The sequence below is a fragment of the Plecotus auritus genome, assembly GCF_963455305.1.
Source record: "Plecotus auritus genome assembly, chromosome: 8".
Classification (NCBI taxonomy): Eukaryota; Metazoa; Chordata; class Mammalia; order Chiroptera; family Vespertilionidae; genus Plecotus; species Plecotus auritus.
The window spans coordinates 173,264,007-173,398,925 of NC_137782.1; the positions used below are offsets into that span (position 1 = coordinate 173,264,007).

The 134,919-nt window shown below is 52.7% G+C and overlaps 1 protein-coding gene across 1 annotated transcript; it reads left to right on the forward strand.

Annotated features, from left to right (window-relative positions):
- The first annotated feature begins 19,161 nt into the window (after positions 1–19,161).
- NOL10 (nucleolar protein 10) lies at positions 19,162–87,729 on the forward strand. Its single transcript, XM_080685501.1, has 21 exons — positions 19,162–19,316; positions 23,711–23,756; positions 24,172–24,270; positions 28,720–28,797; positions 30,850–30,887; positions 32,334–32,470; positions 33,551–33,616; positions 35,692–35,752; positions 37,762–37,847; positions 38,849–38,927; positions 40,528–40,677; positions 42,961–43,027; positions 47,295–47,347; positions 66,580–66,706; positions 69,601–69,680; positions 69,873–69,971; positions 71,120–71,209; positions 76,392–76,565; positions 76,811–77,058; positions 84,223–84,325; positions 86,976–87,729. The coding sequence occupies exons 1-21, from the start codon at positions 19,251–19,253 to the stop codon at positions 87,093–87,095; spliced, it is 2,067 nt and encodes a 688-aa protein (XP_080541627.1). The 5' UTR covers positions 19,162–19,250; the 3' UTR covers positions 87,096–87,729.
- The last annotated feature ends 47,190 nt before the right edge of the window (positions 87,730–134,919 follow it).

A 134,919-nucleotide genomic window follows, 5' to 3' on the forward strand; every position in this document is an offset into this window, starting at 1 on the left:
AAGCCAGACAAGAAAACTCGGAGAATTCCTTCTCCGCGGAGAGCAGGAGGGTGGGCGCTGTTTTCGGTGCTCTCTGGGAAGGACTTCTGTTTGTTTGTTTTTTAATTTTAGGATTACTCTTTGGGAGAAGGTAGGTGGCTGCCTTCCGAATGGACGCCCCCTTCCTAAACCACGGCTGTCAACGCATGACGGTGGATGCGCTCAGACTTTGGAAAGAGGCGCAGGCGTGACCCCACCCGCTGGGAGGGAAGGCGGCTTTGGGTCACAGCATGCGCGCTGCAGTCCTGTTGTGGATTTGGGATTGGCCGTTGGGAGCTGCCGGCACCTGCGCCCCGCATCACCCTAATTGGGACACTCAAGTGCGCATTAGTCAGGCCTTGCGACATCTTCCCGAGGGAGGAAAACTGAAACCGGGATGAGGAAACCCGGTGTGCGCAGCGCGGTTAGGTGGCAATTCCAGGGAAGGAGTGCCCTGGTGGACACGGACAATGGGTCTCCAATTTTGCAACTTACCCACAATGCCATTCTTCCAGCCAGGGAAGACAGGGCCCTAGAGCTGGAGCGGACTCCAGGTACCCACGCGCGTAGGGATGCGCGCCCGCAGGGGCGCGTGCACTGCCGGGCATCCACAGCTGGTTCCAGGCCCAGCCGTGGGTGGAACGCGGGCCTCTGACCCAGCCTGACTCTGTCCAGCTGTTCCCACAAGCCTGCGAGGCTGGGCCAGGACCCTGACAGGGAGCCCATGGCCTCAATGTTTTCCTGCCTTCACGCTCAGACCATGGGCCCGGCTGCTCAGAGACCGGGTGACACGCTTGGAAGTCCCCCGCTTGCTTAGGGGCACCCTTCTTTCTATAAATAGGGTTCCTTCCGAACGAGCTTGTTTCATGAAATAAGCGTCAGATACAACCTGATGCCTGGAGAGTAAGAAAACAGTAAGGCCCCGCCGTGTCCCTTGTCTTACTGGTACCTCTCTCTCCATAAATCTGCTAGTCTTTCACATGCTAAACTTCTTCTTAAATATCGGGCTGCGTCATAGTTGGTGACACTACTAGTGTAAGGGTGACTTGACATTCCTCAAATGACTTGTGTGTTTTTTTTCTGCTTATAAGGGTAATCCTGTGCTTCTTACAGAGATTTTGGGAAACACCAAGAAGTAGGAAGAGGGAGGTAACAGTATCACCTGTGCTTCCATGATCTGAAAATAACCACCACTAATATTCAAATTATCCTCATTACTTTTTATTTTATTTATTTTTTAATATATTTTATTGATATTTTACAGAGAGGAAGGGAGACGGACAGAGAGCCAGAAACATCGATGAGAGAGAAACATCGATCAGCTGCCTCCTGCACACCCCCCACTGGGGATGTGCCCGCAACCAAGGTACATGCCCTTGACCGGAATCGAACCCAGGACCCTTCAGTCCGCAGGCCGACACTCTATCCACTGAGCCAAACCGGTTTCGGCTCCTCATTACTTTTTAAAAGATTCTTTATTGTTTACGTATTACATGAGTCTTCTTTTCCCCCCATTGACGACTTCCCCAGCCCCTCTCACCCCCCAGCACATGCCCTCACCCCGCTGTGTCCGTGTCCATAGGTTAGGCTCATATGCACGCATACAAGTCCTTTGATTGATCTTTTACCCCCACTCCCCCGCCTTCCCTCTGAGGTTTGACGGTCTGATCGATGCTTCTCTGTCTCTGGATCTATTTTTGTTCATCGGTTTATGTTGTTCATTATATTCCACAAATGAGTGAGATTATGTGATAATTATCTTTCTCCGACTGGTTTATTTCTATCCTTACTACTTTTTAATGCATATTCATATAAACCTTCTGGCACGAACGAGATTACAGAAATATTATACGTAAAGCCTGGCACCCTACTGTCAATCGCTTTTTTTAAATTGATCAAATCTCTCGTATCAGTGAATTTAATCTGGTGTCACCAGCAGTTTAGCAGAGCTCAGGACTTGAGTCAGAGACATTTGATTTCAAAGGCAAATACAGAGATCTTGTTAGACAACTTACATCTTGAAGGAGAGAGAGAGAGAGACTTAAAAACCATAGTAACTGGCCCAAGGGTATTTTGATTTGCAATTTTCCAAGGCAGCCAGGCAGATACTGGTCACTTGAGGTGACTTGGGTTATTCCCTCAAGTTTCCCTATGAAGTGAGATCAGTCTTTAACGCAGAGAAATTGGCCACAAGTTGTGGGGCCTGGTCCCTTGGTCTATTAGGAGAATATCAACTATCGTTCCCAGCATCAAGGAGAGCCATTCCCTCCGGCGTATCAGCCCGAAGCAGCATTTAACCACCCATTTTCAATCCTCCCCCCCCCCACTCTCCCACCCCCACTTCCAAATCCTCTAGAACCTGCAGCTACAGGCCTGCACGTTTCCGTGCCCTGACCACGGATGCCCAAACCCCCCAGGTTAGGAAAAGTGCTGCCGCTCCACAGCCCGAGAGGACCAGGTCATGGAGAAGGCTCTCTTCGGAAATAGAAAGGCGAGCAGGAAATGCCACCAGCCCTGGCTCATCTCCGCTTATTATGAATCCGGCTTTGGCCAGATAGGCCTGAAATGGCTCCGCCGTTGGCAATGGGTACGCTTCGAGCCGGCTGACATCTGAGCAGGATCGAACAGTCCTGTCAGGTTTGGGAACCAGAAGAACGAGGCTGGCCCAGCTGGTCGGCTCTTCCGCGGCCTCTCCCAGATGGCTCCTTCTGGACCTCACTAGCGATTGCTTCAGGGACACGGCCCGGAGGATGCTCTGTCCACAGCAGCACAGACACACGGCCCCCCGCCATGGGCTCAGGTGAGTTCTAGGCTCCGCTGGGAAGAGCCCAGGCAGGGTTTCTGGAGGGACAGCTCCCTGGTGGAGAAACACGTAAGTGGGATTGTCCCTTGCGAGGCAGTACGGTGTGGAAGAAACAGATCAGGCTTTGACATGAGGCCATGGGTGATCTGCTTCACCTTGCCCATCCCCCGCAAGAGGGCCCGCCTTCCACTTGTCCTGAGGCTGGTAGAGAATAGCATAGGAGGCCCTGGCTAGTGTGGCTCAGTGGATAGAGCATTGGCCTGCAGACTGAAGGGTCTCAGGTTCGATCCCGGTCCAGGGCACATGCTCAGGTTGCGGGCTCAATCCCCCGTAGGGGGCGTGCAGGAGGCAGCCAATCCACGATTCTCTCTCATCATTGATGTTTCTACCCCTCTCTCCCTCTCCCTTCCTCTCTGAAATCAACACAACGAACAAAAAAACAACAACATGTCTTTGATGTCATCCACCTGGTAGGAAGGAGAGTGGAGCAAGTGCTTCTGGGAAGAGTCTTGGGGGTTCAGCAAAGAGCCCCCGCAGGGTCTTGAGTTCTGACTTTGGAGCTGAGGGGATCTGATCTCAAGTCCTGTTTCTCTCGTTTGGCAGCTGTGCCCTCTCTCTCTGTCCTCCAGTCTCCTCACCTGTGAAATGGGGACCTCCAGGGCTAGTGAGAGAGTCCTCGTGAAGATGGAATGAGAAAGTGATAGGAATGTGCAGGAACGCCTGGCCGGGAGGTGCTGGTCTTCTTACTCTGGCTTCAGGCTGCAGGAAGGCAAGGACCACGTCTGCTTCGTTCACTGTCAAGTTCTCAGTGCCGAGGAGATGCTCAGTGAATATTTTCGGGATCACCTAAAGCAGGGAGCGTAAGCGCTGGAGATTGCCTGGAGAATCAGGAGAAGCTGGGTGAGAATTGATTTACTTTTCTTAAATCTATTCTGTTTTAGAAGTTTTAAACGGGTTGAAAAGGTCACAAAAATATAACATTGTGTACATAAGTATGGATATGTATGTAAAATATGAATGGCATCCATAATCATTTATTTATGTCTATAAGACTAGAAAAAAGCCTAAAAATTGGAGACAACGTATATGCCCTGCAAAAGGGGATTGTACAAATTAATAATGGTACAATCATGTGGCATTAAAAATGTCTTAGAGAAATATTAAATGGCATAAGAAATGATCATAGCATTTTAAGTGGAAATCCAAAATTAAGATTCCAATTTTGGCCCTAGCCGGTATGGCTCAGTGGATAGAGCGTCGGCCTGCGGACTGAAGGGTCCCGGGTTCGATTCCGGTCCGAGGCACATGCCCGGGTTGTGGGCTCGATCCCCAGTGGGGGGTGTGCAGGAGGCAGCCTATCAATGATTCTCTCTCATCCTTGATGTTTCTATCTCCCTTTCCATTCCTCTCTGAAATAAATAAAAATATACTTTAAAAAATTCCAATTTTGTAAAAAATCATATATAATACCCAATATAGATCTTAGAAGGACTATGTCATGATGTTAAAATAGGTTGTTGCTGAACGCTAGTTAGCAGTTCACTTTTCACAGTAGTATGAGTTAGCAATCCTGGTGTATCCTCGGCCGAGCAAATGGACAATGGAAGCCGATTTATCACATGCGGGGAGGGAGTTACAAGTGCAGAGAAAGAGGAAACTAGAGCCCAACCGGCGTGGCTCAGTGCTTGAGCGTCGCTATGAACCAGGAGGTTACGGTTCGATTCCCGGTCAGGGCACAGGCCCGGGTTGTGGGCTCGATCCCCAGTGTGGGGCGTGCAGGCGGCAGCCGATCCATGATTCTGTCTCATCATTGATGTTTCTATCTCTCTATTCCTCTCCCTTCCTCTCTGAAATTAATAAATATACATTTAATCAGAAATAAAAGAGAGGGAGAAAACTAGAATGAACCCTGAGTTGCTGGATTGGAACTAGAGGTATTAGTAATGAACTACATTTAAGATGGATGGATGGATGAGTGGATAGATGATAGATACATAGATAGATAGATAGATAGATAGATAGATAGATAATTTCCTCGCTCTGTTGATGGAGGGAGCCTGGAAGCAATGTGTTACCAGTAGCACGGAGACACCTCAGTAGCCCACACCTTAATTTCGTTTCTGTCCTTCCCCGGAAGGGGGTGCATCACCCCAGGAGGTGCTGCAATACCGGGTCGCTGCGTGGAGTGGACGGAGCAAGCTCCCATTCCATCCCCTAATTTCAAAAATCCATTTAACGTGTTGTCCTTGGGTAAAGGACGTACCAGATACTAAACTGATAGGAACCGACACTACACTTGATCTTAGCCCAAAGGCCCAGAGGCGATGCTACCTTAACTTCGAAGCACCTCTGTCCACTCAGAGGACCCAGGCTCCCCGGAGAACTGGGTGGTGCCAGGGCTGGACTAGGGGCCGGTAAGGGGACAGGGTGTCTTCCACTTACTGTCAAACTGTTCAAAATAATAACATGTCTTTGTAAATGTGTAACCTCACCATATGTCTGCATATCTGTATCTGTGAACACTCTTATAACTTCTCTGTAATTTTGGAATTACCCCTCTAAAAGGAAAACCTCCCTTTGCAGGCTGGCTAAAGATCCAGTGGATGGTACAGTTGAATTGGTGAGTTGTATAGTATGTGAATTAAGTCTCAATATAGCGGTTTAACAAAAAGAAAGTGGCCACAAGTACCATGTAGGTTACTAAAAAGCTAACCTAAAACAAAGTCAGCTCAAGCATGACCTGTCCTTTTATTTATTATTATTATTATTATTATTATTATTGATTTCAGAGAGGAAGGGAGAGGGAGAGAGAGAAACATCAACGATGAGAGTCATTGATCGGCTGCCTCCTATACGCCCCGTACTGGGGATCGAGCCTGCTACCTGGGCATGTGCCCTGACCGGGAATCGAACCCGGGACCTCTTGGTCCTTGGGATGATGTTCAATCCAGTGAGCCACCACAGCCGGGCAAGCATGACCTGCCTTGGGAAACCTTTCTAGATCCTTGTTTGAATTCCCACATTACCCGGAGTCTCGCATTCCCCCACCAGTTTTCAGTGCACGAGGCTGTGATCCTGGGTTACACCTCTGTCCCCACCTCGGACGGCGCATCGCTTAGCGGGCAGGGGCCACACCTCACCCTCCTGTGAGCCACCACCCAGCACAGCGCCTGGCAGGTTGCCAGTCCATGTTTGTTTAATAAGGGAATTCCCAACTTGATAAATATTATGATATTGAATACATATAGCAACCAGACATTTAATTATTTGATAAATACACACTGTTCTTTGCCATGAATAATACATCCTTGGCACATACACAGCTGATGAACGTTGCTGAAACTCAGATTCTGAGAACCACGCTGTGCTGGCTGACGTCAGAGGTCACGCACGTCAGATTCTCCGAATACTTGACCTCTATGTTGATCTCAACACCATGCAGCCAGCATTTTGGGGGAGCCCCTGTGTGGATGGCTGGGGGGGCTGGGCCTGGCCACCCCTTCTGGCTCTCAGCCCGAGGCCAGCTCTGCTGAGAGACCAGGGGGTCTGCATCCCGCCTCTGGATCATCACTGGTGCGGGCTCAGTGGGGTCAGCCAGCTGGCCTGCCGGAGGCCTGTGCTTCGCCGCATGCCAGTGGGAGGAGGTCTGCAGGCAGGGGCAGGCGAGCACAGGTGACAATGGTGGGGACGTGGCCAGTCCTGGCCTCCTCCTCCTTCTACTCCACCAGGTGCCTGCTGCCAGCTCAGGGGACAGTCCACACCCTTGGCCCAGCTCCGCGGAGGACAGTGTGGGTGTTCTGCCCAGCCTTTCCTTCCAGAGGTTTGAAGGCTCCCAGCGGCACCATGCTGCTGTACGCCAGCCCTGCCCGCCCCGTGGACCGGCGTGGCAGGGGGACCCCTGACAGGCGGACTAGGATGGAATGGGCCCACAGGCATCCTGTTTAGCACAGCATTCCATTTGAAACCTGAGCGCCAGGCTCACAGGGAATTTGCATGAGAAAGCCTCAAGGAGGGGTTGTCCACACACAAAGCCCCAAGAGCAGCCTGCATCTCCTGCCAGCTGTGTGGTGGGGCTGCGGCCCCCGGATCAGCTCGTAGCAGCGCATGCAGAGCGGCTTGCGGGGCGTGGGGGAACCAGGCGCATCTCCGCGTGCCCGCAGGTCCGGGGCATGACCCTGAGCGGGAGCCTGAGTGTGGAGAGGCCACCCCACCCTGCGCACTTCCAGGTCACCCTGCTCCCCACCCGCTGCTCACTCTTGTTCTTCCCAGAGTCCTCTGCGTTCTCGCCCTGATCCCGAACCCTCGGGGCTCCCCGGCCTCCCCTGAGGACCCCCACGGAAACAGCTGGTGCCAGACCAGACGCCCCCGTGTCCGTGGAGAAGCCCGGCCCCGAGGCTCCGGCCGACCCGCTGCCCGCTGCCCGCTGCCCCCCCCGCCCCCGGGCAGATGGAGAAAGCAGAGGCTGTGTCCTTGGTGACAGGGCCTCGAAGATAACAGGACCATCAGGAAAGACCGTGTCTGCCTGGCTCACCTCCCGGCAGGCTAACCAACCATCAGTACTTCATGAATGAGCGAATGAATGAATGAACGAACGAATGAGTGAAAGGCATCATCTGGTCACGGCCCTTCCTCGGTGCAGCCCCGGCGTCTGACCTGGGGACTCCTCCTCTCCGGCTCCAGGAGCGTTCCCGTGACAACGCCCACCCACCCCCGAGCACCTGGATCTCCTCCGCCCCTGCCTGTCCTGCCGCTGCCCACTCCTGCGGCCACACCCTCGCTTGTCATCACCTGAAACTGCTCCACCTGTGAAGGCTTGAATACCACGAGCCCACTCTCTCCCACAGCGCTGTCCTTCCCGCTCATGCCCACTCCCACTGCGCGTGCACACGCACACAGGCACACACACACGCACACGCACGCACATAGGTGCACACGCACACAGGCGCACACAGGCGCACACAGGCACACACAGGCACACACGCACAGAGGCACACACAGGCACACACGCACAGAGGCACACACTTGCACACACACAGAGGCACACACACGCACACAGGCACACACACGCACACAGGCACACACGGGCACACACGCACAGAGGCACACACTCGCACACACACAGAGGCACACACACGCACACAGGCACACACACACAGGCAAACACAGGCACACGCACACACACAGGCATACACACAGGCACACACGCACAGAGGCACACACTCGCACACACACAGAGGCACACACACGCACACACGCACACAGGCACACACGCACACACACACGCACACAGGCACACACACACGCACACGCACACACACACGCCTCTGCTTTCTGTTGTTGCCTCCTCCTGATCTGGCCTCTTTTCCTGCCAGACCGGACCGTCTGACTTCCCGCTCAGTGGCACCTTTGGTTCCCTGGTGCCCTACTCTTTCCACACACCCCCAGCCCCCCCTTGTTTCAGCAGAACCCTCACCTAGATCAGCTCTGTCTTCACCTCCGTCCTGGCGCTAAGCTGTCCCAGCAAAGGCCCCGCACGACTTCTTCTCCGGAGGTCTGTTTGCCGTGCTCACTCGCCCGTTCATACGTCCACACCTGGGCGCCGAGCCGGGCCTGCTCACGGTGCGGGGCATGAGTGGTAGGCAAGACAGGCCAGGGCCCGCTCTCGGGGTCCTTGCTGCTGCTGGGGAGACAGTAAGCAGAGAAACGGCGAAGCCGCGGTCCAGCATCCCCGCTCTGCTGGGGTCCCTTCCTTGGGCTTGCAGTCCTCATTCTGTAGGTGGCTCTGCCTCCTACGGAAAGAAAAGTGACACCCGCCTGTCCCTTCTAGTTCCACCAGCTGTGATTCATCGCCCACACCCCCGTCCCCACTGCCGCCTTTCTCTTCTTGCCTCAGAGGACCGACAGGCACCCCTTCTTTGAGGTCAGCACCACCTCCTGTGCTCACCCCCAATCCTCACATCTCCCCCTTCACTCTCCTTTATCGTCTGTCAGTCTCCCCATCCCTCCCCTCAGCTTGCAAACAAGCCCAGTCGTCTTCTACCTTAAAATCCTGCCCCTTGGCCTCTGAGTCCCCCCACCCACTGCCCCATCTCGCTCCTTCCCACACGGGAGGCCTTCTGGCACGGTCTCTGAGTCCTGACTGCCCACACACCCGGGTTCTCCTGACAGTGGAGGACCTACTGTGTGCTCATTGTTGGGAGAACAAGGTGGGACATGACAGGCAAGGCCACCTACCTCGGGAAGCTCACAGTCCGGTGGAAAGCAGGTCATAGGCAATCGTGGGAGTTCAGAACGAGCCACCCGAGATGTGCCGCTGCGGCCTGTGGAGTATGTGAGCGAAAGGCAAGCAGGGCCCGGTGGCTCCAGAGGAACGCCTGCTCCACTTCCTTTAATTTCCTAGAGAAAGCGGAGTTAGGGACCTTTTCCGTAACAAGAGATGCTCGGGTAACCCTTTTGATCGATCTATCTATCTATCTATTTATTTATTTTTTAAATATATATTTATTGATTTTAGAGAGGAAAGGAGAGGGATAGAGAGATAGAAACATCAATGATGAGAGAGAATCATCGATCGGCTGCCTCCTGCACACCCCCCACTGGGGATCAAGCCCACAACCTAGGCATGTGCCTCGGACCGGAATCGAACCCGGGACCCTTCAATCCGCAGGCTGATGCTCTTATCCACTGAGCCAAACCAGCTAGGGCCCTTTCGATCTATTTATTTTTATTTTATTTTATTTTATTTTTTTATTGTTTGAAGTATTACAAATAGTAGTACATATGTCTCCTTTTTTTTTTCCCCATTGACCTCCCCCGGCCTCCCCTACCCCCCTTTCGATCTATTTAAAGGGCAGAGCAAAGTGCCACTTACTGAATGCCTGCTCTTCCCATCGTCCTGCACTGTCCCTTTTTCGCCCCCTGTTCCCCTCTCTTGGAACCCCTCATGTACGCAGAGTCTTTGACTCTCTCATGTGGATGGGGTCCCGTATGCACAAAAATTAAATTTAATTTTCCCTCATCAGTCTTGTTTATCTGATTATTCAGCCGGCCAAAGGGACCAGAGGATGAAAGGGGGAGCTTTACCCTTCCCAGCACAAGAAATCCTATATAATAAAGAGCTAATATGCAAATGGTCGTCGCACCCTCTCGCTAGGGCTGGGGGACCTGAGGCTGCACCAGGACACCTGAGGCCGTGACCCCTGCCCAGCAGGGTTTGACGGGGGTGGGGCCAGCTGGGTCTAGGTCTCGTGTGATTTCAAGGTACATGTGCGTGGGCGGGGACTTGACTCTGGGTCCCGTGGCGAGCCCCAGACTCTGACAGGAGGGAGATTTTCATATACATTTTACTAATTTTCTTTCATCTCTGACACTTCTATTGTAGAGAAAGGGCAAATAGCAATATTAAAATATTTCCTCCAATTAATTCCCTTTTAATGTGCACGAATTTCATGCACCGGGCCACTAGTAGGTAAATAAAAGCGAGAAATTTACTTTTTCTCTTTTCACAGTTCTATGAAGAAAGGCGTAAGGGGACTGAGTGCAACTGGAAAATCCACTTTAAATAGGATTGTCCCTGAAGACATGGCAGGGAGAAAGCTTAGAGTGACCCAGAGGCCTGAGGAGCGCAGGGACATGGGAACAGGAAGTGCGGTGCCCGGCGGCGGGAAAGGACTGGCTTAGTCGGGGGAGGTGTGTGTAGGTGGGACTTTCCCTCCTCAGTCTCAGTTTGCAGAGATCTGCTTCATTTTAAAAATATATGTTTTTATTGATTTCAGAGAGGACGGGAGAGAGGGAGAGAGAGAAACATCAATGATAAGAGAGAGTCATCAATCGGCTGCCTCCTGCACGGCCCCTGCTGGGAATCGAGCCCACAACCCGGGCTTGTGCCCTGACCGGGAATCAACAGTGACTTCCTGGTTCTTAAGTCCACGCTCAACCCCCGAGCCAGCCACACGGGTCGGGCTGCTGCACGCGTTTCACCGTGCGCCGTGTTCCTGTCGGGTAACCGCCGTGCGTTTGGACGGATGCCGTTGTCAACATGCTTGTGTGGGTCTCTGGTTGAGCACATGGAACTTTGCTGTGGACTCTGTATCTAGGAATGAAATTGCTGGGCCTCCTGCTTCTGTCCATTCAGCTCCGGTGGATGATTTAAAATGGTTTTCCCGAGCCGAAACCGGTTTGGCTCAGTGGATAGAGCGTCGGCCTGCGGACTGAAAGGTCCCAGGTTCGATTCCGGTCAAGGGCATGTACCTTGGTTGCGGGCACATCCCCGGTGGGGGGTGTGCAGGAGGCAGCTGATCGATGTTTCTCTCTCATCGATGTTTCTATCTCTCTATCCCTCTCCTTTCCTCTCTGTAAAAAATCAATAAAATATATTTAAAAAAATAAATAAATAAAAATAAAAATAAAAATAAATAAAATGGTTTTCCCGAGGGATCGCTCTCCTTCACACCCGCCAGCCGTGTGTGGAAGTGCCCGCCGCTCCACGTCCTCATGGATTCTGGGTACTGTGGGGATGTTAGCCATTCAGGGGTGTGTGTGTGTGTGATAACAGTACGTGGTGGTTTTACTTTGCGTTTCCCTGATGACTAATGACGTGGAGCACACTTCCATGTGTTTACTGGTCACTAACATATGGACATGTTTTTATTGGATTGTTTTATTCATGATGGAGTGGCAAGAGTCCTTTCTATTTCCTGGCTACCAGTCCTTTGCCAGATATGTTTTGTGAATATTGCCCCCAGTCTGTATTTTGTTTCTTCATTTTCTTTTTTTTTTTAATATATTTTTTTTATTGATTTTTTACAGAGAGGAAGGAAGAGTGATAGTCAGAAACATCGATGAGAGAGAAACATCGATCAGCTGCCTCCTGCACACCCCCCACCGGGGATGTGCCCGCAACCAAGGTACATGCCCTTGACCGGAATCGAACCTGGGACCTTTCAGTCCGCAGGCTGACGCTCTATCCACTGAGCCAAACCGGTTTTGGCTCTTCATTTTCTTAACTGCTTTTTTTGATGATCAGAAGTTTTTCTGATTTTGATGAAGACTACTAATTGTTGCTTTTATTTATTTATTTATTTATTTATTTATTTATTTATTTATTTTTTACAATTACGGCTTTTTGTGGTATGTGGGTTATTTGAGCTAAAGTCACAAGTCCCCATCCCCCAAGTCACAAGCTATTCTCCTGTTTCTTTGGAAAAGCTTTATGGTTTTAACTTTGCTGTCTAGATTTATGATCACGGTTTGGGTTCGGTGTGAAATAGGACTCACGCTCCTTTTCCCCAGTGGATAGCCCGCTCGTCCCAGCATCGTGGTTGAGAACTTCCTTCCCTCATCGGGCTGCTTTGCGGCCTGTGTTGAACATCAGATGATTGCATTAATTGGGTCTATTTCTGGGCTTTTTAATCTCTTCCCTGATCTGTCTGTTGATTCTTACTCAGGAATCACACTGCTTTGGTCACCGTCTTGAGATCAGGTAGCAGTAAGCCTTCGAACTCCCCACCATCCCCGCAAGTGTTTTGAAAAAAAAGAACAAACAACAAACATTTTGCGTTTTTACGCATTCTAGAATCAGCTTGCCAATGTCTACCAGCAATTAAAAAGCCTGCTGCGATTTTGATGGGGGTCGCGTTATATCTATAGATCAATGTGGTGGGAATGGACATCTTAACAATAAGTCTTATCCGGAATAATTTTGTTGTCAACTCCATTCCTCCCCCAACCCGCTGCTGTCTACCATCCTGCCTGACTCTGAGACTGGGGGAGCCTTGCCTTGCCCTTAGCCCCCACAGCAATCATGAAGGACTGCGGATGTTTCTCCCTAGATTTTCCCGGACCCATCTCACTCTATTATTGCCCGCACTACGCTAACACGGGCCTCCCTCTTGACCCCCCTAGGGCCGTGGTCGGCAAACCGCGGCTCGCGAGCCACACGCGGCTCTTTGGCCCCTTGAGTGTGGCTCTTCCACAAAATACCACGGCCTGGGCGAGTCTATTTGGAAGAAGTGGCGTTAGAAGAAGTTTAAGTTTAAAAAATGTGGCTCTCCAAAGAAATGTCAATCGTTGTCCTGTTGATATTTGGCTCTGTTGACTAAGGAGTTTGCCGACCGCTGGCCTAGGGCATTGCAATCACTGCTTCCCCAGCCGGACCCGTAACGCTAGCTGCACGCGAGCCTCGGAAAGACAGCTCGTGCACGGAGCTGCCACTCCGCCTGGCGCCCGTGAGCTCCAGGGTGAAGTCCACTCGCCTTAATGTGAACTGCACACGGTCACGATCTGGCCCTTCCGACCTTCAGCTGCTTTTCCTGCTAGTCCCCGTACTTCCTGTTCCTGAGAGCCTCGCCAGCCCCTCCTCGGCGTGCCCCTCATGGCCTGCACACGGGACTGGCCACCTAATAAACAGCCCCTCATCCAAAAACTAGTAAGCCCGGCCGGTGTGGCTCAGTGGTTGAGTGTCAACCTATAAACCACCAGGAGGTCACAATTCGATTCCTGGTCAGGGCACATGCCCGGGTGGGGACTCCATCCCCAGTGGGGGGCGTGCAGGAGGCAGCCCATCTATGATTCTCTCTCGTCATTGCTGTTTCTATCTCTCTCTCCTTCTCCCTTCCTCTCTGAAATCAATAAAAATATATTTTTTAAAAAAACAACTTCCAGATGGTGACAGCAGGAATTTAACCCAAATGGGAGGCCTCTCTGACGTGGGGCCAGCGGGCTGCGCGTCCTCTGCGTGCCCCACACTCGTTGCTGTCTCTGCGTCTGTGGAGCGGGCAGCCCTAGAGCTTGGAGGGCCCCCAAGTCATTCGTGAAATGAGGTGCTTTCATCCAGGGTCAGGCTTTGTTCTTTGTTTTGACCCGATCGCCTAAATGCTCTTGGAAGGTAGAACATTCGCTCGTATTACAGCCGAGTGCCTCAGTTCTGAGAACAGTCAACCAACGGCCTGGGTGGGCCCCGCGGTGGCCAGGGCACGGCGAGCTCCAAGGCTGTGGCTGGAATGTCAGCCGGCAGCTCATCAGCCACGCCAACCCGTCCCCTTCCAAACGCCCTGGACGCGCACGCGCACTGTCCTGCGTGTCCCGGACACAGGTGCAGGTGTGGGACTGAAGGAGGACACGGGCAGGGGCGGCAGCCCACGGTGTGCAGCTGGGTGGAGGGTGTGGAGGGTGTTTCCTGCCCTCTGGGGTTTGGGGCCCAGGCCCTGGAGAGGGTCTTCATGGTCAAGTCCGGCAAACCTTTCGGTTCGTCTTTGCTCAGCGTCCCTGGCTGAGTTCTCCCATCCAGAGCTCCGTGGCAGGGGGGACTGTGTCCCAGGCAGCCTTTTGTTCCTCAAATGCATGAGGCCTGGCAACAGGCCCAGTACATGTTTGGCTGATGTGAGGAGGCTGCTGGGGAGGAGGGGGAGCCACTGTGGGTCAGAGACAGCACCTCGGAGGGCGTGACACTTCAGCCGAGCTCTGGAAGGTACAGAGTAGCCGGCCATGGGAACGCTGAAGGCAGAGCATTCCAGGCAGAAAGAACAGCACGTGCAGAGGCCCTGAGGCCAGGACAGCAAGCACGCACTGTGGCTGCGCCCCTGCACAGCGCTCTCAGGTCAGGGCCGAGACAGGCTGCAGGCGGGCCGGGTCGCTCTTGTCCGGGCAGGAGGGAGTGTGGGTTGAAAGGTGTGCACACTGGGTACTAAGCAGGGGAGTGATCCTATTCTGACGCAACATTTTACGAGTCTCTGAGGGCTGAGGGGAGAGCTGGCTGCAGCAGGGAGGAGGGGAAGCGGGGACCCTGAGGTGGTGGCTGCTGAGGTGGCTGCGGTGGCTGCAGGAATGTCCAGTGTTCCGGGGCGGCAAACGGTGGAGGCTGGGTTACTCAGTAGGTCCTCATGGGGTGGATTTAGGCAGGGCCCAGCCCCCCTTACCCCTTGGTTTCTGAGCTGGCTTCCTTGCTTTCCCGAGGAGTCTGTGAGCCTCCCTGGGAATTCCTTTTCCTTTTAGGCTGGCCAGAGCCTGGGACTGTCGTTTGCAAGTAACAACCTGGTGGATGTGGGATAGAACCATAGAAGAGCAGGGGTCCTCAAACATTTTAAACAGGGGGCCAGTTCACTGTCCCTCAGACCGTTGGAGGGCTGGACTATAGTTTAAAAAAAAAAAACTATGAACAAATTCCTATGTGCACTGCGGGCCCGGGACGAGTCGGCTGCTAAGCAGGACAGGCAGCGGCACCCGGCGGGCCAGATAAATGTCCTCGGCGGGCCGCATGTGGCCTGCGGGCCGTAGTTTGAGGACCCCTGATAGAAGAGGGAAAGGGCCAAGAGGAGGAGGATGTGGGGGGGGGGGGGAGGGAGGGAAGAGGGAGGGGGAGGAGGCTTCTGGAGTGGCAACTAATAATGGAACATTTAAGGTTAAATAGAGCCTTTTCTTTTTCTGATTATAGATTTTTTTTTATTGTTTCAAGTATTACATGTCTCCTTTCTCCCAATTGACTCCTCCCCTGGCCACTCCCACCCCCGAGGGCAAGCCCCCACTGCCCCAGTGTCTGTGTCCATTGGTTATGCTAATATGCATGCATACAAGTCCTTCAGTTGATCTCTAACCCCCCCTAACTATTTTTTTCCTAAACAATACTCAATGTTTTGATTCCCAGGAGTAAATAACTAATACTTACATAGTGTTAACTATGTCAGGCACTGTGCTTCATATGCACCATATTCCGTTGAATCTAAAAGTCCATTCATTAACTGGAAGTTGCACCATTACCCATACACCACTGGAGGGGAAAAGTACTGTCAATTCAACACGCCTGACACGCAAACCACATCCTTATTTCAGGGATGTTAAAAATAGTGATTTATGGCCTATGTTCATTTATCTTCACAACAGCCCTTCGAGGTACAGGTGAGGAAACGGAGGGAGGGAGCGACCAGGTGAACTCGCTCGATCCAGGTGCTGTCGGGGGCCAGGATTTGTGCCCAGGTGGTATGGCTCTGGAGCCTGTGCTCTTAACTCCAAACATGGGCAGCAAATAAGGCGTCATGTCAAGTTCATTAGAGCCCAGGCACTGAGTGCTTGTGTTTGAGATGATCCTAGAGAACCAGAGAAACCGCACTGTCCTCTTTCAGTGAAAAGCAATCCTGGACTGCAGTCCTCGGGCCAGAGACTGTGGGAAGGGTGGTTCTGGCACTGCAGACCAAGAACACCTTGTTCATCTCACAGAAAACACTGTGGTCCCTCGTGTGCGGTTCCTGGCTCTAAGCATGACACTTACCCTAATTTTTTTGGTTAATCCTCACCCGAGGATATTTTCCCGTTGATTTTTTAGAGAGAGTGGAAGGGAGGTGGAGAGACATAGTGAGAAACATCAATGTGAGAGAGACACTGATTGGTTGCCTTCCGCATGCCCTGCCCAGGGCTGGGAATCGAGCCTGCAACCGAGGTATGTGCCCTTGACCGGAATGAAACCCAGGACCCTTCAGTCCTTGGGCCGACGCTCTATACACTGAGCCAAACTGGCCAGGGCCAGCGATGACATTTCTTGTTGGAGAGACATGATGTGTACATGGACCTGTTTGAAAAAACAATCTTCTGGCACAGAGATTCAGTTTTCATGACCAAAGGCCAAAATGTATAAGAACTGGGACTTCGGATGAGGAGTGGTCAATTAACTGATCCATTTTTACAAGAAATATTTACTGCCCTAACTGGTTTGGCTCAGTGGATAGAGCGTCGGCCTGCGGACTGAGGGGTCCCGGGTTCGATTCCAGTCAAGGGCATGTACCTTGGTTGCGGGCACATCCCCAGTGGGAGGTGTGCAGGAGGCAGCTGATCGATGTTTCTCTCCCATCGATGTTTCTAACTCTCTATCCCTCTCCCTTCCTCTCTGTAAAAAATCAATAAAATATATTAAAAAAAAAAAAAAGGAAGTGGCTTAAAAAAAAAAAAAAAAGAAATATTTACTGAAAGTGTGCCATCCGCCAGGCACTGGGTGGGTCCCAGGGAACCCACTGATGAGTGAACAGTCCTGTCACCAAGTCTAGATGGGGTGGCGGGGGGGTGGCCAGAAAAGCACATTACAATCTACAAAGATGGCTGCCACAGATTTGTTTCAAAATCATTCAAAATAATCCAAGAATGAGGGAGTGGTGAGGGTGTAGCTGAAACCCGAAGGATGGGTCCTGTGTGAATCGTCAAACTACCTGATACAGTTGTGAGTTGAAGACACTAAACTTTCAAATATGTTACAAAATCTTCCTAGAGTAAGAATCGAGATGGAGAAGAAACAGCAGAGTGAAGAACGCGTTCAAAGGAGCCCACCCCGTTAACATAGAGCGAAGTTTTGTGGGCTCTTTAACAAACGTTTTCATTAGCCGCGGGAGGTTGTGGTGACTTTAAGGAAACCAGGGTGCCCGAGAGAACGTCCAAGCATAGATATTGGGTGGAGTATTACAGCCAAGTTCAGTATTTCTATGCTTGTAGGATGTGCTCCTTATATTTTGATAATAAAAATCTAACAAAAAAGACATCATTGCCGTAAAAGGTATTTATACAGCACAGTGAAAGCACAGGAGAATGAGCAAACAGGTGAGTTCTGATGAGCTGGTAGGATCTGGATATGAGGAGAAGGGGAAGGTATTCGCAGAGTCCAGATTAGCATAGGGTGAGATTCAAAATCAGAATGCCGAATCCGATGCTAGCGAGACAGAAGGCAAACCTAGGGGTCAGTGGGAAATAGGGTTAAATAAAGTAAAGTGAAATGGTCTGGGACCCTTAATTATTATTATTATTATTTTAATATATTTTATTGATTTTTTACAGAGAGGGAGAGAGAGTTAGAAACATCGATGAGAGAAACATCAATCAGCTGCCTCCTGCACACCTCCTACTGGGGATGTGCCCGCAACCAAGGTACATGCCCTTGACCGGAATCGAACCCAGGACCCTTCAGTCTGCAGGCCGACGTTCTATCCACTGAACCACACCGGCCAGGGCTGGGACCCTTAATTATTAAAGTTAGGAGTGGGATCTATTTATATACCTTACATCTAATACGTAAGTGACAGATACTATTTTACAGTCAGTGGACATTTACAACACCTCCTTGAAAATAATAGAAGGAATGTTATTGTGCATAAAATTATTCGAGATTTCTTGAAAGTCACCCTGCACATTTTGGAAATAAGCGTCTTCTATCTTCGTGACTTGCTTAAAGGACCTATTCTATTGCCACTCTGAAGCCCACCATCTTTCTCCAGGGGCCACACTGCCTCCCCGCGGAGGATGTCAGTCCTGCATATTAGTTACAATAAAAACAAAACGGCCAGGTCCCGAATTCCTTCCCTGCCATGAGCTGGTATAGCCTGTGCTCAAAATGACCCACCTTGGTTACCCGTAAGGGAAGTGAGTATTATGTTCCGATTTCAAAAGGACCCTTTTGACTTGCCCCTCAAGTTTTCATCTAAGCCCAGGTTCTCAAGTCCCAGGCAACAACCAAAGCGGTTCTTTACCAACTGAAGATCAACCAAGTGTGTGAACTTTCCCAAAACGAAGGGCGTGTAAGGGGCTGTGTCTGTCGTTATTGCCACACACCCGTCTCGAAGGACATTAGCTTTAAATCCACGCTTCCCTGATCTTCACCCCTTCTTTTACTATTTTATTTTTAAATTTCCTTCCTTAGTGGACGAGTGTCTAACAAATCCAGACCAAATAATATATTTTTAAACATTAATTTCTTTCTTTTTTAGAGAGCGAAGAAGAGAGAGGGAGAGAGAGAAACATCCATGATGAGAAAGGATCTTTGATCGGCTGCCTCCTGCACGCCCCTCCTGGGGATGGAGCCCGCAACCTGGGCCTGTGCCCTGACCGGGGATCGACCGGTGACCTTCTGGTTCGTGGGCCGACGCTCAACCACTGAGCCACACTGGCCGGGCACAAAATAACACTTTTAACACACGATTTGAAGGAGCATTTATTTGTAATGTTGCATAAACACCGCAGAGAAAACACACTTCCCCTCCGAATTCCCTCCACCGAGCCCGCAAGGCCTGGGGTCAGCCCACACCGCCCGCCTCCCCGCCGGGGACCGCGACCCTTCGGCTCGGGCAGCGACTCCGAAGGCTTCCTACCGCTTAGGACGCTGCGGGGACGGAGAGCGGCTCCCGGCCCTCCCCGACCAGGGTCGCGGGCAGCCCCGCCGCCCCGCGGGAACCTCGCCGCTCCGCGGGAACCTCGCCGCTCCGCGGGAACCTCGCCGCTCCAGCAAGCAGCCGCCCACTTCCCTCAGACCGCCGCTCTCCCTCTTCCGGGAACTGGCGCTTCCGGCGCCGGAAGTGCGTCATCATCCCGCGCCAGCGCCGCGGAAGCCCTGGGAGGCGAGGCTAGCGTGCGCCGCAGGGACAGCGCCGCTGACGGGAATCTCGTGCGGCGCCTCCACGCCACCATGCAGGTCTCCAGCCTCAACGAGGTGAAGATCTACAGTCTCAGCTGCGGCAAGTCCCTTCCCGAGGTGAGTACCCCCGGGGCCTCCTCGGGGCGCCGCCCCCTCCGCCCGGCTCCGGGCCTGTCGTGGCTGGGCCCTCATCGGCCCCGACCCGGGGAGGTCCGGGGGCCAGAGACGGTGCCGGGGAGCTGTCGGCGCCGGTAGACGAGGACTGAGGGCGAGCCGGTCCGTGAGCTTTCAGGGCGCTTTTGTCAAGTTCTGTAGGACAGAGGACGCGTCCCTTTGCGCTTCTATGGCTGTTCTCAGCCGCTGTCACCCGAGGAGGACATGTGACGGGTTGATTGACAGATAGGTCTCCCTCATTTTAACGCCCGTTCCAATATATTTTCTATTGATTTTAGAGAGAAAGGGAGGAGAGAGAAAAGTATCAATGATGAGAGAGAATCCTTGATGGACTGCCTCCTGCACGTCCCCCCCACAGGATCGAGCCCGCCATCCGGGAATGTGCCCCGACCTCCTGGTTCATAGGTGAATGCTCAACCCCTGAGCCACGCCGGCGGGGCCAGGGCAGCGCTTTTGAAACTTGCTGGCCGTAATGATTTCCTGGCATCTTAGGGCATAGAGTGGGAAGGGGCTGGGAAAATCAGTGATTCTCTCCTAATGTCATGGTTAAGTTGGGCGGCAAATCTAGTGAGGCCACTTCCGGGGGCCACCGAATAGGCTCCGAAGTTTGGCTTTTCTTTCTTGTAAGTGATGGTCGAGTTTCTGTCCAAGCACTTCCAGTGAGAGGAAACATTTTGCAGAAGCGCGTTCACATCTTCAGATCACTTGTTGGAGAGTGGTTTTAAAACACTCTGCTTTAGCCCAGCTGGCGTGGCTCCGTGGTTGAGCGTTGACCTGTGAACCAGGAGGTCATGGTTCCCTTCCCGGTCAGGGCACAGGCCCCGGGTGGCGGGCTCCATCCCCAACGTAGGAGCGTACAGGAGGCAGCCCACCCATGATTCTCTCTCATCACTGATGTTTCTCTCTCTCTTCCTCCTTCCCTTCCTCTCTGAAATCAATAAAAAATCTATATATCAGCGGTCATGGTGCGTGAGGTCCGGAAGGTTGGCGACCGCTGATCTGTATAACACGATATAGCTCTTCTTACGTGTCCCCCCCGGAAAGACCTGGAGCCAACGATTAGACTCTTCCTTCCTTCTCAGAATCCAGGTCACAGGCCTCCTTGTCTTCCAACCATTCTTCGCACGTGGCCGTTCTCATCTCGTCCGCCCCCCACGTGACTGCCGGCAGGCAGCCTTGTTGTGAGTGGGGAGACGGTGCTCCTGCTGCTGCGGTTCCTGCTGGGGAAAGGGGGCTGAGTGAGCAAACAAGGAGAAACTTTCCATGAGGGCTGTGGAGGGCCGGGTGTTTGGGATACAGCCTTCAGGCAGGGCCTCTCTCCAAGAGGTGACATTCGAGCAGCAACGTGGATGATAAAAAGGGGGAGAGTTTTCAGCGCCGAGAGAATGGAAGGTGGTAAATGCCCCACAGTGGGCATACGCTTGGCATGTTGGAGGGACAGAAGAGGCACAGGTGTGACTGTGGCATGCTCAGGAGGGGAGAGTGAGGCAGATGACGATGGAGAGGTTGGCCTCCTCGCCAAGGGAAGGGGTTAGGGTTTTCTTAGTGCTGTTGGAAGTCGTTGTTGGGTTTTAAACGGGGCTGCTGTGTGCAAGTTACCATGGCTGGGGAGGGCACGAGTGGGGATGGGTCAGGTCAGGGTCAGGTCAGGGTCAGGGGTAGGAGAGAAGTGTGCCTGCTGGTCCTGTGGATTGTCATGTGTGGATGTCCAGCTGAGAGATGTGGGTGGCTTGGGCTAGAATGGTAGCAGAGGAGACAGTAGGACGTGGTGGGACGCGGGAGGTAGGCTCATGGGACTTGCTGATGGATTGGCTGGTGGCGAGGAGGCGTCGGGTGAAGGAAAGGAAGATTCAGGAGAGAACTCTGGGGTTTTGGATCTGAACACCCGGCTACATGGTGGGGAGGGGAAGCTAATGAGCAGAACGTATCAGGAGTTTTATTTTTGCTAGTAAACATCAAGTGGAAATGTTGAGTAGACAGCTGTGTGCATATTAGTATGGTGATCTCTCTTGGTCTTCGTTTTAAGGTAATTCTAACTTAAATTGCTCAGTTTTCTTTACCTACTTCAAATGTAAGATAAAGCAGGGCCTTTTTTTCTTTTTAGCAGCAGTGAGGCCTGTTTAGTGGGAGAATGTTAGAGCCCCAGCATTCCAGATCCCTTTCCTAGGTTTCTGCTTAGATACTGGGCAGTGGTCACAGGCTGGTCTTTGGGGACGGCTGAGCTTAGTGACAGTTTTCAGTTCTTTGGCGAACTTTTTTTACTTATTTAACTTTAGCCTTACTGTTCATGCCACATGTGGGGTCTTAGTCTTTTTTGCTCTGCTGTAGTGCTGCCTGTTTGTACAGAAACTCCTGAAGGAAATTTCCCATCATCACGGTGTTAGAGACTTATGGCCCCGTAGGGTCCCAGGCTCTGATGTAGAAGGAAATCTCAGTCTCCTCGCCTTGGCTTCGAGCTTGTTCGCTCAGGCTGTGTGAGACCAGTTATTCTGTCAGCTGGCTCCTTGGTGAGCATGACTTCCTGTGAGGAGGAAACGAGTCCCCTGTTAGAGGCGAAGCCCTGGTAGTGTGCCTTTATTCTGCTTGCATTAGGTGGATGTGAAGAATATACTGAGTGCCCAGAAATATACTGTGACATCACCATTAATTGAAACATTACTCCCTAAATTAAAACCAAAGACCAGCATAACCCTGTAAATTAGTGCACTAAATACAGAGTAAGGCCTGACTCACACTCGGGCCTTTCCAAGTATTATATGTTTTCTTTTTTTAATATATTTTTATTGATCTCAGAGAGGAAGGGGGAGGGAAAGAGAGATAGAAACATCAGTGATGAGAGAGAACCATTGATTGGCTGCCTCCTGCACACCCCCCCCCTGGGGATCGAGCCCACAACCTGGGCACGTGCCCTTGACTAGAATTGAACCCGGGACCCTTCGGTCCGCAGGCCAATGCTCTATCCACTGAGCCCAACCATCTAGGGCAGTATTATATGTTTTCAAATGTAGTCACTGCCTCGGGTATTACACTTAGGGTTTTGAGTGGCGAGTCTGCCATATCAGAGAGTCCTAAACATGACCGTGTCACGTGTCTAACATGGGCTGTACGTTGGGCTGTGCTTGTAGAAATGACGTCCGTTACTTTTGTCTTGCTTTTCTTTCATTTCTCTAGGGCAGGGTTTGTCATTACTGACATTTTGGGCTGAACAGTTCTTTGCTGTGGGGGCTGTCCTGGGCATTGCAGGGTATTTGGCAGCAACTCTGACCTCGACTCACTTGGATGCCAAGAGTACACCCCAGTTGTGACAACCAGATGTGTCTTAGGAATTGCCGAATGCCTTTGGGGGGCAAGTTGCCCTTGGTTGAGAGCCGCTGCTTTAGGGTAACAGTGATTGATTAATGCTGCGTCATACTCAGGCAGTGTCATTATGCTGCTGCTAGGCTGGGGGACATTAATTACAGAGCAGAATGTGGTAACCCAGTAAATATGACTTTCAAAGGTATCATTGTTTTCTTACCAAGTATCAGCTATTTAGTCAGTTATTTATCTAGTTTTGTTCTTTGTAAACATACTTTCAAGAAATGTTCTCCTTTTAATGGTTTGCTTTTTATTTTTATTTATTCATTTATTTTCAGTGATTTTTATTATTTATTGATTTTAGAGAGGAAAGGAGAAGGAGCGAATCATTGATCGGCTGCCTCCTGCACACCTCCCACTGGGGATTGAGCCCATAACCTGGGCATGTGCCCTGGACTGGAATTGAATCTAGGACTTTTTAGTCCCCAGGCCAACACTCTATCCACTGAGCCAAACTGGCTAGGGCAGTGGTCGGCAAACTGTGGCTCTGTTGACTAATGAGTTTGCCGACCACTGCGCTAGGGCTTAATGGCTTGCTTTTAAAAATTTCACTTAAATAGACTGAGTTCCATATATTAGTTATAACCCGTAATATTTGAAGCTTACTGTTTTCTCTTAGATTGATTAGATGAATTAGTTTTCCCTTGTTTAAAATATGGTACAGTTCTAAAAATTTATTGTCTAATACAGTGGTCGGCAAACTGCGGCTTGCGAGCCACATGCGGCTCACGAGCCGCGGTTTGCCGCTCTGTTGACAAATGAGCTTGCCGACCACTGGTCTAATATATGTAAATATGTACAAGAAAACAAATCCAGAGGATATGTTAATAGTAGGGTTGGGATTACAGAATATTTTTACTTTCTGTGTTATGTATTCATGTAAGGTTTAACATTTTTTTTTAACGTATGTGTTATTTTTGCCAGCAGAAAAACAATTCCAGTAAATCTGTTTTAAAATAAAGTCTCTCCGTTTTCTCTAGTGGCTTTCTGACAGGAAGAAGAGAGCACTGCAGAAGAAAGATGTGGGTGAGTATTGTTTTTCCCGCTGCAGCTAGAGACTTCTGGCCCTTTGGGGTCCCCGGCTCTGTTGTCGGAGGAAATCTCAGTCTCCTCGCCTTTGCCTCAAGCTTGTGCGCTCAGGCTGTGTGAGACCAGTTATTCGGTCAGCTGCCTCCTTGGTGAGCATGACTCCCTGTGAGGAGGAAACGAGTCCCCGGCGGTCCATGCTGGAAACCTTGTGCTCCCTTATTGCTGCTGTACTTCAGTGAAGATGTACAAGCACGCAGGAAAACAGACTTCTTCTTAAGAAATAAATGTCCTGTTGTGGTTGATGTGTTCCTGGTGAGGTGGGATTTGATTTTACCTGATTAAAAGCTAATGGTTAGCCTTTTACTGTTTCATGGGTTATAACAGATCAGCTGTTCATGTTCTCTCTTTGTAGATGTCCGCAGGAGAATTGAACTTATTCAGGATTTTGAAATGCCAACTGTTTGTACCACTATTAAGGTTTCAAAAGATGGACAATATATTTTAGCAACTGGTAAGCATCTTTTTGGTTATGATTTATGTACATTTTATATCAGGAAATACGATGGCATAGGTCACTTTTAAAATTTCCCTATCACTTCATTATAAAAAAATTTGAAACTGTAGGAATATTGGAAAAGTTGTACAGTGAGATCCATTTACCCACCCGCTAGAATCTTCGGTAGTTTGCTGTATTTGCTTCATTACATATCTATCTGTCCACCCATCACCCATCCTGGTTTTTAGTGCATTTCAGAGCAAATTGCGGATATCAGTATACTCCATCCCTACATACTCAGCATGTATATCATTAATTCCAGTTCACTATTTATTTATGGCTTTTTCCTCCATTTCTTTCGTTTGTGATCTGATTCTTTGGTGCCGCATTTTCACTGCTTCCCTGAGTTGGTAAGGTAGATTTGTGTGCTAGGTTTCCAATATGGCCCAGTGGGTCTGCCTCCCCAGTTAACCTGAGGTGGACACTCTTGGTGCACCCCTTTGTGGACTGTGTGTACAGCCTTGTTGTAATTAAGTCTTGATTGTTGTTGGTATCACTGGGAAGAATTGACCTCCAGGCCAGTTGGCTGTAAGGATCAGCTGTGTCTATGCTGGGAGAAGTTCGGTGCTGGAGACAGCCTTATAGGATTAGACTTACCAAATTGCAATAGCCTCTGTGCTCAGCTTGGATGGGGTGGAGTCTCAGTCTTGGCTTCCTGTCAGCCTTACCCTTGCGCGCACGTGCGCGCCTTCAGACCTCCACCTTCCCTGGCTCCTGAGTCTCTGCCCGAGAGTCCAGACTCCCCCCACAAGAGCGTGGGTCCCCAGGGGCTCGCCTGGAACCGGGGTTCAGTGCAGTCAGCAACCTCCGACTCCCTTCCACTAGGGAAAGCCTGTGGCAACCTCCGCAGCCTTTGTGTGCACTGGCACGCGCGCGCGCGCTTTCAGTCCTCCGCCTTCCCCGGCTCCCGAGTCTCCGCCCGAGAGTCCAGACTCCCCCCACAAGAGCATGGGTCCCCAGGGGCTCGCCTGGAACTGGGGTTCACTGCAGTCAGAACTGGGGCTCAGTGCATTCAGGAGCCTCTGACTCCCTTCCACTAGGGAAAGCCTGTGGCAACCTCCGCAGCCTTTGTGCGCACTGGCGCATGCGCGCTTTCAGTCCTCCGCCTTCCCTGGCTCCTGAGTCTCCGCCCGAGAGTCCAGACTCCCCCCGTAAGAGCGTGGGTCCCCAGGGGCTCGCCTGGAACTGGGGTTCAGTGCAGTCAGAACTGGGGTTCAGTGCGGTCGGGGGCTTCCTTCCCCCTTCCGCCAGAGAAAGTCAGCCAGGCTCTCAGCCGCCCTTCCTCTCTGCGCGCACAAAGACCCTTTGCCGTACCTCCAATTCTCTGTGAGCTTTTCTCTTTCCTTCTAGTTGTAGAATTTTCACTCAGCCAGCTTTCCTGTGGTTCTGGATGGTGTCCGTTCTGTCTTTTAGTTGTAGTTTTGAAATTGTTGTGCGAGGCAGCAGTTTAGGTGCTTACATATGCCGCCATCTTGGTTTCTCCTATTTATGGCTTTTTAACGTAAATTTACATACGTTGAAATGCACAGATCTTAACTGTGATGCGTTTTGGCAAATGCAACACCTGTGTAGCCCAAACCGCTCTCAAGGTATAGAACATTCCTTTCACCCAGAAGCTTCCTTGACGTCCCTCACAGTCGGCCCTGCTCCCACCCCTGCATAGGCACCCACTGCTCTGCCTTCTCTTTTTTACTTCAGACGAGGTTAGCCTGTTTTAGAACTTTATATAAATGCAGTCATGCACCTGGGGCTTCATATTTGAGATTTATGTGTTGTTATGTGTGTCAATATGTTGTCCTTTTTAAATTACCAAATGGTGTTTCCTTGTAGGAAGAGACCACACTTTATTTACCCTTCTCCATCAGATGGACACCTGGCCTAGCCCTGCGCTTTGACTGCTGTCCATAAAACGCTATGTAGCAGTATGTTTTGAGGACATTGCTAGGTCCCACCCAGGGTAGGTGTATGTTTAGTCTGATAGGAAGCTGCCAGGCTTTTCACCAAAGTGGTCAGATCATGTTACACTCCACTAGAAAGGTCACCTTTTACATCGTTTTCTGTGTCATATACTTAATATTTTTATGTCACTAAGATTTTATATTAGCAGTGTTCATCGGCATCAAAGAGCCATGACTGTGGGAACATTTAATGTATTATAATTTAAAACATTACCAGCCATGCCAAAACCAGTTTGGCTCAGTGGATAGAGCGTCAGCCTGCAGACTGAAAGGTCCCAGGTTCGATTCCGGTCAAGGGCATGTACCTTGGTTTCGGGCATGTCCCCAGTAGGGGGTGTGCAGGAGGCAGCTGATCGATGTTTCTCTCTCATCGATGTTTCTAACTCTCTATCCCTCTCCCTTCCTCTCTGTAAATAATCAATAAAATATATATTTAAAAAAAAACAAAAAAAACATTACCAGCCAACCATTTTTGGTTGTGACTTTGGTACCTAATATCCTGTGTATTGTCCACATACGTTATTTTGCTGGCTTAACATTATCCACCTTTGTCCCTTTTTCAACCACTTTCTTATTTGACAGAACTTCTGTGCATCTACACGCCAATCTCCTTCGTTCTTTGTGAATGGTTGTCTCAGTAGTAACACTATCTACGTTTCCTAGCCTCCAGTTTTATATTTAGAATAGATACAGTTTTATGTCCTATATAATAAAGAGCTAATATGCTAATTAGACCCGAAGGCGGAACAACCTTCCAGACGACCTTCCTGAATGACCAGTGGGCGGGGCCTCATGGGCGGGGGCCGCAGGGCTGCTATGGGCCGATCCCCTTGCACAAATTTCGTGCATCGAGCCTCTAGTATGTAAATAATTACACATAATATACACACTATGCATGTTATATATGTAATCTATATTCTGTATATAGTCCTATGCTGCATAATGACGTTTTGGTCAATGATGGCTGTGTATACGACAATGGTCTCATTAGCTTACAATGGAGCTAACAAATTCCTATCACCTCGTGATGTCCTAGCTATGTAACATCAGAGCACAATGCATTGCTCACGAGTTAGTGGTGATGTTGGTGTAAACAAACCCACGGCACTGTCAGTTGTGTAAAACTACAGCACATACAATTACAGTCGTGGACTGGACCACCTAGGTCTGTCTGAGTGCACCCTATACCCTTAGCGCAATGATGAAATCGCCCAGTGATGCCTGATTCTTCAGAATGTGTCCCCATCAGCACTTGACTGTATAATATGTGTATATGTATATATTATACTGTTTTGTTTTGTTTTTAAATCCTCACCTGAGGTCATGTTCCCATTGATTTTAGAGAGCGAGGAAGGGAGTGAAATATCAATCAGCTGCCTCCCTCATGGGGGTTGAACCCGCAACCTGGATGTATGCTCTGACTGGGAATAACCTGCCGTCTTTTGGTGTGTAGGACAACGCTCCAACCAATGAGCCACACGGATCCGGGCTATGTACTCTACTGCTTTAAACAGCGATCTTGGGCTTTGGTACATGCCAGTGAACATAGGTCCTACCGCGTTCCTTTCTTTTAAACGTATCTTTATTGGTTTTAAAAAATCAGTCTTTTCTTATTGCAAACATGATAAACTTACGTAAAATGCAAACTTTACAGAAGTGTAAATATAAAATGTGAAAGGCTCTAAAATTGCACTGTGCTTATTCCTCTTTTTTCTGTACAAGGTGCTAACATCATCATTGTTAAGTTTTAAAAAAATGGAATCATACTGCAGACATCAGTCTCAGCGCCCACTCGTTCTCTCTGTTCTCTCCCTTTGTACTGCATTTAGGCAGCTTTCCATGTCTGTGTCGTCCTCTTTCTGATCTGTGTGAAGATTTACCCTCGTTTATGGAACCATTTCCTATCAGCGGACATTTTATTGCTTTCCATTCTTGGCCATTTGTGCACTGCTGCAGGGAACTCTTCATGTCTTCGGTACACTGTGGGTGTGTTTCTATAGGGCGAATTGTATACGGTGAAATACAGATTCAGGATGTGTAAACATCACATAGTTTACAGATATGGCCAGGCGGTCCTCCAGAGGAGTTGTCTCAGTGTATAGTAATCACCAGTAGTGCAGGAGAGAACTTTTCTTAACACCCTCACCTTAACACCGTATTAGCCATTCTGATGGACAGAAACGATTTCATTGTTGTCATCCGCTTTGTTAGATTGTCTGTGAGGTGTGTTAATTATTTGTATCTCATTTCCTGTAAGTCGCTTGCATATATCCTTGCTCATTTTCTCCTGGGGATGTTGGGGAGGGTTGCGTCCGAGTTCTTTTCTTTTGCTCTGGGTACAGTGAATCCTACTTACCTCTGAACCGAGTGTACTCAGCACATCTGCAGGGAACTGACCGTGAGAAGTGTGTCCTTTGGGTTTTACATCTCATTAATTTCTTTCTAGGAACATACAAACCTCGGGTTCGATGCTATGACACCTACCAATTATCCTTGAAGTTTGAAAGGTGTTTAGATTCCGAAGGTAAGTAAAAGGTTAGATTTGAGTTCATGAACTAGCTTTTTAAGTTAGGCATCTTTTCTGCCTGTTAAAACAGGAATGGGCTGTGTATTAGTTTTCTCTGCTGTGTAACAAATGACCGTAAACCCCCACTGATGAGCTCACAGGTCTGTAGGCGAAGTCCACTTGGCTCTGCTGCGTCCTGTGCTCAGGCTGCCTCAAGGGGCCAGCCTGGTGGGACTCCTATCCAGAGGCTCGGGAAGGAATCCGCCTCCAGACTTCCAGGTTGGCAGGATGCAGTGTGTTGCAGTTGTAGGACTTGAGTCCTGTTTCCCACTGGCCGTCATCCTAGGGCCATGCTCGGCTTCCAGAGGCTGTGAGCATTCCTCCTCACCTGGTCCCTCCACCTTCAGACCACAGCAGCTCATTGGCTCCTCCCCTTCTGCCAGCAGGAGAAAACTGCTTTTAAAGGGCTCATCTACACTAATAAAAGAGAAACATGCAAATTGACCATCACTCCATTACACCCACCAGCCAATCGGGAGGGAATATGCAAATTAGAAGGACAAAGATGGCGGCTGCCCAGCTGCTCCAGGCTCTGGAGTGGCCGGGCAGGACGCCTGCTATGAGAGGGAGGGTGGGGCGTGAAGGAATCTACAGGAGCGGCACTCAGGCCACAGCAAAGACAAGATTGCAGCCTCTGGAGTCTGCAGCGAAGACGAAGATGGAAGACAGCAGACTCCTGCCTGAGTCTGCAGCGAAGACGAAGACGGCAGACTCTGGCCGGAGGTTGCAGCGAAGATGAAGGCGGCAGACTCCGGCCAGAGCGAAGGCCTGGGTCCTGGGTGCCGGGGGAAAACCGGTGCTGGAAGCCAAGGGAAGGAAGGCCTATTGCATGAATCTCTTCGTGCAACGGGCCTCTAGTGTCATTATAAATCTCCCCTTGGCCATATAATATGACAGTCACGGGAGTGGTGTCTCATGGCATTCACAGGTTCCACTCCAGAAAAGGGGGCTGTTGATGGGAAGGTCAGTGGGTCATGCTTAGAATCCTGTCTAGCACAGAGGGCAGTGAAATGGGAACATCCAGGTGTTTTTATCGGGGAAAAGGATGGGATCTGTATCCTCCTAACTTGTTTCACCCAATACAGACTCCATGTGCTGCTAATAACAACTGTTTTCCCTCTTTATTTTTGTTTACCATTTTGGATCTTGTATTCTCCATGTTATTGTAAATAATAGTCTACCTAATGATTTCATAATATTTCCTTGGCACATGGTTGGTTTAAATCACTTATATGCTTGAACAAACTTACACACAAGGTGATTCTTTTAGGTTTAAAGTAAGTAAAAAGAATTGTATTTTACAAAAGGAAGCGATGCCTTATGAGATACACACACATGCACACACACACACATACATACACACACAAGGGTGGGCAAAAGCAGGTTCACAGATGTTTGTATTTTACAAAAGGAAGCGATGCCTTATGAGATACACACACACACACACACACACACACACACATACACATACACACAAGGGTGGGCAAAAGCAGGTTTACAGATGTTTGTATGGAAAAGAATATAATAATTAATAAATAATGCAAGAATAAATTTTCATTTATTTATTTACACTATGAATGAGTACAAAGTTACTGTTATCCTTTTTTTAAGCAACAATTTGTGAATGTTCTGTAACACCTACTTTATTTTGAACATCACAGAAAAATTGGAGCAAAATTTAGAAGTCATTATGTTTTGTGAATTTATATTTAATTGCCTTCAGTTCTGCAGAATATCTGATTGGTCAGTACTGAGAAATTATAAAGCTTTACATTTTCCATTTGGAGTTTTGGGGGCAGCATAGCATGGCAACTTTGTTCTTGTTTTATGTAGGGGCAAAAAGGCAAACTTAATGCAAAGATTCTAATTCAACACAAAAATTATATACAAATGTTGGGTTTTTCTTGTTTTAAGTAGGGGCAAAACCAAGAAAAACCCAGCATTAAGTTTGCCTTTTTATTAAAAACTTGAGAATTGATTGTTTTTCCCCCACTGTTTCTTATTTTCCAGTTGTCACCTTCGAAACATTGTCTGATGACTACTCAAAGGTATGCTTGATTGGTCTGTACTAGCTATCATCAATACATGAATGAGTGGAATTTAGTTTTATGATAAGTATCTTTATGACATTCCCATTGCTAAATTAAAATGGCTGTGTAGTAAAACCTTCCATTTTCTATAAATATCTTTTAATTTGTCACATGTATAATATGTAGTATCTTTTATTTTTTTATTTTTTTTTATTATTATTATTTTTTTAATATATATTTCTTTATTGATTTCAGAGAGAAGGGAGAGGGAGAGAGAGAGAGAGAAACATCAATGATGAGAGAGAATCACTGATCGGCTGCCTCCTGCACGCCCCCTACTGGGGATCGAGCCCACAACCCCAGCATGTGCCCTTGGCTGGAATCGAACCTGGGACCTTTCAGTCTGCAGGCTGACGCTCTATCCACTGAGCCAAACTGGCCAGGGCATCTTTTAAAACTGTGATAGAGCTTTTTCTAGTTTAATATCAAAATAAAGTTTCCATGTCACATACGAAACCTTATCTGTATTTTTAAGAATTGGTAGCAGTCATGTTTTTTCAGACCATCTTAGATTCTAGGTGTGTAATTTTCATTATTGCATTAAATGTGGTGTTATTTGCCAGGTTGCTTTCATATTCATATGTGTAAAGTAAAATAGCTATGCTGTATGTTTAATTTTATTAACCCTGCAAATAAAAGATCATGGCATATCCCAAAACAGGTCAAAAAACAGCCAGTTATATACATTTTTTTTCTTTTCTTTCTTTGCCTTATTCAGTTTCAATGAAAAACTTTAAATGATGTCAGATGTCACCTTGGAGGAAATTGAATTTCCTGGGCTGACATGGCTTTATATGTTGTGTTCAGTTCTGGAAACCATGGGGTGTAGTTTATCCTTTTGCCTGAGGTAGCCATTTGTCCTGTGTTTGGGACATGTAGTTTTATAATGTGTTTGGTCCAGATATTGATACATTTGCTTTTAAATGCCACCTGAAGATTTTAAGGATGCCTTTGTAATACATTAAAGTTGAGTTTTTACAAGTTTATCGAACCCTGTGTGATAATTGTGAGGTTATTAAAATGGGAAATTACTCATTAAAGTTACTGAGCAGTGCTCTGTGTTATAACGTGGTGGTGCCAGATAAGGGAGGGCCATTTTTTTGTTGTTTTTATTTTTATTTATTTTTTGGGAGGGGCCATTTGTTGTAAGCCTTTCAGTTAGAAGGTTAGGTTTGCAGAAAAACTGTCTAAGATGCAGGAAGGCATTAAGTACCCCCTGGAGAGGTTTGATTCTTCACCACACTGTTAATCACGATGGAGCGTTGTGCATATGTACTTGTGTGTTTGCAGCGGGAAAGGGGGGTGAGGGAGGTCAGAGGTTTTCTGGCGTGGCTAGTTTCGGTGATGACGAAATAAGCACTCCCCCTGGAACCTGAGCAAACCCATTTTCTTGTTCCATTTCAGATTGTCTTCCTGCATAATGACAGATACATTGAATTCCACTCGCAGGCAGGCTTCTACTACAAAACCAGAATACCGAAGTTCGGGAGAGACTTCTCCTACCACTATCCATCCTGCGACTTGTACTTCGTTGGCGCAAGGTACTGGGCCCAACGCCCTTTGTTTTCTCCTTCCCACCTCGTTTCCCCAGACAATGCTGTTCCCGACATCGAGGAGAATTAAAACAAGAAGAAGCCATGATGCCTGCCTTTCAGTTGCTCACAGGGTGTAGCGCCAAAGTGGCCCATTTAGGAACTACACCCTTGACTCTCCCTCGCCTGGTGCTCTAAAGCTAGACATGGGTAACCTAATAGGAGCATATGAATGGGGAAGTCCGTTTCTTAGCACCATTGCTTGGCATTTAAAAGCTTTTTATTCTTAAATATACCTTCTTTATGGTTATAAAAATAGTACATACCCATTATAGAAAATTGGAAAATATAGAAAAGAATAAAGGAAAAAATAATCACTCATCCAGAGGAAACCCTTATTGGTATTTTATTGTATTTCCTTCAAGTCTTTTCTTATATACGCACTAGAGGTCCGATGCACGAAATTCGTGCAAGAGTAGGCCCTCCTTCCCCCAGCTGCCAGCACCGGCTTCCCTCTGGCACCCGGGACCCAGGCTTCCTTAGCAGCCCCGGCTTCATCCAGAAGGTCGTCCGGAAGGACGTCTGGTCTAATTAGCATATTACGCTTTTATTATTATAGATATAGGTACATTTTGGATCTTGTATTCTCCATGTTATTGTAAATAATAGTCTACATAATGACTTCATAATATTTCCTTGGCACATGGTTGGTTTAAATCACTTATACGCTTGAACAAACTTACACACAAGGTGATTCTTTTAGGTTTAAAGTAAGTAAAAAGAATTGTATTTTACAAAAGGAAGCGATGCCTTATGAGATACACACACACACACACACACACACAAGGGTGGGCAAAAGCAGGTTTACAGATGTTTGTATGGAAAAGAATATAATAATTAATAAATAATGCAAGAATAAATTTTCATGAACTCACAACTGTAAGCCTACTTTTGCCTACCCCTTTATATATATATATGTATATATTTCTAAAACTTATATTTATTTGAAGAAAAGTTTATAGTAGTTTGCCATATTTTTTTGTTGTTTTTTAGTTTACCATATTTTGAACTTTATATATTATTTTGCAGCTCTGAAGTTTATCGGTTAAACTTGGAACAAGGACGGTACCTAAATCCTCTACAAACTGATGCTGCGTGAGTATTTTGTTTTAAGAAACCTGCAGTATTTATTTGAGCCAGGAGAGGGAGCCAGATGCTCAAATTGTTATCAAGCAATACTCTGGGCAACTTAATTAAAAAGTAGCGTTAAGTTTTTTCTTAAACAAAAAATTCGCTAAAAGATCTAGTGACTTCTTGAAATTTTTAATTTTTAAAAAATAGGCTTGAAAGTTTTAAAACTCACTAAAGCCCTAACCGGTTTGGCTCAGTGGATAGAGCATCGGCCTGCGGACTGAAGGGTCCCAGGTTCGATTCCGGTCAAGGGCATGTACCTTGGTTGCAGGCACATCCCCAGTAGGGGGTGTGCAGGAGGCAGCTGATCGATGTTTCTCTCTCATCGATGTTTCTAACTCTCTATCCCTCTCCCTTCCTCTCTGTAAATAATCCATAAAATATATTTAAAATAAATAAATAAAATAAAACTCACTAAAAAATTCAGTTTATTATTTTTTGTAGTGTTCTTTAACTTTTCCCTCATGATTTTGTCTTGTGATACATTTTCTTGTGGAGAAATTGTGAATTAACTTGGAATAACTTTTAAAAATTATCATCTTTTATGTTGTTGCTAGCAGAAAGTTAAGGGTTTTTGTTTTTTTTCATTTTCTTTTTATACATTATTGTCTAAACTTCTGTTTTATGTAAAGAGAAGTCCTTTTAGGAATGAATCTGAATCTGTCATCACCATCATAATAATGTTGAGTAATAACAACAACAATAATAGTAAAAGGGCTTTCTATGCCAGGCATTATTCAGTATTTTATGTATATCTACTCATTTTAAACTTATAACAAATTTTTATGGTAGGTGCTATTATTAGCTGCATTTTACAGATAGGGCAGCTGAGGCTCAGAGAGTAAGTAGTTTGAACAAGTCACACGGCTAGTGAGGAATGGAAGCTGGATTACTCTTCATCTGTGTATATAAAGAGCTGTTGGGTTTTCCTATTGCTCTGCAAGGGTTTTTAAGTTGGAAGAACATGTAGTGATAAAAACAAGTAATTCTCACTCTTTCTTTTCACATTGACTTGAAATGCTCTTATTTTATTTAAAATGTGATAGTAATTTTATGATGCATTGTTGAGTAATAAGTTATCTGCTCTTTAGCTGCACGGTTCTCTGTTTAGAACAGGGGTGGGCAAACTTTTTGACTTGAGGGCCACCATGGGTTCTTAAACTGGACTGGAGGGCCGGAACAAAAGCATGGATGGAGTGTTTGTGTGAACTAATATAAATTCAAAGTAAAGGAGCGGAGGGGAGAGCAAGAGAACCGGATAGAACAGCCGGATCCGGCCCGCGGGCCGTAGTTTGCCCACGGCTGGTTTAGAATAACAGCCGTTATTATTGAGTGTCTTGTAAACTCTAGACGCTGTGTTGAACATTTGTTAGCTTTTCCACTTAATCATCACAACAACTCAATGAGGTGGGTGACATCTTCCTTCCACAGACAAGGAGAATGGGGCCTAGAGCAGTGAACCAGCCTAAACTAGTCAGACCTCAGGCGGCGCAGCCACAGCCTGTGTCTTTGCGTGGGGAGGAAATCCACTGAGAAAGTGGAGTGCCCGTTTATTCTCATGGCCGCGGACTAGTATTTCAGGAGGAAGTTCTTTGCTGTCTCATCCCCTCGGACAGTGGTCGGCAAACTCATTCGTCAACAGAGCCAAATATCAACAGGACAACGATGGAAATTGCTTCTGAGAGCCACATTTTTTAAGCTTAAACTTCTTCTAACGCCACTTCTTCAAAATAGACTCGCCCAGGCCGTGGTATTTTGTGGAAGAGCCACACTCAAGGGGCCAAAGAGCCGCATGTGGCTCGCGAGCCCCAGTTTGCCGACCACTGCCCTGGGAGATAGAGTGTCACCCGAGGGATCAGACACTTACGGTGGCTGTGCTCCGGGCACTTACCCTTCCTGCCCGGTGTTTTCACAAGCAGATCGGTGAGAATCACATGTCTTCCTTCCCCATTGGACTTGGTTGGCTTGATTGAAGTTTATTGGTGTCCCTCCCCCTCGGGGGCCACTAACATGTTCGCCCTATTGCTTTTCTGTTCTAGGGAGAACAACGTTTGTGACATAAATTCAGTGCACGGCTTGTTTGCCACAGGAACAGTAGAGGTGAGCATAACTGACTTGATTGGGTAAAAGTATTTGTTTTACTTGATAATGAATGAAATTGTATTTAAAGACAGAGGTGCTGGCCTCCTAGGAGCCGGGTGCTAATGAAGCCACAAGCCACTGGTTTGCTTTTTGTGTGGAAAGCTGCTGCCGACGGCCCCGCTCTGCAGCTGACGAGGCGCACTCTGACCCTGACCTTCTGGAGCTGGATGGGGAGTCCCCGCTGGATCCCAGCTTCTGGGGAGCAGCGTGGCCGCCGTTCTGTTCTTACAGGAGGCACTGTGTCAGGGAGCCCGGCTCGCTGCTGCTTGTTAGCTTCGTTAGTTGCTTTCCCGGGGGCTGTTTCCTCAGGGTGCCATGGAGGTGATAATCCTCACCTGGCCAGCTTCCTAAAGGTGCTGGTGAGAACCAGGGAAGCATCCTTTACGCAAACATTATGGCTGTAAAGGCAGGTGGGATTGTGGTTGGTCCGTCCTGGACAGTAGCATCCAGTAAATACACACCACGTGCCTTTTAAACCGCAGCGCCTCTGAATCAGTGTCCTTCACGCCGGTCAGGAGTTTTTCTAGATTCGCACTTCTAATCACAATGTGAAATTCTCATGGAAAAGTAAAGAGGAAATATGTCAGACATCCAATACTTAAACGTATACTCTGTGCCTCTCAGCCACCAGACTGCACACCGAGAGCTACCGAGCTAACAGTTTGCAGTACTGTCCCTTGGGGTTTCTGTGTGTATGCAGGTGTGCATATGTGCTAGCATCATGTTTTTTAAAGTATTTTACAAAAAAGAAATTTATCATGGTTCTCCACTTGTGTTTTTTTTTAACGTGACAGTATATAAATGTGCATTTTTATACATTGGTACTTATAATTACTTACAAAACTAATTTTTGTAAATATATGGGCAGGGTTCCATTGTTCGTTTATTAAATCAATCCCATGTGGATGAAATTTAGGTCTTTACTCAAGTTATTTGTATGTTAGGAGGTGAGGATTTGAAATGGGACACATGCTGTTGATTTAATGGAAATATGTAAAACTATATTGAATGTGTTATGATACTGTTATGCCTAATCAGGCCAATGAAGCATTCTCTTGGTAATTCCTTTTCCTGAGATTACCAAGGGGAAGTTTTTAAATAGTTTTTGTAAGAAAAAATCATTTTTAGATAGAGTCCTAACAGAACAATATAGGCTAGATAACAGGAAAATGCTCCGAAAGAGGAGTTACGGCCCTAGCTGGTTTGGCTCAGTAGATAGAGCGTCTGCCTGCAGACTAAAGGGTCCCAGGTTCAATTCCACGCAAGGGTACATGCCTCGGTTGCTGGCTCAATCCCCCTCAGTAGGGGGCGTGCAGGAGGCAGCCAATCAGTGATTCTCATCATTGATGTTTCTGTCTCTCTATCCCTCTCCCTTCTCTGAAATCATTAAAAATATATTTTTTTAAAAAAAGGAGTTATGTATTGAGGCTTTTTTTCCACCAGCCCAGCCCTGAGACCTGGTGAGGTGGAGCAGACCCCCAGCCCAAAGCCTGGGCTTCCTGAGATTCCGTGATTGTTGGGGCTTGGGATTTGATAAGCATCGTATATCAAATTGCCAAGTATGCCCTGGCTGGTGTGGCTCAGTGGATAGAGCGTCGGCCTGCGGACTAAAGGGTCCCAGGTTCGATTCCGGTCAAGGGCATGTACCTTGGTTGCGGGCACATCCCCAGTGGGGGGTGTGCAGAAGGCAGCTGAATCGATGTTTCTCTCTCATCGATGTTTCTAACTCTATCCCTCTCCCTCTGCCTTCCTCTCTGTAAAAAAAATCAATAAAATGTATTTTAAAAAAAAACACACAAATTGCCAAGTATATTCGAGGTCTTGCTTCTAAGATGGTTAATACTGTAAATAATTTTTTGATCTTTGTGTATGTTTATATTTTTTATCATTAAGGCTTTTTTTTGTATTCATCTAAACATTTTCCAGTAGCAGCTGTTATTTGAAGTTGCTGGTTTCTGTTTGTTTAGGGTCGAGTGGAATGCTGGGACCCACGAGTTCGAAGCAGAGTTGGCCTGTTGGACTGTGCGTTAAGTAGTGTCACAGCAGATTCAGAGTAAGTAGACGTGACCTTGCAGTTTAAATATTCGTCCGCTTCTGATGTATCAATACTAAATTAAGGTCCGTTACTGAAGGATGAGCCTCCTTAGACTTCTGTGTGAGGTTGTATTTTCTGTGATTATGTAAAAAGCCTCTCCTGGAAAGCTCGCTGGGTGGGTAAGCCAGATAGAACTCCTCTCTGAAGTACTTTAGAAGGCAGGGGCTAGTGACGGGCCCAGGAGTCCCAATGCCGCTGAGCAAAACATGTGCTTCCAAGGCTAAGGAGGCGAGTTTCCAACGGATGCTCATGGTGGTTCTGGGCTGAGGCTCTAGGTGGCGTAAGAGACACGAGGATGCTGGCAGTCCCCGCCTGGACTGCAGGGCCTGGTGGCAGGGACACAGGCAGTGAGGCGTGAGAGGAGGACCGTCCTTGCCTTCTGACCTGTCGTCCGGCACCTTCCCACCACAGCGTGGCTTTGGTGCTGAAGCCCTTGGCTGCTGCGGGGAAGCATGTTCCAGGTTCATGGCCATAGCCATTCATCACTCCGTGATACTTTACAGAGTCCCGGGCCCCGTGTGCTCCCCAGTCTTTCATTTTAGCTTGGCACTTTAAAAAGGGAAGAGGGTATATCCATGCCTGAATACACAATGTTTCTTCTTAAACCAAAACGGGCATGCTTCTGTAAATACCTCATCCTGGCTTAATGAAGGTGAGAGAGGTTGTCAGACTGAGTCTTTTTAACTGGGTTTGTATTTTCAGAAGTTTTGTTGTTGTTTGTAGCTACTTTGAGAATCTTTCTTACAATTTTCGAAGATAACCTACAGATTTCTGAAGGTTGGTTACGTTTATATGTAGACATATTATTATTTTGATTAGGAAAGCTTGGATACGATTGCCTTCTAAAAAGAAGGGAGAGAGTGATTCCCCTTAGCATTGAAGGAAAGCTTGGGAATCAGTTTGCTTCCTGGAAGAGGCTTGGCCGTGTCCACCTGGAACTGGAATGCTCTGCCTTTCAGGGTGAACAGCTTACCCACCATCTCTGCTCTGAAGTTTAATGGTGCCTTGACCATGGCAGTTGGAACATCCACAGGGCAGGTAGGTGTGTGTAAGCTGGAAACTTCACACTTTGGTGTTCCAGATACACATATGTATCGTGGGAAACAGCCACATAACTTCTTCACTGTGGGAACAGAAAGTGAAGCATTGCACAGGGGCGGGCAGAGGAGGTTTACAGTGTGAGTGCACGAAACACAGTTTATTCTCTTATTATTTATTAGTTATTGTATTCTTTCCACACGGACGACTGTAGACCACTGTGCCCCACCCTGTACGTTTGGCCAGAGTGGAAAGAGTACTCCAGATGCTGTATTCTGTTACAGCCGTGGGCAAACTACGGCCCGCAGGCCAGATCCGGCCCGTTCGGCTGTTCTATCCGGCCCGCGGAGCCGAAAGAGCGGAGGGTTCTCTTGCTCTCCCCTCCGCTCCTTTACTTTGAATTTATATTAGTTCACACAAACACTCCATCCATGCTTTTGTTCCGGCCCTCCGGTCCAGTTTAAGAACCCATTGTGGCCCTCGAGTCAAAAAGTTTGCCCACCCCTGTGTTAGCACCTTGCGACACTTTGGTTCTGACCTCAGTGCGTGGTCTGAGAGGCTCTTGAGCGGAACTACAGGAGGCTATGTTCTCTTGACTCAGGTTTAGAACTATTTTCCCAGAGTGCCCTGGGACAGAATTCTGTGGTCAAAACAGTTTGGAATCTGCCAGATTCCCACTCTTGGAGATTCATAGTGCATTTAAATATATATTGAAGGCTCTGAGAATTCCTGTAGACAAGAAATGCATTGAATACATATTTCCAAAATGTGTTTGCCCCAGGCATCTTTCACCTAGCACTACTTACCAGATCCCCTGCACAGGCGATCGTGGCACAGCTCAGCGCGAGTGGAATGGCTGCAGAGGTTTCAATCCATCCCTCCCTCCCTCCCTGCCTCCCTCGCTTCCTGGCAGAGCCCATCCATTTGTCAGTTTGCTCTCTCCTCAGAACAGGTCCGAGACCTTCTTTATGTCTGTCATGTTTGTTTCTGTCACTCGCTGGGACAGTGCCTGGTACATAGTAGGCCCTCAGTATATGTATTTGTTGAATTCCCAAATGACACAAATTCTTTTAGGGTTCCTTTTTGTTCCTGCCTTAGTATAGCTCAGTGGTTCTCAATCTTGGTGTGTTTACAAACTGCACTCGGGGTTGAACTCACACAGCCATGCACTCTGAGGGTAACGAAAGAGATTTCTCAGAGCGTTTTTGCTGGCTGACTGGGGTCTTGGTACCCTGGGTGAGGGTGTCCATTGTGCTCATAAAAAGGCAGTAGAACAAATGGCAGCCACCTTTGTAACTTAAAAGTTGCTTTTTTTTTTTTTAATATATTTTATTGTTTTTTTACAGAGAGGAAGGGAGAGAGATAGAGAGTTAGAAACATCGATGAGAGAGAGACATCGATCAGCTGCCTCCTGCACACCCCCTACTGGGGATGTGCCCGCAACCCAGGTACATGCCCTTGACCGGAATTGAACCTGGGACCCTTCAGTCCGCAGGCTGACGCTCTATCCACTGAGCCAAACCGGTTAGGGCTTAAAAGTTGCTTTTTAAGATAAAACATTTAATTTGTTTAAACAGAAATAACTTATTTTTTCTTTTAGGTCTTATTATATGATCTTCGCTCGGATAAGCCACTGCTAGTTAAGGATCACCAGTACGGGCTGCCCATCAAGTCGGTCCATTTCCAGGATTCTTTAGATTTGATTTTGTCTGCAGACTCTCGAATTATCAAAATGTGGAATAAGAACTCAGTACGTATGTTTTTGTTGAAATTTTTATTAAAATAATATTTTCTTAAGAATATTTGATGTTGTGTCCCCTAAGCTCCAAGTATGAATTAATAAGTAACAAAATCCTATATTACTGGCTTTAATCTGCCTCTGCTTTTCATTTCAAAACCTAAGTATTTTGAGAGAAGTAAAAGATTAGTTCATCAACTAAATAGGAAAACATTCGTTCAGAGTTTTTTGCATTCAATTAATAACAAACTTAACATCTTTAGTCCAAAAGTGTCGCTCTTTTATTTTATTTTTTTTCTTTTAACTCATTCTTGAGATGAAGCGGGTGGAAGGCCAGCGGCCTCATTTGGTGTCTTCAGGGCGAGCACCAGCCCTTCCCGCGGGGCTGCCTGCTCCGGGGAGAGGTGCCAGCAGCCCATCGCAGCTCGGCTCCTGCTCAGAATCCCTGGCTGCGCGGGCCATTGGTTTCGTGTTCACTTTCTATTTTCATTCCCCAGTTATTGACCTTTCCTGAGCTTACGTCCTTGTTTCCCCTGGATCTGTGGTGGAGATGAGAGTTACCTTCGGGAGTTCTGTCCCCCCCCCCCCCCCCCCACCGGCCCTTGGAGCTTCTTGGTTCCAGTGCCTCGGCTGACGCTAGGGAGAGGAAGGCTTCCAGCTTGCCTCGGTCTCGGCAGAAGCACCCGATGCCACCGGGAACCGACTCAGCTGCTTGCATTTGGCTTTGGGTGGGGAGGGTTTTCTTGGGAAGTTGCGTGGTGCTGTGGGCTGGGTTTTCTCTGCTCTTTTTCTGGTAGCCCAAACTTATGTACTTGAAACAATACCTGTTTTTAATGCTACAAATGGAGACTTTTTTTTTATTCATAAAATATTAGGGAAGTAGCAGTTACCCTTGATCTGGCTTCCCTGCTTGTTCAAGGTAGTGAGTGATGTCGGTTTGGATGGACCCTCCCAGGCCCTGAACTGCGGCAGGTTTTCCCCGATGTGGAATTCGTCTTCTTTGTCCCATACTGTTACAGTTCTTTTCCCCCTGCCTTTTCCTTCCCGTTTCCCTTCCTGCTTCAGTGGGAATTTGAGAAGAAAGAGAGGTAGCTGTGTGAATCTCATTGTCTTGAATTAGAACTTGGCTGCTGTTTTTCACTGAGCACAAAATACCCGCCTTCCCCATACTTTACCCGCCACCCCCCACCCCTTTGCCATGGAAGCCTCTGCTAATGAGTTAACGTAGCAGGAGCTGGAGGGGTTGTTGCGTCGGCTCTTGAAGCCAGCGTGCTGTTAGCTGCGCAGTAAGCTTTATTTTGGCGTTGCTGTTGTGACTAAGCGCACCCGCTTGACCAACACCCAGATCTCTTGGTTTTGCTTGACTGTCTTTCCTTGTTTATCTTTCTTATCACCTTTCTCCATACCCATCTTATCTTCTGTCTTTTTGTCTTACTTTCCTTCTCTTAATTTTTTAAAAAATATATTTTTATTGATTTCAGAGAAGCAGAGAGAGGGAGAGAGAGAGATAGAAACATCAATGATGAGAGAGAATCATTGGTCGGCTGCCTCCTGCACGCCCCCACTGGGGATTGAGCCTGCAACCTGGGCCTGTGCCCTTGACTGGAATCGAACCCGGGACCCTTCAATCTGCAGGTTGACGCTCTATCCATTGAGCCAAACCGGCTAGGGCCCTTCTCTAAATTTTTAAACAAGCACATTTCCCCTCACATTTAAAATAAAAATGTCTTAGGCTTAACTATATAATAACCATCACTTTTTGTATTTACAGGGTTTCATTTTGCAAGTGATTTTGTGTTCATCATCTCACTCAGTCTCCCCAAAGCCTGTGGTTTAGGTGTGGGAGGTAGTGTCCCCTGTTTACCGTGCTGACCGTCTCACCTTCTTTGGTTTCCCTGAGTAACACGCTTCACCAGGGTGTGTTTCCCAGATTAAGAGAATTTTTTTAAGTTGATGTACAACTTTATTTTAAACTTTACCCTTTTCTTTTGTGTAGACATTATCTTAAAAATCGTATTTATTTTCTTGGATAAGTCACCTCCCCCCCGCACCCCCCTCCCCCCCCGGGCCTCAGTTCCTTTGTCTCTAAAATGAAAAGTATTTGATAAATTGATCAAATGAATTCTCTAAGGTATTTTTAAAACTTAAATTCTATGATTCTAATTAGATGATTGTATTTCTTCACAAACCAGTGTGTGGTTGAATTACATTTCCAGTATATTTTCTTTACGGGAGATTGCCCAAAGCTGTCTTCCTTGAACTAATTACCGATTCCTTTTTTGTTTACTCTTTCAGGGAAAAATCTTTACCTCCTTGGAGCCGGAACATGACATTAATGATGTCTGCCTCTATCCCAACTCAGGTAGGCAGTCTGTAGCCATGGCTCGTTCAGTGGGACAAATCCAAACTATGCTTTATTTGGTTTTAAATTTAGTTTCTTAAGACAGGGTTTGGCTTTGTCAGGACCGTTCTTGGATGTTGTATGTACTTGGAGAGTCCAGAGCAGGAAGTGGGGGGGTGACTCAGACGTGCCCTCTCAGTGACTCAGTCCTCGCCAGCCTCCCTGTTAGGAGGGACTGGTGGCAGAGCGTGGGCAGGTGGCAGGTGAGAGGCTGCTTTAGCGAGCTCTTCAGCTCCTCATGTGATGAGTGATCGTGTGTGGGAATCCAGGGGGGGCTGGGAGAAGTCCGAGGGTGCCTGATAACACACGGGCTATGAAACCATGGGTGTTGGCACGTTGTATGCAAATCACAAGGCAGATTTCAGGATCTAACCATACCTTCCGGGCAGATCTCAGAAGACGGAGGTGGGTGGGGTCTGAGAGAAAGTGAGAATAGTTCGCATTCAAGCAGTGTTGTGCCCTGAGGACAGATACACAGATAATTTTGATGGAGACACAGGCGGAGCAGGGAAATTCTGCCGTGTGTCCAGACAGCACTCGGACCTGCTGGAAGGGGCTTCAGCCACAGCAGCTAGAGGAGGCCATAGAGTTTTCGATTGCGTTGAGTGTGGAGTGATGAGTGCGATTTGGTTGGTGGCGTTGGAGTGAGAGGATCCAGGTGAGGGAACAGTACAAGAGCAAGAGACTAGGGGAGGGGAGGGGAGGCCATGGCAGTGTAGGCGAGGCCACAACATGATACCGTACAATCTGACATGATGTGGGGCTTACTTGGGGAAAGGGAGACACCGCGTCCCCGGGTGTGGTTGCCCTAGAGCAGTGGTCGGCAAACTCATTCGTCAACAGAGCCAAATATCAACAGTACAACGATTGAAATTTCTTCTGAGAGCCAAATTTTTTAAACTTCTTCTAACGCCACTTCTTCAAAATAGACTCGCCCAAGACGTGGTATTTTGTGGAAGAGCCACACTCAAGGGGCCAAAGAGCCGCATGTGGCTCGCGAGCCGCAGTTTGCCGACCACTGCCCTAGAGGAATGAAGTTGGAAGGCCGGTGGTGGTGCACAGAGAAACATTGATCGGCTGCCCTCTGCATGGCCCCCACTGGGTATGGAGCCCACAATGCGGGCGTGTGCCAGCGACTTCTCAGTGCATGGGTCAGGCGTCCTCCAACTACGGCCCGTGGGCCACATGCGGCCCGCCGAGGACACTGATCCGGCCCGCCGGGGGCCGCTGCCTGTCCTGCTTAGCAGCCGACACTTCCCGGGCCCGCAGTGCGCATAGGAATGTGTTCATAGTTTTTTTTTAAACTATAGTCCGGCCCTCCCACAGTCTGAGGGACAGGGAACTGGCCCCCTGTTTAAAAAGTGTGAGGACCCCTGGCTTGGGTCAACACTCAGCCACGGAGCCCCTCCGGCTGGGCAAGGTGCTCGCTTTGTTGAGTGACCACCAGGTCTCTTCATGGCAAACGTACACTTTTCTGAAAGGCAAACATTTTAAGAGTGACGTTTTTGGACGGAGACCATGACTTACAGTCAGATAACTGATAAGAGGTTAATCAAACACGAAACTAGCCAAATGGTTTATTTCATGCGACAGCAAGCACAGTCTGACAGGTACCCCTGCTTCCCCGGGCTGGGCCCCCGCGGGTTGCTTCACATGCTCCCTGCCTCGCCCTCGCTTCAGCACGCCTCTCCCCCACGCTGCTGTTTTGTGCCTCATCATTATGAGCTGAATCATAAGTTAGAAACGCTGAAATGTTTCTCTTTATCTTCTCTCTTACTCATTTTGGAGTAATGAAAGCCGAATCATGATTACTGTTGTGGAATGGTTTTCGGAGCCGAAGGCCGCTCAGAATATTGAGAAATGGTCCCGCCCTCCTGCTCCTCCTGCGCTTCGACTCTGCTGCTCATTCAGCCGGCTCTGTGGGTCAGGGCGCCCGAGAGGCGGGGCTGCCCTTGGACTTGGGTGCGCATCAGCCTCGCTCCGTGCTTGCTGAGCGCGCGCGGCGGGCAGAGCCCCGCCCCAGCCCTGTGCTGGCAGAATCGCTGGTTCCAGAACCACAGGTGGAGAGAACAGATCTCCGCTCGGGAAGACCTCCTTCAGGCTGCACAGCTGTGCAGCTCACCCGCCTTACAGGGCTGTGGGGACTGCTCTGCTGTGAAATGTGACGTCGCCTCTTATTCCGTCAGTGTCCTCCCGTGCAGAGGGAAGAGGGGTTCGGGTCATCTGTCATGTCCTTGGGGCCCTACCCAGTGACATCACGTGCTCCCTACTTAGACCAGACTTGAGCACGTGGGATGGGAAGCTCCTGGCACGGGTTCACGCCCTGCTGCCTCGCCCATCACCACCTGAATGTCGGCTGCACTACCCCCAGGCTCGGCGCGGCCGTCTTCCTCTTTACCGTTGGTTTCAGGCCTGACCTCCTGGGTCGGAGGTCGGCTTGTATCTGTCCACATGTGGCCAAGTGAGATCCTGCTCCGTGTGGGAAACATCGCTGCGTTGAGTTCTTTGGTGTCGTTAGAGCTTCCCGTGGTTTGTCGGGAGATGTGGTTGTGTTCCCCCGTGGAACGTTCACTGTTGAATGTTCAGTGTTCGGGGTGGCCAGTGAAGCCAGGCGGAGGGGATTTCCTCGGCAAGAGCCTTCTCTTGGTTGTGACATGGCTTTGCAGTCCCCAGAACGTCGTCTTTAATCAGGTCTCGGGGTCCGGAGGCCCCGGCCTTGCTGCCGTTGAGACGTGGGAGGGCATCACGACCTCGGAGCACCCGTCTCCAGGGCCAGATAAGGCGCCCGCATGAGTACAGGCGATGAGAAGGTCTCTGATTTTGGTTTTGCTTTGTATTAGACACGCGTTCCTGCTTTTCTTGACCTCGCTGCCTGCTTTGGATGTTTTCATGGTGGGGGTCTGTGGTTGGGGCGGGTGGGCCCCAGCTCAGGGCCAGCTCCCACCGTGGAGTCGTGTCCAGATGGGCTTCTGCTGAGAGGCCTGCTTTCTGATTAAAGTTGACCTCGGCTCCGTCAATCTCAGTCCTGTAACCGCGCAAGATCCCTCCCACAGCTTTTGTGTTAACGGAAGAGCACCAAAACACTGTTTAAAACAGAACCAAATCATCGTCCTTGCCATGTGGCACGTTCAGTTTTGATCATTGGTGTGATAATCCGAACATCTTCGCTCTGTGGATTCCTCTACTGTATTTTACGAATGGGTTTTTAAAACAAGTATAATTCGGTTGATTTTAAAAGTGTAACAAACAGAGCTCTTGAGTTTGCACTTCAGCTCTAGGTTCTCTAGCTCACAGCAGGACCGGTTTTGAGCTCTGGTTTTTCATCTGTAGAAGAGGGGTGACGGCAGTTCTCGCCTCACAGTTGGGTTCCCTGAGATGCCATGTGAAGGCGCTGGGTGATCATCAGGGACTCCCCATGGCTGCTGATTCCAGTTCGTTAACGTGCCTGGTGCTGGGAGGGGCTGCGAGCGGGGCGCAGCTTGGGGGACTGGGGAGCAGTCTGGCCGATGTGGCGCAGAGCAGAGGGCGGAGCTGAGGCCCGGGGCACACGGGCTCCTTCCCCAGAGGGAGGCTTCGGAGGTGGCGACCGGGCTCACAGGGAGACCCGGGTTGGACGCCAGGAAGTTGTCCCTGCTTTAATTTTGCTTTCTTAAATGCCGGCCCGAGGAGACTGAATGGTTAAGCACTCTGCTGGTTAATCCGTTAAAATCCCCCCGAGAGTGGATTAGTTTTGTATAGTAGGAGCTGTTAGATTCCGTTTTGGTCTTTTCAGGTGTGGCTACACGTAGCATTCCCCTTCAGTGGCTTTGTGTTCCGTTGGTGTGAACTGGAATGCAAACGTGAGGAACTGCTTTGCTGTGGCGCTTTGGGGGGGATGCTTTACCTTGGTCCTGTGGTTCCTGACGGACAGAAAGAAACCTCTCTTCTTAACTTCCTCATTTTTATTGAGCACATTGACACTCCATGCTGTCGGTGTGTCTGAAGCGAACACTGCCCCCTTAAGAACGAAGGCACGCTGTGGGCCTGCGCGCTCTGCGGGGAAGGCTCCTTCCGCAGCCAGGACAGGCGCTCCCTGGCCCCGGGGAGCCCCGTCGGGGAGGCCAGGGACAGCCCCGCGGCCTGACCCCAGGTGCCCTGTGCACCGTCCAACGTGGCAAATTGGAAAACAAGTCGGAAAGGATACTGTTCTTTTCCCACGTGCTTACCTTCTCGCTGTGTTTATTTTTAGGAATGCTTCTCACCGCCAACGAAACCCCCAAGATGGGCATCTATTACATTCCGGTAAGTGGTGCAAATAGGGGCTCAGATAAAAACAGGAGAGGGAGAGGGAAAGGTGCTTTATTTCTAAACGGGACATACTGAGGGACTTCGGGTCTGCACGCCGCTGTGGAAGTTACACACCGCGGCTCACTTTGCTTCCTGGAGCCGTTAAAACAGTGCGTCACCTTTCTTCCGGGGGAAACTACTTCATATCGCATTGAAATAGGCAGATTTCTTCAGATTTACATTCCTTCTCAGGAATCTCATAATCTCACTTTCAGCTGTTAGTGATCAAGGTCAAGTTCTGAAATAAAAGTCTAGTACTCTTTTGGTCATCTCACTGGAGTTAGTTTCTTTTAAAAACAAGTGACAGGCCTAGCTGGTTTGGCTCAGTGGGTAGAGCGTCAGCCTGCAGACTGAAGGGTCCTGGGTTCAATTCTGGCCAAAGGCACATGCCTGGGTTGCGGGCTCGATCCTCAGTGGAGGGCATGCAGGAGGCAGCCGATCAATGATTCTCTCTTATCATTGATGTTTCTCTCTCTCACTTTTCCTTCCTCTCTGAAATCAATAAAGAAATATATTTTAAAAAAGTAAAACAAAAAATATATAAAAGAAACCTGATATTGACATGAGCAATGATGGCATGCAGTGGCAATCCTGTCTTTTTTTGTTTTGTTTCTTAAAGAACTTTTCTCTTACCTGTCCCGGGAGCATCCCCACCTTTACCTTTTAGTTAACCGTAGGAGCGGAGCTTGGGGTCCAAACAGAATGCCACAGGGCACAAAGTTGGCATTACATTATGGCCGGCAAACATCTCCCTTTCTGAGATTGGGAAGGGAGAGTGAGGGCGCTGAAGATCAGAACTAGAGTGGCGAGCTCTTTGGAACCACTGTCAGCCTCCAGTTATGAAAATTCCCCATGTTTCTGATGGGCCTTTTAAAAAATACAAATTTTTATTGATTTCAGAGAGGAAGGGAGAGGGCGAGAGAGATAGAAACATCAGTGATGAGAGAGAATCATTGATTGGCTGCTTCCTACTGGGGATTGAGCCACAACCCTGGCAGGATCCGATTTGTATTGTGGGAGGAGACTGGCTGAGCCACAGGAGGATGGGTTAGATAGGCTCTCGTCCGTCCGTCCGTCCGTCCGTCCGGAAGCAGCGTTCTTTAGGAAGAGGACGGTGCCTGTGTTACCTGGGCCAGGCCTCCGTTCGGGTTGTTGGAGCGAGCTCGTGGGGCTCTGGAGTGTGAGAGGAGTCTGATGGCAGGCCGTGATTTCAGAGGTCCCTTGTCCTTGAGCTGCCAGATGGCACGCGTCCGAGGTGTTCATCGAGGGGGCCCTGCATCGATGACGAGAAGGGCCTCCCCTCCCCCGCATTACAGCCTTCTCCCGGGTCAGCCCCCTTGGAACATCCACTTCTCGTCCTGGGGGAGGTCTCTGCATCTTCCTCCGGGAGTGCTTGCTGTGCTTAGATCTCACCGCCTGCCCGGAAGCTGGTGTCTGCAATGCGGAGCCTTTCCCATGTCAGAGCTCGGAGTCAGCGCGGGTGGGGGGAAAGCACTCGCGGGGTGGAGGGCTGCTGACCAGGTGAGGAGCCCCTTTGGGGGTGTGTGTGGGGGGGCAGCCCTGAATACGTTGGTGGTGAGGCCATCTTACCGCTGGTGCTAAGTGGCAGCGGTGCGGGTAGCAGTGGGAGGATTGTCAAGGTTGGAAGGCAGGCCTGGTAACCGAGTGGGGTGGGGAGTGAGGAAGAGACAGGAGCCGCAGGCGACAGCCGGGTCCCGCGTGGGTCACTCTGTGCGTGAGGAGGGCATTTCCTGAGTCCAGGAAGGGAAGGGAGTAGCAAGTTCTTTTCCCTTTTGTATTGCATTCTGCATTTTATAAGATGACCTTTGAAAGGAACAAACACCTGGAGGTTTTTGTTTATGCAAACCATGTATGTATATTCCTATATATTCCAAGTGTTACAAAGTATAAGAAAAGAAAAACCACTGTTTCTCCCTTGATATTATAAGCACTGTAATATTTGGATATACTGTCTTTCTGTCAGTTATGCTGATAATGTTATGTGTGCAAAGTCAGGTTTTACATACAAATTTGTATTTGTAGAAGTATTCTAAGGCTTTAAAATGACTTATAGCATTTTTAATTATCTCCATTACAGAATCAGAACTATAGGGGACCCATTATTCACTTCCAACTCTCCAGATCTATTTCTCAGGGTGGGTTTTATGTTCCAAGTAGTAAGGACCCTAATTAGCCTGGGTGAGAGGGCCGGATGCTAGCCAGGTGGTGAGAAACGGCTTTCTTGACAAGTGTTAGCTTATCTTACAAGACCTTAATGTCGGCTTTCTAATTCAGATTTGACAGAAAGCTGTGAAAAATATCCTGAGACGACTCCCAGGTGACTGTGCGTGTGGGGACAGTGCGAGCACAAGTTATTTGTGCTCAGCTAAGCCTGGTGCTGGGACTTGTCCTGAGTGTTCCTTCCTGACCCACATCCGCCTGCTGCCTCGCACCGAGTGAGGTTCAGTGCCACGGCCTTTGCCTGGAACCTGCTCTCTGTGATCCTCCTTCAAAGCAAGGCGAGCCCGGGGGCCTGACCGCCTGCCATTTCTCATCAGATTTCATCAGATTTACCTAGCTGATGCTTGGCACAGGGCTCACTTGAGGCCTCCAGGACCAGAGAATTTGAATACGTGGTTCATGCCATGTGTGAAAAATGAAGACAACCTAATATTCTTTCAGCTTGTTAATTTTTGCCTTTCTGTCTGATACCATCTTCCTTGAATACTTAACTCATTATAGATTAAATGCAAGTCCTGATTCACTCACTCTGCCACTTACAGATTCCCATAGCTAGCTAGTCTTTTATGACCCAACTAGAGGCCCGTTGCACGAAGATTCGTGCAATAGGCCTTCCTCCCCCTGGCTGCGCACTGGTTTTCCTCCGGCACCTGGGACCCAGGCCTTCACTCCGGCCACAGCAGAGAAGCCAAGCCTCTTCAGTCTTCAGTCTTCAGTTGGGCCGGAGCCTTCAGTCTTCGCTCCTTGCCTGCGTATGCAAATTAACCCACCATCTTTGCTGGGTTAATTTGCATACACATTCCCGATTGGCTGGTGGGTGTCACGGAGGTATGTTCTATTTGCATATTTCTCTTTTATTAGTGTCAATGGACTTTCTCCGGTCTTCCCTGTTTTCTCAGTAATTCACTTTGCCTCCTCAGAGACCAGGATCTGTTATTTGGTTCATTTGCTCTTTAAATTTGAGGGCCTAATTCACCTGCAACTCCTAAGACTTAAGGCCAGAAATTGTTTTTCAGGTTTGGTTTTCCTCTGAAATGTAATTTAATCTTAGGTTGGTTCTTTGTACTTAGCACTGTTGGCAACTGTGTGGACTCCCGAGGGACTTGGGTCTCCTTCGGCACCCAAACCCAGCCAGGGGTTAGTGTCAGTCCAAGGCGAGCCCCGTGCACCCCCGGCTCCTGAAGCACTCATTACCGGGTAGCTGATTGCTGGCATGCCCGATAACATGTGTGCCAGAAGATGATTTTATACGTTAGGATGAGGATCAGTTCCTTTGCTCTGACAGTACATCTAATCAGCCAGGTCTGAGAACCCTGGTGTGATGCAGCCGTGTTTGGGAGTGCTGGCAGATTGCTCAGAGCAGTGCCTTGTCCCAGAGATGTCGTGGCGATTCTGTTAAAGGCTAACAGAAAATACAGAAGGAGGATTTGAAAGTAAGGACACAACTTCTGTTGGATCATTTTAAAAACTTGTCCAAAAGTTGGCTGTGCATCTAGGACTAGACTGTTTTGAAAGCAGTACCTTTGTTTTCCTTCCTGTGTGACCCTGTGCTGCTCAGCTGGAGCTGCTGGGAGTGCTGGGATGTTCCTCCTGTGATTTGGGCTTCAATAAGGACCAGGATTGGTCCAGTGAATACATTTCAGTTTAAAGCCAATTCTGCAGGCTCACTTACATTTACTAACTTGATTTTTGGAGAATCCCCAGACACGAGCGCTCTTTGGCCCACTAGTGTATGTTGAGATGACCCTGAAGTATATCAGTGTCCATGTAGAACCCTAAAAGTGATGATCACATTTTCATCTAAGATGCTCGTTTAAGCAGAGAGCTGCTAGACATGGTGACAGAGTAAATTTGTTAGAAACCCCCATTTACAGAGCCAATAGCAACATATTCTCCTGGCGTAGGGAGGTGGTACCAGGTGCAAAGAAAATTGCTCCCTGGGGGATTTGCCAGCATACAAAGGAGGCACAAGACAGAACACTAACTGAACAAGTAGTTGCTGAAATGTGTGCACACCCAGGGGTTTTCTGTGTGCTGTAAAGAACAGGGGAGCTTTCGAAACCACATTAGAGCAGGAAGGGAGATTCGAGGTCACCTCATCCAATCCCTTCATCTACAGCTGAGGAATCAATTATTTGTTCAAGGGCAACTGGCAGAACTGGATCTGAAGACATTTCTTCCTTCACATTGCATAGGGGAAAGAGCTTGGATTTCGGAATTAGTCTGACCCGAGTTTGAGTATCAGCTTTGGCACTTAGAAATTCCGTGACCTTGACCGGGTTACTTCCTCTCTGAGCTTTAGTTTCTTGAACTACAGAAGAGGCGTGGTGTTGTAAGGAGCTGTGCGCAATAGATGTACTTTTTCATCGTGTCACGGTGCCTGGTCCGTGATCGATGTCCATCTGGTTATTGCTGCTACAGTTTTTGCAACAACCAATCTCAAGGGGTCAGTGGCAAAGAGCATCTGGCATTATGTGGATATGGGCCTTGGTGTGGACTCCTGCGTAAAGCTTTTAGAGAGCACGTGATTCTGAACAAAATAAAGATGCTCGGAAGGGTTCTGACAGATTCTGTGTGAGCAGGGAAAATGCTCTCAGGAATGCAATATGGGCTTGCTGAATCTGTTGCAAACCATAAAATGCAGGTTGAGAAAGAACTATTGCATGCCATGGTTTTGCTGTTAATTATTGCAACAGAAAGCAGTGATACAGTCTGGTTGATAAAATAAGAAATTTTTAGAAGTGAAGTTCATTTCCCCCATTATCTCATCACTCTATAGAAAATGGCAAGTAAAGAAAGTAGAAGAAAACTTAAACACCTTTCCGCCACCCAAAAGCAAACACACTGACACTTTGCTATACTTTTCCATCATTGTAGTCAGAAACATCATTCATATCTTGCTTTTCCCCCAGTTAATTAATATTCCCCATGTTATTATGAGTCTTGGAGATAATTAAGAAGTGGATTTTGTATATGAACATAAAAGTCATCTATAGTTATTTTTTAAAATGTTTAAATATTGGAAAGGAGATAGGAAAACTATAGTCTTACGAGTCAGAGACATTCTTACTACTATTTTTGTTATAATTACTTTGCATTTAGGACTATTGTAGTCACTTTTAAGTCCTTCAGGATGTTGGAGAGTGGGGAAGAGGGAGGGAGGGAGGGAGGGAGAGAGGGAGGGAGGGAGGAGGGAAGAGGGAGGGAGGGAAGGAGGGAGGGAGAGAGGGAGGGAGGGAAGGAGGGAGGGAAGGAGGGAGGGGTTTCAATTAGGTAGCCCCCCAGCTACCCATTCCACTTGGTGGGCACAAATCCCAGACTAAACTTGAGGCAGAACCTCTTTCAGCGAAGAAAATTCAGCCCAGCTCCCTAAAGCACCATCACCTGTGACCTGTGACCTTCTCCCCTTTGTCTCAGGAAGGGTTAGTTACGCGTCGCCCTTGGGAAAACGGGGAAAGCAGTCATTTATTATTTCTTGTGTTATGTGGTTGAGATGAAGAGCCATTTGAAACAGGCTGCTTGAATCTGTTGTTTTCTCCAAAAGATGTTTGGCCCCTCACCTGGCTTAGGTCACCACACTGCATGTGGTTTTGATCATTGAAGACGGGGTCTGGGTAGGAGCAGGCCCCTGGATGCAGGCCACTTGCTGCGTCTGGCCCTGTTCCCACCTGGAGAAGTGTGCTCCTTTAGACTCACTGAAGGACACCCTGAGGGTTTAGGTCACCTGCTTGACTTTAGGACCTGATCTTAGTAAGAGGTTCAAACATTGAGCTTGAACTTCAGAAACTGTCAGTGCAATGGCTAGCGTAGGGGAAGGGAAAAGGTATTAAAAATATAGTTAGCAAGTTCAGAATGGGCTGAGCAGCAAGCAGCATCTGAAAAAAAAATCTGCAAGTTTTATTCAGTCAAGGAATAATTATTAAGCAGAATGTTGGCAGTGATCCACATGAGAGGGGGTGGGGAAGGACAGGGTGGTCTGCTGAGGGGTGACTTTGGGGCTCAGTGCTCATGGAGAAATACTTTACAGGGTGAGGGTCGGAGAAAGCTCAGGAAAGAGTTCAGGAAGCACGTTGCCAGGCACCATCTGAGAAGGCATGACTTTAGGATGTAGAAAAAGACTAAGATCGTGAGAAAAAGATGCTGATGTGAGGTGAAGACAAAATTGGGGCATTGGGCTGAAGAAAATCATTCCTGAGGATGCGGGAGGGAAGGACGGGCCTTTCAGGACTTCTAAAGGGAAGAAGAAGACAAATTTGAATGAAAAACACAATTCACTGAGTTCACCTTTGAGCTCAAAGGTCCATACGTTTTAGATGTCTTGATTCACAAGAATGCACATGGGACATACGCTTCATTTTGTTCTCCAAGAAAAACACCTTGAAGATCAAACCAAGCCTTTCAGAAAGATCTGGAAGGATAAGACATCTTATGAAAGGCAAAGACCAAATTTTACGAGGGGTCGGGGGGAGTGTAAGTCACTTACAGACAGGACCTAGCAGGGAGTGGAAGAGTTCGAGTCCAAACTCCAGGGTTCCGTCACCCCTTTCTGGCGGTGACGCAAAGCTGACGCCACGGGGTGATGCGTTACTTTCTAACGCAAGCTCAGCCAATCTGTCGTCGTTTAATTTTATCTTATGCGTGAACTGGCTTTATGAGGCTTGGTGCTCTATTTGTAATTTTTCAGTTGCATATTCATGACTCTCACATGGGAAGTGAGTCCCGAAAGTCAGGTGGCAATAAAGCATTCTGTTCTCTGCAAACAAGTTGTTTGTCTTTACAGAGGGGAAATGTGGCTTCCTATTTCCATCTAAGCACCTTCAGGCAGCAGCAGAGCATCTGAGGCGTTTTTCTCAACAAAGGAAATCCTCTCCATTTCCCATTGAAAATTATTGGGTCACAAGAATAGCAGACACAGGGAAAGCATTAATGGGTGACACTCGGGAAGTAATTTTCTGAGCATCCTGTCACATTTTCAAAAGTTAATTTCGTTCTGCCTCGGTAAAAATACATGTAATTTCCATACGAAAGTATCTGATGCACGTATGACATATATCTATAATGCATCCGATGATGCTTGTTTTGCTTCAACAGTTACACATCTGGCATGCCCATCTTCTTGAAAATAAACGGCCACTTTCTATTCAGGTTCTAGCTATTCCGTTTGAATCCATTATTGACACAGGTCTCGTCTCCCAGCTCTGGCCGGTCCCTTCACCTTGGTGCTTACACCTTGGTAAAGTCGGTCTCGACCATCTTGATTTGGAAGTGAATCTGCTGTCGGGTTCTCGCCGTGTCACGTGGGTGGTGGTGACAGAACCGAGTGCTCACAACCAGGGTGTTCCTGAGTGTGCCCGGCAGCTGGAGTCACGTGGCAGTTTCATTGATAACTGCCCTTACCTACTCTGGTTTGTTGTTGTGTTTTGTCTTTTCCTTAAAAATAGAATGCGGAAAGAGGAAAGACAAAGAAGAAAATAGAATGTGGGTTATACAAATAGGTAAGAAATTGGGCCACATTCTTTCAAAAGGCCCAACTTATGCAGAAAGTAATAGAAAAATTCTAGGACTTGCATGGTCTTTGCCTTGATTGCGTTTTTCTCAAATCCCAAGAAAGTTCGTTTGTCCTCTGATGCCCATGTGCTCGGCTGAGAGCCCCGTGAGGGGGCACTTCGGTCTCACTCTTGGCTGCGTCCCTGGTGCCCAGGGCAGTGAGCTGCTTCCGAGGCTCTCGCGCAGTACACGCTCAGTGGCAGCATGAACAGCACTGATACTTCACTCTTAAAACTTACGCAAAAATTTCAAATGTACATGAAAGTGGAGAGAAATATGATGAACCCCTTCGACCCATCTCTTCCCTTCGGTATTATGTTATCAGCTTGCCCCATGGTGTTTGCAGGGTTGGAGGTGGGATTGGCTTCTCTTACCAGCATTTCAGATTGCTCTCTGGAAGGTCGTTGCAAACAGTTAAACAGGAATGAGTACTTGATTGTCACGTTGGCACGGGTCTTTTTTAGTTACATGTTTACGTTCTTGTTGAACAGAGCATTACTCTTGGGTGGGAAGACTGTGTAAATGACGGTGGTGAGGCATGGTCAAAGAAAGATCCGCCTGTCTGTCATTTTGGCTTATCTGTACATGGTCGTATCACACATCCATGCATTCGGTTGACTATCTTTCAGAGCAGCAGTCACCAACCAGTGGTCCATGAGGTCCGAAAGGTCAGTGACCACTGTTCTGAGCACCTTCAGGTTCAGTGCCGAACTGAGTGGCATAGATAGTTCCCACATATGCCTTAGACCAGCTGTGGGCAAACTACGGCCCGCGGGCCGGATCTGGCTGTTCTATCCGGTTCTCTTGCTCTCCCCTCCGCTCCTTTACTTTGAATTTATATTAGTTCACACAAACACTCCATCCATGCTTTTGTTCCGGCCCTCCGGTCCAGTTTAAGAACCCATTGTGGCCCTCGAGTCAAAAAGTTTGCCCACCCCTGCTTTAGACACACACACACACACACACACACACACACCCTCCTTTACCGTCAGCACTCTGCCACGTGGCACATTTGTTGTACTTGCTGAGCCTACATTGACACATGATCACCCAAGGTCATTGGCACTCACCCTTGGTGCTGTGCATTTTGTGCGCTTGGACCAATGTGTAGTGACCTGGGTCCACCATTGTGTGTCGTACGGAATAGTTCCACTGCCCTAGACTCCTCTGTGCCCTTCCTGCTCATCTCTCCCTTCCTCCCCCGAGCCCCGGCGACCACTCATCTTTACTGTCTCCCGTTTGGCCTTTCTAGAATGTCATTCACTTGGGATGATGCAGCATGGAGCCTTCTCAGATTGGCTTCTTCCACTTGGTGACGTATCTTTGTTTCCTTCGTGTCTCTCTTTGGCTTGATAGCTCATTTCTTTTTATTGCTGAATACTATTCCACTGTCTGGGTGTACCGCTATGTGTTCATTCATTCACCGATTGAATAACTGCTTCAAGTTCGGGCCCTTAAACATTCTGTGCAGGTTTTCTGTGGACGTAATTTCCAACTCCTTTGGGTAAACAAACAGCAGGAGCACAGTCGCTAGGTCGTAGACGAGGGTTCAGCTTTGTGGAATGCCTGTCTTCCGGAGTCCGCTGCCACCAGCAGGGCGGGGAGGGCTGCCGCTCTCGTCCTCGGCGGTGTTGGGTGCTGCGCGTTGGATTCTAACGGGGTGTGGTTGCGTAGTGTTTATTTTGTAGATGTGTCAGGATTATCTACCCAGTGTCCTCTTCATGCGTGTTTGTCACCCATCTCTTTGAATTCTGTGAGCCAGCGCGCAGTAGAACCTTCTGCAGTGGTGACAGCATGCTAGATCTGCTTCGTCGACATGGTAGCCGCTAGCCATGTGCGGCTCTTGAGCACTTGAAATGTGCCTAAGGAACTGAATTTTCCATCTCATTTTATTTTAATTAAATTTAAATAGCCACATGTGGCTAGTGTCTACAGTATTGGACCGCACACTCTAAACTATGCCGGAGCCAAGTTAGGTCATCAGGCTGCTTGCTTGGACCACATTACTTTGGCCTTTACAACTTACAGTTTAGTATGTTTCTTTGATGTTTAACAGCCATGTGAAATTTCTTTTGTAAAGCTCTTTTAAAGAAATAGTGCTTAGCATTGGAGTCCCTAAAGAAAGAGCTATGATGTTCTTCCTGAGTTTAATTCCAAGAGTTTCTCTTTCAGACATGTCAGTGTACGTCCCTTTATCAAGTAAATATTTTTCTTCCTATTGTGCATCTCTTTTTACCTTGGCTGCCAGGGAGCCCAAAGTTACATTTTTGGTTCAGCCATAGCAGGTGGTCTTTCACCTCTCATCGCTCCCCCACCAAACTACACAGCTTCCCATTCATTCTGAACATAAAGATTCCATTCAGTTTGTGGTTTTTCTCGTAAAGCCCTTCTCTTTTTTAAAGATCTTACATGAAGTTTTTGGGATCCATCCTGAGACGTCTCTAAGAATAGATGAATGCTGTGTGCACACTACTTCCCTCCCACAGCCCTGCATGTACACATATCACAGGTCTTAATAGGATAATATATCATCATGTATGAGAAGCCTTTTTACCAGTGGGATATATAGATGGGAAACTCTGAAACAGATATTCTGCTTAGGGTTGTAGAGAGTTACTTAAACGATTAATGGTTGGCCACATTTTATTTGCTGTGAGTCAGAGTTGGGTTCCTTTACCCTCTTCTTTTGCTCTGCCAGTAATGCTCGCCTCGACTTTCTTTGGAAACCTGTGGCCAATTTTATTTTGCTTGAATGTAAAATATATCCTTCAGGATTTCCTAGTTCCATGCATGGTGCCCTGTAGATAAACAGTAGCTGCTGAATGTCTTTTGATCCTCCTAGAATAGCACTGTTGAGATGTGTAACCTGGAGGGAAAAGTATACATGAATTTAAAAGCAATTTATTCTTCCTTTGTTTCTGCCAAGTTTCCACCTCTGGATATTTTTAAATACTGTATTAGGCTACCCTTAGTTTTTACATGGACTTCAGAATTAAGAATTGGAAGGCAAAAGGGTATGCTGAAAAATGATTAGTAAATACCTTTGCCTACAAGGAAGTAGGTTAGATCCAGGAAACTACTGATGGGGTAATCAGGATAGCACGCTGAACCATCTGTGTAACTCTTGGCAGGAATAAAATGACAAAACAAGGTCTTGAGAGTGCTCATTACCAGGTGCGTGATCAAAAACATAAACACTTTCTCACACGAGAAAAGTGGCCCAGCGCCTTTAGCCCCCCGGGTGGCTGTGCGTGCGCCCGTGTGCGGGCAGAGCTGTCGAGGTTGAGCGCTTTCAGTGTAGCTGGGCATTGGGAGAGTAGAGGAGGTTGCCATTGCTTGGAGTTATTGTCACTGTAAACTGTGGGTGTGAGCTCAGGAAACTGCAGGAATTCCAAGTGTAATACTACCATAAACATCAAATGGGGATTGTGGCAGAGGTTCAAGGCCAGGCTCTCAGAAAAGAATGAATGGGAGACTTGGAAAGAAATGTGGTTTTCCTATCTATATATATAAAAGGCTAATATGTGAAGTGTCCCTCCAACCGTCCGACCGGTTGCTATGACGCACCTGACCACCAGGAGGCAGTTGCTCAACGCAGGAGCTGCTGGGACGTGCACTGGCCATTTACAAAGAAACAGCACCACGGACCTGGCGCCGACAAAGCAACACTGGGCTTCCCCCAAGTGGGACACAGGCCCCACCACCACCCTTTAGTGACACCCACCAAATCGCAGCCAACACTGCCGAGACCCCATGGCGCAAAATGCAGCCCACAGCCCAGCCAGCCCAAAACGGTCATGTGGGTGCTGGGTAATGATGTCACGTAGCAACACCCGGCTTCCTCTCCCTAGCTACTAGCCTCCTTGGAGTTTCTTCAGCCCAGGAACATGACTTGCTTTATAGCCAGGTGCAAACATTTTACAGTTCAACCAAATGTCTGTGAAGCATTTTCCCGTGCCTCATCTCATTTGATCCTCACAGAAGTCCTGGAGTAGGTAGATAGGAGACTCAGTAGAATCTTATTTTCTTTTCATTAGCCAGAAAACGGAGATTTAGAAAGCTTAGGAACTTGACTCTACTGAAAAGAAGTAAGAAATGGTGGACCTTGAAAATGACTTCAGGTTTTCTCACTTCGCAGAATATAGTCAAACACTACTACAGTTAAATATTTTACCCTTTGTTTTCCATGCATGATCTACAATAATAATCTGCTCCGTGTTGATATTTACTGCTGTGTTGCTGACAATTACCTAAAAGAGAAGTTGGAGTGCTTCACTGGGCTGGAAAAAGTTTAGCTACATCAGAACGCAGGTCTAATTAAGCAATTTTATTCTATATCTATAAAAGGCTAAGTTGACTCGCACATGGGCGATACATATAAAGCTCTAGCTGGCGCCAATCACACGTGTATGTTTCCATCTGTCATTGTCAATCGTGAACTTGGTTGACACTTACATTATAGAGAAAGGGAGAATAGTGATATTAAAATATTTCTTCTAATTAATTTCCTTTCAGTGTGCACAAATCCATGCACCGGGCCACTAGTTTAGTTAAGAAAAGAGCCGAGGGCCACACAGTTTGATAACTGCCATTTATTGTGCTGATTTCAGCCCCACAGCTCAAGTGACCTTTGCCCAGTCTCACTGGGTGGAGCAGCTTGCCTTCCCTTTGCAGCCATCCTCCGGTCTCCTAGGGGTGGTGGGACCTGGGCGCTCATCTGCGCCACCCGCTCCCTCTGTTCAGGCCATCTTCCCAGACACAGGAGTCTGGGAATGCCGGCTCTCAAAGACCCCGCCCTCCTTTCTCTACCTCTGAAACCCCGACACTTACCCCTTAAATTCCTTAACCTCTGTATTCTCTCTTGTTCTTTTTGTCCTTGAAGGTTAATACTTTTTTTATATCCACCTACTGTAATTTTAACTAGGCTTGGGGCAGAGGGGAGATAAAAATATGTAGTCAGCATGCCATTGTTAACCGAAAGTTCTCTGTGGTTGTTGCTGCACTCAGCTTCATTGGTGTACTTAAGTGCTTGCTTTGGGTGCCCTGCCTCCCCTGCCTGGGCACAGGCGTGCCATCCTAGGCTTATCGGCACTCACAGAGCGCTGCATAGGGAACTGTCGGATCGATCGACTGGCATAAGCAATCCTGATGATTTCATCTCAGTGCCCAAATCACTTTTCAGATACTAAATCAAAATTGAAATCATAGTAGATAATAATTTTTCTTCTTTTAAAATAAATGTGGAAATTAAATTGCCTCTTTGCTAATCTGATTTTTAGGAATGAGTGAACAAAGCACTACAAGTAGAGTACCTTTAAATGACTCATAATTACTCACAAAATGCACAGAGACTTGGGCGTGCAATCAGGCAGCTCGTTATGTGGCGAATGCAATTACATGCCTCAGAGCGTGGCCCCTCCCTCGGCTCCCCCAGCTCTCTCCCGTCTCGGGCCTGTGGTCAGTTATTACTAAGCTCAGCTGTCAGAAGCTGAAACTGCATGCCAGTGCAGGTGGTGCCTCCCAGGTAACAGAGGAGGGAAGGTGTGCGCTCACCTATTGCAGAGTCGGTCCTCTTAGTTGGCAAAATCCTGCTGGAGGTTGCAGGCTATGCAATTAGAAAAATTGTCATTAATCATAATAGTGGGCAATGATATTCACAGTGTAATATACCTTCATCCCTCTGAGCTGCAGTTCTGAAATCCAAAAAGCCCTGAAGAACCTTTGGTAACTCATTGCTGGCAGAGCCTAACCTGAGCTTCATTAAGACTCCAACCTTCCATGTGCTGATGAGGCTTTTTCTACGCTTCCTTTATCCCAAATCACCAATGCCGATGTGTTTGACTATGGACCACTGACCTAGACCCACTGAAGACATTTTGTAATACACAGTATACATACGGCCTTGCCCTTTAAAATGCAAAACATTAATTTTCTGTAGCATTAAATTCTACCTATGGCAGTTGTGTTTTACTGACTATAAAATCATGACCTCTACGAGTTTTTCAAGCTAGCGCGTCTCCTCTCTTGCTCTCCTGTCCTCAGACCATTTAAAAATTTCTCTTCTGTGGCACCCATCACAATATATTGTACTTGATTGTTTTCCAGACTTGTTTCACTTATATTTGACAGCTAGCACTGCTCTTAGTAAATGCTCAGGTAACCTTTTGAATGAATGAAGAAAACTAAGAACCATCTAGTCCTTCCACACAAATAATGCTGTATTTGAAACAGCTCTTTTCCTGTTGAATTTCATTCCACTGCCTGCTTTCATAGATAAGCCGCGCCTATTTCTGTTGTCTGAGCTTAAAATAAGATGCTTACGCCCTTCAGCCATGTGAGCTATGCTCTCCGACACTATTATCATTCTCTTTCCGACCATCATTCAGATGTAGGCCCCACTTCACACTGGTTGCTGTGATGCATGTTGAACAAAGTTTTAAAGGATATTTTAAAAACTCAGCTGCATGTGCTTGGATGTATTATATACTGCTACACACCCTAATGTAATTATATATCAGGTAAAGCCCCCACGCATAAGCTCATTTCCGTTCAAAGTTATGGTCTGTTGATACAGTTCTGGAGCAATTAAGAATTTTCTTAGTTGCTGAAGTTTTTTAATTATTCGTTAAAAGTACAAGATAATTTCAAAAAAATTTTTAAATATATTTTATTGATTTCTTACAGAGAGGAAGGGAGAGGTATAGAGAGTTAGAAACATCGATCAGCCGCCTCCTGCACACCCCCTACTGGGGCTGTGCACGCAACCAAGGTACATGCCCTTGACCGGAATCGAACCTGGGAATCTTCAGTCTACAGGCCAACGCTCTATCCACTGAGCCAAACCAGTTAGGGCAAGATAATTTCAAATTTAATTGCTGTTCTATGTTATTAATTATTTTCTTTTATATTAGTAGTAGGAAAATAATGCCCTGGCTGGTTTGGCTCAGTGGATGGAGCATAGGCCTGGGGACTGAGGGTCCCGGGTTCGGTTCCGGTCGGGGGCACATGCCCAGGTTGTGGGTTCGGTCCCCAGTAGGGGACATGCAGGAGGCGGCCAATCGGTGATTCTCTCTCATCACTGATGTTTCTGGCTCTCTCTCCCTCTCCACCCCTCTCTGAAATCAATAAAAAAATATATTTTTTAAAAAAGTAGGAAAATCATTTTGTCATAGCATTATAAGTAACTTGAACAATGGTGGCATTTACACTAAATTGGTATAGTTTGGGTCTTTGTCCCCAATAATACCGTATTAATAATACTTTACTTTGTGGTGGATATTTCATCCCCCTTGATCTGTTAAACTGTCCATCCGGTAGGCCCCCTCCCCCCCACCCCGTCTCTAGTCTCCTTAGCACAGCTCCGGTTTGGCACAGCAGTTTTTCAAAAGTGAAGTGGGAGAAGAGGGCGCCCTTCTCTGTCAGCTCCCTCAGAATATTAATATTCATCCTCTTTCCTCCCCACCCTTAGTCATGTCTGTCCATTACCGGAATACATGAGAATTTGGGGTTTTAAAATTAAACATATAATTAACATTTTAAAGGCGGATTGTAATAATCGAGGCAAATGATCTTGGGCACGTGGCATGTATTTTTATGTATTTTTATGTACAGTGGTTCTTCTGCCTCCTGGGTTAGAGCTGGCAAATACTTGGCTCCATTTGAGTGAGGCCTTCCCATAGCATGTTGATAAAGATTCTTTCCTATTTTGGAGGACCAAATGTTTCCGTTTAGATTGGTTGACAAGATTGGCGTTGAAGTTGCTAAGGGACCCATAATATCCCTTTATAGCAGTTTAATGACTCAATTCCCAGTTCTCTACTTTTACTGACTCGTGACTTTAGGAAATTTTTATAAATAAAAAGTAGAAGGACGTTAACAGATAATAGAAGTTTAAAATAGAACAGTCCTTTTTCTGAAACAGAACTCTTAAGGTGCATAAAAATGTAGATAAACAAGTAATCCATTTTGGCCGAAGTATCCTATATAATAAAAGGCTAATATGCAAATTGACTGAACAGTGGAATGACTGGTCGCTATGACACACACTGACCACCAGGGAGCAGACGCTCAATGCAGGAGCTGCCCCCTGGTGGTCAGTGTGCTCCCACAGGGGCAGCGCCGCTCAGCCAGAAGCCGGGCTCACGGCTGCAAGCGCAGCAGTGGTGGCGGGAGCCTCTCCCACCTCCATGGCAGCACTAAGGGTGTCTGACTGACGGCTTAGGCCCCGGGAGCAGACCTAAGCTGTCAGTCAGACATCCCCTGTGGGCTCCTGGACTGTGAGACGGTGCAGGCTGGGCTTGAGGGACCCCCCAAGTGCACGCATTTTGTGCACCAGGCCTCTAGTATAATATAGCAATGTAATGACATTACTGGAAACCTGGAAACTTTTGTTAGGTGGTAATAATAGTAGACCAGTGGTTCAGAGATGTTTTCTTGAAGTTGTAAAGCCTGAAATTTAGGAATTAAGTTAATATATTTTTAAGGATTAGTTGACGGTTTAATATATTCATGAATGAAGACAGCAGGGGACTTTTGCCCTCTAATTAATACTGTGGCCATTCTGGGTTCAGCAGAGCGGTGTGTATGAGTACGCCCCCTCACTGGCTGTGCAGCCACTGCTGGGGCACCTTCATGGTAGACCTTGAGAAAAGCTCTTCTGTGGATAAGCCTGAGGTTTGATGCCACTTAAAGCAGTAATCCCAGCTTTGTTATGGTTGTTCTGATGTGTTTTTTCCCTCTGAAAAGGAACTAGGGAAACGTGGCTAATAAAATCAGCCCATTAAATTTCATTTTGTTTTTGATGGAAATATTTCCTCCTATAAAATGTAATGACCATGACTGATTGCAGAGGTTATTTACCATAACCGGACTGTCCCTGAGAGGCAGTTAGAGCAGGTCCGTTGGAATCAAAGGGCATTGGTGGGACATAATGGAAAAGGACCGTGAGAGTGCGTTCAGGTCTGGCCTGTTGTTTTGGTATTTCAGCCCCTGTTTGTGACTGATTGAAGGTCCGAAGGTGAAACTCCTTGATGGTGAGGTTTTCAGTAACCAGCGCCTGCACAGGAGGCAGAAGAGGTCTGACTTCACCACAAGTGTCCTCAGATCTAATAGTGTTACAGTGAGGTATTTGAATGTTTTTATCTGACTACGGACAACTAGACAATTTAAAAAATTGTCTTAGTACCTTATTCACATGAATTCATGCGTGCATGTTTTCTGTATGAACAGATTTTTTTAAGAAATATTTATTGACCACCTACTGCTTAGCAGGCAATGGTGTAGGTACTGGAAATTCATCTTTAAAGCAGATGAATTCCTCCTCTCCAAAGGCCGTGCCTGGGACCGCACATCCTGGAGGAGTGGTACTGGTGTACTTTCTTCCTGTCTGAGAGGGAAGACTGCTGTCTGAGGTCGGACACCAGTAGGTGGGGAGCTCTGCACGGGACACTCGTGGCTGCTGGAAGCAGGACCCTGTGGTTGGGGCCCTCAGCTCTCACTCTCAGACGGGGCCCGTGGTCTCCCAGCTTGCTCAGGTGTTCATTCCGTCTTGAAGTCCTTTCAGATGTCCTCAGTGTCCCAACTGGCCCTGCGTTCTGCAGCCCTCCCCGTCTTCCCTGTGGACCCTGCAAGCTCAGCATTGCTTTGAATGACTAAGTGTGTCTGCTCGTGTGCAAGTGTGCACGCGTCTGTGCTCCGGCCGGACTCGACGCTGCTTCGGGAGCCCCGGCTGGGGCGGGTTGCGCGGTGCTCTCGTGCTTTCTGTGGGCGAGTATTTGACATCGGTACTTGTTGGCTGCAACTGCTGTCCTCCAGTTACTTTAAATCCTAGCAGTTTCTTTAAAAAGTGTTGTACATTGAATGATTCTTAAAAGATGCCTTACATTTCTTGAGGGTTAGTTTTCTAGGATTAGAGTCAAGCCACTTGGTGTCTATAATCTCTGTTTTTGAAAACTGTGCAGATTATGCCAACCTGAACCTTCTCAATAGGACTCCTGTGCTCTCTAAGAGTTGTTTTTCGTGTTCACAAGCCCATCGCCGTTAGCTATTGGGGGGGGAGAGGGGGAGGGCATCCTTTCTAATCAGGAAAAGTAATGTGGCTGTATCTGATGTCTTTTTTATCGCAGGGGCATTAGGGGGCCCTTTTCTTCGTTATAACTCTCTTCCTCCCACCTTCCTCTCCACACAGTTTAAGCTGGAATTAATCATTTATTTCTTTTTTTTTTTTAAATGGTAAGAGTTCCTTCTTTTTTTTAATGTATTTTATTGATTTTTTACAGAGAGGAAGGGAGAGGGATAGAGAGTTAGAAACATCGATGAGAGAGATACATCGATCAGCTGCCTCCTGCACACCTCCCACCGGGGATGTGCCCGCAACCCAGGTACATGCCCTTGACCGGAATCGAACCTGGGACCTTTCAGTCTGCAGGCCGACGCTCTATCCACCGAGCCACACCGGCCAGGGCTGGAATTAATCATTTCTGTTATGATTTCTGTCTGACTGGTTACTGTCAGAATTCACAGGCAGGCAGGCAGTGGAGGCTCCATTGTGTCAGGCCAGTGTCCTCTCTCCTGAAAACCCATTGCAGAGAGGATTTCCACAGCACAGCTCCCCACGGGGCCGGTGTCCTCTCTCCTGAAAACCCATTGCAGAGAGGGTTTCCACAGCACAGCTCCCCACGGGGCCAGTGTCCTCTGGGGTCAGCCTCTGCCTGTGAGGGAGGCGTCTGCGCCAGAGCCCGAAAGTCAGAAGCCACCAGCAGTTTATGGGTCACACACCGAAGTGCCACTCACTCATGTTTAGTAATTGGGTGTAAATTCTGTTCAGTCCTTCGATCCTCAGCCTTTCACTGGACCAACTCCTGGGTCCTGGCATTGCAGTTAGGTTAATTCTGAAGAATCTTCTGCCCAGAATTTTAATTTTCAATGAATTCAGTGAAGTGGACCATCTAGGAGCAGGGATACTTATCAAGTAATTCGTTGAAGCCCCTGAAAAAAAGGTAATTTTCATTTTCGGCTGTGTTTCATGAGTGGCAAACTTAAGAAACCTGGTCTGCCCCAAGCACTCCTGTCGGTCCCGGCATTGTTTTGGGTGCGCGAGGCGGTGAGCGAATGGATGCCTTTTACTGTAAGTGCCCGAGTTACTGACGTTCCCACAGCTCTGATGTAAGAACGTTCATTGATTCCTTCGGATCCCAGCCTAAGTGAGGTTTCCCCTCTACGGCCGACGTTCCCTCCTTGCAGTCTCTCCCTTAGGTACTTGTTGACTGGGCCAGTTGCATTGTTCTCGGTACTTCTGACAGAACCAGGGGTTGGCGTTGTGTCTGAGGAAACCTGTCGTCAGAGCGCTGGCTCTCGGGGGACTGAGCGGGTCCATTCGCTGACCGTCTTGTCGCCGGCAGGTGCTGGGTCCCGCCCCCCGGTGGTGCTCCTTCCTGGACAACTTGACGGAAGAACTGGAAGAGAACCCGGAAAGCACAGTTTACGACGATTACAAGTTCGTCACCAAGAAAGACCTGGAGAATTTAGGTAAGAAATTAGGGTAAACTGGTTAGAAAATCACGTTATTTCTACTTGTTTCGGGGAGGGGAATTTAGAACATTTTAGAAGTGGTGGCGTCAATGTTTATCTGATTTTCCAAATCTCTTTCTGCCAAATCAGATACTAAACACAGTACAGATGGTTACGTTTGTAATCTGTGCTTAGAGAAAGGTTCAGGTAAGTTCCACCTACTGAGGCTTTTTGGCATCTTAAAGAAGGAACCCTTTTTTAGCATACTGCCTGTACATAGAAAATACATCTGTCAGAAACCAGTGGTTGCCCGGCCAGCATGCTCAGTGGTTAGAGCATGGGCCTGTGCACTCAAGGGTCATGGGTTTGATTCCTGGTCAGAGGCATGAACCTCGGTTGCAGGTTGATCCCTGGCTCCAGTCAGGGCGCAGGCCAGAGGCAGCCATTCGATATGCCTCTCTCACATAGATGTTTCTCTCCCTCTCTCTCCCCCTTCCCGCCCCCCCCCCCCCCCCTTCCATTCCACTCTCTCTACAAAAATCAGTGGAAAAAATCTCCTTGGGTAAGGAGAAAGAAAGAGAGAGAGAGAGAGAGAGAGAGAGAGAGAGAGAGAGAGAGAGAGAGAGAAAAGCGATGATTCATTTTTCAGGTACTCTTTGAATATAATGAGGTTTTGAACAATCTTAGAGACTACAAGGAAATGATTAATGATTTCTGGCTCCCTGTCGGGTCTGCTTTTAGAAAGACCTGATCCAAAATTTAGAACCCATAGATTGACTCCTCACATATAAAGACCTTAATATAAAGAACCCATATTGACTCCTCACATATAAAGACCTTAATAGGTACATCAGGTTTAAAGACTGCAAAGGCCTCTTAATAATACTCAACACTTGAGTGGGGCTTACACGTGCCCGGCGGTATTTCCTCATCCAGCCCTCACAGCGCTATGCACTGGGTGCCATACGGTTCCATTTTATAGGTGAGGAAACGGGGCACAGCAGGGTTAAAGGAAGTTGCCAAAGGTCCGTGGTAGTGAACGTGAGGGTTGGAATTTAGACCACGAGTCCATGCTCTTCACCTAGCCACGCCAGCCTCGGAAGAACATGTTTATCCCAGCGACTCTAGCCTAGCTGACTTCGGAACAAGTAGCTGTACAACTGCAGTTGAATGTGAAAAAAGAATCCCGCAATACAGAGGTTAATAGAGTCTCTTACACTTGACTTTCATCCCGTATCTCAGCACAGGTAACCTAGGCAGAGTGTTTTCCGCCGGGTACCATCACAATGGCGCTCTGCGCTTGGTACTTGGTAAGGGACTCTCACCCTGGCCATCTGCTCAGCTCCTCGCGGAGAACAGCAGCAAGCACGCTCCCGGCACAGGGTGAACGTGCGTGCTGCTGAAGGTGATCTTCCCAGACACAGCAGGGTTCCCCCAGCCGGCTTGTCAGCTCACTCCTGCCTGTCAGGTGGGAGCCTTTCGTAACTAAACTCCCGAGGGGAGAAACAGTCAGACGTCTAAACGTTAGAAGCCCCATGGCAAAAGAGTAAAGGGGAAAAAGGAGACATTTCCCCCAAATTCCCGGAGAGTCAAAATTAAAAGGGAAAAAAACTGATGATGGAGTTTAGATACATTTAAAAATTTTTAATGTAAACATACATATTTTATATTGAAAGGCCAACTATAGATTACACAATCATTGCATCAAGTAGGAAAATGGATTTATCTCTTATTTTTTATTCCTTTGGTTGGTTGTTTTTCTTCTAATGCCTCATGCAAATTTACAAGAAAATAATTAACTAATAGCTCTTTAAATTGTAACGTTTAAAAAAAAAGAGTTGGCCCTGACCGGTTTGGCTCAGTGGATAGAGCGTCAGCCTGCGAACTGAAAGGTCCCCCAGATTGGATTCCGGTCAAGGGCATGTACCTTGGTTGCAGGCACATCCCCAGTCGGGGGTGTGCAGGAGGCAGCTGATCGATGTTTCTCTCTCATCGATGTTTCTAACTCTCTAGCCCTCTCCCTTCCTCTCTATAAAAAAATCAATAAAATGTATTTTTAAAAAAGGAAAGAGTTGTATTCAGCCTTTTTAAAGGAGAGTTATGAATGAAATAGGATGAAATCGGTGCTTCCTGCAGACGGGTCTTCCTAAGTGTCTCCAGTGTAATTTTCACAGTGGCCTTATGTCATACCCACCCACATTCTTAACTCAGACTAAACTATCATTTTAGTACTTTTGGCTGCTTTTTCAGTTTCTTTACTGTTTATTTTGGGTGAGGAGGGTAGTTAAAAAGGTTTAGATATATTTTGTTAAAATGTAATTGTACTGTCCATTTTTAAAACTATACAAATAGATATGATATTCAACAAAATAAGTTATACTAGAAATATAGTTTAATATGAAATAAGCCATTGGTTATCATTTTCAACAGATTTTACCATCATATATAAAAGCTTTTCAATAATTTATATTAAAAGTAGAAGTAAGGCTCTCTCACTAACTTCCCTTCTTTCTTGAGATGAGTAACATTAAATACCTGTAAGTGCTGACTTTTCCCAGCTATGGCCTTTGCCATCCTGTAACATGGTGTTTTCCAAAACGTGTTCCATGGCACACCATGTCTGCGGGAAGGGCTGGGCAGGGAGCACAGTGGCCAATGTCGTGAGATTGGAGCAGACTGACGTGGGCCCACATCCCACCTCTGCTGTGACTTGGCCAGCGGACTCCTCCTCATATGCCTTGGGTTCCTCATCTGTAAAGTGGCAGTAATAACGGTGCCTCCCTCGGTTACTCGGTGACTGAGGTGGACGGTGCCTGAGACGTACGCAGCTGTGTCTAAGCACCCTAAGTGAATGGGAGTCATCGTTGAAGAGCTTCCCTAAGGACCCGCCCTCTTCTGATTAACTCCCCCAGGGCTCACGCATCTCATCGGATCCCCTTTTCTCCGGGCGTACATGCACGGATTCTTCATGGACATAAGACTCTATCACAAGGTAAGTACAAAAGGGCAGTTACTTTAGGGACTAATGAGCAATCTATAGTCATTTCTTCTCTGCTGATGTGCATTTTCATAAAACATACTCATGATTTATAAGAGATCTGTCAGTTCTCTGACATAATAGTTATGGTGACTATGAAACGTGTTGCTAAATACAATTTTTAATTTTTTTTTTTACTTTGAAAAGGTGAAATTGATGGTAAATCCATTCGCTTATGAAGAATATAGGAAAGATAAGATCCGACAGAAGATAGAAGAAACACGGGCACAGAGAGTCCAATTAAAGGTAAATATTGCACTCACCACTGAATTTGCCAGAGAAAAAGTACTTAATTTTCATGTTATTGTTCCAAAGAAGCCTGTCATCCATTTCTGAGTTTTTCCATCTTTTGCTAATTTTTTGGGTATTAATTTTATTTATCACGAGGGTTTTGTCGTTATGGACTCGGTGGCAATGGTACCGTGGGAAATCGTGCCGGGGAACTGGTGGTGTCAGCCCTAAGAAAGTCGGCGGGGTTTGCCAGTGGCCGCTCGGATTCTGGAGTGTGGGCCTTTGCTCATCTCCACTGCTTACTGAGTCCCAGGCTGGCTTTTGGGTCTCAGGAAGTAGGTATTACCAGCCGTGGGCAAACTACGGCCCGCGGGCCGGATCCGGCCCGTTCGGCTGTTCTAGCCGGCCCGCGGAGCCGAAAGAGCGGACGGTTCTCTTGCTCTCCCCTCCGCTCCTTTACTTTGAATTTATATTAGTTCACACAAACACTCCATCCATGCTTTTGTTCCGGCCCTCCGGTCCAGTTTAAGAACCCATTGTGGCCCTCGAGTCAAAAAGTTTGCCCACCCCTGCATTAGACCACGTCAGGGTCCAGAGAGCAGTCAGACCACTCTCGTATGTCAGCAGAGAGAGCTGCATGCCAAGACTGTTAGCAGGCAGAGAGAACTGAGAAGACAAGAACCCGAGGACTGAGACGAGGGCCGCGCTGCAGGAGGCGTTCCCTTGGAGCTCAGGCAGCAGACCTCGGAGGGCAGCTCTGGGCTGAGGGCCTCCGGGAGGACGAGGGTGCTCCTGGGCCCCCTGCCCCCTGGATCCACCTGGTGCTGCCAGGCTGAAAGTGTCTTCGTGCGGTGCCAGCCCAGCAACAAGCAGGTGGGGACGAGCAAGTCGCCCCTCCTGCCTCCCAGGCCCCTAGCTGCCCCTCTTGGTGAAGGCATCCCCCACCTGTCCAGTCATTTCTGACGGAACGCTGCTTAAAAATTACACACACTCCTTCAGCGCAAAAGGCTGCTTCTCCCCTTTTCCAGGGTGTTCGTTTGAGAGTGGAGAGTGAGTGCGCAGCGGCAAGGAGCGGCCGGGATGGCGTGCTGTTGTTCAGCTTTGCTTAACCTTCAGCGCTAGAATGCAGGTGTTTTAACACAGCTTGTCTTTTCCTCTCTTAGAAATTGCCAAAGGTTAACAAAGAGCTGGCGCTTAAATTAATCGAGGAGGAGGAGGAGAAGCAAAGGTCTACGTGGAAAAAGAAAGTTAAGGTAAGCTTTCCTAAGGCGGAGACAATATTGAGAAGTCGCTTCTACATTTTCTTGGTAGTAACTTAGAGTTTTTTTATTTTTACTTTAAAAATACACTTGTTTTCTCCCCGACTTAGAAGATAGTATATACTCAGTATGAGACATTGGTAAAATAGAAAAGAATATAAGGGAGTCACCCATATAACTCCTCCTGGAGGAAAGCAGCATTAATATTTTAGTGAATTTCTTTCTTGTCTTATTTCTCTTAAAATTATAAACTATACTAGCAAGACACTATTGTATATATAAAATATTTATCCTGGTTTCATAAAATAGCACAAGTAGCTTCCCATTTTATTAAAATTTCTTCATAAATATTTTTGAGAGCTTTATATTCTGTGTTGTGGATGAATTATAATATTTTTTATATATATATATTTTTTTTATTGATTGCAGAGAGGAAGGGAGAGGGAGAGATCGATAGAAACATCAGTGATGAGAGAGAGTCGTTGATCGGCTGCCTCCTGCCCACCCCACACTGGGGATCGAGCCCGCAACCTGGGCATGTGCCTGACCGGCGATCAAACCCTGACCTCCTGGTTCATAGGTCGACGCTCAACCACTGAGCCACGCCAGCCGGGCTATAATTAGTCTTTTTATTGTTAAATGTTGTTTTTTGCTCTAGCTAGATTTATTTATAATTGCAGAAGTAACCAATTTTTACTTAGAATTGCCATATTGGGAGTGTGTATGCTTAACCTTTAACTGTGCCTTACTCTGCTAATGGGAAAATAGACAAAGATCAGTCATAAAATTGGGTGCTTTCTGTAACCGATATTGTTGGGGCGGAGGGGGTGGTTTCCTGACTTTGCAACTATATGAAGACTTCCTCCCCAGTGCTCTTTCCTCATCTGCTTAGCCCAGGCGGCAGGCACCCGAGCGTGGTTAGTGCTAGGAGTTGAGAAGGTCGCTTCCTTCTCAGGAGCCTGCGGGACCTGAATCTGAGTCAGTGGCCTGATCCTTGCAACTTTGGGCAGCTGCGTTGAGCGCTCAGGGTTTTGTTGGCTTGTTTATTCTTTCTCCGTTCTCTCCGTAGTTTTAACAAGTAAGTGATAGGAAACGTGCAGAGTGGTCGGTGGGAAAAATCATGACTGCCTGTGCTTTAAATTTTTTTTGTCAAAATATGAATCGGATCATCCTGTAAGCAGCACCGGGCTATGTACTGTTTCTCCTGCGAGTGTGAGGAAGAGCTTAGAAACCCTTACCTTCATCCAGCAGCTGCTTCTCTCCAGCTGCTGCAAGCTGCAACTGTCTCTGGCTGTCACCTGGTTGGATTGCCCTAGAAAGCGCTATTTGTCAGATGTGCCCCTAGTTTGCTTTTTGGTGGCTGTGGACCCAAATCAGGCCCTGTTGTCAGAGTTCAGCTTCTGTTCAGAAATGCTTAGAGTCTTCTAAAAACCCGAGGCTGCTATTAAAGTTCGTATGATTTGTTGTTTAATAATCTTATCTAATTAAAATGAAGACTTTAAAAACCATCCCGGAACCAAAGAAAGAATCCTTCATTATAATTTTAAAAAATACTTGAGAGAATTGTTAAATCCATCAGCAGTTCATTAGTCTTGCCTTTGAACTCGGCTCTTCAGACTCTCAGGAGCTGCAGTAGCTCTGATAATTCCCGATTTGAAAGTCATGAGGTGCAGCTAGGTTCCGCTTTGGCTCCACCCGAACTTGCATGGAGTCAGACAGTGAAATATGTTCCCAGGTATTGCTACCACTAATAACATAAAGTCTAGCAAGATGTTTACCGTCAGTTGATGTTGGACCTGCGGTGGAAAGTGACCCACCACATAGCGTCTTCTGGACCCGATCCAAGCTCAGAGGAGTGCTGGTATTCGTTCCACGGAAAACGAGTTCACCTGTCCTCGCAGCAACGGTGTGCTGAGCTCCCGGCGCACGCAGGAGCTGGACAGGCCCGGCACCCAGGGTCCGTTGGTTCTGTGCGGGTTTGGTGGGTAGGAGCGTCACTGTCTGCTCTCGGCCTTTTCTGCCAGCTTTTTGCTGTCGACGTTAGGTGTCTAGGAACGTAATTCTCTTGGATTCGGCAGCAGCTCAGTCAGGTTTGCCGCGGACGACTTCTCCGGGGCCAGGTTACCCTGTGGCCTGGACACCATGCATGAGGCGTCCTTCCAGCCTTGGGGCTTATTCTGCACCATTAGGAGTTTATATTAAAGGAGCAATCATCTCTCTAGGGGAAAGGTATAACCGTGCATAGACGCTGGGTTGCATCAGATCAATTCCAACATCCAAAGTATTATTTAACAATCTTTTTAGTACCAATTAAAAATTGTTGTTATAATAGCAGTACACACATAGTTTAAAGACCTGATGTTTCTCCAAGGTTTGTTAAAAATGTTGACTACCCCTCTGTCCTTTCCTCCTCTTCTTCCCCCTCCCCCCTTACCGTCCCTTCTCCCCCCCTCCCCCATTTCCACTTCTCCTGAGAGAAACCCTTTTTAGCTGATTATTTTGGTGTGAAACTCTGTGTCTCTTATTAGTGCTGCTTCTTGACTGCTCAATGCCAGGCATTGTCTTCCTTACCTGCCTCCCACTAACATCCTCCGTAGTAACGTTGGCGAGTTGGTGTTCGGCATTTTTGTGGTGGCGACCATGCAGATGTTCTTCACATCCAGTGGGCGCACACTTCCTGATCGCACTTCCTGCACAGCCTTGTCTTCCCTGGACTCGATAGTGGACTTCTTGTTTGTTTTCTCTGTTGTCATCACTACTTAGCCCTCAACTCTTGGCCCGTTGTCTCAATTGCATCTCAAGAAACGTACGTGAAGATCAGTAGTTAGATTCATTTTATTTTCCTGACCAGCCTCTTCTACATCTTTCCGCCCTGCTCCATCTGGCCTGGGCATCCGGGAATCCTGCTCCACAGCCGTCATCCTGGGGATCCGCTCCCCGCTCCCCACGGTGGATGCAGAACTGTGGGGACCGCAGTATCCTGAGGAATGTGGCTTCCAGCCAGACGTGCGTCAGGCAGTCGGGAGGGTGAAGAGATGTCACACCTGCAGGTGCTGGACAACAACAAATGGCCCTCGCTGCCGCTCTTCCTCAGGAAGTTCCTTAGGGTTCTCTCCTCAAAACAAGGGAGAGCAGGAAAGAGTGCCGGGAAGCCCGTGGCTGGCTCGGTGCCACGCGGCAGGGCTGGCTGCGGGTGACCCTTTCAGTCCTGAAACCTGGGTTCTTCCACTGGGAAGTTCTCCTGGGGAAAAACTGAAGTGGTTTCTCTCTGCTGTGGTCCGTGGTCGCGTGTTCATACTCAGAGTGAAGGAAAAGGAGCGGAACGACGCGTCCAGGCGGCGGCAGGCCCGCAGGCATGGTGTGGTGGCCTGGCCAGGCTGTTTATGGGGGAGCTCCAAAGACACTGTCTAGACCAGGGGTCCTCAAACTTTTTAAACAGGGCGCCAGCTCACTGTCCCTCAGACCGCTGGAGGGCCGGACTGTAGTTTAAAAAAAAAACTATGAACCAATTCCTATGCGCACTGCGGGCCCGGGACGCGTCGGCTGCTAAGCAGGACAGGCAGCGGCACCCGGCGGGCCGGATCCATGTCCTCGGCGGGCCGCCTGTGGCCCGCGGGCCGCAGTTTGAGGACCCCTGGTAGACACTTCATTTGCGGCCTTTCTCTTGGTTGGTCAGATTCTCCTGTTGGAGAATGACAGCTCAGCCACCAGCCTTCTGAGAAGTGAGCATCAGAGTCCAGAGGGGTGCAGGGTGCAGGGTGCAGGTGGGTGGCATCCCCTCCGTGCCAACCGCTTCCCCTGCCTCCGAAGTCTCGGCTGGAGAGCCCAGGCCCTAGGCCTCCCTCTCTTGCTTCAGAATCTCCTTGCCCCTGTTCCCTTTGCTGGCCTCCGCGTCCCGAAGGCTTGGCAAAGCCCCTTCCCACGTTTTCAGTGGGCGGGGTTCTAGCAGAGATGATGCTTCTGCGGAAACCACCATCTTTTCTCAGAAGTCTGCATCGCCTTCATTTCCCGGCCCTCATGGCATTGGAATAATTAATTTGTTTTAAACGTCAAACATTCCTCAGCTGGGTTACTATGTTGGGGAAAATATTAATGAGCACCCTACTCAGATCTACAGATCTACTTCTTTGAGGTAGGGCTTAGATATAAACAATACTTACAAATGTTCTCCAAAGGTGAATGGCAAGTGTTTGGTGTGCATACATGAGCATTTATAGGCGGATCACTAGCCAGACACTTGTAAACTACCGTAGAACATCACTCACTGCATCTGATCCTGTGAACACACACAATTAGACGCGGAAAGTCTCTGGGAAAGTATTTTCCCGGCTGGGTCGGAAGAGTTTTCATTTTATAATTGTTCCTCCAACTCCTGCTCCTGCTTGTTTTAGGCAAAGCAATTTATTTGTTTTAGAGAAGAGAAAATCTTAGGAGTCCAGCAGCGTGTTCTTCAAACATGCTTCTGTGCCCTGGAAGGGGTGGAAGAGCCCTGTCTCCCAGGGGCTCAGCTGGGGCAGTGACTCGCACACACCCGCCCCCGGGTCGTTCTTGACTGCTGCCCCTGTGCCTCCTCTCCTGGTTTGGGAACGAAGTTGAAAGACTAATTTTATTTTTCCTTCTTTTTTTTTCTCTTTCTTTTCCTTCACTATTTTTAATTCAGGATAGTAGCTATACTTAAGCCAGGTTTCAAAAACATATATTTTCTTGAAAATGTTACTGAAGAAAATTCTTTCTAATGTATTAAGCCAGCCGTGGGCAAACTACGGCCCACAGGCCGGATCCGGCTGTTCTATCCGGTTCTCTTGCTCTCCCCTCCGCTCCTTTACTTTGAATTTATATTAGTTCACACAAACACTCCATCCATGCTTTTGTTCCGGCCCTCCGGTCCAGTTTAAGAACCCATTGTGGCCCTCGAGTCAAAAAGTTCGCCCACCCCTGTATTAAGCATAAACTTAGTCAGAAAGGCTTGTTCTTAGCTCATATGTGTGATGGCCAAGTAATGCATGCCATCTGTGAATCAGTTCTGAAAACAAATTCTGAAAAAATTACATAATAATTTGCTAAGTTACGCCTCATGCAGCTTATTAATTTATAGTTGAGTGAAACGTTTTAAAGCCATCTTTCCGGTCAGACTTTATTCAGGTATTAACTTTAAATGTTTATGTTCTTTTTACAGAGCCTTCCTAATATTCTCACCGACGATCGGTTTAAAGTTATGTTTGAGAACCCTGACTTCCAAGTAGACGAAGAGAGTGAAGAATTTAGGCTTTTGAATCCACTTGTTTCAAAACTTAGTGAAAAAAGGAAGAAGAAACTAAGACTCTTAGAGCAACAAGAACATCCTGAAAAGGTAACGTCCTGTTTCTCGTGTTGCCCCTGCTTCCGTTGTGTGACGGTCTCTGTGCTCCGAAGGGGCTGAGCAGAGCTGAGATGTGCGTGTGTGACCTGCGGCTTAGGAGTGCGCCTGGGTCGTTCCAGGCATCTTCCCGATGCGGGCGCTGTCACGTACTCCGAGGGGCTGATGCTATTTAAAAGAAAGACGGGGCCGGTGTTCGGTTGGGGAGAGGAGCTGCTGCTGACTATTTTTACTTTCAGGAAGAGGAGGAAGAGCCGGAAGGAAGGCCGAGCGATGCGGAAAGTTCTGAGAGCTCCGATGATGAGAAGGGCTGGGTCGACGAGGTCAGGAAGCAGCGCCGGCTGCTGCAGCAGGAGGAGAGGGCGAAGCGGCAGGAGCGGCTCAGGGAGGACCAGCAGACGGTCCTCAGGCCCCAGTTCTATGAGATCAAAGCAGGCGAGGAGTTCAGAAGCTTCAAAGATTCTGCCACCAAGCAGAAGCTGAGGAAGTGAGTGCGCGCCCTTGCACTGGCTGGCAGGGCCTTGCTTCTCCCAGGGCATGTGGCCCTAAGCATGGCACCCCGGCCTTTGGGTTATGGTAGGGGAGCATCACGGGCCTCGGGGAGCCCTGGTCTCATGGTGATTCTCTCTCACAGCTTCCTGAGGGGCAGTGTGCATGCAGTGAGGGGCAGTGTGCACGCAGTGAGGGGCAGTGTGCACGCAGTGAGGGGCAGTGTGCACGCAGTGAGGGGCAGTGTGCATGCAGTGAGGGGCAGTGTGCACGCAGTGAGGGGCAGAGTGCACGCAGTGAGGGGCAGTGTGCACGCAGTGAGGGGCAGTGTGCACGCAGTGAGGGGCAGTGTGCACGCAGTGAGGGGCAGAGTGCACGCAGTGAGGGGCAGTGTGCACGCAGTGAGGGGCAGTGTGCACGCAGTGAGGGGCAGAGTGCACGCAGTGAGGGGCAGAGTGCACGCAGTGAGGGGCAGTGTGCACGCAGTGAGGGGCAGTGTGCACGCAGTGAGGGGCAGTGTGCACGCAGTGAGGGGCAGTGTGCACGCAGTGAGGGGCAGTGTGCATGCAGTGAGGGGCAGGGCAGTCTCGCTGGTGGTAAATGTGTACTGGGACGTGTTTATGCCGCAAAGGCACACTGTGGGTGCCCCTGTTTTTCCCCATCGGCCCCTCGATCAGTCTTCTGTGCAGTGGCCATTGACGTAACAGTCCTTGCCTCTTGACAACGCGTTATTGTAGAAAATTAGGGTTTCAGTTATGCTTACCCCCATAGGCTGCAGAAGTTGTGCCAAAGCCCCTATCGCACGGAATGCGACACCTCAGTCATCAGTGTGGACAAATCTCAGAGATTCCCAGCAGCCACTGTGTGCCAGCACTGGGAGCCAGGGACGGTGTGTCAGCTGAGTAAGGGTCAGGTCTCGTCCAACCCGCCCCGTGATGTCAACGCGACGGAGTAAAAGCAGCCCGCGCTTGTTGTAGAACATGAAGGCAAAAGCGTAGAGGCGTAGAGGGTCCCCAGAGCCCTCCGGGGAGACACCTGGGTTGTAGAACAAAGTGCAGGGAGAAACTGGGCCCCTGAGACCGGCTCACTGGGCCCTGGTCCCGGCTGGAAATGATGGAGCCTGAACGGGGGTGCGGGGGGGGGGGGGGGGCCGAGGAACAGACAAGCCCAGGCGCGGGCTCTGCGCTAGGAACAGGAAGGTGCGTGGCACACACCACATCCTCTTGGGTCCACCAGTTCCATGTCAAAGCAGGAAGGACAGACGTTGAAGTGTCTGCGGTATAAATAGCACCGTGAAAAACAGGCTTAAGGCCAGAAGTATTAAGTCTTGGTGGGGCTTAGCACAAGTGACTCCATTTGGGGCCTGTTTGTTTGTTTATTTATTTTTAATTTGTTTTTATTGATTTGAGAGAGAGGAAGGGAGAGGGAGAGATAGAAACATCGATGATCAGAGAGAATCGTGCATCAGCTGCCTCCTGCACGCCCCACACTGGGGATCGAGTCCCCAACCTGGGCCTGTGTCCTGACCAGGAATTGCACTTTGACCTTCTGGTTCACAGATGGACATTCAACCCCTGAGCCACGCCGGCCAGGCTTGTTTATTTTAAAGGATTTCTTTAGAGCATATTACCCAGTGATGGGATTCCCTGGGCCAGCGAAAGGGCGTGTGATGATAAGGCCAGATCACCCTCCCAAAAGTCTTAGAGCACTTTGCGCTCTTATGAAAGTGTTTCCCCCACTTGCAACACCGTGGATTCTAGGAATCTTTCACAGACTTACCCACGCGGATAACTGAGGAGTCAGAGTCCACGAGGTAGGGGCTCTGACGCAACATCTACAAGCTGAGAGCCTCGAAATAGAGTTTTCAGTGACTTTCACAGCACACGTACATATCTGTCACAGTCATACTGTACAGTATTTAAAACAAGTGCTTAAATTTTAAAATACTTAAAATTCACCGTTTACCTATGGATCCCATTTCTCCATTCCCTGTGATGTAGACTATAGAGGGTGATGCTTTTATTTTGAGTTAATTCCGCCTTTCTAAATGCCAGACGATAGCACTGCCCTTGTGAATATCTTCCACTCCTCTAGTCCATTTTCACGCAAAGTGATTTAAAATCTCTCAGTTGAGCATTATTGGTTTTTTTTTTTTTTTAATATTTTATTGATTTTTTACAGAGAGGAAGGGAGAGGGATAGAGAGTTAGAAACATAGATGAGAGACGGACATCAATCAGCTGCCTCCTACACACCTCCTACTGGGGATGTGCCCACAACCAAGGTACATGCCCTTGACCGGAATCAAACCTGGGACCTTTCAGTCCGCAGGCTGACGCTCTATCCACTGAGCCAAACCGGTCAGGGCGAGCATTATTGTTAATCACTGTTTTAATTAAAGAAATATCAGTGCGTGTATGCTGTAAAGCCTCCAACAAGTAAGTCGTTCCACTGTCCCGGGCCTCTGATCAATATCTCATTCGATTTTCCTTTGTAATTCGTGCCCACTTTTCTCCTTTAATACAGCCCTACTGATAATTTAGGTTCCGCCCTGTGCCTGCCCCATCCTGCCCTGAGTAATTCTTCTCACTTTCAACCTTCTGAAGCCCATCTCTGTCTTCTTGGCAATCCCCACACATGTAGGGGGGTGATTGTCTATCTTGTGACAGTGAGATTCCCCCCTGAAATTCTCTCAGCTCCAGGGGTGGGAGGGCAGCCTGGTGGGAGGGCAGCAGCGCCAGGAGGGCGGCGGGCGGCGGGCGGGAGGCGGGAGGCGCGCTGTTCGCTCCAGTAGCCGCTTTCCGGGTCTGTCTGCTTCCCCCGTCGTCTCTGCGCTCACACAGAGGCAGCAGCCCCGTCTGTACGCTGACTCGCAAAGGCTTTCCTGGAGCAGTCCTCGCTCGGCCCTGTGTCTGATCTCCTGCCACGGCCCCCAGCGCCTGTCTCTCCCCGCAGCAGACAGGACAAGTCCTTGCAGGCGCGCAGCGCAAGTACGTGGGGAGAGACCAGAATGTGTGTGCCTGCCGCCGAGGAACTAGGTCATTCTTGGAGGAGGAGTAATTGCCCACCATTTACCTGAAAAGCCTTTTTCTTCCCAAATTAGTGTTTTCTGTGTGCCACCTTGTCTCCGTGGCTCCATGGTTCCTCACCATCCCTGTGCCGTTGACACTGGAGGGTTGTGGCTCCTGGGGACAGGGAGGAAATGAGCAGGTCGAGAAACCTGCTGAGGCTGACAGTTCACACGCGAGGCGAGTCAGCTTACACTTCTCTTTTGAATTACTGTTTTTTTAAAAAGCCAAAGTCAGTCGTAATTTCATGCCATTTGTCATGTGGAAGCTTGTCATCTAGAATCCTTACTGGACACATTTCCTGAACAAAGCTTGATAAGTCAAGTGTGGGCTGACACAGGCCTGGAACCTGGGTCTTAAACTTGAATCCTGCGTCGCCTGGGGCAGGTCACGTAACATCTTACCTCCCTGTGCCGTCTGTAAGGGTGGAGCTCTAGAAGGACGGCTGGCGGAGAGCTGCAAGGATGGATGGGGAGCTCCCGGTTACCGACAAAGAACATGAGTTTGGTCTAGGGCAGGGGTGGGCAAGCTTTTTGACTCGAGGGCCACCATGGGTTCTTCAACTGGACCGGAGGGCCGGAACAAAAGCATGGATGGAGTGTTTGTGTGAACTCATATAAATTCAAAGTAAAGAAGCGGAGGGGAGAGCAAGAGAACCGGATAGAACAGCCGGATCCGGCCCGCGGGCCGTCGTTTGCCCACGGCTGGTCTAGGGACTCCAGGTTCTGAAACTGAAACACCAGGAATCTCTCCAGCCAGAACAAGAAGTGAGAAATCAGGATAAACTCATCTCTACACTGAAACCACAGGTGGAAGATCTCAAACGGACAAATCACGGCTTGGAAGACTATGTTCGGGAACCCCTGGAGCGTGAGGAGGTGGCAAGCAGTCAGACGGACCATTTAACGAGCCGCATGAGCATCTTTGTAAAGAACTGATTAAAATGGACCAACTAGCAGAGCAGCTAGAAAAAGAGAAAAGTTTTGTGGTGGACACCCTCAACGAGGGACTTGAAGGAGCGAAGTATTTGAAGGACATGTCACAGCAGCTTGAGGGATACAAGATGGCTGCAGCACCCGCCCCGGCGCAGTACAGAGCAGTCAGCCTGACGAGCTTAAAGTGGAGCTGGCCTGAAATTCCATATCCAAGGAGCACTGAGGAAGCCACGGGGAGACTGGCTGAATTCACTTCCAGCGAAATAATGTCAGAGTATTGGAAGATACAGTAAAAAGACTTAGATCTATAATTTTAGAGACTGAAAAAGCACAAAACAAATCTTCCAGAGTTGATTCCTTTGTCAAGACTTTAGAGCAGACAAAAAGTACTACAGGAGTGAAGCTCAAAACCTGAGAAAGATGGTCAGAAGTAGGTCTGAGAGTCCAAGACGCCCGTCTCCATCTTCCCGGGTACAAACTGCTTTTGAAGACGACAAGAGACGGTGAAGCGCTTAAATGCATGCTGGAAAAATAGCGTCATTTGGCAGAAATTCAGGGTAATATCAAGGCTCCCACATCTGAGAGAGGCAAGACCTTCCTTCTTTATGATCAGGCTCAGGAAGAAATTGCTCGACTTCAACAAGAAATTATAAAAATCTGTAAGCCTGCTAAATCAACAACAGCACATGCCATCCTCCCGCGGTGGGGACTGGAAGAGAGAGCCCTCACTGATGGACGGAGAATGACCACAGGGCGAGATAGTCTGGGGAAAGGCCAGAGATTGCCCAAGAGCCTGCATTTAGTGAGAACGCGCACTGGGAACGAAGGATGGAGCATCTGGCGAGTGCAGTCCCCGATGTAAAGAAAGATCACTTCTGCACTTGGGGCTATAGACTGCCCGTGGCTTTCCCCTTTTCCTTTTTTCTGTGTTCAGAGAAGTTACTTTTCTAAATAAGGGTTACAATCCTAAAATATGGAAGGTGGTATATCTGGTGTAAATTGTCAGTTCTTTGGTGTTCACTTTATTTTAAAATTGTGAGTAAAATCTGTTTTATGTTTAAAAAAAAGGATAAATACTTCTGTCTCGGGATGTTGGAAGGATTAGTTGGTGTGTAAAGAACGTTAAAGATGGAAGTGCTTTAAAAAAAAGGATAAATACTTCTGTCTCGGGATGTTGGAAGGATCAGTTGGTGTGTAAAGAACGTTAAAGATGGAAGTGCTTTAAAAAAAAGGATAAATACTTCTGTCTCGGGATGTTGGAAGGATTAGTTGGTGTGTAAAGAACGTTAAAGATGGAAGTGCTTTAAAAAAAAGGATAAATACTTCTGTCTCGGGATGTTGGAAGGATCAGTTGGTCTGTAAAGAACGTTAAAGATGGAAGTGCTTTAAAAAAAAGGATAAATACTTCTGTCTCGGGATGTTGGAAGGATCAGTTGGTCTGTAAAGAATGTTAAAGATGGGAAGTGCTTTAAAAGTGCTTCTTCGAGCACGCTTGCTTAGGAAGGGGCCGCGTTGTGCTCGCCCCTGTGTCTCACTGTACATACCAAGAAGGCAGGTCCGTGCGCTCTAGTCGCCGTAAACCGGAGCGCTCGCCGGGCTGCCATCAGACGCGGCTCGGGCTGTCACGGAGCACCCCCGTCCCGGGGCCTCGCAGGAGCCGAGCTGCACTCGGTCATCGGCAGAGCTCGGACTCCCTCAGGAAGGGGGCCTTCCACACAGCCACCCCCTTATTCCACCGAGCTCTCAGCACTGACTTTAAAGGGGACGTGCAACCTCAAGTTGGTGCTGGCAGGGTTGGAAGGGAAGTGTATTTTCTCTGTTCTGGGGAGGGAACAGAATAGAAAACAAAACCACATTCTTTCCTTTCTTCCTTCCCTCTTCCAGTTTAGACATGGGCATGAGAGGGTGTTGCTTCAGCCTTTTCTCCAGACGGATTAGCGCTGATGTTAAAAATTATTTAAGGTGTCTGTAGGCTTAATTCCGTTTCCCCCTGAAAACCAGGTTAACAAAAAGGGCCAGTGTTTTGATTTTTCCAGTAAAACATTATGACGACATGCACTGCTGGTTTCTGGGCCACTGGGACCCGAGAATAGCCGTGTAGAGCGGAGAAGTCCTGGCCCCCCGAGGCCGTGGGGAAGAGTGACTATTACGTAATTAGCACAAAATTCACGTTTCACATCTGGGTTGTAAAGAGGTGGTGGGAGGGTTCGTTAGGCAGAGGAGAGGGAAGTGCAGGGCAGCAAACCATGGCAGAGACCCTGGAGAAGTCGGACGCACAGGAACTGGAAGGGGATGGAAGTGTCAGGCACGTGGGCAGGCAGTCTGCGGCGGGAAGTGGGAAGGCGCCTGGAGAGGGCGTGACCGGGGCTGGGCCGAGGGCCTCATCGCTTTGCTCCCTGTGGGAACGGGCTGGGCCGAGGGCCTCATCGCTTTGCTCCCTGTGGGAACGGGCTGGGCCGAGGGCCTCATCGCTTTGCTCCCTGTGGGAACGGCGGTTCGTGGTTCAGGCTGTTCCCGCTGTGGCTGGTGAGTGGCCCCGGCCAACCTCGGGGTGGGGGGCAGGCAGAGCTCTCCTGCTGCTCCGTGGGGACGCGGAGGGCCAGGTGTTCGGTCCTCTGTAGGAGGCAAATGAGGCGCTGAAATACTCACATCCTAACCCAGCCGTGGGCAAACTACGGCCCGCGGGCCGGATCCGGCTGTTCTATCCGGTTCTCTTGCTCTCCCCTCCGCTCCTTTACTTTGAATTTATATTAGTTCACACAAACACTCCATCCATGCTTTTGTTCCGGCCCTCCGGTCCAGTTTAAGAACCCACTGTGGCCCTCGAGTCAAAAAGTTTGCCCACCCCTGTGACCTAACCCGTGCAGAAGGGCCCCTGACCATGACACACAGGCTTCAGAAATGGGATTCAGTGAGATAAATAGCAACCTTTGAACTTAAAATATTAAATGAGTAGGGTCTCTAGCGGCCGTTCCTGTGTGTCTGGTGAGCATGGGGAATGGCCTCCATTCTTCCCACTGACTGTCAGCTGAGTGCCGTTTTCCCTCATTGCCACATGTGTAAAGGTTTATCCTCAGCTGGTCATTCCTAATTAAAACTCGTTTCGAATGGTACATCCAAACAGTGCTAATTATTGTGCATTCTCTTCAATCTCTCCCAGCAAAACCCTAGAAGATCGGCTGAAACTTGAAGCAAAAAATGGGACGTTGAATGTCTCCGACACCACCGTTGGCAGCAAGCAGCTGACGTTCACGTTAAAGAGGGTGAGTCGTTTTCTGATGTCACTTCTTGACTCGCTGACACCCGGCGGCAGAGTGGCCTGTGGAGGCTGTGCCCCTGGGCGTCCTCCCCGCGGCCAGGGCCTCGAGGGCTGAGGGCACCCTGCGTGCCTTCGGCAGAGCCGGGCGATTTTCCAGGGTCCTGGTGACCCGAGGTTGGCACGGCTGGTTTCTGGGCCACGGGCATCCGAGAGTAGCCGTGTAGAGCAGAGAAGTCCTGGCCCCCCGAGGCCGTGAAGCTTCTGTGGCTTTAAGGACCAGGGATGGGTGAGTGAGCCGTTGGTGACAGCCGTGCAGCTGCCAGGAGCCGGAGTTCAGAGGGGACTGGTTGCTGGGGGTCCGGTTCTCACGGTTCCTGAGAGCCTGTCTTCAGGTTCACACATGAGGCCTGGCACACGTCCGAGGAGGAGCAGGTGCTTCCATGTTGGCTGTTAGCTAATGAGTAAAACTAGAGGTTTTATTTTTCCAAACACTTTTTCTCATTCAGTAGATTTCCCTTAATATATTTTGTTATCAAGTGGGAAAGAATGTCAAAGATCCTACCTCTGGTTTTTAAAAATGGAGATGTAGTTCAGATACCTTAAAATTCACCCTTTCACAGTATGCAGTCAGGTTTACACTGTGATCATCACCATTACCTAACCCCAGCACATCCTCATCACCCAGAAGGAAGCTCATGTTGCCCCGTTTCCCCGGCCCTGGGCAGCCACTGGCCTCTTCCTGTCTGTGGGTCTGTCTGCTCGGACATGTCCTATAAATGGAATCACCGCGCTTCCTCTTGCGCCGGCTGCTCTCACTCACCGCCCTCAGGGGAACCCACGTGGCAGCTGGAGAGAACGCCCCTCCTTTTAGGGCTGAGGGACCCTTCATCGTGCGGAGAACACGTTTCGCTTGTCCATCGGTCTGTGGATGGACACGTGGGCCGTGTCCCCTGTCCTGCTGTTAGGAATAGGGCTGCGTGGGACCTTGGGTAGAAGGTTTTGTGTGTGTTCGTTGGTCTTGGGGGTGTGCCTAGGAGAGGAATTGTGACTCACAACTTTCCGAGGAGCGGCCAGGCTGTTCTCCAAGGCGGCGGCCCGTTGGCACTCCCAGCGGCCGTGCGCAGAGGGTCCAGGTCTCCTCACCCTCCCTGCACGTGTGTGGTCGTCTTCTCCATGGTCGTCATGTCTGTTGTCGTGTTAATGTGCGTCTCCCTGATGGCTGTCAACGTGGAGCATCTGTGTGTGTACTGACGGCCATTGGTGTATTTTCTTTGAAGAAATGTCTGTTCAAATCCTCTACCCGCTTACCTGTGACCCTTCGTGGCTCTCCGGTGGCATCAGCCTTGCCATGTGATAAGAACTCTTTTTTAGTTAGCATTCATCATCTCACATACATGTAATAAAAAGCAAAAACAAAGAAGGCAAACTTTCCTCATGACAAGAACTCCTGGGGTTTACTCTCAACAACTCCCACACATGCCCCGGGTCCCCCAGCGGTGAGCGGTGAGCGGTGAGCGGTGAGCGGTCGGCGGTAACCAGGCATCGGCGCACACGCCGCCCAGCACCTGCCTGTGTTGGAACCGGAGGCTGTACCTGCCGACCGACCGCCTTGCACCGGCCCCTCCGCCTCCAGGGGATTCTTCGTCCGGAGTGAGAGCGTTCAGGACAAGCAGCCCCTTTAGAGCAAACAGGGCAGAGGCAAGCGGGCGCCGGGCGTCTGTTTCCAGCCGGAGGAACTTGTGTCCCTGGCAGTGTTTCTCCGTCGCTGTCTGTGCGGTCCTGCCAGCTCCAAAGCACCCCCGAAGCCCTGGGCCGTGCTGCAAGCTGCTCAGCGCTCACCGCAGCGGGCACACGGGGCTGGGAGCGGCGGGCACACGGGACACGGGGCTGGGAGCGGCGGGGACACGGGACACGGGGCTGGGAGCGTGGCGGGGACACGGCACACGGGGCTAGGAGCGCGGCGGGGACACGGGGCTGGGAGCTCGGCGGGGACACGGGACACGGGGCTGGGAGCGCGGCGGGGACACGGCACACGGGGCTGGGAGCGCGGCCGTTTGGAGCGGAGCAGCCAGCGGGGCGGACTGTCTGCCAGAGGCTTCGGGGTTCAATGGGGACAGGTCTCTGGCTGTCGAGGGCAGTTTCTGTTTCTGAAAACAGCCAGGATCTTTGGGACCAGCGCTGGTGAAGGCGTGCTTGGTCGTGGGAGGGTCACGCTGCGCTTTAGTGCACAGGAGTCTTGTTTTGTTTGAAGACGGTGTGAATAAGCCGGGGGCTCCCGCTTGTAAACAGAAGAGCGGTCGGTGGCCTCTGAGCGGTGCTGCCTCCTGAAGGTGGCTCTTCCCCAGGGACCGTCCCTTCGGGGCGTCCGGCAGCGCTGGCTGTGCGGGGTGCAGAGCCAGGCTTGTGCTTTGTCGCCGGGGCTCTGTCAGGGCGCCGGTCCCGCCCGGGGGTGGAGCTGCCTGTGTGACAGGGACAGGGGGCCTTGGCCTGCTGCTGCAGCCTGGCCGCGTTAGTCAGGGCGGAGTCTGACCGGGTGCCCTGGGCGGCTGGGCTGGGCTGGGCTGTGAGTGGCGGTCGTGCTGTTGGCATTCCGATGGTGACCAAGGGGATGTGGCATTTTCTTTCTCTTTCCCTCATTTAATTTTCTCCTTCAGTCTGAGCAGCAGAAGAAGCAGCAGGCGGCCGAGAAAATGCACCGGCAGGAGAGGAAAGCGCTGCGTCGCCCAGCCGGCCACCTCAAGTCCAGGCGCAAGCGAGGGCGGCCCTTTCCCTGAGGGGACGACGGCGCGGACTCAGGAGCTCCGTCCTCCGGCTGGTCATCGGCGGAGCACGAGGTCCGCTCCCGCCTCCACGGTCAAGACTGGCAACTCGTCCAACGCCTTCTGGGTCAGAGCGGTGTCCCCGGGCACAAAAGGTGTGCCCCCCCGAAGATCGTCCTTTCCCAGTTTCCATCAAGTGGACCAGTGGTTGGTGTTTCACCTTGTGAAACGGGAGCCGTGGCCTGGGGGGTCCTGTGCTGACAGTGACGCTGAGCATGTCCCGAGCTTCCTCACAGGCCCGCCTCTCACAGTGGACCACCCAGAAGCACGCGTGGCTCAGCTCCTGCAGCCTTGGTCATGCATGTGTGTGTGTGAGTGAGCTCGTGTGTATATGTGTGTGTGCGTGTGTAAGTATGCTGGTAGGTGTGCTGCTGATCTATATATCAGTTTGGGATTTTTTAAAATATTTTTATACCAAGAGAATATAAAGTAATGGAAATAACCTCAACAAGAAATGGAAGCTACTGGGTCTTTTTTATACTCAGCTCAAGATTACGGTCAGACTTCTTTATGTTTCTCACCGGCATAGAGAGAAACGGCTGGAGCAAACATTTATAAAAATAAACACTTGTGCACGAACGGCTTCTTTAAAAAGACCCTCTCCGTGAGCTCATCTGAGAGCTGACCGGTTCCTGTTCCTCACGCGTTGGTGTGGTTCTGCCACTGGAGTGGCGGCGGAGGTGGTGATGGAATCCAGCTGGGAAGCTGTAGGCTACTCGGTAGCATAACAGGCTGCGAGGCTGTCACTGCCTCGGGCCTGGATCCAGGGTCCCCATTCCTCTGCGTCTCTGCTCTCCTTGCTTGCCTCCTCCCGTTCGGCCCGCTCTCTCAGCTCCCCCCTCTCTCCGGTGCTGTCTCTGCTCTTCTCTGCAGACCAGCTTGCTCCACAGGCAGAGCCAGCGTGGCTCCCACATCCACGTCTGTGGTCTGAGACGTAGATTTTTTTCCCACAAAGTGCCTGTCAGTGTCTGTGCGGGTGTCTGCGGGTGTGTGTGTGTGTGCACGCAGAGATGGTCACCAGAAAGACCCTATCCCCAGCTTGTGTCGGGGTGCCCGCGGCCTCCGCCCACTCAGTGCCTGGTGCTGGCTGCTTTCCTCCTTCAGCTTCTTGTCCCCCCCCCCCCGCCCCCATGCACCTGCTCTCCCAAAGGACGGGCTTCAGCCCCCGGCTCCCCTGGCTTCCTTCAGGCCGAGGCTCGGGCTCGCAGTGAGAGGACTCTGGCGCGGGCCTCCCGGGTCCAGTGCTCCAGGCCTTCCCTGGGCTCGGGCCCTTCCGCTCCTGTGCCTGCTCCCAGGCCCCTCCCTTCCTGGGGCACCCCCGGAGGTGGGGCAGCCCGTGTGCCCTGGGGTTGGGCCCAGCAGCGGAGCGCAGGCTGCAGAGGGGCTGCGTCTGCTCTGGAGCAAGGCCCTTCCAGGTCTGGGCCTCAGCACCGCCAGGCCCCGGGGGCCCATCCATCTGGGCCTGGGGCGCTGGCAGCCAGCAGCCTGGCCAGGGGGAGGCCCTGTGGCCTACCCGGTCTGTGGACTTTGCCTATTTATTTACCTTGAGTCTCACTTCCTCCCATCAAAGGAGCCCAGCACTGTGCTTTGGCGAGGGCTGAATGGGGTTGCACTTGAGGGGAGCACCTGGCCAGACGGAGGCTCATGGGGACGTGACAGAGCGTCTCTCACCAGCCCCCCACCTCTGCACACGCCCCTCCATTTACCTGCCCTTTAATGTGGAAGTGTGTCTAGAGCAGCCGTGGGCAAACTACGGCCCGCGGGCCGGATCCGGCCCGTTCGGCTGTTCTATCCGGCCCGCGGAGCCGAAAGAGCGGAGGGTTCTCTTGCTCTCCCCTCCGCTCCTTTACTTTGAATTTATATTAGTTCACACAAACACTCCATCCATGCTTTTGTTCCGGCCCTCCGGTCCAGTTTAAGAACCCATTGTGGCCCTCGAGTCAAAAAGTTTGCCCACCCCTGAGCTAGAGCTTCTGTTCAGGGGACTCCTGAAAGGGCAGGCGCAGGGCCTGCTGGGAATCTGGCGTTCGGGAGAAGCCCGGAGCCGCGGCTGCAGGATCCCCTCCGCCCGCTGTCCACCCCCCCCACTCCCCCGCGGGGAGGGTGCAATGCCTCAGGCTCCTGTGAAGTAAAGGGTACAGGCTCTGGGGCCTCTCATTCCCTGTGTTTGCTATAGGCTGCTTACTCGCCCTAGGACACCCCGTTTCTCCTGGGCCCCAGGCTGGGTCAGGAGGGGCCCTGGGCACAGCGGCATTGAGAAAAGGCTGGGAGGCAGGAAGGGACGTCAGCTGGGATGCCTGGGGGAGGAACATTCTGGTCAGAGAAGCCCCCAGAGGGCTTGTAAACCATCTGACTCAGTGGCTCGGAGGTGGGGCCAGAACTTTCTATCATCACAGCCGCCACTGCTGACCTGGGCCCCGCTTTGAGGACCACTGAGCCAGAGCAGAGGCCTGGGGCGGGGTTTTGCCTGGATGTTCAAGGAACAGCCTGTTGGCCACGTGGCCAACAGGGAGGGTCAGACTCTCGTGGTGGAGGCAGGAGCAGGTTGGTGCCAGCCGGTTCCCGCCACGGCCCCACCACTCCGGGAGCATCAGGTTGAGTGTGTGGGCGCCAAGGCCCGTGGGTGTGGGCTCTGCAGGCTGAGTCCATGGGGAGTGGCAGGTCCCACCCTCTGGACCTCCGGCGCTGCCTCTCTTCCCTCGCGAATCCCGGCAACGTCCTGGCCCGGCAGCCTTGTCTGCAGACAGACGACAGCAAAGTCTGGAGCCCCGGACCACACTGTGGGAAACAGGCTTTCAGGTGAGGGTTTTCAGAACCAGAACGGGTCTCGTGAGTGGAGACGGAGGAAGGAAAAGGAGCAGGCCTGGCCTGGCCCAGACTTGCTCGCGGCTGAGCTGCTGCCAGTGGCCAGGCCATTTAACCCGTCCGTGCCTCAGTGTCTCCATCTGTAAAATGGGTTTAATAACCTCTGTTCCCTAAAGACTTCAGAGGATGGTTATAGAGCCTAATGAGTGAGGTGCATTGAACTCCTCAGAAGAAAGGTGTAACGAAGTATAAAGCACAATTGTAATTAGTTCTGGGGTTCTTTAAACCAGGTTGCAGCTTGTTTTAATAGGGTTACCATGACAACAGGTTTATTGGAAAGACATGGAAAAGGGCGTGGCTGTAAGTCTCAGTAATCAGCAAAGGTTTTGCTGCTTCCTGTTGTGTTGAGAACCTTCACCAGTGCTTCCTGTTGTGCTGAGAACCTTTACCAGGGCTTCCTGTTGTGTTGAGAACCTTCACCAGTGCTTCCTGTTGTACTGAGAACCTTTACCAGTGCTTCCTGTTGTGTTGAGAACCTTCACCAGTGCTTCCTGTTGTATTGAGAACCTTTACCAGTGCTTCCTGTTGTATTGAGAACCTTTACCAGAGCTTCCTGTTGTGTTGAGAACCTTCACCAGTGCTTCCTGTTGTACTGAGAACCTTTACCAGTGCTTCCTGTTGTGTTGAGAACCTTCACCAGTGCTTCCTGTTGTGTTGAGAACCTTCACCAGTGCTTCCTGTTGTGTTGAGAACCTTTACCAGGGCTTCCTGTTGTATTGAGAACCTTTACCAGTGCTTCCTGTTGTGTTGAGAACCTTTACCAGAGCTTCCTGTTGTGTTGAGAACCTTTACCAGTGCTTCCTGTTGTGTTGAGAACCTTTACCAGTCGTCTCGCACCGTCAGCCCTTGGTCCTGGTGACATACCTCCGCGCCGGCACCGCAGCACGGCTCTGGGGGCAGCGGGCGGCACTGAACATGCGACTCGGAACTGATGGACCCGCAGGGCCTGGCTCTCCGCAGCTCCGCGCGGCGGTTTCTCAGCGTAAAATGGAGGTAGAGTCGCAGCACTGTCGTTCCCCATCCACAGTTTCACCCACCGCGGGTTCAGTTACCTGTGGTCCACCGGGCTCCAAAAATATGAAACGGAAAATTCCAGAAATAAAGTATCAGTTTTACATTGTGCGCGTTCTGAGTATCGGGATGAAATGTGCTGTCCCGCTCCGTCCCGCCCAGGACGTGGTCACCCCTTTGACCAGCGTCTCCACGGCTGTCATGGTATCCCTCCCAGGGCTCGTGTTCAGGTCACCCTTATGTTACTGAGCAAGTGCCCCAAAGCGCCAGGGCGGTGACGCCGGCAATTCGGACATGCCGGGAGGAGCCCCGCCGTGCTTCCGTTGAGGGAGGTTGGTTTACCTGCAGGGAAAACAGCACATACAGTGTTGGGTGCTCTGCGTGGTTTCAGGCACCCACCGGGGGTCTAACGCTTCCCTGTGGAGAGGGGGCATTTTGTATGGACGCTGGTTGTACCAGTCAGGGTTCTCCAGAGCACAGAACCTTAGGAAACAGAGATTTCCTCTAAGGAGTCGGCCCGCGTGCTCACGGAGGCCGACAGGTCCCAGATGTGCAGGCAGCAGGCTGGAGCCCGGGAGCCATGGCAGTTCAGCCAGAGCGCCGCAGGCTCCAGACCCGCACCGAGCCCGAGGCCGCGTTCTCAGCCTTCCCGCTCCCACGCCGCCGTGGGAAAAACGCGGTTCTTTCTTCGCGGAGAGCTGCACGGCAGGCACCCCACGCAATTAGATGGAGAAGCTGCCAGCTCACCCTTCGCCTGGGGAGGCCTCGGGGCCACACCAGCCACGGGGTTCAGCTCGTGTTACTTTCTAGCTCCCAGCTGTTGGGTTCACAAGGCCATCATCCTCTGTGCCCTTGACCCTCAAATGAACCACTCGCAGCCCCGCGGGTCCCAGGAGACCGGTATGTCGGCCACAAAGCCCGTCCCCACCAACGCAGATAGAGGGGGAGGGTGGGACAGTGCCCCATGGGTCTGCCCTGTGGCCTGGCTTCTGGGGCAGGTGACAGGTGGCATGCACAAGGTGGGGGACCGGCCTGGTTCTCGTGGGGCCGAGAGTGGCCTACACCTTCGTGAACCCGATCAAATATGTGATAGAGTCCCATCTATGTGGGTCACCATAGCAGCATCCTGGTCTGAGGACCACACTCTCCCCACCTGCGAGCCCCAGGTGTCCTGGGCTCAGGGAACCCTGAAACCTGGAGCTGTCACATTCTTCACCCCTTATTTATTGATTGATTTATTTCAGGGGGTGGGGAGAGACAGAAACGTCAGTGATGAGAGAGAATCATAGGTTGGCTGCCCTGCACGCCCCACAGTGGGGATGGAGCCCAAACTTGGGCATGTGCCCTGACCAGGAATCAAACCCTGACCTCCTGGTTCATAGGTCAACACTCAACCACTGAGCCATGTCGGCCAGGCTCTTTACTCGTTTTTAACTGTTGGAGGGCACGTCTAGAAAGCAGCTTCTGGGAGCCCCACCGCTCCCTGGCCCCGCTGTCCTCCCTGCCCGGGCCGTCCTCCCTGCCCCGGCCGTCCTCCCTGCTCCCAGCTGTCCTCCCTGCCCCCGGCCGTCCTCCCTGCCCCCGGCCGTCCTCCCTGCCCCCAGCTGTCCTTCCTGCCACCGGCTGTCCTCCCTGCCCCGGCCGTCCTCCCTGCCCCCAGCTGTCCTTCCTGCCACCGGCTGTCCTCCCTGCCCCGGCCGTCCTCCCTGCTCCCAGCTGTCCTCCCTGCCCCCGGCCGTCCTCCCTGCCCCCGGCCGTCCTCCCTGCTCCCAGCCATCTTCCCTGGCCCCACTGTCCTCCCTGCTCCTGGCTGTCCTCCCTGCCACAGCCATCCTTCCTGCCCCCGGCCGTCCTCCCTGCTCCCTGCTGTCCTCCCTGCCCCCGGCCGTCCTCCCTGCCCCGGCCGTCCTCCCTGCCCCCGGCCGTCCTCCCTGCTCCCTGCTGTCCTCCCTGCCCCTGGCCGTCCTCCCTGCCCCGGCCGTCCTCCCTGCCACAGCCATCCTTCCTGCCCCCGGCCGTCCTCCCTGCTCCCTGCTGTCCTCCCTGCCCCAGCCGTCCTCCCTGCCCCAGCCGTCCTTCCTGCCCCAGCCGTCCTTCCTGCCACCGGCTGTCCTCCCTGCCCCCGGCCGTCCTCCCTGCCCCAGCCGTCCTTCCTGCCACCGGCTGTCCTCCCTGCCCCCGGCCGTCCTCCCTGCCCCAGCTGTCCTTCCTGCCACCGGCTGTCCTCCCTGCCCCAGGCCGCCCCCCATTAGCCAGTGATCCTGCTAAGAGGCTTGAGCGCTGGGAGCCCAGGGAGGTGACCAGGACCCGAGAAGCCTGCTCCGGCTCCTTCCCCTCGACGTGTCTGTGAAGGTCCCTGTAAGCACGACTGTGTGGAAAGGTCCTGAAATAGGAAGCAGGGTCCCAGCTGAGTGTCTGGCTGCTGAGCGTCTTTAAAAACATGAAGAGCGTTTCCTTCACGGCTGCCGCGTGTGCAGGTCCTGCCCGGCTCTGCACATCCTGATGACTCAGTTGGATCTCCCTCCATCCCCCCGTCGTGCGTGACTGCGCACGTGAAGCTGGGGTGGCACCGTGGGCGCCCGGGCCAGCCTCGCTCCATCACGGACGGCACCGCCTGCCCGGAGCCGCCGCTGGCCCCCCGAGCAGGCTTTGCCCTGCTAACCCGGCCGCTGCGGAGTGGAGACCGCCATGCGGTAGATAGGTAACCGTGGCCTGACCCTTCATGGGGGGCAGGGGGTTCTCTTTTATTTTATTTTTTTAAAATATATATTTTTATTGATTTCAGAGAGGAAGGGAGGCGAGAGAGAAACATCAATGATGAGAGAGAATCATTCATCACCTGCCTTCTGCACGCCCCCTAATGGGGATCAAGCCCACAACCCGGGCATGAGCCCTGACCAGGAATCCAACCGTGACCTCCTGGTTCATAGATCGATACTCAACCACTGAGCCACACCAGCTGGGCAGGTTACCCTATCTGAACCACTCTTAAGTGCGCAGTTCAGTGTGTCAGTACATCACATTGTTGCTCAAGTGTGGTGGGCACCCAACGCTGACCATGCCCACGAGGAGAGCCACTGGGTGGAAGGAACGTGGGCCCCCACGCCCAGACGCCTCCTCCCAGACCATTGTGTGAGGAATAGGCTGTTCCTCAGGCCCCTGGCATTGCCGGCCACACCAGGCCGTGTGTGCTGTGCTAGCACCGTGCTCCGCTGGACGCGAGAGGAGGAGTCCTGTCTAGGAAGAGCCGTGGACGGGGTGCGGCTGGTCCCCAGGTTCTGCTGAGCCGCAGGTGTCCCTGCGTGCGGCCTCAGGTGTGCGCTGAGGACAGGGGCCCCACGGAGCTCAGCTCGCCCTCCACGTTCACCGAGGGCCACGCAGCGGGTGTATGTGCTCCTGTCTCCCACATGCGAGCAAACTAGTTCTCAAGGCCAGGCCTGGTGTTGCTCGGCCGGGCACCCCTGGGGGCCCTGCTCCAGGCCGGGTGAGAGCCCTGGGGCCTTCGGCGGCCGGCACATCTGCTCACGGGCTCTCACCACAGGGGGCTGCGCCTTCCTTGTCTGAGGCCGTGTTGGCAGGACGGGGCTGAGCCCGCTCAGCTGCCAGGCTCCAGGACCCTGCTCACTGCCCGTCCGGTGCTGGTGCGGCACCTTGCAGAGGGGCCCTGGGAGGCCCCGGAGTGTAACCGGCTCCGCTGTGGGAGCTCCGCTCCTGGCATGGCGCACTTCGGGTGCCTCCCGGCCGCGTCGGGTACCGTCGGAGTGACCTGCCTGCCGTTTTCCCCGCTGGGCTGCGCACCACATGGGAAACTGGGTTTCAGGAACACGGGACTGAGTCTCGGGGTGCTGCGCCTCCCACAGCCCGGCCGTCAGTACCGAGAGCTGGGCATGCCCCGGCCGGGCCAGCCGGCCCAGTTGGCGGGGCTTCGTTGGGGCGGCCCTGGCCCATCAGCACAGCTGGGAGGCCTCCAGGCTCTGACGGGAAGATCCCCATCGGTTGCGGCTTGCCTGATAGGCTGGAAAAGAGGGTCCCCGTGTGAGAGGGAGTCCGAGCCCCCAAAGGTGGGCCTGCGCAGGCTGTGTGCACGGTGCAAGGGCAGTCAGCGCCGTGGGGTCTCGCGGGGCCGTGGGCAGCCCTCTGGGCTCTGGTTTGCTGGTGAGTGGAGTGTGTGTTGGTGGGGCACAGTCCCCAGACCCCCGCATGGGGCATCCGACGTCAGGGAGGATGCGGGCAAGGCCTCTCCCCTGCGGCCTCGCCCTGGGGGTGAGGGTGTGAGGTCAGCGAGGCCGAGCCGCATTATTGCTTCCTGGGGTGCGGGCGGCTTCCTGCCCGCGGGGAGCGGCCCCCAGCGGCGGCCCCTCCCTGGAAAGGCTGCAGACGGAGCATCCGGCACAGCCGGCTGGGGTTTCCTCTTCATTGAGGAGCTCTCCGGAGTAAATATGGAAAAAGCCAGTGGGCGCGACAGGCCGCCTGACCCCCGGGTGTGCCAGGCCTGGGGGACCCGGCCTGCCCTGCCCCGGCCCCCCTCCCCCGGGCAGTGATCCTGGGGGTGCCCCGCCTACAGGCCTCACGGGAGAGGGGTAGCGTCATTTCAGGGGCAGGGGGATCCCCACTGCCCACAGCCATGTGGGGGCCCAGAGAGCCGAGCTTTCCCTGGGGTGACCGGGCGGGGAGGGCTCTATTGCTAGAGGGGTTAGAACCAGCCCCCTAGCCACCCACCCTCCCCTGCTCTCTTCCCTGGGGCGCCCTGACCCCCCTCCTTTCCCCAGGCACACCCCCTGCCCTCAGCTCAGCTCAGCTCAGCGGGCGCTGCACAAGGGGACCCTCACGCGTCCCGTGTCCCGCATCTGCGTTACTTGTCCCCGCGTGCAGCCGGAGCAGGTTCACGTTCCTAAAGGAACGCCAGTCAGAGAGCCGACCGCTGCCTGGACGGTGGCTGGTGCCTGCCGAAGGGTCTGCTCACCAGGAGGGGCCCCCGGAGAGCTACCACCCCCCCCCCCCGGGGCGGACGGCATGGGAACAAGTGTCCCGAAGGCCTTGTAGCCACAACTGGGGGGGCGGGGTGGCTCTGTAACTAACGGGGACACGCAGGCCAGTGTCGCGGGGCCTGTCACCGCCCTCCGCACACCAGCGTGCCTGCCCTCAGCGTGCTGCGGTCCCAGGACTCCCGCCTTCCCGTGGAAACCCCGTGCCAGCGCGTGCCCTCTCCCGGGGCCACCCCTCCCACCCGCCCGGAGCCCGTGTGGCCAGGCCTCTTCCTGCACAAGCTGATGGGACCGAGGGCCACGTGCCACTCCTGGGAGTGCGTGTTCCTCACGGCGGAGCGGGCACCCTGCCGGGCCCTGCCTCCTCCCCGCGGCTGCAAGTCCCGCACCCCGCCAGCTCCCAGCAGCCCCCGGGGCCCGAGGACAGGGCCACCCCCCGGGACGAGGTAGGTGCTGAGAGGCGATGCCAGCCAGTGGCTCGTGTGGCCACGTGGCAGAGGCACCCCTGGCTTGGCGTCTCCTCGAGGGGGAGCGTGGCATGGCCTCTAATCCCCCTCGCGTCCAGCGCCCCATGGTGTTGGATTTGACTCGCTCCCACCCTCTCGGGTCCTGCTGCCCGGGCGGCACCTCGGTCTCTGCAGTGACAGCTGCCGCGGCTCCCCCTCCCTCCGGGGATGCCAGCTCACCGGTGACCCGGTGATGCCGAGACAGGCCTGGCTTGTGCCACTTCTCAGAGCCAGGCTCTCCAGATGGGAAGCCTCAGGCCGAGGCCACGGCGGGTCAGAGCCCAGGAGAGGAGAGGCCTCCGGAAGGAAGGGCTGGGGTCAGCCGTCCCGCAGGCGGGGTGCCTGCGGCGAGCCCCCCGGCAGAGCTGCGGCTGCACCTGGCCTGCAGCACGGGCCTGGACCTGCCAGCACCGCCCTCGCCCGGGAGCGGGGCCAGGGTCAGGGCCACGAGGCCACTTCCCGTGGGTGGAAAAGCAGTGGCTCTGACAGCAGCCGTTTCTCCGGCCGGGCTTCTTCCCCAGGGCCTGCTGGGCGGACTGTGGGGAGGGAGGAACTCGCATTTTCTTCTTCGCCTCTCTGTGTTGTGTCTAGTTTCTCAAATCCTGCTGCCTAATTCTGTCATTTAAAAGGAAACGTTTGAAATAGATTCTTAGAAAAGAAACCATTAACGATTAAAGATAAAAACTCACTCGACCAGCATGGCTCCGTGGTTGAGTGTCGACCCATGAACCAGGAGGTCACGGATCGATTCCCAGTGAGGGCACAGGCCCGGGTTGCAGGCTCCATCCCCAGTGTGGGGCGTGCAGGAGGCAGCTGATCCATGATTCTCTCTCATCATCGATGTCTCCATCTCTCTCTCCCTCTCCCTGCCTCTCTGAAATAAAAAATAAAAAAAAGATACATGTATCTTGTGCTCAATTGCACCAGAAAAAGCAATCATATTCTTACTAGTAGAATTATTAAGGGACAGCGTGTGTGTGTGTGTGTGTGTGTGTATGTGTGTGTGTGAAGTGCCTGCTAGGTGTAGAGAAAGCATCACAACTCGGAAAATCTATTTTGTTTGCCTTCCGCTCCTGGGTCCCTAAGTTCTCTGCCACCAGATCCCTGTGGGTCCCTGTGGGTCAGCAGGTTCCCTTCGCTCCCGGCTCATTGCAAAGGAGTGGGCGGGGCCTGCTCGGCTGGGACGGCTTGTTTCTATGAAGCCAGCGACTTCCGGCCCATTGCACTCGGCTGCTCTTCACCTGCCTCAGCAGTGAAAGCAACGCGTTCTCTGGGCCACGATCTTCGTAACCTGATCCCGGGTTCTGTCTCCTTTTTCCGAGAATGCCACGCCGTACGCGGCCCCAGAGGCTTCCCGAGCCTCTCAATAACCCATTGTTCTAACCAGGCCGCTTCCAGTCGGGAAAATGCCTTCTCGTGTCCGCCCTGCAGTGACTCGTGAATAAAAGGAGTCCTTTGTACCCATCGCTATTGAGACATGATCTTCTCCAGGTCGGTAACAATGTCCCCAGTGTGGACCATGGCCCTAATGTGGTAACAATGTCCCCAGTGTGGTACCACGGCCCTAATGTGGTAACAATGTCCCCAGTGTGGTACCACGGCCCAGCGTTTCCCAACTGCGTAGCAGCGGTCCCCCGAGTGGTTTGTTCTCACGATGGTTCACGTTTCACTGCTGTTTTCTAATACTGTGTGGTGGCTAAGGAGTATATCCTGGTGTATCGCCATCTTCTATTCCATTATCTAGTTCATCTTAGCCTCGTGAACTTTTTCTATTAAAAGGTACACCCCGGCCCTGGCCGGTTTGGCTCAGTGGATAGGGCGTCGGCCTGCAGACCGAAGGGTCCGGGGTTCGGTTCTGGTCAAGGTTATGTACCTCCGTTCCATCGCAGCCCCCTCCCGGGCCCTCCCCCTGGTCAGGGCGCGTGCAGAAGGCAAACAATTGATGTGTTTCTCTCACATCGATGTTTCTCTCTGTCTTTCCCTCTCTCTTCCACTCTCGAAAACTCAATGGGAAAATATGCTTGGGTGAGGATTAAAAAGTTTTAAAGTTAAAAAAAAAAAAGATAAGCCCGCCCTGGCCCATGTTGCTCACGGTTAGCGTAAGCTGTCAGGTGGGGCGGCCTCCCCCCCGCCCCCCCACCGACACACACACACATATGAAAGCAAGATGCTTTAGTCAGGGCATCCCAACGGTTTGGAGACTGGTCCAGGGGTGGACACGGGCCGTGGGTGCGGAAACACTGGGAATGCGTGGCGTTCGGGGCCTGGAGGGGTGCTGGGCGAGGGTTTCTGAGCGACGGTGGGACGGCGGAGGGTGTGTGGTGGGCAGGGGGCTTCGGACGCAGAGTCTCTTATTCTGCCCCCTTATGCCTTGTGCTTTGGGGTCTTGTTTCAGGAGCATTTCCCAGTCTCGGGAACAGATCCTTACTGCCCTTCCCTCTGCTGGGTTTGTAAGGGCCTTCCACGTGTGCTACTGAGAGGAACCCAGTTCCACTGCGTGTGCACAGGAGCCAGTCTGGTTAACCCCCTCGTTCCTGTGGAGCCGCCTTGACTGAGTAGCAAGTCCCCCAGTATCCGTGGAACCATCCTGAGCTGCCGGTCTGTCCCCGGCTTGCTTATCTGCTCCTGGAGGCACTGCGTTCATGTCTGTGACTTGGTGCTCACAGGGCCTGTTGTTGACTCTTGCTGGCTGGTCCTGGGCTGTCTCTGCCCCTGGAGAGGAGGTCTGGGAGGAACCCCGAGCCCTGTCCTCGCGACCCCCCAACTCCTCTAAGGCCCGAGCGCCCTGCATGACTGGATCTTGGGGGGGGGGGGGGGGTCATCGGCACCCACTCAGTCCTGAGAGGTGAGGAAATGACGCCACTCTCATTCGGAAGACCACTCCCCAGTTTCAGGCGCCCGCATGGCCTCGCTGCAGGAACAGCGCTTCCCGGGTTAAGAAAGAAACATTTTCCAGACACACGATCAGAGATCAAAGCTGCGGCTCCAGGGACAGGCGTTTCCAAACTGCCAGGCTGGATGGTTTCGTCTGTCGGCAGCCGGGCTAGAAGGGAGGGGGAGCCTGGAGGGGAGGGGAGGGGGGCGAGAGGGGAGGGGGGCCAGCATCTTTAACAGCGAGCAGCAGCCAGACAGGAGGCCCCTCTCTGCCTCAGCTCCGGGCATTGTGATGCCAAGTATGAAATGCCAGCCCAGCCGCTGGCAGCAGGGTGGAGGGCACACTCGCTCGGAGCGGCTGTGGCTGCCCAGCCTGCAGCGCGCCCGGGGAGCATGCTGTTCCCACGTGGGGACAGACGCCCACGAGGGATGGCGATGGAAGGGGTCGGGCTGCTGCTGGCGGCCCTCGGCCCTCGGCCCTCGACCGGGGCAGTGACTGTGTGCTCAGGAGACCGGCATGTCCTCGCTCCCTCTGGGGCTCGCCCGGCGGCCTCTCGGTGCCCCTGGCAGATGACTCACAGACTTCGAAGTTCCAGATGCCCGGAAGGATGCCCAGGTGTCAGATCCAGGACGCTGGTCTGACTGTCATGTGCCTCCAGCGTGTCTGGTGGCGGTTGCACTTTGACCTGCCCCCCCCCCCCCGCCCCCGCCACTGACCCTGGGTTCACCCTCGGGGCTGCTGGAGCCTCCCAGTTTCCCCGCGGTAGCAAGCTCAGCCTGGGGGACCTGCAGGCAGCAACTGGGGGGGCGGGGTGGAGGGTCGGGGGGCCTGCAGGCAGCGGCTGGAACACAGGGAGGCCTGTTGGCAGCCACGGCCGTGAAGCTTTGTGGGCCCCCAGGAGACCCGGACCCCTGACCTCTGGATATGGAGCTTCCTGCCAGGCCCTCCTCTTCCCTGAGCCTCCCGTCTGCTTTCCTTCTTAGTCCCAGGCCCGCTTTTCCTGGCGGCTCCACAGAGCTCCGAGCGGGACATCTGTCCCCGGAGGCCCCAGGCTCTCAGGGCCTCGGAGTCCATCAGAGCTCAGGGCCCTGGAGCGGCCACGCCGGGGACGGAGGCGAGAGGAGGCCTCCAGCTGCAACCCCGGCTTCAGTGCCAGTTTCGTCTACAGCAAGCGTGTCAAACTCACAGCCCACGGGCCGCACGCCTCGTTTATTTGGCCCGTGTTAGCCTTTGGACGTGCTTGGTCCACAGGCTCCGGGGGGATAGCAAAGGAGACGAGGTTCCTGGGCGAAGCGTGAGGGTCGGGAGACGCAGGTGGCTCAGCAGGGCCGGGGCCCACGTGTCTGCCAGCCCAGGAGGTGACGGAGGCCCAGGCCAGCAGCGAAGGGCACAGCACCCGCACCCCGTTGCGGGCAAAGCAACGCTCTCCCGGGCCAGGGCCTCTTCTCCGTCGGAGAACCGGCTCCCAGGCTGAGTGTCCGCCCGGCAGCGGCTCATCGCCGAGGGAGGTGGCAGGCAGGGACCAGGGCGGAGAAGGCCCATCGCCGAGGGAGGTGGCAGGCAGGGACCAGGGCGGAGAAGGCCCATCGCCGAGGGAGGTGGCAGGCAGGGACCAGGGCGGAGAAGGCCCATCGCCGAAGGAGGTGGCAGGCAGGGACCAGGGCGGAGAAGGCCCATCGCCGAGGGAGGTGGCAGGCAGGGACCAGGGCAGAGAAGGCCCATCGCCGAGGGAGGTGGCAGGCAGGGACCAGGGCGGAGAAGGCCCGGAGCACAGGAGCATGGAGGTTCGGCTGCTCACACCCACCGCCTGTCGCTGGCTCCCCGTCCCCCCCACCCCCCCACCCCCGGGGCAACCTCTGTGCCCATCACGGTCCTCTCCGAGGGCCACTGTCGCCAGTGCCACTGACGGGGCGACTCATCACTACATTTGCATCAGGCATCTCTGGGGCTGGCAGGCGCGCTCCCTCGGAGAGCATGGGGCCAGCCCCTGCCCCGTTGTCCCGCGGGGACCTCCTCTTCCTGGGAGCTGGAATGGGACCTCCCTGCCCCAGCACCCTCGTCCTAACCCGCACCGGTGAGGGCACACCCGAAAGTGCTGGGGTCAGGACTCCAACATGCCTGGTTTTGGGGGTTGTTTGGGGGGGCGGGTGCACGATTCAGCTCACGGCACCAGCAGACTGAGAAGGGGAGCCTGGGCCCGGGAGGGGGAAGGCTGGGTCTTCATGACCCGCGGTGCCGGCACCTGCCGCGTGGGTCCCGCAGGAGGCTGGGGTGCCCCCCCGCGCCCCGGCCCCACGCAGCACCTGGCCGGGCTGCTCCCTGGCCACCCAGGACCTGGGTGAACTGCCAGTGCCTGAGCGAACCGCCCGGGCGGACTAGCGGACGGGGCAGTGTTTCTGCCACAGAAGCCGGGGATGATGGAGGGAGGGGGCGGGGGCGGGGCCCGGGTCCGAGGGAGCCAGCCAGCCGGTGATTATAGACAGTTATTCTGGCAGGAACATCAGTAAATTAAAGGGAGCGCCGCGGAGGCAGGGACCTGGGCGGGTGGCTCCTGGCTGCGCAGGAGAGAGGAGGAGTGAGCGGCGGAGGCCGCACAATGCAGCCACTGTGTGCGGAGGAGGGCAGAGGCTGGCGTGGCCCCAGGATCCCGGCGGGAAGGATGGGCAGGGAAGAGGGGATTGGAGCCCCGGGGGGTGGGGGGTCAGGGAATCTGTAGAGGAGGAAAGAGCAAGAACCTACTGTTACCTACATAGATGGTGGGGAGAAGGCCTGAGAGGCAAGGGAGACGGGGAGCGGGCAGGAGTGAGGAGGAGAGAGCGACAGAGGGTGGGGAGAGGGCAGGCAGAGGGCCGCACAGGCAGGTGGGGGTGTGGGGAGAGCCCTGCCCCCCCCCCCATCACCAGCCAGCACATCACTCACAGACCTGGGAGGATGTGACAATCCTACCCCAACTGGAGATCAAAGGGGCTGAGAGCCCAGCCACATGGCTCAGAGGGGAGTGTCGGCCTAGGAACCCGGAGGTCAGGGTTCGATTCTGGTCAAGGGCACAGGCCCGGGATGCAGGCTCGATCCCCTGTGTGGGGCGTGCAGGAGGCAGCCGATCCATGACTCTCTCATCATTGATGTTTCTGTCTCTCTATTTCTCTCCCTCCCTCTCTGAGATCAACAAAAGAAATATGTATATATTTTAAAGAGGCTTAGGAACGTCTAGAACAGGACGCTCTCAGCGGCCCTTACTCCCCATGCTGTTTTCAGCGACCCCCACCCCGGCTCACACCCTTCGGCTTATTTCTCTGAGGTGGGGTTTTGCCCGCACCTCCCTCTTTCTACAGCCTTCACCGGAGGTTATGGCGCTGGGCCCGGGCCAGCCCGCATCACAGGGCTGCGGGTGCCCACCCAGCAGTCCCCCTCCACACGCGCCTCGAGCACGGGCCAGGGCCGCTCACGGACACTCTTCCTAACTGTCACACTCTGGCCCTCCTCACTGCCCCCAGGTCTCCTGTGATCTGCCCCACCTCCCCTCCCCTCAGCCAGATCCTCAACCACCCCTCTCCAGCGAAGTGCCCCCCTCCAGCGAGGCCCTGCCTCCCGCCTCCCGGGCCCAGGGAGAGCATGGGAGCAGGGGAGGGAAGCGGGCTCGTGCTCTCGAGTGGGGAGAGGTCAGCAGGAAGTGGACCAGGCAAGGGGCAAATTAAAGGGACGGAGTAGCTGCCGGGCAAACTGGCCCAATGGGTCCGTCCCTAAAACCAGGCACTCGGAATCCAGGGGGCCAGCCCGAGTCTGCACCGCCTCCCCGCGCCCCCCCCCCCCCCGCCCCGCTTCCATCGCATAGGTGGGGAGACCGACGGGGTGACCGGAGCTGGGACCAGAACACAGTCCCTGCTCTCAGCTAGCGGGGCTCACGCGTCCACATCCCGCACCCAAGTTGGGGCTGGTCCCAGCCACCTGTGTCCTTCCTGCAGGCGTGCCCAGGGCTCAGGGCAAAGGAGGAATGAGACACCCCGAACCCCCGAACGTCTAGCTGGAGGTTTCAGTGGCACAGGGAGCAGCCCCGAGGTCGGCTCCGAGAGCCTGGGCCCCCTGCACGGCCTCCCCTGACCCAGAGCCGGAGCCGGAGCCGCTGTGTTCGGGTTCCAGCTGCCCAGGCGCCGTTGGGCCCCCAGGGATTGTCCCAAACCTGAGAGTCAGCCCAGGGCCGAGCCGTGGGGGCTGCCCACCCCCCCCCCCCCCGCCCGCTGCCCACCTGGGCCGGCCGCAGCCATCCCCTGAGCACCGCTCCAATTGCTTTGATGCTGCTGAGAGTAAGCGAGCGCAGGAGAACTGGGGAGGGGCAAGGGCTCCACGCACGCCTCCAGGCCGCGGCTCAGCCCTGTGGCCTCCGGCGACTTGCCTCCGGCCGTGTCCAGGGCGGAATGCCGCTTCTGCGCTGCCGGCTCTTTCCCGTGCTGGCGTCTAAAACCGAGTGGGTTTTCCCACACCCGAAGACACGATCGAAAGGCACTATCATCGTGATCACTCGCTTTGGTTGCGCCTGCGTCTTTAGAGAGGTTCGGAGGCTGTGGTGCAGGGACGGGGAAGTGCTCGCTGCCAAGCACACTCCTGATAACGGGCCTTTGTCCCTGCGTCCCAGCCCCGCCTCTGGCTGCCGGGCCTCGGGGTCTGGCGGGGCCAAGCAGGTCAGAGGTACAGACACAAGGACCCCAGATGTATCTGGACACGTGGCTGCCGGAAGCAAGACCGCATTCCTCAGGAGTCCTGGCTGCCCAGCGGGGCCTGTGACAAATGCTGTCCAAAGGTCTGTAAGCCACAGTGTTGGTGTGTGACTTCCAGGAAGCGCCCTTGAAAGCGGGGCAGAGCACGGCCGGCTGGCTCTGGGGCTGAGCATCGACCTAGGAACCAGGAGGTCAGGGTTCAATTCCCGGTCAGGGCACAGGCCCAGGTTGCAGGCTCGATCCCCAGGGTGGGGCGTGCAGGAGGCAGCCGACCAGTGATTCTCTCTCATCACGGATGTTTCTACCCCTCTCCCTCTCTCCCTCTCTGAAATCATACAAATATATGTATGTATGTTTCCTTTATAAAAAGGAGAGGCAGACGCCGAAACCGGTTTGGCTCAGTGGATAGAGCGTCGGCCTACGGACTGAAAGGTCCCGGGTTCGATTCCGGTCAAGGGCATGTACCTGGGTTGCGGGCACATCCTCAGTGGGAGGTGTGCAGGAGGCAGCTGATCGATGTTTCTCTCTCATCGATGTTTCTAGCTCTCTATCCCTCTCCCTTCCTCTCTGTGAAATATCAATAAAATATATTTTAAAAAAATAAAAAAATAAATAAAAAAAAAAAAAAGGAGAGGCAGAGGACCACACTGTGCTCTCTCCTCCTCCCCTCTGCCCACTGGGAATCGGACAGGGCGGCTGGAGCTTGGCAGCCACATTGGGCCATGCGGTGAGAGCTTTCTGCCGAGGGGGCAGAACCACAAGAGTCCCTGCCCGTTGTGAAATCACCCCACCAGCCTGGACTGCTTACTTGTAGCATTTTGTATGAGATAAATAAATTTCAGGGACTGCTATTAACATTTATTAAGTGCCTACCATTTGCCAGGGATATTATATACCTTCTGTAATTAAATTTTATATGATTTAGCTGAATTTAATTTCCCCAACAACCCTGCAGTTGAGTATGATTATCCCCATTCCACAGACGAAGAAACTGAGGCTCCGAGAGGCTGGGGGACTCGGTAGGTCACCCAGTGGATGAGGGAGTTCAGCGCCCCAGTTTCCGACCTTCCGCTCTCCTTGCTGCTTCCCAGATCCTTCGGGTCCGTTTGGTTTTGCTTCTTATAAGGACCCCCACCTGAGAAAGTCACGCCACCAACGTCGCCTCGCATTTGAGAAACCCAGAAACCCAGCCCTTTCCCAGGGGTTTGAAAAAAAACCTTAAATGTTTTAATATCAGTGAATTATTTTCTTTCTCTGCGCACGGGAAAAAAAGCCAATCGTCAGCTCTAATAAATCCAACTCAATTACCCTTATTACAGTCATTACTGTTCATGCGCTCTAATTGCTTCTCGGCCTTTTCATTACGAACCCATATCTTCAAAGCTTAAAACTCAGACCCATTTTCACTTGGAGCTGAAATTTGGCTTTCACGGCCCGAGCGGGAATCCCAGGCGCCGGAGGTTCTGCTCCGAAGGCAGAGGGCCCAGCGCCCGAGCCGCGCCCCCTTCCCCCCCCCCCCCCCCCCGCGCCTGGGACGGTGCCGGGCCCATTCGTCCGCACAGCCGGTCGCTCCGCACACTGGCCTCCGCATGGACCTTCGTGTTGCTGGGACAGGCCCTGGGCTTGCCGACGGCAGCGTGGTCACGGCCTGGCCAAAGCTGGGGTCCAGCGGGGTTCTGGCAGCTCGTCTCGCTGAGAAACAGCCCCCCCCCGGGGACCCCCCCGAGGTTGTGGGAGGAGGCCAGGAGGAGGACTCAGAAGACCTGGGCATGCCTCCCCGCTGTCCCGGGCGGGGTCTTGGCCTTTGAGTGCCTCGGTTTCCCCATTTTTAAGAGGGTAACAGGTGCCAGGAGACTCAAATGAGATCCAACGTGGGAAGCACTTACGGAGAAGCGCTGGTAAACGCGACGCCAGGGCACGCTTTCCTCTCCCACACCTGGGACGTTTGCACGGGTGGCTGTCCCGGGCTCACGGGCAGCAGAGGGGCTCCTGCGGGCGCTGCCCTGGGTGCGAGCCCTGCCCCCTCCGCTTCTCCAGGGGGCTCTGGGCGAGTGGCTGGGCCTCTGCGAGCCCGGCTGTCACCGGAGTAAAATGCAGATGCTCGCTGTGGGAGGTGCAGACGGGCACAGGCGGCCCGGAGCACAGAGGCCGCTGTGGGTACGAGAGGGTCCACTGGCAGGGTTCCGAGAAACGGGGAGCAGGGGGTGGGCTGCCGGGCGGGCGGGCAGGGAGGACGCGGCCCGCAGGGGGAAGGGAGGAAAGCGGGGCTGCGCCACGGCCTGGTCCTTCGTTACAGCAGCGCCAGGAGCCGATCCCAAGGCCCAGCTCACTCGCCAGGCCACGGCCTCTGCGGGGTGGGGCCTGACTGTCAGCGAGGCCGCGTTCGGGGTCCACAGCCAAGGAGCGGGGACAGGCCGGGAGTTGAGCACAGTCCCCGGGGGGGGGGGGGGGGGGGGCCCGGGCCTGGTGTGCGAAGGTACCTGTGCGTGGCAGGATGGGCCGCTGCGAGGGGTCAGGCCCTGCCAACCTGGCACCCGGAACCCCTCTCCCCGCTCACCTGGCAGCCGCGCCCCCCCCCCCCCCCGCTGCCCCCCAGGCCAGGTCAGACCCTCTGTGGAGTCACCCAGGATGCCCCCCTTCTCTCCCTCCCTCTCCCCCGCCCCCCAGGCCGGCCCTGGTGCCTGGAAGCCCCTGCCTGGTTGGTCTGCAGCCTACGCCTGGCCTTCCTTCCCGTGGCGGCTGCCTGCCCCCCACACCCCTCACTCCCCATTCCGCTCACCCCTCGGCCCTGCAGAGACTGAGCCCTGACTCAGTGACCCGTTCGCTCGCTCGCTCGCTCACTCGCTCTCTCATTCACTGGTTCTTCACGCAACAGTGATGGATCGGGTGCCCACAGTGCCAGGCAGCGTCTGACGCTGGGGCTGCATCTGTGAACCAAACAGAGACAGTTCCCTGCCTCAGCGAGTCCCATGCCAGGGGGCCAGGCCTGGACAGAAGTGCTGAGGAGGAGAGAGGGCAGAACAGGGGCGGGGCGTCTGCCATGTCTCTCGGGGACTCTGGAGGGGGGGAGTAGCAGGGGACAGCATTAACACACAGGGGTTCGGGCTGAGCAGAGGAGTGTGGGGGTGGGGGGATGAGCCAAGTGGGTAACGGGGGAGGGTGCCCCTGGCAGAGAGAACAGCTGGGCAAAGCCCAGAGGCTGCTCACACACCGTTGGCCCTGACACATACCTGCTTTGAGTGCCTGACGTGCCCCCAGATGGTCTGGGAGAGGTGCCCGGGGCATCCGCTCTGGGCACTGGTCAGCCACTAGCTGGGGCCTGCTGTGCGGAGGGATCTTCATGCCCTGTGCCCACAGCGGTCACTGCAGGGAGGGCCTTCCACGCCGTGCCCTTCACTGAGCCGGCTCGCCCCAGCTGTGCCCACACCCCGCGCCTGATGTCCCCCCGCCCAGCCCCCCCCACTACCCCCCAGCACCAGGAGCAAGTGCCTCCAAGGCCAGTGAGGGTTCTGGTTTCTGTCTGTGGACGGGCTTACACATGGCTCTTTATCTGGGAGGTAAATATGTACATTTCAGAAGACACGAATCCCGCAGGGAAGGGTGCGTGGGGAGAGGGTAACCCAGGAATTGCTCTGCGTGTATGCATAGCCCGTGGACACAGACCGTAGGGGAGGGAGGGCCTGGGGCGGGCGGGGCGGGCGAGGAGGGCGAGGGGAAGACGTCTGTGATCCTCTCCATAAAGATTAAAAGCACGCACTCCGGCAAATGCGCGCTTCAGAGATTCCCGGAAATCACAGAAAGGTGCGTAGATATTAAACCCTCGGCGCCTCCCCGTTCAGGAGTCGTGCTGGCTAGCATCCCGTGGCCTTTCTTTCCACGTCGCCCCAGTATTGTCCTGGGGCAGTTTTTGCGTCGAGTTGCTTGTATCATGTGCCCCTCGTTAGCTTAGCTTCTCACTGCAGCAGGTCCACGTTTCCATGGTTCTCCTGCTCTTGCACTGGGGGATTGTGATCTTCCCTCCTCCCTTCCTTCAGTGGACGTAGTGCAGAGCCCGCCGTGTGGGTGGACCACTGAGAACAGAGCAGTAACCGAGGCCGTGTAGTCCCGCCCTCGTGTGGGTTCCCAGCCAATGGAAAGCTGGGTAGCACATGCCCCTTTGAAGGGTGACAGGGGTTTCGAGGTGCAGGACGTGCTCTGGGTGCGCCCACCTGGTGAGGAGAGGCTGTGAGGCGCTGATGCTGAAGCTGAGATCTGAAGACGGGGGGCAAGGGGGGGGTTAGGGGGGGTGTGGGGGGGCGTGGCTGGGAGGTGACGTTTCAGGCAGAGTGGCTTGTGCAAAGGCCCTGCGTGTGGAAGCACACAGCACTCAGAGAAAGGAAGAGAAAACCGATGGTCACACAGAGAAAGCCCGCCCCCGCCCCCGCCCCTGCGCCCCGCCCCCCCAATCTCTCTGCAGGAAGCGATTTCTGCTCCTCCACTCCCGCCACCGTCTCCCATCCCCAACCCTCCCACCCAGGGAAGCCCCGCCTGTCACTCACCAGCCCCCTGGACTGAAGACCTGGGGTGTCAGCTGCGCTGGGAACGTGGAGACAGGGGGCGTGGCTGTGTGTTCGCCCAGGGGCTCCCAGATTTGTTCTCCCAGGATGGGCCCGGCTGTAAACCCCGTAAAAGGCAGGCCTGGTGCTTGATCCACCCAGAAGGGAGGAGCGCCCACGCCCAATGCCCCTCCCGGGCCCGCGCCCCATCTGGAGCTGCTGCTCAGACAGCGCCCGTGGGTGGGACTTGCTGAAGGGCTGGCCAATAGGGAGGCAGCTCCTCTGGGCCCAGGGGCCGGTCTACGCCTCTTTCTGGCACGCGGCCCTGACGGGTGGCATCTCCAGGAGGCCCGGGCTGGAGACGGGCGCTGTGTCCATCCGGCAACAGCTGGACCCCCCCGCGCCATCTGCATCCCCATGGAGCTTTCTCTTTTCCTTTTTCCCTTTTTAATATATATATATTGATCTCAGAGAGGAAGGGAGGGAGAGAGAGAGAGACATCAATGATAACAGAGAATCACTGCTTGGCTGCCTCCTGCACGCCCCCATTGGGGATGGAGCCCGCAGCCCACCCATGTGCCCTTGACCGGAATCGAACCCGGGACCCTTCAGTCTGCAGGCCGACGCTCTCTCCATGGAGCCACACGGCCAGGGCCAAGGGGGAGCTTTTTCCAGGGCAGTCGTCCACCCCAGGCATCTGTGGATTTAAAAAACGCAAACGGCCCTGACTGGTGTGGCTCAGTGGATAGAGCGTCAGCCTGTGGACTGAAAGGTCCCAGGTTCGATTCCGGTCAAGGGCATGTACCTTGGTTGCGGGCACATCCCCAGTGGGGGGTGTGCAGGAGGCAGCTGATCGATGTTTCTCTCTCATCGATGTTTCTTTCTCTCCCTATCCCTTCCTCTCTGTAAAAAATCAGTAAAATATATTTTAAAAAAAACAACTTATAAAAAACGCAAACGGTTATGAGGGAAACGTGTCTCGATGGCATCCGGGGCGGGACCGTGCTCAGAGGGGGGAGCGTCGTATTGGCTCTAAGTCGTCATGACGCTCGCGTTCTGTTTGCTCGACACTTGGCTCCTCGAGGCTCTCCCGTCCCGGGCTGGTCGGCGGCCCTGCCGGGCAGTGAGGTGCCCGGGGAGGCGTTGCCGCTCTGATAACAGACGGTGTGACTGGCGCCATCTCTTTCCTGGTTTCCTGCCGTAAACATGGACGCGACGTCTAGCGTTATGGTGGCTGTCCAGAATGATGAGATGCCAGCACGAGGAAACGCCAGCTCGCAAGAGGAGTGATCTAGAAAGGGCCTGCACGCCCCCCCCCCCGCCCCCGCCAAGGCCTGAGCGGAAGGCCCAGTGCCCCCGCTGCCTCCCCCGACGTGTTACACAAGAGGACCAACCCTGCTCAGCAGGCCTCCACCCCCTGGAGCTGGAAGCATTCCCAGTGATCTCATCCGGTGTGCCTAAAGCCCCTAAAGTTCCCTAAGGGTGGCCGGGAGCTTGCACAGCCCCGGGGTGTTTGATCTGAGCAAGCACCATATCTGCTGTGGCAGAAAAAAAGGCCATGTGTCATGTCAGCGAACCTTGTCTTCTAGAATTTTCTAAGACTTGGTGTACTCTGGGTACATTCATCACTAAGCTTGGAAGAAGTTAACCTGTGAGCGTTCAAAGCCCAGGACCCATGTGAGGCGGGGAACCCACCAGACGAGCTTCGGCTCATTGTGCCAGCTCTACAGAGCTGCACCCCAGGCCTGACGTGGCCGGAGCTGCACCCCAGGGCTGACGTGGCCGGAGCTGCACCCCAGGGCTTCCGCCCTCCCCCACCGCAGAGACTGCCGACAGCAGCATGTTGTGGGAACCCCTTTCACATCCCGCGTGGTTCAGGGTTCCGGTTCAGGGTTCGGGTTCTGGAGAAGGCCGCACACAAATGAAAAGAGACTTGGAAAAGTATTAATTTGGGAAAATGGGGGGCCAGGCAGGAGCCCACCTCTAGTGGGAGGACTACCGCTAGGCTCTGGCCTTGCTATCCCTTTTATTGAGGCTGTGGGATACACCCATTACCCTTAAGCAGCTTTGGGAAACACCCATAGCCCTTAAGCAGGTAATAAGCGGATTATCATATCAGTAAGGATTTACATGATTACAAGATGGGGAAGTTGCCTCAATTACCATTGTCTCAATTAGATAGGGAGTGGTTGGCTCTGACCTTTCAGAGCTTCAAGGTTGACCAGCCTTCCAAGGTTCCTTGTCCACACCTTTCTAATTAGTGAGACAATGATTGGTTTCCGGCAGCATGTGGGCACCGGGAAGGCCGGGGAAGCCCCTCTCGAGGCTGTCGCCACGTGCTCACCCTCGTGCAGACGGAGAGCCCGGATGCTCGTCACCCGTAGGCCGTGGAAGGCACCAGGCAGACGGCAGAGTCAGGGGACTGTTCAGTGGAAGCGCCTCTCGGTGCACCTCTCTGAAGTCACGTGCAGGCCTCGAAAAATTCCCATTAAGTCATTTTTCAAGAACAGGAAGCAGCCTCAGTAAAAGGTAAAGACGCACACAGGGAAGTGAGGCAACAAGAGCAAGAGTAAGCAGTAAGAGACAGACAGCTAAGCTGACCCCCGAACACGTAATATAACGGAATAATAGGAAGCAAATGACAGAGCTGCTTATTAGGTTAAAAGAAACAACGGGCAAGTTTTAAAAGATCTTCAGGCAACAGGGAACTGTACACAAAGAACTGTCCTGGAAGATCTTCGAAGAGAATCAGATCCACCTTTTTTCACATGCAGAAATGGAAGCTGCAATTCACTGCAATTTCAAATTCAATAGGTGGGTTTAAAAAGAGATTGGATATAGACCAAGAGAGACTACGTGAACTGGAAGATGGGTCAGGAGAAATGATCCAGATGGCAGCCCAGATTGACAAAAAAGATGAAACTTATGAAAAAGAGGTTCAGGGACAAGAAGGATAGAGTGAGAATGTGATTTACATTTAACTGGAGCTCTGGAAGGCCTAGGAAGAGAGAAAGAGGAAGAGTATTATTTGAAGAGATAATGTCTGAAAAATGTTCCGAACGGATGAGAAATGCCAAGCCACCGGCTTGAACAGCCCAACAAATGCCCAGGGTGAGAAATAAAAAGTGAACAGGATGCTCAGACTCTGAGTGCCCATCACCGCCCTCTCTTGCCCAATGATGTGCCCCAGGGGCTGCTGGGACATGGTCGGTAGTAGAGACCTGGCCAGTCCTGGGACATGGCGCTCCTGTCGGGGGATGAGCAAGGCAGGTGCTTGGACAATCCCTGTCTGTCTCCGAAAAGCCCGTTCCTCTCTCCTGGCCTAGGTCCGCCGAGGGCCACGATCAGAACGGCAGCTGAGGCATCCGTCCATCCGATCCTCCTTCTGTCTGTTATTTATAGCACAGGAGAGAGGGGGGGAATGATGGCGACCCCCTTCCTCCAAGGCTACATTCACTTAGTATTAAGAAGGCTGGCACAGCCCGGCCGGCGTGACTCGGTGGTTGAGCATCGACCTAGGAACCAGGAAGTCACGGTTCGATTCCCGGTCAGGGCATGTGCCCGGGTTGTGGGCTCGATCCCCAGTGTGGGGACGTGCAGGAGGCAGCTGATCCATGATGCTCTCTCATCATGGATGCTTCTAACTCTCTCTCTTCCTCTCCCTTCCTGTCTGAAATTAAAAAAAAAAAAAAATCCTGCCCTAACCGGTTTGGCTCAGTGGATAGAGCGTCAGCCTGTGGACTGAAGGGTCCCAGGTTCGATTCCGGTCAAGGGCATGTACCTTGGTTGTGGGCACATCCCCAGTGGGGAGTGTGCAAGAGGCAGCTGAATCGATGTTTCTCTCTCATTGATGTTTCTCACTCTCTATCACTCTCCTTTCCTCTCTGTAAAAAATCAATCAAATACATTTAAAAAAAAAAATCCTGGCACAAACCCACTGCTCTTCCCACCCCACTCTCTCACCGAGTCCCCATGTCTCCTTCTGTGGTGCCACGCCCTTGGGATTTGCTAGCAAAGCTGCGGGGAACTCTTGCTTAGCCAAACGACTCACGGAGAAGCGTCCAACGTGGTGCGTCCTTGGACTTCCAAAGCTCAGGTTCGATGTAGCCCAACATCTCCTTTTAGGGTGGAGAACCCAGGGCCAGAGAAGGGAAGGCCCCCAGGAGGAGGCTGTGCCCCTTACAGCAAGGCCAGCCTGACCCCCAGTGCAGGGCACAGCTCGCCCCTTCGCAGCCCCTTCTTACAGAACGAGGAGACAGCTGGCTTCGTGCCCAGGGATTTCAACAACTGTTGGTTATGGCGTGTGCCAGGGCGTGTGAAAAGGTAGACTCCCCAAAGCCTCCCGGGGTGACACAGAAATACGGAGAGAGACACCCCAACACAGCAGAACAGCCTCCGTGGCGTAACCGAGACAGCAGATGGTGAATCACTCGCTGAGCCTGGGTACGTCCGGGGGGTCACGAGGACGCGAGAAAGGATGGCCGTGGTGAGTCACGGGCCCACCCTGCGTGGGGTCTCCCCAGCGCTCCGCCTGCCGGTTGATTCAGAGTCTGGGCTTTGTCTTCCTGTCTTCCACGTCCACGTTTCGATATTTCACAATGGAGCTTCCCAAGGGATGCCGGTGTCTCCAGCAGGCTGGGCCAGCGCCCCACGCTCTTTCCCGGGGCTGTTCTAATGGGTGCGCTCGGCTCTCGCACCCAAGGGAAACAACAGCTTCAGAGGCAGTGATAACATTATTGAGGGCCTACTATGTTCCCAGAAGGCACCCGGCCTCCTGAGATTTGTTTTGCTGACTAATCCTCATAACAGCTCTATGCCAGAGGCATTGTCCCATTTTGCAGACGGCAGAACTGAGGCCCGGGAGGATTAAACACGTGCCCAGAGTCTCCTAGTTAGTAGGAAATGGCAGAGGCAGGGTTCATCCCGGGCAAACCCGTCCTAAGGCCGGCCCTCCCCTCCCAGGTCCAGAAGGCCTCTTCCAGAAGAGCATGAACAAAACTCTACTTCCCCCGTGATAACCGTACCTTCCACGGACGTCTTACAGTTCGTCCAAATGACAAACCCTCTGGCTTCAGAGGAATTTACATTTTGCCTCAAATATTCCAAAATCCATCCGTGTCAACTCCCAAATTTTCATCTTGCCCGATACGAGGAAAGAGGGCGGCACAAGCCTTGACGCGTGGCCACACGTACCTTTCGCTGTTCACCCGTTTTTCTTGATGCTGCTTTCTGATTCCTCGTAGTGCAGCATGTTCAGTGGATGTGTACTGTAATAATCCTCCGAGGTGAAGGGACATTTTTTTTTTTTAATATATTTTATTGATATTTTACAGAGAGGAAGGGAGAGGGATAGAGAGCTAGAAACATCGATGAGAGAGAGAAACATCAATCAGCTGCCTCCTGCATGCCTCCACCTGGGGATGTGCCCGCAACCAAGGTACATGCCCTTGCCCGGAATCGAACCCGGGACCTTTCAGTCCGCAGGCCGACGCTCTATCCACTGAGCCACACCGGTTTCGGCTGAAGGGACATTTCTTGCTCATTGTCTGCCTGAAATCTTGGCTTGTGTTCATCTTATTAAATTAAAGATATGCCCCCCCACACCCACCGCCCCCCGCAAATGCCCACACATTCCACTACGACAGCTCCTTTGGAGATCTCCCTTGCCGGTGGCTCCCCAGTGCGGGCCATCCTGAGTTGCTTACACGCGGCTGTGCCTGCCCACGGCTTGGCAGAGCCCCGGGCCGCCTGGCGTTGGCCCACACCTTCCTCTAGCCTCCTTGCCGCCTTCCAGACCTGGGAGAAAGGCAGAGCGGGGGCAGCGGGCGTCACGGGGAAGGGGAGAGCTGAGGCCACGGCCCTCCTGGCCCGGCGCCTGGTGGCTGTGCAGGAGGCGTGTCTCTCGTTCCCATGGACCAGAGGAGCTGGGGTGGGTGTGGGGTGGGACCAGAGGAGCTGGGGTGGGTGTGGGGTGGGACCAGAGGAGCTGGGGTGGGTGCGGGACACCAGGCACGGCTCTTGGAAGACCCCCTTGTTCCGTGGAGAGAAGCCTTAAACGTCTCTGTCACTCCTTTTGTTGGCCAAACGGGCTTTTATATATATCTATATTTTAACGTATTTTTATTTATATGTATATTTTAATATATTTTTATTTATATATATATATTTTTAACATATTTTTATTTATATGTATCTATATTTTAACATATTTTTATTTATATATATATTTTAACATATTTTTATTTATATATAGATATATTTTAACGTATTTTTATTTATATGCATTTTAATATATTTTTATTGATTTCAGAGAGGGAGAGAGAGAGAGAGAAGCATCGATGATGAAAGAGAACCATTGATGGGCGGCCTCCTGCACGCCCCGCACTGGGGATCGAGCCCGCCACCCGGGCCTGTGCCCTGACTAGGAATCGAACCCTGACCTCCTGGTTCCTACGTTGATGCTCAACCCCTGAACCGCGCTGGCCGGGCTGGTTGACCATGTTTTCCCTTAACCATCCCTGACCACGTGGAAAGTTCTGGAAGGCAACCTTTTGTTCAACACCGATGTGGCGCACTTTGGTGGCGGGTCCCGGCCATCCGCTGTGCGGGCCTGGACCACGTAGTGGAAACTCACCCAGAATAATATTTTTCACAGCCGCTGCGCCCTTGGTGGGTGGGCGGGGAACAGCCTCTTCCTCAGGAAGTGCCAGGGGAGACCCATAGAAACGCAGTTTGGCGGCCCGCAGAGCAGGTCACTTATCTCCATGCACTAGCTCCACTGTGTGACCCACGCCCCAGCCACATGCATTTTTAAGGTTTAAGTTAGTCTACGCCCTGGCTGGTTTGGCTCAGTGGATACAGCCTATGACCTAAAGGGTCCCGGGTTCGATTCCCGGTCAGGTCAGGCCACATGCCCAGGTTGCGGGCTCGATCCCCAGTAGGGGACGTGCAGGAGGCAGCCGATCAATGATTCTCTCCCATCACTGATGTTTCTCTCTCTCTCTCTCCCTCTCCCTTCCTCTCTGAAATCAATAGAAATATAAAAATTAAGCAATGAATGAACCGATCGACCGAGCATGCATATATCCGATGGCCTGTAGGACTCAGGGACTCGGGGAAAGGCCAGGCCCTCGGCCTGCCATGGGGAGACGCAGCGCTGACCCGGTTTCCCGCCTCGGCGGCCCCGCATGGCCTCGAAGGACCGTTGTCGCGCCGCGCCTCCCGCCGTCCCTGCTTCCCCGGGCCTGTTGTGAGGAGGCCTCGGCTGGCCTGGTGGGTGCTGGGGAGGAGGAGGGGGTCTCTGTGCCCACTGGGCTGTGGTCACCCAGCTCTCCCCACCCCGCCACCACGGCCAGTGCCCTCCCTCCTGGCGGGTCTCGGCTCCCCCGGCGGAGCTCTGATGACGTCCAGCCTCCCCCGCCCCACCCCATGCCCTTAGAGAAATCAGCGCCAGCCGGCCGGAGACACAGGAGACCAGCCTCCCGGTCTGGGGATGCACAGAGATTCCTTAAACACAACACGGAAGGTGCCAGCCGTCGGGGAAAAAGAACACGCTGGCCTTGGTTAAAACGAAGAACCGCCATTCGTCACAGGGCACCAGGAAGGAGCGAAGGCTGTGCAGAGAAGTGACCTGTATTCAGAATATATGTGTGTGTGTGTGTGTGTGTGTGTGTTACCTATATGTTTCTGTGTGTGTATATATATATATGTATGTGTGTATATATATATATATATGTATGTGTGTGTATGTTACCTATATGTTTGTGTGTGTGTGTATATATATATATATGTATGTGTGTGTTACCTATATGTTTTTGTGTGTGTATATATATATATACATATATATATATGTATATGTGTGTGTGTATATATATATATGTATGTGTGTGTGTTACCTATATGTTTCTGTGTGTATATATATATATGTGTGTGTGTGTGTGTTACCTATATGTTTGTGTGTGTGTGTATATATATATATGTGTGTGTGTGTGTGTGTATATATATATGTATGTGTGTGTATGTGTATATATATATATATGTATGTGTGTGTGTTACCTATATGTTTGTGTGTGTGTGTGTGTATATATATATATGTATGTGTGTGTGTGTATATATATATGTATGTGTGTGTATGTGTATATATATATATATGTATGTGTGTGTGTATATATATATATATGTATGTGTGTGTGTTACCTATATGTTTGTGTGTGTATATATATATATATATGTATGTGTGTGTGTGTATATGTGTATATATATATGTATGTGTGTGTGTATACACACACACACACACACATATATATATATATATATATATATATATATATATATATATATGTTTTTATTGACGTTTAGAGAGAGGGGAAGGCCGAGGGATAGAGAGAGAAACATCACGGATCAGCTGGGCATGTGCCCTGACCGGGAATCGAACCGTGACCCCTCGGTTCCTGGGAGCCGCTCACCCACCGAGCCACGCCGGCCGGACCACATCCTTTCCTTTCCCTGAGGCAGTTCCCACAGGGGACCTCCTGGTCTGTTCAGTAAAATCACGTTAAACATTTTAAGAGACCAGCAGACTGGTTTTTCTCTGAGGGGCTGTGCCATTTTACAAGGTTTAAACCCTGTTGTCGTTCTGATCAGCGGACGGTGGCATCTCACGGTGCAGCCGTTTTCCTGTGCATGTCCCGCCCCGTCCCTTTTGTAAGCATCGATGCCCGTGAGAAATTCTGCTCGGTGGCTGTATTTTCCGTGATGTCCTCGTCTGGTTTGGGCGTCGGGGCTTCTGGCCGCGCAGAGGGGCTGTAGGTGTCCCTCCGCCTTCCTTCCGGGGAGCGCCGGCCACGGCGGGAGGCGTGGGCTCCCCTTCCCCGATGTTTGGCGGACTGGCCGGGAAGCCGCCCGGGCCTGCGCTGCTCCTGTGGGACGTTTTAAAATTACGAATTCCGTTTCTTTACGCGTCTATTAGGCTGATTTCTTTCCCCGTGAGTCGGTTTTTGTCATTCGGTGTTTCTAGAAATGTTTCTTTTTCATTTGACCTTTCCAGCTTCGTCCTCCCGTTCATTCATTTATGCAGCCAATAGCAGCGCCTACTATGTGCCAGGCACTTTCCGAAGCCGCGGGGTGCAGCCGCGGTGGAAACAGATCCCGCCTCAGGAGGCTGCTGTGCCGCCGGCCCCCACCGCCTGCCTCCCTCCCGCACCTCCCGTGTGGTTCTCCCCGTCCCCGCCGTCCCCGCCGCCTGGCCTGGTGTGAAGCCCGCCCACCGGATGAGGCTTTTGGAGCCGCCTCTTTAAGGGAAGCCCCTGAACTCCGGCGGGGCCGGCCCTGTCCTTGGCTGACCCTCAGTCACCAGTCAGGTTCATCGGATTTCAGGGGATTTCAGCGCGTTCGGCATGGCCAACTCCCACAAATGCCGGGGTCTCCTGACCCAGGGCTGCTTTGATCCATCCCCTCCCCCTGTCCCCTCCTTAGCATCTGACGGTGCCCAGCATGAGGGGTGCAGTGAGGAGGTCACAGTGGGCCACCACAGGGGGTGCTCCTCAGGGCCAGCTCCTTCCCGGTCCCACAGCGACGGAGAATCGAGGGACCCACCGGAAAAGGCCACCCCTCAGCAAACGCACACTGGCCCCGGAGGGAGGTCAGCACGGGCCAGGCCACCCCGGACTCCGGCCACCCACGTCTGTCTGAGCTAGGGATTCACGCGACCACAGATGAGGTCAGCGCTGGGGGAACCTGCGCGTCCCCGGGCCAACGCGCCCATGCTACAGAGCAGCAAACTGAGGCCAGCCGGCTGAGCGTGGGCCCCGGGCCAGGGAACCCTTACGGCTCACCTGTCATCGAGGCTGAGGCATTGTGATCTCCCTCCGGTCCCGGTCCCCCAGGTGCCTTCCTAGGCTGGCATGCACCCCCCCCCTCCCACCGGGCGCGTTCCTCTAGGCGTGTGGTGAGCCTGGACCCTCTGAAGGTGCAGGGCTGGGGGCCTCCTGGTCTCCCACCGCCCCAGCTCGGCCGGCATGAAACGTGCCTGCAACCCGCTGAGTGCGCTGGTCTCCCGGGAGGAAAACACACTCACCCAGGGGCTGACTTTGGACTGAGGGCCTCTCACCTCCCAGGAAGTGTTTGTTTTGAATATATTTTTATTGATTTCAGGGAGGAAGGGAGAGGGAGGGAGAGACAGAAACATCAGTGATGCCAGAGAATCATGGATCGGCTGCCTCCTGTACGCCCCACACCAGGGATCGAGCCTGCAACCCGGGCCTGTGCCCTGACCGGGAATCGAACCGGGACCTCCTGGTTCATAGGTCAATGCTCACCCCCTGAGCCACACCGACCGGGTGCGTCTCGGTTTTTACCTCCTGTTCCCAGACGGGACGAGGAGCAACGCCAGCAGGACTTGCCTAGGGGTCCAACAGCTTCAGGATGTCCAGCGAGCGGCCGAGACAGAAGCAGACCCAGGACGCGGACTGCGGCCAACGTGTCCACCCGCTTCTGTACCTGATTTGCGTTGCTTAGCGACCACAGTCCTGCGAGGGGCCCGTTACTCTCCCATTTGGCAGACGAGGAAACTGAGGGGAGCGCCTGTCCTGCCTGGGTCACCCCGTCCAGGTCCCCCTGGCGAGTGAGCAGGGGTGAGGCGTGCCGCACCGAGGCAGCGTGGGCCCTCGCGCTTCGCAGGCGGGGAAACGGAGGCTCGGAGGGAGGACTGAGTTGCCCACAGAGGGTCACACCACTGGCCCAACGGCTCCGCCCAGCCTGGCCCGCCCCTCCCAGACCCCCTGGCTGACACCCATGACAGAGGCCACCCGGGGCCAACCCCCCGGCGCGGGAACCCGACCTCTGTCAGAGCCGCGCGGTGCAGGCGGCCGGCGGGAGGGACCTTCCCAGGCGCTGGCACGGAACTCGGCCGTTCGGTACTCTCGGCTTTTTGCAAATCCTGAAGTATCACCTTTTAATTGCTTAATTCTCTGTGTTCGTTCATTTCACTTAGGCTCGCCCGGGGCTCTCCAGCCCGGCGTATTAGAGAACTCTCTGCTTTTTCGTAATAATGCTTCGCGTTTACAAAGGACGTTTCATGTTCAAAGTGCTCTGCAGGTTCGCTAATTAATCAGAACGCTCACTGCCGCCCGGGCAGGTTTGACCAAGCCAGTCCTCAGGCTCCTAATTGTGAGGGTGTAATTCTTTCTGCTGCCCGACCCCCAGCTCCCTCCCTGGGCCCCACTTCTGTCCACAGATGGGCCTCTGGACCCCTGGTCCCGGCTCGGCCCCTGGGTGCCGGGCCCTGCCCAGGGCTGGGGATATGGAGGTGTCGCCTCCGGGATTCGTGCAGGTGGCCGCGGTGCCGGGTGGACACGTGGGGCCGAGGAGCAGGGACTTGGACACAAGGACACGGGGTCTGGGCTCCTGGGCGGGCTGTGAGGGGCGGAGAGGAGACCCCCAGGCCGGTGAGGCGGGAAGGGCGCCCTGGGCAGAGGGAACGGCCTGTGCGAAGAGGTGGCGTGAGAAGCAGGAGCTCGGGGTTGAAAGCAGGGGGCACGGAGGCGCGGAGGCCAGGCCCGGCTGAGCGGCGGGGAGCGCGGAGGGCCTGCGCTCGGCGCAGACCACGGGCTCCCGGGGGTTCTGCTCCTGGGAGATTATTCGCCAGCGGCGGCGACGGGCTGGGCGAGGGCAGGAGGGAAATGGAGAGGCCTGAGCTGGGCAGACGGAGAGCACAGGGGTCTCAGGGCCGACTGACCGGACTCGGCCCACAGTGACCTGGGAGTGAGGGGCACGGGAGGCACAGGGGGGACAGCCTGCGTCCCCGTGGCTGCGGGAAGGGCCCGGGAGGGTGGTGCCTTCCTGCCTACTTCCCCCCGGAGAAGCCGCGTGAGACGGAGAAGCCCTGAAGCAGGGAATGAGCCTGTGGGTCTGGGGCTTGCAGGGGCAGGAGAGGTCAGGAGAGAAGGCCAGGGCAGGACTGGACTGGGCAGTCGCTGGACGCAGGTGCCATTGGCCTGCGAGTGTCCTGGCTCCCTGGGGACATCAGTGCGGGGGGGGGGGAGTGGGTTGAGGAAGGGGGGTGGCGTAGTAGGCAGCTGAGATGAGGTAGGCAGAATGGGGCCAGGTCGGGACAAGGTCAGAGCAAGGTCGGGGCAAGGACAGCCGGGCAGGACGGTGCCACGGAAGCCGCAGGAGGAGAATCCGGGGCGGCGCTGGTGTGGCAAGGCCAGAGCGAGGCCTGCAGGGGCTGCTGCTTTGGCCTCGAGGATTCTGGGGAGCCCCCGTCGGGAGGACAGGCGGCTGGCGGGGGCCGGCTGGCTGGGCGGAGGAATGCGGCGGGAAGGCGTGCGCGGGCCGTGGCCGATGGAGGAGAGCGAGGAGGTTCCAGAAACGGGGAGAGACTCATGCCGGAGAAGAGGGGAGAGCCTGGCGGAAGGGGAGCTGCAGAGCCCGGGGGTCTGTCTCCCACCTGCTGGGGCGCTGAGGGCGCACTCCGGTGGGCTGCCGGGAGCGGGGAGAGTTTGAGTCTGTGGACGCTGGTTTTCTGGAAGGAGGAGGAGGAGGCGAGGGCTGCCATGTGGCTGAAGGACCCGGGCCCACCGGCATAGGAGGCTGTGACCCAGGCCGGGCCTGCCCACCTCCTTCCGCAGAGCTGGGAGGAGCCCGGGCCGCGGCCTGGTCCCACCACCTGGAGGCGTGTCCACACCCCGGGAGCCCGCTGTGCCCATCGAGGGCCCCGGTGTAATTCCCACCTCCTCCTGGGAGCCTAAGGGTCCAGCGGGGGCTCCCTGACCCCCCCCCCAAGGCTCCCACAGGGGTTCCATTCCTACTGGACCGGCCAGGGGCTCAGGGAAGAGGCCCCCCCACCCCGACCCCCACCCCGATCCGTCCTGTGAGCTGGGGCAGCATCGGGAGGCTCGCCCTCATCCCCAGCTCCCACCCAGCCTCCCAGAGGGTGGAGGCAAGGCCTAAAGCTCCGAGTCTGTGGGCCGCCGGGTGCAAGGTGTCACCTCCCACGGCCCCCCCGGCTCCCTGCACCCGTGGCTGGATGCACCCCGGCCTGGAGCCGGTGGGGGCGGGGGCAGAGAGAAAGGTGCCCGGGGGGGCAGGGGCAGCGGCAGGGCCGGGCCCTCGTCTGTCTGCTTGTCGCAGAGACAAGGCCCGCTGTCTCCTGGGGCTGGGCCGCTGCCAGGTCTGCGGCGACTGGAGCCGTTGCTGCCCCGAGGGACGGGGAGCACGTGGTTCCTGCCTCCACGCGGGGTTCTGACGAAGGGGGTGTCCGCGCCCCGGCCCCGCAGCGCCCCAGGGCTGGGAAGGAGAGGAAAGCTCACTGAGCAGCGAGGCGGTCCCAGGCCGGCCTGGCATGTAATTACCGTGCGCGGAGCCTGTGCCCGGCACGCCCTCCGCCCTTCCCACGGACTATCTCGCTGACTGACGGCTCGCCGCAGCCCGGGGAGAGGGGTGCCACCAGGCTTGTCCTCACTCCACGGGGGGAAACTGAGGCAGGCTGCCGTGCAGCAATGTCCGAGGCCACGGAGCCAGGGCCGGAGCCAGGGCCCAGGGCCGGCCACGGGAGCGGCCGGTCACCGCGGCTCAGGACACCCAGGGGCAGGGGTGTCTCCTGACCCGGTCGGCGGCTTCCTCGTGGCGAAAGGAGCACGTGAGGCCGGAAGCGAGTGCTCGATCTTTTCCTTTTTTTCTTTTTTTTTTTTCCTCCAAACAGTGTCAGACGCGCCTTTGTTTTCCACAAGCTCGCTGCCTTTGGCCCGGAAAGGGAAGCCCCGTCCGAAGATCCCGCTCTTCCACGGGCCTAACAAGGGACTTCCCTCCGTGACCGTAGGTGCCTCGTTGCACTGAAGGGACCCGTGGCGACCAGCTCCCACCAGGAGGGTCCCACGCGGGGTCCTGCCTCGGGTTCGAGTCGACAGCAACGGGCAGAGCCCTGGCTTAAAGGCGTACCGCTGCCTCATCGCGCTGCCCGTCTTTTTAACCACAAACTCTTACTCCGTGGAAATCTTACGTGGGATCCCCAAGACATACAGCAGATAAGAAAGGGCGGCTGCCAGGCCAGCTGGCGTGGCTCAGGGGCTGAGCATCAGCCTGTGAACCAGGAGGTCAGGGTTCGACGGTCACGGCACAGGCCCGGCTTGCGGGCTCCATCCCCGGTGGGGGGCGTGCAGGAGGCAGCCGATCCATGATCCTGTCATCACTGCTGTTTCTCTCTCTCCCTCTCCCTTCCTCTCTGACGTCAATGAAAATAAATTCTGGCCCTGACCGGTTTGGCTCAGCAGATAGGCAGGGGTGGGCAAACTTTTTGACTCGAGGGCCACAATGGGTTCTTAAACTGGACCGGAGAGCCGGAACAAAAGCATGGATGGAGTGTTTGTGTGAACTAATATAAATTCAAAGTAAAGGAGCGGAGGGGAGAGCATGAGAACCGGATAGAACAGCCGGATCCGGCCCGCGGGCCGTAGTTTGCCCACGGCTGGGATAGAGCGTTGGCCTGCGGACTGAAAGGTCCCGGGTTCGATTCCGGTCAAGGGCATGTACCTTGGTTGCGGGCACATCCCCAGTAGGGGGTGTGCAGGAGGCAGCTGATCGATGTTTCTCTCTCATCGATGTTTCTGACTCTCTATCCCTCTCCCTCTCTGTAAAAAAATCAATAAAATATGTTTAAAAAAAAAAAAGAAAATAAATTCTGAAGAAGAAGAAGAAGAAAACCCGCTGTGAAGGCGCTTCTTCGCGCACAGACGCCCTGCTTCGGGGTCTGCCTTGACCTCGTCCCCGTGCACATGTCCTGGCGTCCGTCTGGGCCTTGGCTGCCCCGGGCCGGGGGCCTCGCCGTCTTGGCGTGGGAGCGGCCACACCCCCCTCGCCCGCAGTGACGCGTCACAGCCGTGGGCAGCGGGGACGTCCGTCAGCCGCCCTGCCAGCGGAGCTGCCGCAGCCTGTTACATCACAGCCAGCACCCGGCCGCCTGTCACTCACCTGAGCGCGTTGGACGACGCCCTGGCCCGGCCAGACCCGTGAGACATCATGACTGTAACTCCCCCGGCTCCCCGCGCAGCCGGCGGGCCCCGTCTTGCCTCAGCAGCTGGGCTCCTGTGCGTCCCGAGATCATTACGGGGAGTGTGTGGCGTGAGCAGCCTCGCTGTCTCCGGGGTGAGGCGGCTCCGAGGGCTTGCTCAGGGCTCCCCGGGTCTGGGGCTCCCTCCCAGGGGGCCTCTGGGACCAGCCACCAGCGGCCCCGGCAAGGCTTCCGATGGCCGTTGGCTGATGTTATGCAGAGGGGCTGTGCTGGGGTGGGCGTGAGTGGGGGTGCTTGTGACGGTGAGCACAACCCCAGCTTCCCTGAGCCTCGGCCTCACACTGTGGCACGGGGAGAATATTGGGTCTACGTGGCCGAGTGTAGGTTCCATGAGATACGGCTTCTGAGGCCCTAAGCCCCAGGGGCTCGGCCCCAAGGGGACTTCCTCACGCTCAAACCGCCAAGTGCAAATGCTCTTCTCGGAGACACGGTGTGGAGGAGAGAGAGAAAAACAGCGTGATCTTTGCATCACACTTTTAAAAATCAAGTTGGCCCGGCCGGCGTGGCTCAGGGGTTGAGCCTCTACCTATGACCCAGGAGGTAACGGTCCCATTCCCGGTCAGGGCACAGGCCCGGGTTGTGGGCTCCATCCCCCGTGGGGGGCGTGCAAGAGGCAGCCGGTCCATGGTTCTCTCTCATCATTGATGTTTCTCTCTCTCTCCTTCTCCCTTCCTCTCTGGAATCAATAAAAATATATATATTTTAAATCAGGTTGGGGCAACGGGTGCTGAGGAGGGTGCTGAGGAGGGTGCGCCGGAAAAGGCCACGCGGGGAAGTATGAAAACTAGGTGGAGGGCGTGTGGGGTACGGATGCCCTTCTGTGTGCTTTGTGTGTCTGGAATGTTCACAGTAGAACAGTGGAATGGAAACCACGGTCAGGCCACCCCGGGAGTTGATTCGGGGCGCTCACACGACTGAGACGGGGTGCCCTGACACCAGCTTTCCTGAGGGCTGACGCTACGCAGGCTGGGGGCCCCCTGGTGAGGACAGGACGCCCCGCCTCGGTGCCTCTGGCTTCATCGCAGAGACACGGGCCGCGAAGGAGAGAAGTCTGCGGCTGGTGGCAGCTCCCAGGGACAGCCCTCCAGCTGCCATTCTGGACCAGGCTGACCTGGGAGGCCTGCGGGGGGCTGGGCACCCCCGGGGCGAGAGGAGGCGAGAGGAGGGCGCGCAGCTTTAGAGCCTTCACGTCGCGGCTGCGGGAGATTTGGGAGCCGGAGAGCAGCTGGGACGCCGGCCAGGCGATGAGGCCTGAACGGGGGGCTGGTGGGGTTCGGGCAGGAACGTCAGCAGGACTAGGGTCTGACTCCGAGGCGGGGCCAGGCCGCTGGGGGTGCCTCCGGCCCCCACTCCTGGCTGCGGGGACTTGCAGAATCTGAATACTGGGGAGGAACATGCCACCTTTTGTCTAAAAGTGAAGCTGCCGTTGGAACCTTCCAGAAAGTGATGCCTGCAGTTCAGCCGTGACACACGTGGAGGTTGGCGTCTTGAGCGAGGCAGTGACAGTGGGGAGCAGGTCGGCCACTCGGGGCCTCGATGGAGGGAGAAGGGCAGGGTCGGAGGGCAGGAAGGAGAGAGGGTGTCATGGAGACCAGCGGATTTGGCAACGCGGCCATCCCTGGAGACCTCCGCCAGAGCGGGGCAGGGGCAGGGCCGCGGCCGAAGTGCCTGGGGTACAAGCCGCCCAGCCGGAGCCGGGGCCATGGCTCCGGATGGGAAAGTGGGTGAGTCCTGGGAGCAGGGAGGGGAGCTGGGGCAGCTGCTGCGTGTCTAGGCAGCGGGGAGGCCGGGGGAGAGGAGGGGTGAAGCCACGCCCGGCCTCCCCAGAGGGCCCCACCCCTCTTGTCCTGACTCGGGGCGCACCCCGCCAGCGCCAGCCTGGGCCCATCCCATCCTGCTGAGCTCTTCCCGCGCTGACACCCCAGGAGCCGAGACAGCGCAGGAAGGCCACGTCTGAAGACCGGGGTTCTGCTCCCAGCTCCACGGCCTCGGTCTCCTCATCCGTGAAATGGGCACAGACATGCTAGTTGTGGCCGAGCTCGGGCCAGGGCGCATGTGGGAGCGCTTGGCAGGTGGTGAACTGCGTAAGTGGGCACGGGAGGGCGTGGACAGCACGGCCCGGCCCACGGGTGTCTGCGCTGCTCCCTCCCTCGGGGGCCCTCAGAGCATCCCGGGCCGTCTGGAGATTCCCACTGCGGCGCCTGAAGTGTGTGCGAAGCTGCACTGGTCGGTCTTCTTCTTCTTCTTTGGTTAATTCTCACCCGAGGCTATTTTTCCCATTGATTTCCAGAGAGAGAGGGAGGGAGAGGGAGAGAGAGAGAGAAACATCGATGTGAGAGATACACATCGATTGGTTGCCTCCCATACATGCCCCGACCGGGGCCAGGGATCGAGCCTGCAACCGAGGTCCATGCCCTTGACCGGAATCAAAAATCGAACCCGGGACCCTTCAGTCCACGGGCCGATGCTCTAACCATCGAGCAAACCATCCAGGCTGCAATGGTCTTCCCTTCACTGTAGCTCGCCTCCAACGCCAGGGAGCTCGTGGGCCACGCGGTGTCTCCTCCTGCCCCGCAAAGGGGAACACCCTCACCTGGCTGCTCCGGTGCTTTCCGGGTGGATCAGTAGGACAGCTGGCACATCCTCTGAGGCAGCCATCCTCTCTCCCGGGGCTTCCCCTCTTGCCAGGATGTGAGCTGCAGAGAGCCTGCCCTCCTGGGGGGCCCGTCCCCCGCCACTGCCAGGCTGCGCCGACACAGGAGGTGCTGTGGGTGCCCCCGGGGGAGGGGACGCGCCGGGCAGGAAGGGCCCAGGCGGCCGCCTCGGGGGTTCTCACCCGGAGCCCAGGTTCTCCGAGGGCCCTCTCATCTTTTCTTGTTGTTGTTCAGGTGTCGAGTGTCAGCCCAGGGGAAAGACAGACGGACATGGTCTCCTAACCAACAAGATCCTGTGGCTTCCCCGTTAGACGCCTGCTTCCATCTGGGTAAAGGCCTCAGTGCCTGCAGGCAGCGCACGACTTAGGGCCTAGGGGGTAACTCGTGACCCGCGGGGTGCTGACTCACCTGCCCCAGGTATTTAAACACAAGCCCACGGCTGCAGCAGCGTCTCCCTCTCCCTCGTCATTGTTTTGTTAGCTGAGCTAGAAGTCACACGCCATCAAATTGCCCTTTTAATGTGTACAGCCCAGTGGGTTTAGTATATTCACAAGACTGTCACCATCACTAGCCACCCAATTCCAGAATCTTTTTGTCACCCCACCCCTATGAGCAGCCACTCTCCCTTCCCCCATCCCCAGCTGACCGCCACGGATCGACTTCCCGTCCCTATGGGTTTGCTGACTCCGGACTTGTTACATAAATGGAGTCACAGCACGTGGCCTTCTGCGCCTGGCTCACTCCCGGAGCATCATGTTCTCACGGTTCATCCATGTTGTGGCAGCATCGGCCCCTCACCCCCTTCCCGTTGCCGAATCACGCTCCCTTGCGTGGCGAGGCCACCGTTTGTCTGTCCACTCGTCAGTGGTGGGCATTGGGGTTGTAGCCACTTGGGGGCTGTTCTGAAGGACACTGCTGTGGACACACGTGAACGAGTTCTTATGTGAACACATGTTTTCAATTCTCTCGGAGACATGCCAGGGAGGGGATTGCTGGGTCATATGGTAACTCTATGTTTATGTTTTGGGGGCACCAACCAACTGTTTTCCAAAGCAAACACAACATTTTACATTCCCAACAGCAATGCCTGAGGGCCCCCATTTCGCCGCATTCTCTGCCTCTTACTGATGGTGGGCGTCCGAGTGGGTGGGAAGTGGGAGCTCACTGAGGTTTGGGTTGTGTTTACGTAACGGGCAATGGTGCTGGACTTCTCTTCCTGTGCCTGCCAGCCATTGGTATACCCTCTTGGCAGAAACGTCTATTCAAAGCCTTACCCAGCATGTCAAACTCCCGGCTGGCGGGCCACGAGTTGGACATGCTTGCCTCAGCCAATTTGGATCATTTGTCTCTTTATTGTTGAGTTGTAAGAGCTCTTTATATATTCTGGATACTAGAGGCCTGGTGCACAAAATTCATGCACGGGTAGGGTCCCTAGGCCTGGCTGGCGATCAGGGCCGATCTGCGGGATGACCGGCGGAGCGATCAGGGGGACCCCGCTGGCACCTGCCTTGGCCAGCCTGGCGCTGCCTGCTCACCGGCCCCGCCTCCCCCACCCCACTGCCGCCGCCACCACCGCCACTGGTCACCTCCCTCTATGGGGCTACTGGTGGGGCGATGGGGAGACCCCCACTGGCACCCACCTTGGCTGGCCTGGGGCAGCTCCTGCGTTGAGTGTCTGTCCCCTGGTGGTCAGTGCGCATCATAGCTACCAGTCATTCGGCCATTCGGTCTATTTGTTTGCATATTAGCCTTTTTTTTTAATTTTTTTATTTATAAATATATTTTATTGATATTTTACAGAGAGGAAGGGAGAGGGATAGAGAGCTAGAAACATTGATGAGAGAGAAACATCGATCAGTTGTCTCCTGGGGAAGTGCCCGCAACCAAGGTACATGCCCTTGACCGGAATCGAACCCGGGACCCTTCAGTCCGCAGGCCAACTCTCTATCCACTGAGCCAAACCGGTTTTGGCTAGCCTTTTATTGTATAGGAGATATATATATATATATATATATATATATATATATATATATATATATGAAATTAAATATTTGATAGTAGTAATGAAATACTCAGTGCAAGGCCTGGAAAATGAAGATGGAGCACGCTCCCAGGAACGAAAGCCAACGGTGAAGAAAGACAAGAAAACTAAGGGTCTCGTTGAGGAGGCCTGTTAAAAAGACAAAAGGACATTCCAAGACTATCTCCCGAACTAGAGGGCTGCGTGCCCAGCGTGAGGCCCAGTTCCCGCACCGTGACGGACGCAGACCAGCGGCGAGGCGTTCCTGGGAAGGTGGCGGGTCTCAACGCGTTTGCCTCTGCGATGGGGGAGCAGAGAGGCCTCCGGCGGGTCCCGGCCAGGGAGGCTGTGCGGATGGATGGCCCGGAGGAGGGAGCGGCCCTGTCTCCCAGCAGCTCTGCACCCTGACCATGCTCTGCCTTCCCTCCGCGGAGCCCTAAGGTTCCGGAACCCGTTTTACAGCAGGAAACGCTGGCCTGAGCGGCTCTAACCCCTGAGAGGCTCCCTGAGGGCCAGGCCCAGCCCGGCCGCACAGCTCTCTAGGGGTCCAGCCCCTCTCCCGGGGGAGCTGCAGACCGAACGGGGTTCAGGAACAGGGAGCTCGGGGCCTGGGGCAGAAAGGGACCTTTGGGGGCGCCACAGGGTGAATTCGTGGTGGGGAGGGTGCTTTAGATGCATCACCCCCGCCCCCCCCCCCCACACACACACACACACATCCCTTGGCCTTTGAAACCACCTGGTGCGGAGCAGTGACGTGTGTTCTGCGGCGGGTTGAGCGACGCACGCACATTTGCTCTGGGGTTGGTGTGAGGATGACCTGGGCCGCCTGTGTCTGCATCCTGAGTGCTGGGGCAGGACTCGGGGTGATCGCTGAGTCACACGGGCGAATGGGAGAGGCCTTCAGCCCGGGCGGCCGAGAGCAGCGGGTTATGCAACGGAAGCCTGGTGAGCTAGCTGGCCTCGAGCTGGGTACACTCTCAGCAATTATTATTATTATTATTATTATTATTATTGTTATCATCACTGGTGACCTCCCCAGAGGACCCAATGAAACAAGGGTCGTTTGCAATCGGGTCATTCAGAGGAAGGCCAAGCGCTCTCTGTGGAGGCAACAGAGACAGTCCCTCGGTCTGCACGGCACTGGGCGGCTTATACACCGAGCGGCCAGGTTATTCTGACCTCTGAACGCGTAATCATCTGGCCACTCGGTGTAAAGCAGCCCCCACCTGCATGGTCTTTTAGATTTTGATCCACACAAGCAATTGTATAAAGAAAACCGGCATGAGTTCCCCCATTTTGTGAGCAAGGAGTTGTAGTGTGGCTCAGAGAGGCCAAGAGATGTGCCCACGGTCACACAGCAGGAAGAGGACAGGGCCAAGGTGGAGCGGGCCTCCGGCGTCCCCGCCCGCCGCTGGGCTGCAGGGCCGCAGGGACCTTAGGTAAAGTAACACTCTGTGATGTGGGTCACTCTATGGAAAATACTCTGACCCAAGAAAGAAAACTCAGAAGCTATTTTAAAAAATAAAGACAGATACCTTTGTCAATATTAAACTATTTAAAATTGCTTATGGCCAAAGATACCTTAAACAGCATGTCCATTATATATATTTACAATCCAGAGAAAGAGAATCGCTTCGTATCTGTTATAAACAAAGAGTTCTTACCAATTAATAAAAGACAATCACCCAATCAAAAATGGATGGGGGAGCCCTGACCGGTTTGGCTCAGTGGATAGAGCGTCGGCCTGCGGACTGAAGGGTCCCGGGTTCGATTCCGGTCAAGGGCATGTACCTGGGTTGCAGGCACATCCCCAGTAGGGGGTGTGCAGGAGGCAGCTGATTGATGTTTCTAACTATCTGTCCTCTACCTTTCCTCTCTGTAAGAAATCAACAAAATATATTTTTTTAAAAAAAATGGACGGGGGATATAGAAAAGCAATTGACAGAAGAGCAAATTCAAGTGGCAGACACAATTTTTCTTATGATTCTCGAACACTCCAGTGGGATGGAAATGCAATTTATAAAGACAGTGAGATAATTCTTCACAACTATAAAACTAGCAAACTTTAAAAAGAGCAATAACAGCCCAGCCAGTGTGGCTCAGTGGTAGAGCATCGATGTATAAACCAGGAAGTCACAGTTCGATTCCCGGTCAGGGCACATGCCCGGTTTCGGGCTCCATCCCCAGTGTGGGGCGTGCAGGAGGCAGCCGACCCATGATACTCCCTCATCATTGATGTTTCTATCTCTCTCCCTCTCCCTTCCTCTCTGAAATCAATAATTTTTTTTTTTTTTAAAGAGCAGTAACACCTGTTGCTCTTGGAGATACAGGACACGAGTCCTCGATGAGTAGATACAGTTCATGGAGAGGCGATATGGCAACATCTACCCCAATAAGCCGTACCCTCCAGCCCACAAAAATTCTGTGCCTGGGAAGCTAACCCACAGGAACAGAGCCGTCAGCGCATCAGGCTTTCTCTTCAAGCGTTACAGCGACAGCCCCGGGACACGGCGGGAGCGCGAATACCTAGGGACAGGAGGCTGATGAAGCCCCGAAACTCTCACCCTCACGGGGTGCAGACCACGAGGAAGAGTCCGTGAGCGCCGTGACGACGGCTTCTCTGGGAAAACGGGTGGACACCCGGGTGGAGTCTGACCGCGTTTTCGTAAACAATGCTACGAAAACCCTCAATGCTCGCAGTGTAGCCCGTGAGCAAGGAGGCTGTGCCAGGGTGTCAGCACGGATGTCCCGGGGAGATGCTGTACGTGGAATTGAAAGGGGCAAAGCCCGGCTGGCGAGGCTCGGTGGTTGAGCGTTGACCTAGGAACCAGGAGGTCAGGGTTCGATTCCCGGTCAGGCCACAGGCCGGGGTTGTGGGCTCCATCCCCAGTAAGGGGCGTGCAGGAGGCAGCTGATCCATGATTCTCTCTCATCCATGGATGTTTCTCTCTCTCTCTCTCCCTCTCCCTTCCTTCTCTGACATCAATAAAAATATATATTTAAAAAAAGAAGAACAGGGCATGAAGGGCTGGAAGAAAAAGGAAAGAGAGGAAATTGCCCCAAAGAAAAATAAACCCAGTGGGACCGGGGGTGGCATGTTCTGGCCTTTTTCCTTGGCCCAGACCCAGGGGGAGTCCAGTGACATCTGCCACACCTGGCAGGAGGGGACGCCCAGTGGCCTTTTGCTCTGTTACTGAACGCTGAGGCCCGGCTGAGCACTCTCAGTGCGTCTCGGGAGGAGTCGGAAAACTGCTCCTCCTGTAGCTTCTCGGTGGTGCTCTCACCGCCGCTCCCTTGCCTGGTGCTGAGATGCGCTATCTCACTGCCTCCCCGCCTGGAGCCCTTCCCCGGACAGCCCCCTCCCGCCAGGCCTGCTGCCCGCCCCCCACTGGTCAGTGGGCCGTGCGCCCTGCCCCCTGGACTGGCCTCGAGGGCGCAGATGGCAGGTCCTTGCTCTGTGGCAGCCCCAGAACCTCTGGGGGGCTCCCTGCAGCCGGGCGGGCCGGTCAGGGAACGGACCAAGATCGCCGTTTTGTCCGGCCCAGAAGCGGTTTCCTATCCGTTCTCCTTCGGGGAAGCCGGGGCCTTGGGGGTCTGATCTCTGAGTGCTCGCCGGGTCCCTGGAGACCCGAGGTTCTTCATTTCTTGGTACCAAAGTTGCAGAAACAGCCGTGAAAACAGCAGCATTTTCAACCCGACTCTGAACCGCCAGTGCCATTCCAAACACTCCTTTTTGGTCTAGGAATTAATGTCAAAGGAAGACGAATGGCAAGAACGTCGCGCCCTTTGAAAAATCATAAATTCTCTGATCAAAGAAGAATGTTTGGTAAACTTGCCTGGAGTTAAACTAATTGGTTGGTCAAGACGTTTGAAGTTCAGAGGAGAGAGGGCTCTCGGGGAGAAGCCATTTGAATAATTGGCATCGCGCGGCTGCCTTCCGACCCTCCTGGGGAGATGAAAGCGGCCCCCCACCCCACCCGACCCGCTCGCCTCCCCCGGAGAGCGCTGGACACCTGGAGAGGCGGGTGAAACCTTTGCGAACTCTTCCCCGGGAACAAAGAGAAACCAGTGTGTCGGGGCGCCCTGTCCAGGGCTGGCCGCAGGGGGCTGTGCCCGGCGGCGCTGGCCTTGGGGACCCGGTCATTCTTGGGGGCTGCCCTGAGCGTGGTGAGCTGGGTGCAGCATCTCTGGCGTCTCGTGGGGCTCACACTGCCCTGTGTGGCAACAAAAATATCTCAGACGTGGCTGGACGCCCCAGAGGCCAGGCACCCCACCGAGAGCCACCAGGCCGGACCCTACGCCTGCCCTTCGGCTCTCAGCAAAGATGGGCCGTGAGCTTCAGGCCCGAACGCGCTCGGCAGCCTCCCTGGGGTCCCCCTGCGGTGCCAGACCGAGGCTGGGACGCCGATTCTGGCCGATGCTTGCCCACTTGTCTGTGGGTTGCACCTGAGTCCCAGTCCCCTCGTTCCTGTGACCTGGGCGAGGCCTTTCTTCTCTCCGAGCCTCCGTTTCCCCACCCGCGGGTGCGGGGAGTGCCTCCCGTGGTGTGGAGGGGACCCCGCGGGCGTGGCCAGCACGCGCAGGGCTTGCTGAGCAGCGGCTGCGTGCACAGCCCCACGTTTCCTTTTACACGCGCACCGCACACGCGCCGCTGCTCGCTCTCGGCACAGCTCGGCGCTCTCTCCCCGGCGGGAGGGGACATGCCTCACTCCTAAAGGCCCCTCGCATACTGACAGAAGGACACTGAGGCCCGAGGCCCGTCCGTCCACTGTGCCTGGCACATGCGGGGGGAGGGAGGGGTCTGTGGGGCCACGGGTCAGGCCAGGCTTCGTTCTACCCGTCACAGACAGGCCGTGGCCGGCTGGGGTCACGGCTGTGCCGCGCCCTCCCCTGGCCCAGGCAGAGGGTCGGAGCCCCGCGGGGACCCGATCCAGACCCTGGGCCGTGGGCTAGAAACGGTTAGGCAAGCCCTAAGCCTGCCGGCCCCACAGACAGCAGCCCCAGGCCGGGGAGGAGCGTGCACCGTCCGGGCCGGGCCCCCACCTCCAGGGGCAGGAGGCAGGGGCTCTCCCCGGAAGGGCTGCGGGGTGGGGAGGTGAGAGGTGGGGGGACGTGGGAGGGGAGCCCAGGGGACCAGGCTCCGCCATCCATGCTGTGTGGCCTCAGGCACGCCGCCTGACAGCACGGGTCTCAGCCCTCCTCTGCTGAACGGCCCCCTTCTGCAGGTTGGGGTGCGGGGTGCGGGGTGGGGGGAGGCTGGGCTGTCACCTGTGGGCGCCGACAGGGCGTCTCGTGCTCCCGACGGCCAGGTGTCCTCGAAGCGTGCGGCTCAGATCCTCACCAGGCGGCTCCGGGCAGGTTGGCGGCCCAGGAGGGTCTCATCTCGGTGGGCCATGGGGCCACAGATTTATCTTCCTCTCTTTTCCCATAAGAAGGAAATGCGGCGGGAAACGCTTTCTTGAAGGTAAAATGAAGGTCCTAACACTTTGCCTCAGAGGTTCCTTGTGGGGATCAGTGGCGTCTGATGGGACAAGCACGCTCAGCGAGGAGCTGGCAGAGCCGGTGGCACAGGGCCCTGCAGGGCCGGGGACCTCCCTGTGGGCACTTCGCCATGCTCCAGGACACTGCACGGGGGGAGGGGGGTCCCCATTTTCCAGAGAGGAAACGTCACTGCTCCTGAAGTCACAGAGAGTGAGCGGCGAAGCTGAGATTTGACAAAAGTGACTAGAAATGGTTGGCCCTTCACTGTTCAGAGGAAGCGGCGTGGGTGGGCTGGACCCCGTGTCTACTCCCAGGACCCCTGTATGTGCCCCCTCCTCCTCCATCAGACAGCTCCCCCCACTAGCAGACCCCTCCCCAGACACATGCTATAATTTCCAAGCCTAAATGCATTTTTTATTTATTTTAGAGAAAGAAGAAGAAGAGAGAGAGAGAAACATCGATTTGTTGTTCCACTTATTTATGCATTCATTGGTTGATTCGTGTCTTTTTTTAATTGGCTTCAGAGAGGAAGGGAGAGGGATAGAGAGACAGAAACATCCATGATGAGAGAGAATCACGGATCAGCTGCTTCCTGCACGCCCCCCACTGGGGATCAAGCCCACAACCCAGGCATGGGCCCTGACAGACGGGGAATCGAACCGTGACCTCCTGGTTCATAAGTCGGCGCTCAACCCCTGAGCCACACCGGCCGGGCAGGTTGCTTCGTGGATGTGCCCTGGCCAGGCAACTCTGGCGTAGCAGAACGATGCTCAAGCCGGAGGAGTTCCCTGGCCAGGGCCTAAATGTATTATTTATTTATTTATTTATTTATTTTAAATATATTTTATTGATTTTTTACAGAGAGGAAGGGAGAGGGATAGAGAGTTAGAAACATCGATGAGAGAGAAACATCGATCAGCTGCCTCCTGCACGCCTCCTACTGGGGATGTGCCCGCAACCCAGGTACATGCCCTTGACCGGAATCGAACCTGGGACCTTTCAGTCCACAGGCCGACACTCTATCCACTGAGCCACACCGGTCAGGGCCTAAATGTACTTTTTAAACGT

Coding starts and splice junctions, on each gene's coding strand:
- NOL10 (XM_080685501.1), top strand. CDS start 19,251: ATGCAGGTCTCCAGCCTCAACGAGGTGAAGATCTACAGTCTCAGCTGC. Junction 32,471..33,550: donor TTGTACTTCGTTGGCGCAAG/GTACTGGGCCCA, acceptor ATTATTTTGCAG/CTCTGAAGTTTATCGGTTAA. Junction 76,566..76,810: donor AACAAGAACATCCTGAAAAG/GTAACGTCCTGT, acceptor TTTTACTTTCAG/GAAGAGGAGGAAGAGCCGGA.